Here is a 133,545-nt window from a genome sequence, read left to right as displayed (position 1 = left end):
ATATCTGTACAGTACAGTACACTCACTAGGTACTCTAGGTACCTACCTACCTGTACACAATGGACCTAAGTAGATAGGTAAGTAGTTCAAGAAGGCAACTGGAGTAGGTAGGGGGAATGTGCAAAGCAAGAGCTGGTGAGATGGGGGCCGAAACTGGTAGGGAAGACATGAACGTCTTGCGGCGATATCCCAGCGCACATTGGTCCAAACCAAACAATAACGCCATGGAGACGGTACGGGTATTCGTAGAGTTGCGACGAGTCGCGGAGGCCAAACAATGCTAACGACACGGGCGTGCTAGGGGCCACAACAAAGTAGCGTGGTGTGGACGTCATGTCCGATGAGGTCGTGGGTCGTCCAAGCCGGGAATGATCATCGCGCTGGCGGGGACTGTGACCTCAGACCTGTGCTCATCTCAGACGCGTCATGTGCTATTCTACGGATATATGGGCCGTGATTAGGTGGAAAGGTGCTCGCTGTATCCGTATGTGAAGTGACAAAGTCTCTTCCCTTGGGCTGTGCTACCTAGGTACCCGCCTATTTCGCACATATGCAGATCTGTCTCCCCACTGTTCATGTTTGGATTATAATTATCACAGGGCTCACCTGCCGTCCATCTCGTCATTAGGCAGGATGGGGGCGCTCCTTTGACGGGGGGTTGCATTGCGCACTCTGACTGGCCCACCCCCCCCCCCCCTTTTGGCGCGGTGTGTTCCCCAGAGATGAGATATGGCGCAAAGCTGAATGCTAATCTTGTATTGCACTTGTACCCTCTCATTCTCATGTCTTGCCTGGCCTCTAAACCGTGTCGCCAGAGCCTTTTCAAACAACTCTCGACAGCTCCCGGGCCTTCGCCTCCAACAATGAGGGGCTGGCAAGACTGATTCTCCGACCGGATCTTCAGGTCGCCTTCAGAAATCATACGAGCAAAGACTAGCAGCAGACCGACGCAAGCGCGCAAGCGTTAGTCGGTGGTAATTAGGTAGCCAAGTGCTACTACGATGTACAATCGGGACTTGCAGAAACCTGGTTCGCACGACTGGATTTCCCCCAAAGTCTGCAAAGACACACGCGCACCGCTACTGTACTGTACTGTACTGTATCCGTACTGTACGCTCACAATGAGACAGGGACAGGGCAAGACCCCGAGACCCGCGAAAAAGCAGGGCACACGTACCAAGCGTGCAAGCCCAAAGCTCATGATTTTCTGGTTAAGACACGCGACAGCACAACGGCGGTCTGTATTCATCAGCAAGCATCATCCTCTTTGATTTATCTCTCATTGCCCTCCCCCCCCCTCTCCCTTCAACGACCCGAATTCTCACGAAGCGGGTGGGGGTGACTGGCCTTTCTTGTATTCACCATGCGCTAAAGCGAGGGTTTGGAATGATTCGACATCGTAAACCCTCAGCAGAAAGACTACCTATACTAGGAGGGTAGGAAGGTCAGAAGAAAGGAAGAAAAAAAGAGAAAAAAAGAGAAAAAAAAGGTACCTCCCCTGTACCTTACCTTAGCTCTCTCACATCTCACCTCTCTTCATTCGACCAGTGTGGTCTGCATTGGTGCAGACGTCATAGGGCCCATGTCGATTAGCAATCTAGCATCATCATCCCAACTGTCGGCGAGTCTGGATTTTCGATGCTATCTGTCAACCAATCGCGCGCCCGCCTCCCCCATTTAGTGTTCCCAACAACGTGTCCTAGTGTATGTGCCCTGTACCTTTTGCTGGGATACGATGCTCCTGCTCCCTCCCTCTCTCTTTCTCTTTCACCACGTACGGAGTACTGCTTGCTCACTTGTCTCTGGGTACTCACATGGGCACCCATCGCTATTCAAGATACCCAGTACTCCGTACTCCGTACACTAGTGCATTTATCATGGTTTCGCAAACCGTGTCCCATCAGTGTGTCTTTGGCTTGCTTCTACTCCGTACACTAGTCGAGTTCGAAAGCAAGCAGTTTGAGGTGTCGGCTCGAGCGTCGGGCAATTAAACTGGCACTGACAGCAAGCAGGATGCAAGGTTGAAGCTGACAATATCTCTCCCCAAGCCTCTCTCTCGGCCTTCGATACGCCTCCTCTAGCCAGTCCTCTTGTTGGTGGGCTTACTTTCGGGAATGACGTAGGACCAGCCAACGAACGGTCAGGTACCCGTCGTCCTTTCAACTGACATTGTCAACCGTGGCTCCTCGCAAGAGAAGAACTGGGCAGCTCACAAAGTATGCCGATTGGAGTCCCTCCTTTTTCCCGAGTTGCACGGTGCTGTTGCCCCCCACCTCCCCAATGTAAACTCTGCTATCGCGTTCGAGGGGCCTAGAACTGTTCCATCAACTCTGTTCGACTCATGCGCCCGACGAAGAAGTCAATGCTTGTAATTGACCTGATTTCAAACGATTCAATCGAGAGCCTGACCCTCGTCACAGGACGCGCAGCCAGCCTCCCGGTGGGAGACACCAGGCCGGAACGTAAACAACGGCAACCATGCTGAATAGTATATCCTTGTCAGTATGGCCTTCTGAGGAACGCCAGTCGTACAACGTTCCAAGTTTTCCAGGTTGATTTTCAAGCCGTTGTTGGCATGCCAGATCTTAGTCGGTATGCTAAGAAGCCGAGGGAGATCATACCTACGATACGATACTTTGCATTGGCATTATCGTGTATCCGGATGCACCTTCCCCTGTTATCGGCCTTGCCATGCCAGTCCCTTTAGTTCGGTCCTCGCCGCACAGCCCGTGTGTGCCTTCCCCGTCCATGCAATCCTGGGTGTGGAAATTTGAATCCATACCGCGCCTTCCATGTTGGCAGGAGACGGAATTCCCGTGGAAGGCACACATCACATGGGCTGCGCGGCGAGAAGTTGATCAGCACGTGAGGTCCAAGTCTCGTGGGGGGGGTCTTGGTCGGCTCCATGCAAGTCTCACCAGAATCAAGAATGGAAGAAGAAGAAGAAGAAAAAGAAAAGAAAAAAGAGGCACCAACGACCTTGCTCCCCCGTTCCTTCTTCAACTTCAGCTCTGATCCGGTCTTGGCCTTTGCATTCCCAGGCTCCACGTCGCATTCCGGGCAAATTGCACTGGACCCTGTCTGTCTTCACGTCCTGATCTGGGTATTCGATATCCGTACACTACCTCTTTCCTTGAGGCGGGAATGAGTACGGAGCCTCCTCCAAATTTCCATTTTTGGCTCTGCTCCTCGTTCCCCGTCTTTTCGCTGCAAAGACAGGCCGAAATATGAAGCCGATGCGAATTTGCTCATGGGAAATTACCCACACGCCGCCGCTTATTGTCGCATTCTGTACCTTTTGCATTCTAGATTTTCCCCCATCCCCCCTTGTCCCCCGTCTGCGCCCCCATCCCATCTATCCATCCATCCATCCGGCATTAACGGCCGCCTTGATTTTTCCCCCCTCACCGATACGACGACACGAACAAGACCGGTTTATTCTTTTTCAGGGAAATAACCATCCCATCAATCACTAGCGTTCGCCCAGCAATGCATTCGTCCCACAAACCATAAGCAGGGTCCTGGTCTCCGCCACCGCCGCCATAACTACCTACGGAAGAAGGCAACAATAATAAAACAATATACGGATACCGGGCGGTCGCCTCGCCCCTCTTCCGCTCGACTGCCTAGTTAGGTAATCGTCAAAAGCTCAGATGGTGAAGAAAGACAGGTACACGGATAGCTTCCAACGGCCGGTTTTCCGCGTCTACCTTGGGCATTCTTCTGGCTGCCCTACCGGAACCTCCTCGGCCAACGTCGTACTGAAATGCAGTACGTATCCAAGGCCTCTTGAGGTTGCACCGGTACACACCGCTAATGCCGTACACCGTCGTCGCCAATGACTTGACATTCCGCGTCCGCTAGTGCCTTCGTCAGGTGGGAAACTCGCAGCGTTGCTCGCCTTTACTCGTGAAGCCGCCCGCCATCTTCCTACCTGAAGTCGTAAGTTGCTGCCATGGTGTCAAAGTTTTCGACTGCCCTCGATCCTTTGTTGCGTGATCAAAAGACATCCTGGCCAAGGTTACTACAGTCCCAACCTGCAGGGTTTGCGGTTCTCCGAGTGGGGCTGTTTGGTTGCTCGACAGCTTTAGGGTAGGAAAGTTGATGATGCTGGCCACTCCGACACGATTGCTTCCTGGGCTACTTACTAACTAGCTTGAACTCTGGCCTACCGGTGTCACTCGTCAAGCGCCATGTATCCATCCGCTTGGGACGACGTCGAAACATTCTGCAAGCCCCAGATCAAATCGACTCCTTCACGAACGAGCTCAAACACCAAATGGACTCTCCCCTCCCTTTCCTCAATATTTAGCAGGCGATACCACGGGATACGGGATACACATTGGTGATTCGTCTAGAGAATGACCTGGTTGTTTCGTAATCCTACCAATACGGAGTACTGTCTGTCAACCTAGGTAGTTCATCTTGAGCCCTGTGACCCCCTTCATTTTCAGTGCATTCTTTGTATAACCAGCAAGGCTTCCATCCTCCCGCTGTTGGTCCCTTAATGCCAGCGTCATCACTCTGAGAGCTGTCATTGGAGAACAAAGGTCAACGTATCTTCGTTTCTTGGCAGCAGCCGTGCTTTCTGGGGATGCGTTGACTCTCCAGTCTCTCAATGGGGAATCAATCACCACCAAAACCCACCACCTCATCTTTGTCTCAAGTGAGACAGGACGCGCGCCGTCGTCCATCGGCTGCTTTAACCGCCACGCCACCTTTCTCAATCCATGCAGTATTGCGCGGCGGTGACCTGCTCTCGTCCGCCCAGTCAAGACGCGTGCACCTCCACGATCCCGCTACTCGGCAAAAAGAAGCGAGTTTTTGCAAACTCTGCGTTTTGCACCCAACCTTCATCCACGAGGGATAATGGCAAACTCAAGAGCCCAACTCGGCCGCCCGCCCGCCTTGGCTTGATTCGACTTACGGCGCAAAAATCAACCCCCCCCCTCTCTCTCTCCCCGCACCATAACGCCTATCGCAACCCCCCTTGGGGCTGGTCGAATAATGGTGCGCGCGCTGCCAGTCCTTTATCCACATGTCTCCCGGGAAGACCGTTCCAGGTCACACACCGATACTTGCAACGCAGGCGTCTATTGCGATCTAGAACACCTCTCATATCCACCGAACCCCACTACCTAACCCATCGCAGCACCTTTGGAACAGGGTCTCGGATCTGTGCTCTTCTGCCCCCCCTCGCCTTAAGCTCTTTTGGCTTGGCGAGCAGTCTGTCAGTCCGAGAAGTTGTCTCCGGTTTCTTCGCGCGTCCGTTGTCCTCACCTCTCCGTACGCGCATATGTACACTACTGGCGCTATCAGTTTCTCCGGGCCGGGCCTGGAGATGAATCGGACGGGAGCAAACTGCACCGAGTTGAATCTTGGATGTCTGAATTGACGGTTGAACCGAGTCAATCCAGTGTCTCGCCGCATGTTTTGGCCGTACAACTGCTTCTAGATCTGTCTTTGATCCATCAACGTTAAAATTGGACGAGGCAATCGTCACAGTCTCGCCTACTATCACTAACCGGAGGTTGCTCCGCCAGGAGAGCTCCGCTAATACCCTGCACCCGATTTTCAAGCCGGATCGTCTCCAACAATGAAACATCGCCCGGCCGACATCAAATGTGTTGCTGCACAACTGCAACCTCGCCTTGGTACCTGCAATTCCACGTCGCTTTCATTCGATCCAGGCAGGGCGTTGAAGATTCGCCTATGCAAGTCATAGTTTAGGTATGACCAGTGGAAGGAACCCACCGGCAGTGGATGAAGGCCACATCAGATGAGACATGGGGGGGGCCCTCCAATGGTCACCAATTAATGCTCATGACACGCCGAGTGTTCGGCGAACCCGTTGGCATTGCAGATACCACCCCCGAACTTCCTGGAAATAGCCATGCATGGGTAAGCCCCTTGGTTGGGCAGCCCTATCTATGATGTCAACGACTCTTCACGTCGGTTTTATCATGTTCCCTACATGTTCTACGTTGTACAACATATACGTGCTACCTTGACATGGAACGCCTTGACCGCTGTTGACCGGGGGTGGCGCGTGAGCGATCATGTGACAATCTCATGCGAGTCTCCTGGAGATGGCACCCATACCTTTGCCAATCAAATGAAGTGGAAGAGACGCCGGGTGCCGTCACAGCGGGACCGTCTCGCGGGGTCGTTGCTCCATGGTTTATCCGCCGACGAACTGTCCAAGTTACCTAGTTCGCCGTGTCTCGCCGAGGTCGCCGTCCGGCCCACGGCAAGGTTTCTGGCTTAGAATTGGGGGGGGTCGTTCTGTTATGGGACGGACCTGATCTTGTTTTTCTTTTTCTTTTTCCTTGCTTGTGCCTGAGAGCGTGGCCTGGTTTGTGCTTTTCGAGAAGTTTCGGGCTCGGGGCGAAGCGGGGAGGTGTGTGTCGGTGTGGCCTTGTGTAAGTCGCTCCCCGAGATCGATGACCACGACCAACCCGGTGCAGGGCAGAGTACCGATCGATGCCAGGCGCGCCGCAGTTCTCGGCTGGTGGCGTTGTCGAGCGTGAGAATCAACGGAGCGAGTTGGCCGCGATGCCCCCCCCCCCCCCCCCCCCCCCTTTCTCCAAAAGGAAACTGTGCGAGTTGCCGTGACGCAATACTTAAGGTGAGGACTTGGATCCCGACTTAGCAGCAAATCCGGTTTGCGCCCGGCTTTGCGTAATCAACCCACCTGTTCATCTTTTCGGCTTGATTGTGCCGCTTCCAAAGTCACTATCGCCGTGGGCACGGTACGATGAGCTTCGGGGCTTGATAGATCCCTTCTTCACGATGCTATGCTGACGTCTGCTGCTCGGGTCTGTTCCTCTTAACAAAGTCGGGCCACTTATCCAGGTGTGCAGTGAGGTTATGTAGTTATACTGAATGGAACGATGCTCTAGCAGAACAAGCCAGGTCGTCCGTGTAGTGACATGTACAATAATACCCAGAAGAGCTCAGGAAAGGGGATCTCTCCCAGCGTCAGTCAATAGATTGCATCGGCTTTGTAATATGGGGGTGATCCATCTGCCAGGTCGCGAGAGGGTGAGCAGCCACAGGCTTAGCAATAACTGTTTATCGTGACGAAGCTCGGTACATGGGTCTTGGTGCCAATAGCATCCAACATCGGGTTCAAGGTACTGCCAGAAAGTCGTTTTGCAGCGTCACTCATGCCCCTTGCGTCGGGGTTGGTGCTTTCAGTCGATTCGACGGCATGAGGAGGTTCACGGGACTCCATCATGGTAGTTAGGATTCTAATAGTCAAGTGAAGCCTACGCACTACTGCGAGTTCACAACTCTCGCCAGCGGTATTGTTCCCAACATTTGCTGATATCGCAGTCCGGATGGATGCGGACAGGTAACCGACGCTAAACGTGACTCGACATACCGGGAACCAGACGAGGGAATCACAGGAAACGCTTAGTTCGTCGATTTTCGGGTTTCCGCTAAAAGGAACGAATCTGCTGCTGCCATGTCTTCAGGTCACAGATCCATGCCACTCAGGCCAACTCCTCCAGATGGGGGACAAGAAAGGCTTGTGATGCCGCTTGGCTCCTCTGGACTTCGAAAGCAATGCGGCAAAGTAGAAGTGTGAAAATGGTTAGATGCCGATGGTCCATCGCGGTCTTCTGCTTTCCACCGTTCCCATAGTTGTTCTTCGACTATGGTAGAAATGCCAATGGGTGAGCATGGTGCTTCTGGGTGCCATCGCAGGGGATGGGATCATTTGTAAAGTAAAATTTCCCACGAGCACCTGGTGCATGATACAGTTCTTCACGCGAAGGTCGATCTCATGAGAACTAGCTAGCATCGGCTGCTGGATTCTGGTCAAAGATAACAGGCAGCGCATCTTCTTTACTGCCTCGCGGAGAGGCTGTTCCGAGGCCAGTGACATGATACTCACTCATATGGCATGTGGAAATAGTCCAAAAGCTCCCTCGATTTGCCACAATCAGCCAAAGAGGGCTTCAGGGCTTCAGGGCTTCAGAGGGGCTGCAACAGTAACAGGCTGATGATACCCTTCATGATACAGTCGTGGAGGAAGATAGACGTAGAGACCTGGAGTGATCTATTAATCAGCTCTTGACCTTCCCTAACCCCGTTTTGAATGTACCAGTCGGAGACGAGGAAGAATCCCTTCGCGCATCCAGCGTTGTAGACACTTAGGACCCTCGTCCCCCTCTCGCCTTCACAGGAGCCAAAATCCACTTCTTTCGCGACGCTGTAAGACTCAGAAGGGGCTCGTGGGGTGGTAGCAAGCCCACAAGAGCGTCTCGGTCCTGTGTTGAACCCTCCGACAGACTGTTCGATTTCCAAGGAGCTTCTGGCAACCGTCCAGAAGGCAATCACAAGATTCGAGATCCAATTGTTGCCTGGTACTGGCAGTATCAGTCTCGTGGTATACTAGGCCAACAGCACAGCAATCATCTTACTTCACCTCCAGGAAAGCGTTCCAAACCTTCCAAGCTATGCGACGAAATTTGGCCAAAGAGCCGAATACATCAAGACACGCAAGGTACTCGGCACCGATGAGGGTCATATTATGACAAGAAGGCGGGCTCGGGCAAGAAAAACATGATCAGCGATGCATCCTGGGAGTCGGAGTTACAGGTATTTATTACTTGGACGACCTCGCATGCCTGTATGGCTGTCACAGGTCTCGGTCATAGCCATTCGAAGCAAACGAGGCGGTAGACTATGCATATGCGTACTGAAACATGGGTTGGTTGACGTAAAGCAAAGGTGGCCTATCGGTAAGCGTAATGTTTACCGACTATAAATCAGTTTGGCCACGTTGCCCTGCCTTGTACGCTGAACAAATATCATATGAGGCCTCGTTCGCATAAGACATGGCTGGACCGCGTGCGTCTTGTTAGGGGGGCGCTTCGACGGTCTAATAAGACACGAATTCAGATTGTGCCGAAGCCATCGGGGCCAAATAGCATCATCCTACGTGGCATTATGAGTGTGAAGAACGAGCTCGCTCCCCAATGGCAATCGTGAGGCTAGCATATTAATGCGCTGGTCCAGCGGCAAGCAAGCACGTTGCATACGCCAACCACGAGCATAGCTGTTGCTTTGCTGCTTCGATGCTAAGCAGAGTGCTCGACTAAGAGACGCACAGCCGTTGAGACTACCACGAGCCGGAGGGCTGTGGGCTGGTTGTGGTCGAGGGGAAGGTTGGTCCGAACGGCGCCACAGCCGCTGGGAAGCGTCCGTGGCGGCCGGTGGTGGTTGTCCACGGGGGCCGGTTCCTCCCACGTGATGGAAGTCGCATCATTGCTGGACAATGACGCCGGCGCCTTGCCTGATTCGGCATAATCCGACATCTTGCACAATACTACCTAGGTACATAAATAGGCACCTAAGGTATGTGTGTGGGTATGTAAACCTTCGATCCTGGACCTCGACGGTCTCATTTGGAGATGCCGGACTCGCACAAGTATTGGGTTCGGGATGACGTGGTAAAGAAGCAGTTGGGTTCGAGTAGTGTAAGCAGACAGAAAAGCTGTGTCGACCCCGTTCTTCCGCCGGCTGTCTGACAAAGTCCCTTATCAATGTGTCGCTGAAAAGGGACCGCAAGTATCCGTACAGGTTGGCGGTGCACTGTTTGTCATACCTGCGGATCCCGAGCTATTGAATGGCGCAAATGCTCGGTCAGCAGGGCAGATCGGGATGGAACAGTGAGGACGAATGGGAAAGGGAAGCTTCCGTCATTCCAGCCCGTTGGGGGGTTTTCCCCCCCTTCTTTTTCTTTCCTTGGGTGTTTGGGTTTGCTAGGAGCTCAGTCGAGGCCTAGTGCACAGCCCACCCAGCCATCGCACTTACACTTGCGCCCCGTGCCTGCACTAATCAGGCTCTCTCCTACCCAGGGAGGTACCTACCTGGTGACCTGCCTACCTACCTACCTGGGTTATCTAGGTACGTACATAGTAGGTGCTTTGTACCACCTACGTACTGAGACTGTGACGCTGCAATGCGCACCTGGCCCAAACCAACCCTTGCTTACGAGTCCCTCCCTCTCTCTCTCTCTCTCACTCTCACTCCAGATGTTGCAAAACCCTCCCGGTTTCCCATCACTACCTACCTCACTGATCGTGCTTCTTTTTACCTGGCAGACATTCGTCCAGCTCCAACCTCGTCCGTTCTGTCTTATACCCTCTTGTTTCTATTTCTTGGGCTCCGAGTCGAATAGCGTCGGGGTTTTTTTTTTCTTTTTTTTCGCAACATCCCTTTTGTTGTTGTCATTGTCAGCCGCTGCCAGAAGCACATTCGCTTGTCGATGCTTTTCCCCATCCAGGCTTTAGTCCTTTTGCCGATCCACCTACGCAGCGAGTCTGCTTCGTAACAATAACCACCACCACTACCGCCGCTACTACCACCACCACCACCACCTGCGGCCCTCATTCCCGATTCACTCCTCGAACTATATTGAACTTTCACATCCTATAAGGCCCTCACAACCCCCACGAGTACGTACGACTATCGGTTCGCACCTCCGAGACCCACATTGTCTGCATTCACGCCTGCGAAACAACAACCGCTCGAACCCCCGAAACAAGCACGCCAGGCACGCCGTCGATATGCGTCGCCCTTCGGCAGACCTCACCGACCCTTCGCGCAACCTGGAGGAGTCGGTCGGCTCGCCATCATCAAACATGGATGCAGCAGATGTCGACTTGTCCATGCCCCCGACCTCCGACGATGACATAGAAGATGCAGATGATGGCCGCATCTTCACCCCGCCTCCGCACATCGCCGCCCGCTTCTACCGTCCGTCTCAGGCTCGTCGCAAGGACTCTGCCGCCTCGTCACGCCGCAACTCCATCTCCTCTGCACATTCCCGCTGCTCCTCGACCCAGGCCTTCAATCGTCATGGTGCCCCTCAGAGCAAGCAAATCGCACAGCACCTCCGGCGCACGTCCTTCCTCGAAGATCGAAAAGCACGGCTCGCCGATCGAGCTGCCCATGCTGAAAAGGTTCGCCTGAGAGCCGCCATGGCCAAGGCCACCCACCGCGATACCTCCCTCTCCGAAGAACGAGCCTTGGCTGCTCAGCAAGCCCGCGAGAAGAACCTGGCCGAAATAGTTGCATCTTGTGCCGAGGAGGTCAAGAGGGCCAAGGCTGTGGCCGAGACCATGAAGGATAAGAGGGAACGCGAGCTCGTCAAGCTCCGCATACAGATGGAGGAGCGCCTGGCCGAGGCCGAACGCCGGCGGGTGGAGCTCAAGAACCGTAATGCTACCAAGAGGGCGCGAGGCCAGAGTTTGATGTCGCGGAAGCCAACCGAGACGTCATCGAACGCGGCCGAAAGTGATGACACCCCGCTGCTGAGTGAGCACGACGCGGCCGCAAGGCTGCAATGGTGGTGGAAGGGCCTCATGAGGAAGAAGGCCGTCGCCGAGTTCTCCGAACTAGGGCTTACCATTGAAGGTGTGCGGGATACGTCCTTTGATGAGGTCCTGGAGCTCTTGGGTCAGGAGAAGGTTCTCGTACGCACCGCCCGCGTCCTGCGCATCTGCGGTTTGCAGGAGGGCGAGACAGGGTCTGTCGATGAGATGGCCGCCGTCCGTACATTCCTCAGCGCTTTCCTCATCTTGGGTCATCCCACCCAGGTCCTGAGCAACAAGGACGGCACGGGGGACAGGGAACAGGTTGGATCATCGCAGCCTCAACCGTTGCCCCGTAACGACCTTGCTAATCCTCAGCTGCAGGACCTCGTGACGAAAGCCCGAGATCTCCTAATATCTTTCGAGAATATCATGTCACGGCTGACCGCTGCCAATAACTGCACCCCCCCGCCAACTCTGCGCATTGCACTGCCCGAGATTTACGCCACTTTTTACAACGCGTTCCTCGCCTGGAAGTCTCGCGATTCAGAGTCCCTCGTGCAGCTGATGCTCTTACAGTTTGTTGAGCTGGACATGATCTTGCAGACGGTCCAGGAAAGCACCGACGACGCTGCCGCAGAGCAGTATCGGGAGAGCATCAAGAGCAACCAAGTCCAGCTCATTGTGCGGATCAAGAAACTCGCCGGTCAGGAGAGGGGCAAGAAGATGATTGCAGACGCCGTCCGCAAAGCACGCAAGGCGCGGGCGGCCAAGAAACCCACTGGCGACATGAAGCCCCGCGTTGCAGAGAACGCTGCGGGGGAGGCCTCTGCCACTGCCGAGAGTCTCGTGTCTCCCGAGTTGCAGACGCTAACGCCGCCGCCGACGCCGGCCAAGGGACACACGAATCCGCAACCCATTGAGATGAAACCCGGCTTCAGTGGCCTGCTGCCCGACAACAGGATTGTGGTTCATGAGCTTGCCATCAACCGAGAGTACCGTATTCCAGCCAGCGAGTATCGGGAGCACCGTACTGCTCTTCAAATACCCCTGTTCGCAGGCATGCGAGCTAGTATGGAGGAAGACAACCTTGGCGCCAGCTTTGGCTACTTCATCGTTATGATGAGGTACTTCAAAGACAACCTGCAGCGGCTAGTGAAGGCAGGCGCATACATGCACAACACAATCGGCGAGATATTGGACACGGAGGTGGCGGAGCGCCAGTTCCAGATCGGCAGTTTCTCTTACGAAAAGTTCTTCGTCTCCATGGCGTCTCTCCTGCCCAAGTTGTGTGCGCCTTTCCGCGATGACGAGGTCAAGGACTTGGTCGATAACAAGCTCCAGAACGGAAGCTTGGTTGACCGGGTCGAGGCGCTGACGGAGTTTGTTGATCTGATGCTCTGCGACTACGTCAACTACATGTTCTCGACGGCAGCACCGCAGCTCATCGAGTCTGCTCCCGAGTACGAGAAGAGGAGGTTCGCCGCCGCCTTGGAGACGGGGCAGCACGGATTGGACGCTGCAGAGGTGGCGTGGCGAGCAGCACGCTCCAAGGTCCTGGCCGAAGCCCGCAAACGGGATCCCGAGGGTATCAACCACCCAAGGTCCCGGCCAACAGACGACAAGATTTACGCACAGCTGCTTGTTGACTGTTTTACCCAGCCCGCACCCATCGCCGTCGGTACGGTACCCGAGATGCTGGGCCTGGACTACAAGCGGATGACGCGGTTATCCCTGGCCTCGCAGCGAATTGTCACGACGGGAGCCATCCTGCTACAGTGCAAGAATCTTCTCAAGCGGGACGTACGCACACCATGGAAGACGGAGGCAACGCGCATCACAGCGGTTCTCGAGGCGGACCACGAGAACATGGGTTCAATCGTGCAGGGCGTCATGGCGGCGCTCGAGGGCGGTCGGTCTATGCCAGCTGCAACCAAGACGCACCTAAAGGCGTTGGTGACCAAGGTGCTCAACGCGAGCCAAGACTCGATGAGGAAGAGCGTCGAACCGACGGAGCCGGTGTTGCGACTTCTCCTGGCCCGTCTCCGAGGCCACATGAATACCAGACTGACGGCAGGATCGGCCAAGGAGAAGCTCAACGCGGCGACGACGGCGCACGAGAAGCTGGCCGGGCTGGGCCTAGCCGAATTTGCGGTGCAGGTTCGAGAGATGCTAGACGAGATCTCCAAGGTCGGGGCCGTGGACAGAGCGGCTCACGGGTCGTGGTGGAACCAAGTGGCGGCCAAGGTGGCAGCGGAAGACGGGGCGGGCAACGGAAGCCCGTCTTGAGGTTACGATGAAGAGCACATATGGGTGGGCGCATGCATGCATGATACGATATACGGGTAGAGGATGAGTGAGGATGGGGAGGAAGCATACTCCAGGACTTTCTTGACGACGTGACGATGTACTTGTTCGGGGCTCGGATGGGACAGGAGTTACGGGTGAACGGGTTGGTCTCGATACATTTCGATAGCATTGTTTCAAGCGTTGAACTTTGGGCGGGCTCATCAATGGGATGGACTCTGCTGCCTGATGGACGACGACAGGAGGCGCACACATACATGAAGACATCAACTTGATGAAGAGGTGCCGGGGAAGCGTTAGCGGGTATTTGGAAACGAGCATGGGACGCTTCACACAATGAATATGACGTACAAACGGAAAGTAAGCATTGGTTATTCAATTTCAGATTAGCTTTTACTGTTCAAGTGAGTTTCCCAGGGCAGTGTTGTGTACGGAGTAGTCCAAGAATGATAACGATGATAATGGTGATGTGTGTACGAATACTGGGCGAGTGTAGGTCCGTATATATTGAGCATAAGCCACCACAGCCATGCCTGCATGCATGCATGGTTAGCTGCTATGTAGCCCCGTTTTCTGCCCCCTCCCTCCCAAACAACTAACACCCGCGCGGAACCAGCCGAGTTGACGCGCTGGGCTCCTGGGACGACGCAGCTGGCAGAGATTTTCCCATGTCCCCCCAATCATTCAGGACAATGGCCAGCCAGAGAGGTCGATTGACTGCATACAGCCTGCCTCCAACCCACACAGCTAGCTCTAGACCATATAGAGCTGTAGCGTTTCCGCCTTTCACGGCTTTCACGGCTTGCGGGCCTTCCGCACGCGCGAGAGAAAGAGAGAGAGCAAGGAAGGATGAACCCAATCGGGCAGCTGCTGGCCGGGCGGTCGTGGGCGGCGCGTGGGATTCCCGCCATTCGTCGTCTCACCCACCACAGCTCTGCATCACCACTGTTTACCCCCTTTTCTGTACAACCACTTGGCGACCCGGCTTCGCCCTTCACTTCATCTTCGTATAACATCTGTTTCACGAGTCGTTTCTCAGGAACATCCGTCATCGGGACCGCTGCCACTGCCACCGCCACTGCCAAAGCTACCAACTTTCTCTCGTATGCCCCGATCGTAGGGAGGATCGGTCGCCATGGCTTCGTTGCTGCGAGGTATGTCATGTGGCTCTCATTGTCTTTTCCATCCTTCCACACATCCACACACACACGTAACCCCCCGAATCCTTCCTCTCCCACGCATTTTTGGGCTCCATAACGGATAGCAAAGGCTTAGCGATTCTCGGAAGAAGGCACTGGTCTCTCTTTCTGTGCAAGAGTTTACAAAGCCGAACCTACCTACATACCCATAGCGGAAGGTATCAGTGGCCAATATCTGGGTAATGAGTTCATATTGGTGGGCACCCGCCAACCAAGCTTACTCATGAGTGGCCGGGCCTAGAGACATACCACTTTAACCAACCGACCTGACCCATGCAGGGACCATTGTCTGCCCCTCGTTGCCCCTCACCTCGGAGCATCACCATTGATTGATCCACCATCTCTCACACCTCTCTCTCTCTCTCTCTTCTATCGCCAAAGAAAAGAAAAAAAGACACCATCTCCCCCCACCATTGCCGCTGCCTTGTGAATAATCCCAAGTAGGAAGGCCACACTTGTGGAGCTCTACCTCGGCTTTTTCTTCTGCCTTCCCCATTCCTCTTGTCCATCAACAGCGTGTCTCGGTCTTTCTTTGTCCTTGAACTGACACAAAACTTCCTCGCCATCTCAGCAGCCGCAGGCGACCCTCTTCTCCCTTCCCCGCACCTTCCCACCACTGGAGCTGCCGCAACTACTGTTCGACCATCACCACATCCGACAAGGCCCTGTACGCCAGCAGAGTAGGCAACATGGCTGATCGCGAAGTCCTCCCCGAGTCCATTCGGCCCTCCCACTACGTCCTGTCGCTGCGTGACCTCAACTTCAAGGACTGGACGTACAAGGGATCCGTGACGTAAGAATCCACATCCCTCTGCCCCTCATCTGCAACCCTCGCCCCAGCTCAAGCTCAAGCTCCAGCTCCAGCTCCAGCTCCAATTCAGGCAATCTCCGATGCGCGAACTCCTTCCTTGCTGACTCCCGTGGCCTTCCTACAGCATCGACGCCGAAGTTATTAAGTCCACCAAGGAAATCGTCCTCAATGCCCTCGAGATCAAGCTTCTCAGCGCAAAGATCACCGTCGGTCACACAAAGTCGACGCAATCATGGGAGACCTCCAACTTCAGCTACGCCGATAAGCAGCAGCGCGCCACCATCACCTTTGACGAGGAGATCCCCCAGGCCCAGAAGGCCCTCCTCACCATCGAGTTCGAGGGAATCATCAACAACGAGATGGCCGGCTTCTACCGCAGCAAGTACAAGCCCACCGTCGAGCCCGCCAAGTCGGTGCCCCGCGACGACGAGTGGCATTACATGTTCAGCACCCAGTTCGAGTCTTGTGACGCCCGCCGCGCCTTCCCTTGCTTCGACGAGCCCAATCTCAAGGCTACTTTCGACTTCGAGATTGAGATCCCCGATGACCAGGTCGCCCTTAGCAACATGCCCGTCAAGGACACCAAGAAGACCAAGGACGGCTGGCAACTCGTCTCCTTCGAGACCAGCCCCAAGATGAGCACTTACCTCCTCGCTTGGGCCGTCGGTGACTTCGAGTACGTCGAAGACTTCACTGAGCGCCGCTACAACGGCAAGCAGCTGCCCGTCCGCGTTTACACTACCCGTGGTCTCAAGGAGCAGGGCCGCTGGGCCCTGTGGCACGCGCCCCGCATCATCGACTTCTTCTCCGACATCTTCGGCATCGAGTACCCCCTCCCCAAGGCCGACCTGCTCGCCGTCCACGAGTTCACCCACGGCGCCATGGAGAACTGGGGCCTCGTCACCTACCGCACCACCGCCGTCCTCTTCGACGAGAAGACGTCCGAGGCGAGGTACCGCAACCGCGTCGCCTACGTCGTCGCCCACGAGCTGGCCCACCAGTGGTTCGGCAACCTCGTCACCATGGACTGGTGGGACGAGCTTTGGCTCAACGAGGGATTCGCCACCTGGGTCGGATGGCACGCGACCGATTACCTCCACCCGGAGTGGCAGGTTTGGTCTCAGTTCGTCAACGAGGGTATGGAGATGGCCTTTAAGCTTGACGGCATCCGCGCCAGCCACGCCATCCACGTGCCCGTCAAGGACGCCCTCGACGTCAACCAGATCTTCGATCACATCAGCTACCTCAAGGGCTGCTCGGCGATCCGCATGCTCGCCAACCACCTCGGCGTCGACACCTTCCTCAAGGGCGTGTCCAACTACCTCAAGGCCCACCAGTACGGCAATGCCAAGACCAAGGAGCTGTGGGATGCCCTTACTGAGGCCTCCGGCAAGGAAGTCAACAAGCTCATGGGCCCCTGGATCTCCAAGATCGGCCACCCCGTGCTAACTGTTGCCGAGGAGCCCGGCCAGATCTCTGTCAAGCAGTCCCGCTTCCTGTCCACGGGCGATGTCAAACCCGAGGACGACGAGACCACTTGGTGGATTCCGCTCGAGCTCGAGGGCAAGGTCGGCGCCAAGGGCATCACGTCGCTGTCCCTGGAGAAGAAGGAGGACACGATCCGCGACATCGACAACGAGTTCTACAAGCTCAACTCGGGCGCCTCCGGCTTCTACCGTGTCAACTACCCGCCTGAACGCCTTCTGAAGCTCGGCCAGCAGCTCGACCGCCTCAGCACCGAGGACAAAATCGCCATCATCGGCTCGGCAGCCGACCTCGCCTTCTCCGGCTACGGCACCACCGCTGCCCTGCTGTCCTTCGTCCAGGGCTTCGCCAAGGAGGATAACTACCTCGTGTGGAGCCAGGTCCTTGACTCCATCGCCCTCGTCAAGTCTATCTTCAGCGACGACGAGACCATCAAGAAGGGCCTCGAGGCCTTCACCCTGAAGCTTATCAACGACGTTGTCGCCAAGATGGGCTGGGACTTCCCCGAGGACGAGAGCTACCTTGACGGTCTTCTGCGCAAGAGAGTCCTCGTGACTGCCGGTGTTAACGGCCACGCTGGGTAAGTCCATGCTAATCCTACGTGCCTCACTGCTCGAGACTGACAAAAGAACAACACAGCGTAACCGAGGAGGCCACCAAGCGCTTCAACGCCTGGGTCGAGTCCCCCGAGTCCAACCCCTTGCATCCGGCTCTCCGGACCCCCGTCTTCCGCGTCGCCATCAAGAACGACACTGCCCGTGCCGTCGAGGCCCTCAAGAAGGAGTGGTTCACCACTCCGGCCATCGACGGCAAGGACATTTGCCTCTCCAATCTCGGCTTCGTTCGCGACCCTGAAATCATCGAGAAGACCCTCCTCCCCTTCCTCTTCAACAAATCCCCGCCCGCTCCCGCTTCGGACTCGGTCCCCGCCGCCGATATGCACACCCTCGGCTCCGCCCTCGCCGGCAACTCAGCCTCCCGCCAGCTGCAGTGGGATTACGTCAAGGCCAACTGGGATGCCTGCGTCGCCAAGCTCGGTAACCCCATCGTCGTCGACCGTTTCATCCAGGTCTCGCTTAGCAAGTTCACCGACTTCGCTACCGTCAACGACATTGAGGCCTTCTTCGCCGACAAGGACACGAGCGCCTTCAGTCGTACCCTCGAGACCGTCAAGGACAAGATTCGCGGTCGCGCTGCCTACCGCGAGCGTGACGCCGAGAAGCTGAAAGAGTGGCTCGTCGCCAACAAGTACGCGTGAATCCATGATGGAGGGATAGTGGAGCCCGACAGAGTAGAGAGGCCGTACAGGGCAGCCAGGCTGTAGCCAGCTCGGATGAAAGCTAGTTTTGTGAGAACAAAAATCAAAATTGCGTTTTACCGTTGTCATGTCGGAGGCTAAACTGCGCGGGCCAGCTTGTGATGATGAAGTAAACGTCATGGGACGTCACCGCAGACCCTGTCGTTGGGCGAATGCGAGCGAGTGGGACGGGCGCCTCCCAGACGGGTGCAGACACAGTACTTGACAAGAAGGAACCGGGACGTGCCAGCATGGGAAAGTGAGACTGACAGATTCATTTATGTATACACTCGGGACGCCAGGCAGCATACACCCCAGCTGATCTGTCCAGTTCATCCTCTCGTTTCCGAACTAATTCACGCTTTGCAAAGAAATCACACTCATCCGTTCGCCCTTCCATGCCTGCCCCCAAGGAACCTCGGGCGGGCAACAGGATGCGAGAAATAAACCCCTCCAAACGCCGTAAACCCAGGTAACCCGATGCATGTCCTCGTACCGTACATGTCTCATTTCTCCTTTTTATTCCTCCATCGTCTTGACTTTTCGTTTCCCTTGCCTTACAACAATTTGCTCCTGTGTCATGAAACGGTAGGTGCTACTTCGTGTGGGTAATATAGAAAAGTATGATCATGGGCATGTGCCGTGTGGTAGCACCTCCGCTGGATCAGCCTTGAAATGCGGCACGGCGGAGGTTCTGCATCATCCTCTCCACGAGCGCTGCCGAGTCCGCCGGGACTTCTGGAAGAGGCACTTCTCCCTCAGGAGCTCGCGACGATGAGTAATGCGGAGTCGTGTTCTGCATAGGTCCCGGCTGGTTCGGCTGGTGCTGCTGGTGCTGCTGGTACTGTGTTTGGTTTTGGTGCTGTACAGGCGCCGCGTGTTGGCCTGGCGGATGCGCATAGCCCTGTGGCTGATATGCTGGCTGTTGCCTCGCCTGCTGCGCTGCCCCCCAACACGATCCATGGTTCTGGTAAGGTGGCACACCAGTGGCCTGTGACCCCGGCGACGGCATCGACTGGTTCGAAGGTGTCGTAGGCGTTGGTGGGTTCATACGTGGCTGCGTGGCAATTTGTGCCAAAATCTCTGCTGGGTTCAAAGTATGATGCTCAGAAGGGGGCTGCCTCGCGGGCCCTGAGAAGTGCTGCTGGACTGATGGTGTCGTGAAGGCCTGGGTATAATTATGAGGGGGCTGGTTGAGCTGAACTGGCTGTCGAGGGAATGCCGTAGTCAAGGACCGATTTGTGAATGGCATCCGAGAAGTGCTGGTTGGCGCGGGCGTGTGCGGTACCGGTACAGGGGTCTGAGGGTCCCGAGGCGCCTGCTGCGTCATGGAACCATCTGAGGTCGTCGCTGACTGCGAGGGAGTGTTGATCAGGCTCGAATGATTCTGGGGTGCTGGCGTGCCGCGGGCAAAGTCTTTAGCCGGGCCAGAAGTATGAGATGGATCGACGTCCTGCGACTTCGCCCCAGCTTTTTGCGAACTGGCCTTGGACGGGGTAGTAGTCGAGGGCCGCTTGCCCATGGCTGCAAGGTACTTGGCCGGCAGAGGGACTGGGGTTTGTTTCTCGGGAATCTATGGTGCGGTTAGTTTGGGATCAAATAAGAGGCTACGATGAGACTCATGAAGTGATTTTACCTTGTATTGAACCTTTGGCGCAGCAGGCTTTGCTGCGACTTGCGGTTTTGCCTGGCTCGGTGGAGGTTGAGTAGCAGGACCAGCAGGGTGTGATTGTTGCGAAGGTGGCTGCGGGAACTGCTGCTGCGCTGGTTGAGACGGAGATTGTGCAGAGTATTGAGGCTGATTTGTCCAAGTTCCGTACTGTGGCCGGATTGCTGGATGTAGCGGCGTCGAATGTGACTGCTGCGCATGCCAAGCATTTCCATGACCGTTGGATGCGGACTGAGCGCCGTTCGCTACGGGAGACGGAGACATTGATGCGGAATATTGCGGTCTTGCGCTATCCTGAGACGTCTGTTGGGCGGGCGACGAGTACGACGGAGCTGTTGTTTTCACGCCGTATATGTCGATAGAGCCTTGGGGCATTGTATTTGTCAGTGTATTAAAGTAGGGCCCACTGAAACCTGGCGCCTGTGGACGAGCGGGTGGGTTTGGTGTCGAGGCACCTCCCTGTCGGTTCTTGAAAAATGCGTCTGGAGACGTTCGCATGAGATGAGCTCGCAAATTGCCTTCATACCCGTTGGTAAAACCGCCCCAAGGCGCGTATGGGGTTCGGTACGTCTTCGAGTCTCTGGGAAAGGTGTAAGTACCATTGGAAAAAAAAAAAAAAAAAGGAAAGAAAAAAAACGGGGTGGAGCTGTGGAGTTCTGACCTGTTGTGGTGTACTTGGAAGAAGGCGTACTTCATGGCGACGGAAGGCGTGGGTGCAGCCGAATACCTGCGGTGAGTCTGCTGACCCGAACCATGCGAGCCGCCATGCGGAAGTTGCGGCTTGGAGCTCTGCGTCGGCGTCGGCGTCGCCCACGTTTGCTGCGTTGGTCGCACGCCACCTACCGGCTGCGAACCCGGTGTAAGGTACGGGCTTACCCTCGGCAGCGCATTCGGACTTTGATGGTAGCCTTGTCCGGCAGGATTGGCGCGAGGGACATACTGCTGGTGGACATCAGGCATAAACTTTTGCTGAACGAATGGAGGACCCGCTGCTGGGTATCGGGGATCCGATCCAAAATGCAACTGCTGTCCCATAGGGCTTGGAGAGGGAGAGGCGGTCGGTGTGAGCTTCTGGGTGGTAAAGGATCCCGTGCCGGCGTAGTGTGTCTCAACAGGCTTTCTCGGTTTGTAGACGTATGGCTTCTCTGACTTGGGCTCATTCTGGATTACCGGTCCTGGTGTAGCTACGGGTGACGGCTGAGAGGGGATAGTGGTCACCCTACGATGCGTCGTGTTTGCAGTGACAGGCTTGGGGGGCTTCGGAATGGTGTCGAGGAAGTTACTCTTGGGGTTATGCAGCTCTTTAACAGGGTCTTCGGAATACTGCGCCTTCGCCTCCGTCGAAGTCTTGCCCAAGTAGTGCCAGACTTGGTTCTCTTTCTCCAGGTCAACCTTGGCCTGGTTCGGGTTGGCACATTCGACGCATGGGTGAAACTCTGCCCACGTGTAACCTTCGACGAAAGGAGCGTCCTTCCGGGGAATTTCGTCAGCAGGACGCTTCGCGTTCAGTTGGTCCTTGGCTTTCTGCGAAGACGGCATCGGGATTGCCTTGGGCGATGCTTTAGGGAGGTGGAAGTCGGACGGGTCGGGCAGCAGCAGCCATTTCCATTCAACCTCGAAACGATCACTGGTTTGTGTTAGTCTTAGCTCATTCGAACTACTCGAAGAACCATACCCGTTGGGAATAATATCGAGCAGCAGCATCTGCTCGTCCGAGCGGTTTTCCACCACAACGCCAGCAAATATGTCGCCTTTGAAGTACTGCAGCTGACATATCTCTCCCTTCTTCAATGCTGCCGCACCGTTGCGGATGCGAAGGTCATCTTCCAGGGCATCGCCATCGTACTTCCTGTCACGCTTGGTGCGGTGGAAACGACAACTAAACTCGAACGCTTGCTCCTTGTATTCGGTTCCATCCTCACCAAAGACTGGAACTTCTGCCTCTTCGACGAAAACTCCTGCCGCTGCCGCGCAAGTTGCGTGGTAGGCTCGAGCACATTTCTTCTGGGAACACTGGAAGCAGGCGCCCTTCTTGGATCGGCAGTAGAGACACTTGAGGTCCAGGCGTTCCTTGCTGATGTGGGCAACGTTGGCGATCACCTCCTTGTCGTCTACCGTGTCGATATACGTCTCGGGGAGGTAAAGTGCACACATACGATGGGCTTTCCGGCCATCGTCTGTTGGCAAAATTTCTGAGCCGGGAATGTCGTTGGGACAAAGGCAGCAGATTGGCTCCGCGCGCGTTTTGACCTTGAGGCGGATTTTCTTGACCTTCCTCTCGCCATCCTTGTCTCCAGTCGCACGTTTCCGCTTCCGAGCAGGCTTTATAACCCCATTGCTATCAGGTGGCGACGGAAGACCAGTGGCATCGTCCTCGTCCTCATCTTCGTCTTCCTCTTCGTCTTCGGTCTCCTCGTACTCAGGAGTCGGCTCGCCGCGCAGCTTTCGTTCAATGTCATACACATCGACCCAAACACTGTCCTGTGCCTGGGCGCATTCGCAACGCTTGGCGATCTTGCCCATGGGGAGCCACGAATCAAGCGCAAAGTTGACAGCCTCGGCGCAGTTGTAACCAAGGTTGTAGCCAGAGTGGTAACCATAAGGATACGTGACAACAAATTCACCTGGATACGAGACGCACTTGTTGACTGTGATGTTGTAGTGCTGCTTCAGATGTGATGGAGATATCAGGAATCCCTTGTGGCGGAGGAATTGATCACAAGCCTTGGCGTCAGTAGGCCAGATGTTCTTCATGGCAGCTTCAAAACGACGAGCATCAGCCTGCGAGATGCTGTACCATTGTTTCGGAGCGCCGAAGTGAAGATAGTTGATGCTGTAGAGGTCGACGTCCTCCAAGTGCCACGCAAATGTGGCCTTCCACATGCCCAAATAGAGGTAGGCCGTATTGACACCTGGAACCTTTGTGCCAAGAACATCCAGTAGGTTTGGAAGCTTGTTCAGATTCCAGATTTCCGTTGACTCGTGGAAGAGTGTGCCCATGAGATCTGCGCCATACAGCGGCGGGGCGTACGTGAGGGTTTTCCAATATATCCTCTCCAGCTCTTCGCAGCGCTCCGGCGTATAGTCAGACACGTCCATCTGATAGTCGAAATCCTCGAATGCTTTTTCGTCGATCATTGCGGAGCCTTCTCTCTTACTGTACTTCCGACGAGCCGAGACGCTCTGGGTCTTCGGCTTTACGGGCTTGACGCCACCCATACGACCCATTCTGCCCAAGGCGCGTGGCTCTTCTTCTTCCTCTTCATCCATTCCCGGATCCTCCACCGAGTTGACCAGCTCCTCTTTCTTCACCTCAACGTCGGCGTCTGGCTTAGGTGATATCGGGGTCATCGGGCGCTTCTCGTCTTCTTGATCGTCGTTTTCCTCATCTTGGCTCTTGCCCTTGGCTTTCCCACGCCGCGGTCGACCTCGCCCCTTCTTCTTAGAACCGGACGAGGTCGATTTCGCCTCAGCGCGAGGTCTGGCAGCGGATCGGGGCTTCGGCTTTTCGACATTGGCTCGGCGCTCGCCTCGCCTCGCAGGGGGCTGATGTTCGCTTTGGTCGCAGAGCTGCCGCCACTGCGGCAGGTTATAGGATCGCTGATGGAGAATATTGACTTGTCGATATGTTCCATTCGACCCCATTATATCTTGCTTAATGGGTTCCCTGACCCTGATCTGCTTCACTAGGTCATCGAGTCTCGGAAGGGATTCTTTCCACTCGGAGGGAGGGATGATTTTGACGATGCCAGACTTCATTCCATAATGATCTACCTTGGTCATCTACAAGCGCATTCGGAGTCAGTCACGGATGGCACAGGAAGGGGATGCACTGGGAGACAGGGAATGCGTACGAATAACTTGAAGTCCTTGAACTGGTGCATCGTCGGCTTGAAGACAGGGACGGTCCCGGACCAGTGATCCGGGAGGACGTCGCCAATGTCGTCCTCGACAGGGGTCTCATCTTCTTTCGCCGTCGCAGAAGGGTCAACAGCCTCCTCGTCGAGGTCGCTGAGCTCCGAGTCGCTGGCTTCCGACTTGTGCGCATTATTACTGTCGGGTGGGGAGTGGAGGAAGGCGGGCTTCGCACATTCTATCTGACCAAGCGCGGGTTCCTCCTGGTCGTGGTCGGCAGTCTTGGCTGGTTGCGCCGGCACAGTCACAGGCTCCGGGACTGGAGCGCTGGCAGCGTCGGTCGACATCTTAGAGGAGACTACATGCGACCGTGCATGCGGCTTCGGTTTTTTTGGTTTGCACCTCTTGAAGATGGTAGAACTGTAAGTGAGTGGTGCGCGGGCTGGTTTGGTTCAAGTGGCCGAAAATATGAGGTGCAGACGTCTGTCTCGTCGAGTGCGGAGAATAGGTTCGTTCGTTTGGTTATCAGATTCTGCGGGGGGAAGGTGGTTGGCCACTGTAGGGAACAGCAGGAAAGTGCTCTCTGGCTGGGGCAGCTCGCTAAAATGGGCCGATATTTGGCGAATCTGGGCTGATTGAAAAGGGCCAAGGTTGCGAGGGAGTGTACCGTACCTCTCAAGGTTGTCCTCCTCTACACCTTTGCACAAATACAAAATTAATACCTTGACCAGCTTCTTAGTACAGGTATAGTCAGGGTGAAGGGCTGCAGAAAAAAAAAAGGGAAAAAAAAAAAAAAAAGACTTTGTGAATTGCTCGTCTCTGTTGGTTACAAAGACCAAAGACCAAAACCGAGGTGTAGGAAGGAGCTGCAGGCGCGGTGCTGGTGCTCGGCTATGTGGGGCGGAAGGCCAAGGTCGTACCTTCTGGGTTCCCGAAAGCGAAAGAATGGGAGAACCTGGCAGGCATGCAGATAGGAAACAGCACCCGGCCGAGCTCCCCCTTCCTTCTTCCCTCGTCCCTTTCCCTCGCTTCTTCGTTCTTGCCCCCCTCGATCGAATTCGCGCTAGTCCCGACTAGGTGTCCTCAGATGCCTAAGGCGATAAGGCCAATCGCTGACCGCTGGAGGACTGCAGGAAAATGACGTCGCTCGTTGCTCGCAGTTTGGCAACCGCGCTTTTCGCCAAAGAAAAACTGTTTGATTGCGATTTATGCGCAACTTTGTCAGGCCTGCAGCGACCGATGTTCACAACGTTGGATGATGGTTTCGCTACTAGCGACTTGTCTCTGGAATTCCCGCTGACATCAGGATCCTTGCTGATTGATGCGGGAGAGTAGACGATGAAATCCATTGCTCTGTGCTCGGTTGGTGCAAATGTCGATACCAACGATGCCAAGTTGTTGTGGCTGCATCGCAAAATCGTTGCTCCTTGACTGCTGCCACCGGACATGGCCTTGCGCGGGATGCGGATCGGCTGCTGGATGATTTGTTGGCCTCTAGGTCTCAGTGACGCCCGCGAGCCCCCGTGCAGACATCACGTCGGGCACGCGAATCGGTCAGCCACCTCGTCGAAAGGCCCTTTAAGCTTCGCCCAATGGAGTCGGGCCTCGAGATCTGATAATCTGGCATGCGGCATGGGCTCCGTGTCCCGAAGTCCCGGGACCCATACCAGCCCTACCGGCCAAGATCATCCGCCGCGTGGCAAGCCGATCGTCCGATGATCCAATCCTCTTCTCCCCTGGCAAGCGGTAGCTTCTTGGGCGGCCGCTCGGCATGCACGTGGCCCACGATCGTCTGGTTGGCGCGCTTGTGCCTGACCCGCCATCCAAGCAATACCGTCCACTGCCCTATCCGTCCATCTTTGCGCTCGAAAGGCAGAAAGCGGCGAGTTCTCTCGAAGGGATAGCATCACCAAGGGCCCCTCCCGTGGCAGCACCACATGTAATCCGGTAACAGCAACTCCGCACTAAGCGGTGAGGGGGTGGGATGGGGAGAAGAAACGATGAAGATCTGGATCGCAAGACCCACACGCCAGTTCCCTCGACCCTGTATCGGTAGATGGCGTGAACTATAAACGTGGATCTTGAGCTCCACGCAGCGGAGAGGAGTCCCAGTCCGACCTGCAGGGCCACGGGGGCGAGGCGACGATGCTTGTCGGATTTCCGGCATGAAGAGTTAGCGGACATGCCGCTTTGCGATGGATGGCCTACGACTTATCTCTTGAAACGGTTGCTCAGCTCGTCTGTGACGAGCCATACGGATTCCTGCCTTGTACGAAGTCGAAGTGAACTCCGGCGGCAGTGGTTGCCACGGTAGGCAAAAAACTTATGACATCAATAGCCCAAAGTGGGTGGTAGAGTTGGCCATGGTAGAATGGGTATAAGGTGAGGGGGCTTCTATAAAGCACGCAATAACTATCTGTCGCCCATCTCACCTGCATTTTTCGGCAGCAGACCATCCGTCCTTAAGACCTGGCAACTTGCATGTCACGGATAAAAGGCTCTCGCTGTAGCACACTCAAAACAAGCCGCCTATTGTCATTCCAAAGCAGCAAGGCTCCGATGGTTCCCTCACTCTAGGCTCGCCAGACAAATTTCACAGTATTGCCACCCTGCATCGTAGTACACAAAACAACAGCTTTCTCTCCACTTTCCATAAACGCCTAGGCGAACCCATGTCATTACGGGAGAAGACGGGCCTGACAAACCGACAAGCAAAAGGGTTGAAACCCCATCCCTAGCTGGATGCAAGCGCCAGAAGAATATACAGTACGTCGTGCTCTCGTCAAAAAAATTACTATGCGTCACTCTCATGTATCCCATCGTTCCTCCTACTGGCGCACTCTCGATAGATCCGTGCCTATGCATCATGCAGAGAGGACAAGAAGAATAAGAAGGGGTGGGACGATGTCTTTAGATGGCACCGTCGAAAACAAGAGCCTTGAATTAGGCAGTGCGAAGGTGGTTGGATCCAAGGCCAACCAGCTCGAACATCATGGGGATCAGGCCGACGCCCAGCCATGCGATACCTGTCATCTGTCAGCAACTGTGGTGAAGGTCCAGGAACACAAGACTCGCCTGTATAGACAACCAGCTTGGTAACCACCTCGACGTCGTAACGCACGCGAGGTCGAATTAGTCGCAGGAACATCTCCTTCTCACTGATTTCGTCTTGCTGGCCTACAGTCAAGTCCAGTTCACCCTTCTCCTCACTCGGGCTCGACAGGACGCTGCCAGTGCCCATCATGCGCTCAAAATCGTGCAGCGAGTTAACGTGATGACCCTGTAAACCGGATGTCGCCCCCTTCCCTTCCCAATCGCCGCTCTTTTCCCGAAGCTCGTGCATGCTACCCTTGCTCTTGATACTGCCGTTGCTGCCAATGCTCTCCCGCCGCCGGCGCTCGCGGTATGCCAGCGTCTCATACGCATCGGCGGCACTCTGAGGCCCGATCGATACTGAACGGCCACGCGTCGTCGGATGACGGATGGACTGAACCACGCGGGGGAAGTCTCTGACCGAGGGGATGAGGTTATCCATCCTCGAGCCAGGGTCAATAACCTTGTATTTGGACGCCGGGGTGAAGAAACGTCGGGGGAGATTCCACTCGACCTTCTCCAAGAGACGGAAAAGATGCGGCAAAATCTTGAGCATGGTCGGCTTCATGACCTCTCGCCACACGAAGATGACGAAGATGCCGAATACGACACGGGCCAGGACAACGTGCCACCCAAGAGCGCCGAGATCAATGGACTTGACGCTGTGGGCGGATCCTCCAAAGGAATCGATCGAGGTCCGCCCGTACATCCATGTTCCGATTTCCAGACCAATCACAACGCCGGCAAAAGCAACGCTGTCATCGAAGCAAGGGCAGTCATCCGCAGGCTCTGGATGGATCCTGACGAGTACAATGACCACGAGAGCGGCGATAACGGGTGCCCACCACGAGCTGCTGTGCATGTACGCATCCAAAGGAGGGCCGTAGTGAAACTCGGCGAGCGAGATAACGGCGCCTAGAATCGACCCGACGACGACGTCAATGAAGCCGTGCATGCCGCAGTACAAACGGCCAAAGATGATAGAGATGGCATAAAAGTATGACAGCCCCTCAAGGAGAGTCTTGGTCGATTCTGCCATGGTGTTGTCGGGGCTGCGCAGGAGTAAGACGCCATAGACGGCTACTGACACGGCATTGGCGCTATGGGTTGACGGAAAGCCATATTCCAACGCGGCAGAACCGGACATGGTGATTCGCTGTAACGGCGGGGAAAGCGGCCGTGGGAGGGAGAAGAAGTCCTTGATGAAGCCAGTGAAGAAGACGCCCTCGGCAAGAATGTGGATAACACTGGAGAGCGCAGCTAATTAGACGGGCACTCGACAAACACGCAGGTTGACTGTTGCTCACCCTTTGCCGAAGGAGGCGTAGCCGCACCAAAAGAGCATGGGCAAGCCGATCATGAAGAAGGTATGGGTGCCGAGGTTCGCCGTAATCGCAAAATAACTATCGAGCCACGGGGTGCGCATCGTCTCCTGCAGGTAAGCCAGATACGGAGTCTCCCATCGGATGAGTGGCAGCATCCACTGTCGCAGTCGGTATCGCCATGTTGGCAGCGCTCTCTTATCTGTTTCGATGGTGAGGTCAGTCCAATCTTTTGCGGTTTGCGACGGCGGCCCCGCGTACATGCGCAAGGCGCGTTGGGGGGAGGGCAGGATAGGCCGAATGAAGAAAGACAAAACTGAGATGGCTATAGCAGCGTACAATGATCGAGACTCCTCAGACCCGCGTCGGGCGCGTCGCTAGGGCCCTTGACTGTAATGAGGGGCGGAGCGAGGGCATCGGGGACGGCCGCTGCGTCGGCAACTGTAGAGTTCGATACGGTTGCATCGCGACGCTCCGGGACAGACTTTGGCGCCGTCGCGGCGCCATTGGTATGGCTAGTCATCGGGCGTTGTCGGAGGTCGCGTTCGCAAAGCATACGGCCATCCGTTTCCTCGTGGGGGGAGTTGAGGCGGCAGTTTGGGTCGCGTGTTGGTTTGCAGTTGTGCGGTTGTGTGGATCGTGGCTATGGGTAGGTAGGAGGAGGGTCGGGGGCGGCTAGTGTAAGGGTTTGTGGTGGAGGGGAAGCTTGTTCGGCGACTCTGTAGGAGGCTGCGCATTCGCTGCCCGAAACGCCGCAGTTGGTTTGATGGTGAAAACGAGTGGTCGCGCGGCAGGGGATCACCAGCGACAAAACGATTCCAGAGGTTTGCGGGGAGGAAATAGAACAGAAGGAAGAGAGAGGGACGCAGCAGCAGCAGAAGCAGCAGCAAAGCAGCACTGAGGGTGGTGGGATTGCGATGTTGCGTCCGGACCACCAACGGGCGCGGGAAACTGTAACTGGCACTCGAACTACTGCAACTGGAACCGCCGGCGTGGCGTAGTGTGGGAGGGAGGGGACTGCTTCTTCTGGGACAGAGGGCGGGGCTGATGTGTACTTCCGGTCCAAGTACCTCAGCCGTGGGACGAGCAAGAAGTTGGAAGAGGAAAGAGAGTGGCTGACGTGAGGGCGAGCCTGTGACGGCAGCCGAGGCAGAAGGCGACTGTTAATTCGGAACTGCAAATCAGCGTTCAACCCCGTCAGGAAGATGGGATGAGATACCTAGTCACTGAAAGGGTCTTTCTTGCACTAGCGCTGGTGTCTAGCACCACGAGGCATATTGGATTGATCGGTAGTAGGTACCTAGGTAGGTAGAGGTAGTTCACCGCCACAGCTATCATCGCCAGTTGCCTTTCTTTCACAGGTCTACAAGTACTTTGGTTGATGTACCTCAAATTCTCGCCCCGCGCGCTTAGGTTCGTTCCTACCCGTACCTACCTACCTGCCTAGATAGGTAGATCTCTGTGGTGTAAGTATCATACTGCATACTGTGCTCCGGCGTTTGGGGGTAAATTCGCAAGGGTAGGTAGTTAAAGCAAGTAACACCTTCTTTATCTAACCGTCACACAGGGTAGGCGCGGCCAGCTGGGCCTCGACCTTCCTTCCATATGGCGCCGCAACACGGCATCAGGATGCTACCTACCTAGGCAGATATACGATGCGAGTACAACAATCTTGGGCCATCGAGACAGCACGATACCTACACATTCACCCGTGGGGCTTCGGGAAATGTCTTGCTTCCATGCACCAGAAGGAGTGGAGAAGACGACAGCATGGCGGGCTTTCTCAATGGGCGGGCGCCTGTCTCACCATCCGGGAGCTTGAACATGAGACGCAATGGGACAAGCCCTCGGAATAGGGTTACCTTCCCCTCTGATACCGGCCCAAGACATAAACATCACTGCAGATAATGCCATTATCAACTGTCTTGCTGCCCTGCTGCCCAAGCTACCCATTCTTGGAGGGAGGGGGCTCGATCTTTTGGCACACCAGCAAACAGCTCGCCCGAGCACATTCAAGCATATTCCTGACAAAACTCCATTCCCCTCCCTCGTGGTCTTCAGTCTCGGGACCTCTTACTCTCGTCTCATCCCATCCTGTCTTTGACTTGTCTTATCACACGCTTCTCCGCACCGAGCTCTTCAGATTACGAGGTGCATTCCCGCATTTGCATTACCCATTAGGACCGTTTTCCGTGTCCGCGAGGCTTCTTTCAACGCAACGACTGGACGGGGTTTCCCACGGAAAGCTACCAGAGTACATCGTATTTCGCAGAACGCCACAAATTCCCATGTTAAAGTTGTACGAAGCGTAACGGCGGGGCAACCTTACGAGGGGAATAGGTACAATATCAGCATGAGAGAGCAGTCCAACTCTACATGGGATTATTTGATACCTGACTTGCTGTTTCCTTTACAACGGCTGCTTTGCTTTTGATGATCCGTGTCGAGGGAGGTTGTCAAAGCCGGCAGATCAATTTACTCCCCCCCACACACTCAAAATTAAACTCAGGCATCCCAGGCGACACGTTCAAAGCTCCCTTTCCGCGTTCCCACCAAGCTACACACACCTCAACGTATCGTAGTCCACCAGAACCGCCACCGCCGCCGCCGCAGCAGCAGCAGACCAACACTCCTATCCAGGCTTTCCCACCCGTCTCATTCTGACCGAACCTAGGCAAACCGCAAGATGTCTGCCGCCCTCCTCCCTCTCCGCGCCCGCCATTGCCTCATCACCGGCGCATACGGCGGCATCGGCGCCGCCATTGCCGCCCGCTTCGCCGCCGAGGGCGCCCTCGTCACTCTCCTCGGTCGCAAGGAGGACAAGCTGCGCGATCTCTGCGACCGCCTGCCGCCCTTCCAGGACTCCCGCCTCGCCCCCCTGACCGCGGCCGCAGCGTCTTCAACACCTGCCAACGGGGAAATGCCCACACACTCCTACGCCGTCATGGACGTCTCCGCCGACGGACGTGACGATGCCGTCTTGGATGACATCTGGGTTTGTCTCCGCCTTTCTCCTCTTTTTCTCTGGCCCATCCCTTCCTCTCTCTTCTCTTTCGGCTCCTTGCTCCATCATGACAACCAAGAGCTGACTGAGGCTGCTTCCGTGGTGTCCTAATTGCTGTGAAAACACACCAAACTGACAGGGGCATCTTCCCCCCCCACTCGTAGAAACGTACTGGCCAGATAGACGTCCTGATCAATGCGGCGGGTATTGCACAGTTCCAGTTGTTGCAGAACACTTCTCCCCAGGCTGCGAGGGAGCTTGTAGACACCAACCTCATGGGCACAATCTTCATGTCGAGGTACATGGCCCAGCGCATGAAGCGCAGGCGCGCAGACAGGGATGGTAAGTCATGGCAACCGTGTCCTCCACCTCTTCCTCCTTCTCCTTCTCCTTCTCGGCATGATACACTCCCACGATTGTCACTCCCACCACACTGTGTGATCGATCTGATCGCTACCGCCGCACAGATAGACCAGCTCCATGCATGCATGCAGTGAGTGCACGCACGTCCTGCGGTAACAGTCCTGCTGACCAAGTCGTCCCACTTACAAGCTTGCATAATCAACGTTGCGAGCCTGCTGGCCGAAAAGGGCAGCCCTGGCACCAGTGTCTACGCCGCGTCAAAGGCCGGTATAATCGGTATGTTATTGTCTTGGTATTAGTTTCTCTTCATTTTCGGCTTTTTTTTCCCTCTTCTTGTACATCGCGCACACCATGCGCTGCTGTATCTTTTGCTACCTCACCATCTCCCCATTGTAATAGGCCAAGTCTAACATTTGGCGACGCCGACTCCCATAGGCCTAACCCACGCTCTCTCTGTTGAGCTGGGACCGCTGCGCATTAGGACCAATGCCATCGTCCCTGGCTACATAGAAACCAATATGCTGGCTTGTAAGAGACCCCATCTCCCACCCTAGCAGCCAGACCGATTTCCGAGGGTCCGGTGGGCCAATGCCCTTGGCCAGAGCATGACTAATGTACATATTTATTATCACAGCAATGTCGAAAGAGCCCCTCGAGAAGCGAATTCCACTGGGGCGCTTGGGCCGGCCTGACGAGGTGGCCGATGCTGCTGCTTTCCTCGCCCAAAACACTTATGCCAATAACTGCATCCTGAATCTGGATGGCGGGCTAAGTGCTGTCTGAGCTGGCGTGGAGCTCCACGTTCTAGTCGGAGGGGCACCCCCCCTGATGTTGAAAATGGGGCCCATTATCAGTCGTCAATGACGATAGCTCCACCTGTCGAATCATCCACAACGACCACGTCGTCGTTGTTTGTTGGGGCAACCTTGACCTTCTTCGCTTCAATCGGCTCGTCGCCGTCGTCCGACCGAGGTCGCTTGAGGTTACTCGATTCCCCTTCAACGTCAACGGTAGGCTTACCGCTCTGCTCGCCTGTACCGTTCGACTCCGCGGGGGCCTGCTTCTTGGGTTTACGAGGAATCTCGGGTTTCTGATCCACAACCAAGCCTTTGACAGGTTTGTCGTCCGAGGGCTCCTTGCTGTAAGGGTGTCAGTGAGGTCTTTTTTGGTCATAAATAGAGAGATAGACGTACGATTCCTGGATACTGATGACGACATTGACGAAGGGCTCTTCATCATCTTCATCGATGACGGTGAGGAAAGTATCTTCATTGATGCCAAGATCGCTGAGCTTCTTGGATAGGTTTTCCGTCTCATCCGGGTCGTAGAGCGGGCCTGCGTCGTTGTTCACGGCAAACTCCTTGTCGCCGTAGCCAAGTTCCAGACGCACAAAGTCCTCGACAAGATCCTTAAGCGTGGCTCTAGACAAGTCGACGGACACACTCGTCTGATATACGCTGCACACCGGGCAATCCGGGTTGGGGGCCCGATACTTGCTCGAATTGAGCAGACGGGCAGGGTTATGAGGGGAGATGAAAACCTTAGCAGAACATTAGACCAAAACTCTGGCAACAACATAAAGAGTTCGACCATACCTCCTTAGTCTGAGTGAAGTCGCCTCTCAACACCTTGAATGACTGAAGAACACAAAGGCCTGCGACGATGGCATTGGTTGTCGCGATGGCTGGGATGATGTTGCCAGCCATCTGCTTTATATCGAAGCGAGACTTGCGCTCAATACCGAAGACGGATGATCGGATGTTGGCACTGGCTGTGACGAAATCCAATGTGTCCTCGTCGTCCTTGTCGAACGTGATCAGAGGCTCCGGCCCAGATGCGTCTTTGTGAGCCTTCTTCAGCTCCAGCATCCGCTTGCTCAGCCGGTCCAGGCTATCGATGAACACTGCAAAATTCTGCTCCAATGACCACACGCTTTGTCCGTCCTTGAGGATTTCGTCCTTCGATGCAAGAGCGTCTGTCGACTGCTCAGATAGAGACTTGAAGTCAAGGGCCTCTGGCTTCCGCCTAGACTTCCACATGTCTTCCATAGACGCCAATCGCACAATATCGGCGCTGAAGACCTTGTCGAAGAGAAGCTGAGCAAAGGCTTCGGTGCCCAGGGATTCGCGAATCGTTCTAAGAGCGGCGGCCTCTTTCTTCAGTTCCTCAATCTCCTTGGCGTTGTCGGCGTCGGCTGTGTTGTCGAAAGCGGACTCGTCTTCGCTTGTCCCGAAAATCTCGTTGAGCAGGTAGCTCTTACCCCAAACGATACAGTGTATAGGCTGACTCGGCGTGCTTCGGATAGTGCAGACCGGGAAGGACTTGGGTGTCTCCTTGGGGGTGCAGTCATAGCATGCGGTTACTCCCTTTTTGATAACCTGGACATTGCCGTTGAACCCAGTCGTGCCGCTCTCTATCAGGGGAACGTCGGCGGCGAGGCACATTCTGTTGACATGTCGTCTTGCCTCAAGATTATCCAGAGCATTAAAAACGATGTTGAAGCCCCGGAACCAGTTGACGTTGAACTGGGGGTCCTTGATGTTCCCATGGTGCGCAACAATCTTAACCTTGGGGTTAAACAGCTGTGCCGCGTCCTTGGCAACCTTGGACAAGTCAGTATTGCAGTACCTCCAAGCGTACATCGCAGGGTCGGAGACCATACCAGAGCCTTGGACTTCTTGATGTGCTCGTAGCGGAAGAGGAATTGTCGGTTCAGGTTACTCAGGTCAATTGTATCAAGATCGACGACATGGACTTCGCCAAAGCCTGTAAGGACGAGGTTTTTGAGGAGTTCGCATCCGATACCGCCAGCTCCGACCATCAACACGCGCGCCTGCGCGATTAGCGTTAGCTCCATTGAATCTTTAAATAGACAGTATTCCGAAATCGCGTCGTTGTAAGAAGTGCATAGTGAGTCGGCGCCGTTGCAAGATGAATACATGATTGAAGGGAAGGTCGCGTGGTCTGATGCGCCGGGTTCGACAGGTTACAACGTACCTTTTTGACATTGGTATTCAAAGCTCCGCCGAGCGATTGCTGGTAGAATCGATCGCGCGGCTGAACGGCAGGTCTTTGCTGTTGTTGCTGCTGCTGCTGCTGCTGCTTCTCCGGCTTCTGCGGCTGCCCTTGCTGCTGCCCTTGTTGCGGCTTCTGCTGCTCTTGTTGTTGTTGTTGTTGTTGTTGTTGCTGTTGCATCGAATGCGCGGGCGGCTGCGCAGCGGGAGCCGCGGTGGTTGTAGGTTGCATTGGCTGCTGCTCTTGTTCTGGTGGTGGTGCAGTGGCAGTCGCCGTCGCCGTCACGGTGGGCACGATCGGCTCTGCGGCGGTCGCCGCGGGGGCAGCAGCTCCCGCTTCCGCAGTGGGATCCATCGGGCTCAGTTCGCGGTGTTGTAGAAGTTGTTCTGTGCGTCGATGATGGTCGATAGGGGGTTGCCACGGGGCGGCGTTGTGACGGGGAGCAGCAATCGAGAGAGGGTAAAAGAAGTGAAGGGGAGAAGAAATAAGCCCGCGCCAGGATGGATGAGACGAGGGCGGGTGGTTTCAGCACGGAGGGCGAGGCGAGGCTGCAGGCTGCGGTAGAAAAGGTTGAGGTTTTTCTGAGGTCGGTGGAAGGAACGATCGCTTAGAGCAAGGTTGTTCCAGCCAATACTTGCAGCCGGTGACGGGATTCAGCAGGGATTGTAGCTGTTGGTTCCTGGGGAATTACCGCGCTCGAGATCTGATTGGTCAAGAAAGCCGGGTCTTAGTCTCTTGCAGTAGGAGTCCACTGTACGGATAGTGCGCTGTAACATCGGCAGCCTATGCATCCCGCAGCCACTGTGGCACGCTGGACTAGTCAACCTGCCCAGGGACGGGATTTCGCATGCTCCCCTTCCGAGGGTTCACTGCGCCTCTCTGCCGGGCCGTTTCCTAACAAACTTGTAGGCGAAACGAACGTCTTGCCACATGGCAAGCAGCGGATTTAACCGTCGAACAGGGGATCAAATATATTCAAGTATAGAAACGAGATTGTCCATCAGGGGACTTCTGGGTTGATCGCCACTTGTTATCAAGCGGTGATTCAGCAACGAAAACAAAGGGGTCAGTGCAGCAGTATGGGTCTATGAGCCGCCTGGTTCAACGTCCAAACCTGCGCTGCCATCATCACCCCCTCTTAGAAAAAGGATTGCAACGCCGCTGGCCAGAACCATCGAGGTGGTGCAGCCAGCCAAAGGAAAGGCCGCATTCGTGCAGATCCCTCCAGAGACATTCCGAGTGCAACCCTTCCTGGTACGCCCATCATGTCCGACGACGAGGCCGACCCCGAACTCCTGGCTCTCCTGCGCCAGCACTTCCAGGGCAAGCTCAAAATCGATGATGAGCCGGAGACGGGTGTCCTCGATGGCGCTGAGTTCGTCTACGATAACTCCATCGATGTCGCCATTGACATGAGGGCTACTAAGCGCGCCGCCGCCACCATCTACGCTCAGATGGAGCAAAAGCAGTACTCGACCTCGACCTGGGCCGAGCATGAGCTGCACCCCAAAACCAAGGACGAGGCCACCGCAGCTTTCATCTTCACCATGGACTTGCTCAACTTCTGCTTCTGGTCCGAAAAGCCCGACGACGAGAGATACGCCGTCGAGTATCGCGGCAAGACCTGGACCGGATACTGGAGCATGGTTGCCTCGCTGCAGCGCGCTCTCGACGAGGGCATCCCCATCACCAGCTCCGACTTCTGGCAGAGCGAGGATGATTGTAACATGGAACTCATGAGGCATGTCTTTCGCTCCAAGACGGAGGAGGAGATGCCCTTGCTCGAGGAGCGTCTGGCTTGCCTGCGTGAAGCTGGTACCGTGCTGTACAACAGGTACAATTGCAGCGTTACAAAGCTCATCGAGGCCGCCGACGGCTCTGCCGCCAGGATGGTCAACCTGCTCGCCGGGGACTTTGACTGTTTCCGCGACGAGCACAAGTTTGAGGGTCGACGGAAGCCCGTGAGAGTTCTCAAGAGGGCACAGATCCTCGTGGCGGACATCTGGGCGTGCTTTGGCGGTGAGGGCCTCGGTGCTTTCAGGGACATTGACAAGATCACAATGTTCGCCGACTACCGCGTTCCGCAGATCCTCAGCACTATGGGCTGCTTGTACTATAGCCCTTCGCTGGCGACGGCCATCATCGACAAGCGAGTCATTGAAAGTGGATCGAGGTTGGAGTTGCAAATGAGAGGTGAGGCCGACGAAACGAGACATTGTGCTTGGCGTGCTAACTATGGGCCAGCGTGCAGTATCTGGTGCGTCGAGCTCATCAAGCGGGAGATCCAAAAGGAGCACCCCGGAACGAGCGTCAACGCCATCTTGATTGATTTCTTTTTGTATGATACCATGAAGGAGCTGGAGGCCGCTGGTGCAGAGACGGTGGGACATCACCGGACGAGAAGCATCTGGTATTAGAGCAGCTGCGCGGCATGCCATCGCAAAGATGGAGTGGCAATCAACGCCTCTGATATGGGGTTTAATTCCGGGCTAATGTTTTCCAGCGCGGCAAATCTAATGTGGCTGACCATTTGTAAAGCAAATCCTCGTACATTCATACCGCTATGTGTGGACTCGCGAGTGTTTGCTCATAATGCACTTGTATAAAACTCCAAACTCCCCTGCCTTGAGTCTTAATCACACACTTCCCGCTGATTACCTTGTCCCTAAGCGGGCCCAACCACCGTCGTGTTCATGAGTTCGTCCATGTGTGCCCGCTCGAGTGAGTTTCCTTTCTGCTCCTCCTTGAGCAAGACCGCAAGGACTTCGATGGGCGGGTTGAGACCAAGTCTCTCGGCCCGCTGCCAACGCTTCATGCGCTGCAGGCCGATACAAGGCTGTGCAGCTTGTTAGTATTATAACAACATCAGATGGGCAGGGAAGCCTACACCGTATTGCGAGCTGACATCAAAATACCGCAGTACTTTCTCTGCCAAACTCACGTCCTTCTGATGAACCCTAGGCGCAATGCGCTGAGCCTCAATTAATTTCCAATACTTGTTGATTTGGGCGTCGGTAATCTTCTTCGCCCTGATCGTGGAGTCCGACTCCTCAAGGGGCTCCTCTTTGACTTCCGCCTGCTCGATCTCAAGACTTGTGGGCTCGTCAAGCTGGATATCATTGGCTTCTTTCTCCTCCTTCTTGGCTGGCTTGTCGATCTCCACTCTCTCGACAGCGGAGGTGAGGGCGGTCTTTTGCTCCTTGGGCACGGGCTTGGAGACCCGGTGAGAGAAACTGATGGTCGACTGGCCCCGAGTCGGGCCAGCTCTAGCCCGGGCTCCTCCTGCTGATCTTCGGGTGGTGGGCATTGTGTGAATAGTATGTGACTGGAGTGTGATAAGGTGTCTGTATGATCTAAGGTTGAACGATGCGGTCAATGATAAGGATATCAATAAACCCTTAGCGGTACTGTAACTGAGATATCTCGAGTGGGGTGTAGGTGGTTCGGATAACGTCGCCAATCGGTGTCGTCCCGAAATCACTCTCTGTTAAACCACGAAGTCCAATGTGTAGTGGATGACGAAATGGGCAGAAAGGCGGCAGGGGCCTTAATTTGGCGGGGCAACGCGAGGTTGGTACGAAAGCACGTGCCCTGCCTCAACCTCTACGGTGTAATATCGAATATTCTCACTGTCTTGGTACTGTCATCATCGTTATTGTTCATTTCGGCATGTCTATATCATCTGTCTTGGGATCCGCCATAGCGAAATGCCTCGCATCAGGGTATTTTAGACACACGACCCTCCTTGTGACTTTTATTCTTCCATCTATGCTCCAGTAGCTTCTCTGTAGAAGGAGATGCTTCGGTTAGCGCCCGCTGTACAGAAAGACTCGTTCTTTCCGGTCTTCGGAAGCCACTTGACAGCCCATAGTGCCTTGTCCGTCTCACTGTGCGTTGCGACACAGGCGCTGCGCTCGACAGACCATACCTTGACCTTGCCATCCATGGCGCCACTGAGCACGTATTCGCCGGTGTCGTTCCAGTCGATAGAGGTGATCCAAGAAGCATGGCCTGTCAGGTTGCTGACCTGCTCGCCGTTCTTGATGTCATAGAGTGCAATGATGGATGCGTCTCCTGCAGCAGCAAGTCTCGTGTTCCCAGGAGAGAATGCTACAGCACGAACGGACTTGACCAAACCTGAGGACATGGTTAACTAGCTGGCGTTTCGGACGCCTTCTTGGGGGGGGGGGGGTCTTACTGGGCAATGAGAACAACAGCCGTCCGGTGTCATTGTTGAATACGTAGACAGCACCGTTCTCGTGGCCACTCGCGGTGTACTTCCCATCCCGGCTTAAGTCGACTGACATCCCAAAACTTCCCGTGCCCGGGCTACCCGTCTCATACTCTCTGATCTTGGGCGTTCCCTCTTCACTGGTGTCCCAGACGTTTACGCGGCCGTCGTAGGTTGTTCCCGCGAGGAACTTGCCATCCTCGCTGAGGGCAATGGCCCACACCTCGCCAGCCTTGGCCGCTTGGTTCGTGATCTCTGAATGCAGCTTCCACTCGCTCGTGTCCTTGTCGACGACCCAAATCTTCACTTCGCCGGCGAAGCCCGCGCTGGCAGCGACCAGGCCATTGCGCGAGGTGCAAATATGATGGCAGCCTAGCTTGTGCGCGCCGCTGATGGACTGTGTGATGGGAACTGCGGGGTCTGATGTGTTGTGAACATGAATAGTGGACGATCCGCTCGCAGACAAGAGAGATACAAAGCATGAAATGCTCGTTTGCTATCTGTTGCTCTTTGCCGGAGTCGCCCGCCAGATCGGCAACAAAGTCCCGCTCGAAAACCATGAGCTCCAAATATCGAGCCAGCTCACCATTGTCCACAGTGTGTGTGGTCAAATATTGTTTCGACTGCTAAGATTAGCTTCCGCTGCGAGCAGGAGAAACTGCTGGAGTTCTTACCATGATTGCCAGTTCATGTGACGCTGTGGGTGATGCGCGGTTGCTAATGGGAAAGTTGCAAGCGCGATGTGGTCGGCTAGGTGGGGGCTGACATCACATATTGGCGAGTAAAGACCCCCTACAAATACCAGCAAGCAGCTGAAGAGGGAGGGGCAATGGAGGGGCACCCTCCACACCCTTGCTAGAATCAGTCACCAAAACTCAACCTCACCATTTAATCCTTCCGATATTGATTTACACGAATCCCAAGGAAGTTATCAGTGCCTCTGTTGGCAGTTTCCTAATCCCTTCCCAAAATACTTGTTTTTTCCCATCCATTGCAACAAGTTTTGCGAGTGACACATAGAACGATCATTGTCTCAGCGTGGGTTTTGAATGAGACAAATACTCATCTTATTACCCAATATGCAACTTGGTTTTGAACTATGAGGCTAGTATCTGGTTTCCTTCTTCGTTATATTTCCTTCAAATATCTTCGGGTACAATCCCAGTCTACCTTTCGCGCTTGCAATGATAAGTACGATTATCCAATATGATTATTCGATTTCGTCATCTTGTAATGTGATCGAGTGGTACGGCGTCCTGCCACAAATGAAGGCGAACCTGATCATACACTTTTCCCCGATAGAATTTCGTTAAATCACATATTTCAAAGTGCCAATTTGTTTCAAGAGATGGTGTAGGTGCTCGAGAACTTGCACTCTTACTTACGGAGCAACTCGATCATGGTATCGTTCTGGCAGTGGAGAGCCAGTTGCGGCAGTGCCTAGTAGGCTTGGCAGATCCGCACGACCCTGTCGAAGACGTTTGTGCCTTCTAATCAGCCCCCGAATCAATTAGCATCCTCGCTGTAGGCATGCAAACAAGGCTGACGATTGCAGGATTGGAAATGATAGTGCTGAGAACGGCTTTGACTTGAAAGATTGAGAGGTAACTGAGTCCTATATCAAGCACGTACGGACTGGATTGGTTTGGTACACTTGAACAAGGAGAATGAGGTCAACATTTATAGGCGTAACTGGAACTCCCGGCCTCGAACAACAAAAGGGGATTGTGAACAATGCGTCAGTGTTGAAGTATAGCAAGTGATTTCATACATAAGCCGATGGTTATTTCCGGGTTGAGATTGGCTAGGGCTCCATTGTTTGCTCTTCATGCTTGCGCAACTTTTCAACTTAATTTGGAAACTGTTAATCTTGCACATGGAAAATTTGGTAGCTAAGCAGGTGGTTATTCGGTAATATCTGTACCTTAGGCAAAGGAACTCACTCAAAGTCTATCCCGCAACGCCTCGAAGGTAACTGTCTGGGCGTCTGTCGATGTTCAACCTTCCATACTGCTAAGCGTATCGCTACTGCTTCTTTATAGAAGGAAGGACGGCAGTGTTGATCAATACCTAAGGCCATCACACATATCTCTCTTGCAAGTTCATATGCTGCTAGCAAATCCTCTCCTCGGGGTCACGGCTGGAATCGTTCCCTCGAAGGCGCCTGGTCCCGGTGGTGTTGTAGTATTCAAGGACTACCTGAAATGGACGCAAGATAACTTCACCAGGGCCAATCCTGCCGCCACAGTCCTTGCTCCGGCATCAGCTCCGGCATCAGGATACTCACGACGAGTCGAATGTACTTAATGAATCACCATCACGATGAGGCTTTTAGATGAGTCGTGCTTACCATGATGAGGCTGACCTATGCGTCTCTTTTAATTAATGCTGTGTTTCAACTTTCCCTTCGTGATATGCGAGTATAAGCTCGCGAGGGAGGCTGTTTAACTTCATCAGCTTCCTAGCGGGGCTTGACTCAGAAGCCGACGTTGCGCCCTGCCATAACTGATTGAAGAATTGGTTTTAGGGGGTCAAGTGATTTGTAGCCGAAAATGCCTTCGGCTTAGCATTGGGCGTGGTGCTCGGGATGCTGGTTTGATGGATGATATCTACTTTCGGGATACAGGAGTGCTCCCATAGTCTCACTGATCCCTCTGACGAATACAGGATCGAGCCACGTCTGGGAAAGCTGATTCAATGATTCGCAAGTTTCGGCCATTAGATAGACCAGCCGGAGACATGGGTATGAAAATACTGGAATGACTTTCCCCTCCATCTGCTGACGTCGGCCGCCGAGGACGGTGTTATGCCAAAAAGCAACCAGCAACGATAATGGACTCAGCAGACACTACTAAGAGTCTCGACACCCTTATAACGTGGGAAGGAGCGTCGGCGAAAGCACGTCCGAAGAAGTCATGGATTGTCCCAAACGCCACAATATGCTAACCAGCTGTACACTTGAATCTACACGTCTCGAATTGTTACACGGCCATTGGGCGGTTTAGATGAACTTTCCCGAGGGGTTCTCATCTCTCCACAAGTCCTTGATTTCTGTCAGGCAATTGTCAGTAAAGGGATATCAGATGACGGCAAAGCAATACGTACTGCTAAGGCAGTGTGGGCATACGATGTGCTGCCTCTTGATCTGGCCGCAGCCCGGGCACTTGCACAGAGATTTGACGTCCTTGAGCGCCTTTCCGGCCATTTGTCTGTGTCTCTTCTTGGCGTGCGAGGTCTTCTTCTTGGGCACCGCCCTCAGGATGGATTCCCAGATGCCGCCTAGCCAGGCAGGGATATTGAGGTTAAATGCAGGAAGGGCGAAGGAGAGCGGAAGGATGGAGTTGGTGACTTGACGCGTGTAAAGTGAAAGTATCCTTGGCGTCTGAGTGAAAGCCGGCGCGGAAATTCGGGGAAGAAGAGAGGTGATGCGCAAAGGCTGCGCACCCATGGCGATGGCGGCCATTTTGGATGATTGATGATGGATCGGCTCGAGATCAGGTAGGGGGCACTGGCATTCGTAAAATTGCAGGAACCGTCGAATATAAAATCGACTCGGAATAGTGGTGATGTCGAATGGGGCCGAGAGATTTGGGCTGCCGATGGTCGAGCTTGCGATCCTTGTTCGAGATGGTGGATGTTAAGGCAGACAGTTGCACCCACTGTCTGTCGCTCACGTCAACGAGGCTTAAGCTTCTTCCATTCCGAACGGGAAGGGCAAAAAAAAAAAAAAAAAGCGTGCGACCAGGAGCTATCGATTGAGATCTGCCAGCCAATCAGATTCCCAAGGATGCACGGACGCGGCATAGCCAATCAGCGCAATGGGGACCCCTTTTCCCCTTTCCCTCCGCCCCTGCACCTCCCTGTACTGTAGGGAAATTATTGTTTGCTGGAGCGGAAGGAACAACCTATTAGCTGCAGCCAACGGCCACAGCCAATGCCTGACAGACAAGACACCGGGACGGGTAGCAAGCAGGTGCCAGCAGAGAGAGGAAATTACCCTCCTGGTCCCGGCCAGATCAGGTTCACTCTTCCCATTCACCGGCTTGTGTCCTTCGAAACATCCCTCAACCTCGTGATCCTCTTTTTCTCTCTCTCCCTCTCCCTGCCCATCGCTTCTCCGACGCCCGACCCTCCTTTAACCTCTCACCTCAACTCGGCCACAATCGAGAGACCAAGTAACGGATACCTTTCTTGGAATAAAGAAGTGTATCTCACTTTCACTCTTTAATAACAAAGCCCACACCACACCACACCACCCGCTCTCGTTCCCTCGCGGAAAAGCTATCGCCATGGCGCAGCCCCAGACCATCTTCCCCCAGACCCATGTTGGTTTCGATAGCATCACGTCCCAGATTGAGAAGAAGCTCCTGAAGAGAGGCTTCCAGTTCAATGTTATCTGTGTCGGTTAGTTCCTCTCCAACCCTGTGCCATCGCAATCACCTGCCGGCCTAGCAAGCCCGCTTGTCCGCGACCTCGTCTCCGTAGCAGTCGCCTGACTGATCGTGTTTCTACAACCAGGCCAGACGGGGTTGGGCAAGTCCACCCTGATCAACACCATCTTTGCCTCCCACCTTATCGACTCCAAGGGCCGCTTGCTCCCTGACGAGGCCGTTCGCTCGACTACTGAGATTCAGGCCGTCTCCCACATGATTGAGGAGAATGGTGTCCGTCTGCGTCTCAACATTGTCGACACCCCTGGATACGGCGACCTGGTGAACAACGACCGCTGCTGGGATCCCATCGTCAAGTACATCAAGGACCAACACTCCGCTTACTTGCGAAAGGAGCTCACTGCTCAGCGTGAGCGCTACATTCAAGACACCCGCATCCACTGCTGCCTCTTCTTCATCCAGCCCTCAGGCCACTCCCTCAAGCCTATTGATATTGTCGTCCTGAAGAAGCTGTCTGATGTTGTCAACGTCGTTCCCGTCATTGCAAAGTCCGACACCTTGACCCTCGAGGAGCGTCTGCAGTTCAAGGAGCGTATCAAGGAGGAGTTCGCCTTCCACAACCTCAAGATGTACCCGTACGACAACGATGAGTTTGACGACGAGGAGCGTAACTTGAACACTCAGATCAAGGTGAGCCATATTGGTGCGGATCATACTCATGTCGGTTGCTAATCGTGGAACAGGATTTGGTCCCTTTCGCTGTGGTCGGCTCTGAGAAGTCCATCATTGTCAACGGCAAGCAGGTCCGTGGTCGCCAGAACCGTTGGGGTGTCATCAACGTCGAGGATGAGAACCACTGCGAATTCATGTACCTGAGGAACTTCCTTCTCCGCACCCACCTCCAGGACCTCATCGAGACCACGTCGCAGATCCACTACGAGACTTTCCGTGCTAAGCAGCTCTTGGCTCTCAAGGAGAGCAGCGCACACGGTGGTGGTAGCAGACCCATCAGTCCTGCTGCTGACCGTGAGCTCAGCCGGAGCTCGCAACGAATGACCATGAATGGGTACTAGCTGACGAATGGTCTTACCTACGCACTCGAGGAGCCAGCCGGCAATGATGTTCTCGGGCAATCGGATTTCTGATGACTTTTAATCTCATGGTGTTATGCGCAGACCAAAAAGAAGGAGGCATGGCTTTGCCAGCAGGCGGAGGTTGCATCGACTGATAATTTGAGGGAGAAAGCAGCTGCTATACCCATGGGAAGGTTTGGCGGAAATTCGCTCGCATGGGAGAATCGAAGATGCCGGCATGGCGCATGGATATTGGTCACACCCCCTTTCAGGCCTTCATGGTACTCGTACAGGCGAAATAGTCCATCATTCCCCCCTCCCGTCTTACAGCTGGACGCACTTCTACTGTTTTTATTTTATTTTCGCTTTTCTAAAGCAGCGGTTTCGAGCTCGGCTTTTTCATTTGTTGCCCCCCCATTTTCTTCTTACTCTTTAATCCATTCGTACTCTGATAGAGAGTTCGTTTCGATACCTCGTGGAATACATCCGGCATGGCTTATGACTTTTGGCGCTTGGTGTTTTATGTGAGGTGATGAAGTTTCCTTGAGACCAAACTTTGGCCAGAGGTTCAGCCATATATGTATGGCACTATATTGCTTTTATATCTTTCTAATAGGATATATGCATGCACAATGACCGCCCGCGCTATGTAGAAGGAACCCGCAAAGTTTTTGTATTCTAAAATGTATCCAGATCCCAACGCCCGCTGTCGCCATCATCGTCCTGCTGCCCCGTCCACGCCGGCCAGCAGCCTCTCTCTCTCCCTCGCCCATACAAGGTGCGCTGCCCGTATGCCTCACGGCTTAGGAGGACTTGTAGACAAAGTCCTCGAGGGCCTTGTAGGCCTTCTCGAGGTCGTCGTTGACAATGATGATGTCGTGGACGCCGGGGGTCTTTGAGAACTCAAGCTCGAGCTTGGCTTGGGCGAGGCGCTTCTGGATGCTCTCCTCCTTCTCGGTCCCGCGGCCGCGAAGGCGCTTCTCGAGCTCCTCTTCCGAGGGCGGCGCGATGAAGATGTAGCGAGCGGGGAAGTTGGACTGCTTGATCTGCTTGACTCCCTATTGTTTTTGTGTGTCAGTACACGACGGTCAAGAAGCCCCCCCCCAAGGCAGAGCCTGAAAGACGTGGGGGTGCTGGGGGCGGTTGCGAGTCGTACCTCCATCTCGATGTCGAGGACGACGAGCTTGCCCTTGGCGGACTGCTCCTCAATGGTGGCCTTGGAGGTGCCGTAGGCGTTGCTGCCGAAGACGGCGTGCTCGACGAAGCCGTCGCGGGCGACGAGGTCGTCAAAAGCCTCGCGCGTGACGAAGTGGTAGTCGACGCCATCCTGCTCGCCCGGACGGGCGCCGCGAGTGGTGTGGGAGACGGAGAGGGCAAATGTGTCCGGGTGGCGCTCGAAGAGAAGCTTGTAGAGGGTGCCCTTGCCAACGCCCGAGGGGCCGGAGATGACGATCGGGCGGCGGTCGGAGGGGAGGACTGCAGGTGCGGGGTGTTGTTAGTCTTTAAAATGTATCTCTTTCCCCCTCCCTCCCCTTTATGACATTTTCCTTTTCTTTTTCTTGTGGAGGGAGTTTTCTTTTTCGGCGGTGGAGGAGGGTGGAGGGGCAGTACGGAGATTGGGTACAGCTTAGGCGTCTTGGGGAGGGCGGTAGTATGTGCGACGTCACGATCTTTTGCTTACCTGGCGCCATTGTGTGCACGACACGGAACGACTGACTTGGGGAAACGGAGCAGGTCAGCGGGCGTTGTCGTGAGAATGCCTGGGCGAGCGGTCGGAGGCGAGGCAGCATTCCAATGAGACGAAGGTCAAAAAAGAGCGGCGGCAGAAGGCAGTCGTTAGAGTTTCAAAGAAAAAAGATCCACGGGGGGTGGTCGGGCGGCGGTCGGTGGTCTCGGAGGGGCAGAGCTACCTACCTACTAGGTAAGGTAGGTAGAGTGTGGTGGTGGTGGTGGTGGGCGGTCAAGATTGTCAGACAGTCACAGTCACAATCCAGGTATGGGGGACGGACGCGGGTTCTAGGGAGGGAGACAGGTACCTAAAGGCAGGCCAGGTATGGTGGGGTGGTTGCTCTACCTTACGGGGCTGAGCCTAGCCCATATGCCGGCAGAATTTGTGCAGGTTGCCGCTGAAGATCAAAACCATCACTCAATGTTGGGCTTCCCATGGCTCGGCTATGGAGGGGCGGTGAAGGGGACCCTGTCCCTGAGAGCCTTCTGTCGCTTCGCTGCCTTTTACTTGGTCGACCGCGTTCAATGATGTCTGTAAGCACTCATTGCTGCTGCGAATTTCAAACCACTCACTCCGCCAAGAGGCTCGAAGTGCCCGTTCAGTTGCACCCATTAGCTTTGAAGGTTCGAGGCTGGATATAATCTATCAAGTCTGAGGAAGAGCCCCGAGCACAGTGTCGATTTGCGAGACACAGCTATACAGAAAGCTGGCCAGAGTCAAGCGAAATGCGTTCAAAAGTCTTGCTGGACAGATAGCGGAGCGTTCATGCAATTGATCACACCCATTGAATCACAATTCAAGAGCATACTTTCGTTAGAAAGTATATATTGAGGCTACTAAAACAAACCGCGGGGAATCTATGGTGCCAGAAAGAAGCCAAGTAATTACCACCAAGCCTTACGAAAGAGCTACATACAATGTCGAGCGTACACTTGCAGAGTTTCCTACAAGAAAAGGAGGGCAAGTAGCGGCGCGGCCATCGCAGCGACCTCCGGGCGCAACGGGACAGCGGGGCTGCCGCTCTTTGAAGGAGATGAGGCACTGCCGCTGCCCGTGGGGGAGGAAGTGGCAGGAACAGTGGAGCCGCCAGTGTTGGTACCGGGCGTGTTGATGTCGGAGTCAGCAAGAGGCGAGACGGCGAGGCCAGTGATCTCCGTCTTGCCGTCAACGCCGTAGACCTTGTACTTAACAGTCCAGTCGGAAATGGAAATGATCTTGCCGGAGGGCTTGTTCTTGATACCGTTGTCGATCATGTCCTGACCTCCGGGCGGGACGGCCGGCAAGGTGAAGTTGTTGTTAAAGCCCGTCTCCTTAATCAGGGACGAAGCGCACTTGGGAGGCGCGGGGGGGTTGCTAGGCGCCTTCTCGGCCTGGAGGGTCTTGAAGTCGATCTTGTTGTACTGGGTCGCGAGGTTCTGGTAGTCGATCAGAAGGGTGAGAGACTTGTCATCGTTGACCTTGACAAGGCCGAAGTTGTTGTCCTCTTGGCTGTACTCGTAAACGAGACCGCCCGAAAAGAGGTCCTTCATGTCGGGGCCGTAGATGGCGCCAACCTCGGTGAAGATACGAGGGGTGACCTGGTTGCAGCCATACTCGGAGAAGAAGACGGGAACGGATGTACCCTGCAGATCAGAGACGAGCTGGTCGTAGGTGGACTTCTTGAAGTCAGAGTCGCCGCACCACGAATAAGAGTTGAGGCCGAGGAGGTCAATACGGCTGGGGTCCTTAGCATCGCCGTTCTCGGCACACTGCAGGTAGTTCCAGGAGTCGACGAGGATTTCGCGGACGTCGGCGGCCGAGTAACCGACGGGAATGGGGCGGTCGGCGTGCTTGGAGACGTAGTTCTTCAAGTCGCGGGTAACAGCGCGCAGGTACTGGGGAACGAACTGAGCCGTCTCGACATTGTTCATGACCTCATTGCCGGAGAAAAATGCCAGGGTGTTGGGGTAGTTTTTGAAGGCCTCGACGATGGCGAAAGTGCGGTTCAGGTAGGCAGCGTAGTAGCTGGTCCAGGGCTCGAAGCTGGTGATACTCTCGCCGACCAGGGGAGAGTTGACATCGAGGATCATGTACATGCCAGCGGCATTGAAGACGGAAGCGCACGCATCGTGGTTCAAGTTAGGATCGAGGTTGTAGACGCGGATGGCGTTGGCGCCGAGGCGCTGCAGCACTGCTGCATCGCGCAAGCAGACATCGCCATCGCTGAGGGGGTCGCGGTTGTGGGTAGGATCGTAACCAGCGCTTCCGCCGATCTGGTAGTCGACACCCACAATCTGGAATTTTTCACCAGCAGCGTTGACGAAGGAATTGCCCTGGACAGTGAGGGGCTTGACGGCTGCAGCCAGAGTCGCACTCAACGCGACAAGAGCAGTTTGGGCCTGTGGGAGAGGGACAAGTTGAATCAGCGCTGCACCGGCAGATTGACATTGACGCAGAAGAACAAGGTGTATAAATGAGGAGGAGGATCGGCACAACGAGGCGCCGCCATCGCAGTATTCAGATGATGGGGCTGGCTCCCCACATGGGACAGTAGGAACTTGGCGTGTCTCTCACGGCCTGATCGTCGCCGCGACGGATTCCTGCAACCGTCGAAGCGGTGGGTTGAACCAGTAGAACCAATGGAAACCATCGATGGAGAAGATGAATAGCTCTGGGTACTCACAAGCATGGTTGCTAGATGCACAGGTCTTTGTCTGGACCTATGATCTTGATTTGTGGGGGGTCAAGAGGGAGTATTTGACGTGAAGCGGGAGGGGAGTTGGCGAACGTGGTGTTGTTCGCTAGCCGTGATATAAATGGGGGAACGTGAGAGATCCAAGAGAGCGACGAGAAGAGGTGGGTGGGTATTGAGGGGGGGGGGAGGCCAAACAGGCAAGAGAAGAATCCGAAACTGAAGTGGTCCAGGAGAGAAACAATTCTCCTCGAGGGTTGGTTGGAGTGAGTGACGAGAAACAAAGAGGGAGCCAAGACGTAGAGAGGATTGACAGATAGGGCGGGCGGACCGGGATATCGATGTTGACGTGTGCCGGGCTAGTGTTACAGAGAGAAGGAAGAAAGCAGCAGCAATAAGTTCTGGGGGGGAGAGAAACCTGATATCCCAGGAACAGCGTAGACCTTGAGTGTAGGGGAAGAGAGGAGGCAAGAGTGATAACACGGTTGGGATATAAGAGAGGAAGAGGAAGGGGAAGGCGGCAACCAGAATACACCGGCCGAACGGTGGCATGTTAATTAAAAATGGGAAAGGCACCACGACTCCCGCCTTCTGGATACGATGCTCAGCGGTTTTGTCTCATCTCGGCCTAGCGTCACACAGGCATCTTCACCAGCCCATCTTAGCTATTCATACGAATGAACACTAACCGTACCGAATACCCACCAAACGCGAATTTCATTCGCCCCTCGATCATCTCAACTTTCCCCCCCTCCTTCTGTAAGTTGAATTGGAAGCACACGCGCATACACAACACACTTACACAACACAGACACACACACACACACACACACACACACACACACACACACACACACACACACACACACACACACACACACACACACACACACACACACACACACACACACACACGCTAGATGCCGCACACAGCCTCTCGGCATCTTAATTCCTGAAGCAAGACATCTCACACAGTTGCAGGGCTGGGGAGCGTCACAGACGGGAGGGGCCCTCTTCATTGTCCCCCCCCCCTGGCCAAGTGTCCTAGTGTAAACGCGAGCGAAGCGAAGATGAGAAGACGAGACGGGATGGTTCGGGCAACATAACGGCCTGGGCGCAGCACATGTGGAACAGACCCCGAGGATGAGCGGTGCAACGGCGCCGACTACGACTGCAGTGGCACATCTCCAAAGCTTGGCTTCTTTGATTAAATTCCCGCTCTGGGCCAATCTCACTGGCTACGCTGGAGGTGATCTCGTTTATCTGCAGGGTCGTCCGGGGTCCATTAACCCATTACAGGGTCCCTTTGAAATCATCCTCTCAAGGCCTTCCTCTTCCAAACAGACGACATACGGCCAAGAGGCACTGTTCTATAAACAAACTCTCTAATGAAGGATGCAACATCTGAAAACTCCAAGGCAAACGGCTTTCGACTTTGGAATAAAACCCAGCCCTCTTCCGAAACGTTGTGAGACAACATGGTCAGGCTTTTGACGACAATGCGCTCTGTTATTAAACTGGATAGGCTGGGACCGGGGGGGTGGTGGATTCATTGAACGTCGGACGGCGAACCCGGAACCTAGTTTAGCTTCTACCCACCCGCCGCAAAGGGACGAGGAAGAAGGGAGGGGGGAGGGATCATCCGCCGTTCTCACTTCACAATAGTATCATCTCAAAGGCTCGCCACTAGGATCCTCCCGGCATAACCTTCCTTGCCAACAGTCAAAACGGTTGCCGGTAAATTGACGGCCCCCCTTTGGTATTTTGACGGCCCTCTAGCCACTACCACCACAGCACACCCAAATAACACGTGCATCACCCTAGCATAACCAACTAACCCAGACCCTAATCACTAACCCTACGCATCGTTTATATGCTTTTAAAGATGCGTAGGGTTAGTGGCTTAGGATGGTTAGGGTCTGGGTTAGTTGGTTATGTTCGCGTGATGGAATGGGTTATAGTATTTCTGCTGACACTAACTCGAATAGGCAACAGACTTACTGAGATAGGCTTAGAGGGCCGTCAAGATACCAAAAGGTGGCCGTCATTTTACCCGCAACCGTCAAAACGGTCTCGACGCTGGGACAGACCATCGACTTTGGAATTCTACCCTCTCCATGTCTCGTGACGAGTTTATGTCGAGACTCCTCGGAATCGTGATACGGACCCTTTTGGCTGACTCTACGGATACCTCGGTCAGGCTTCTAATAGCTTGCTCCTTTGTCCGTCGCACTATTAAACACGCGAGCCGGACCAGCAGCCCAAACTGGCCTTGACATAATGGGGCCAAGCGTGTAGAGCCGTACCCAGTCAGGATGAAGAGGACGACGATTCGTAAATGGGTTTCCCATGGTCCGTCTTTTTATTTGTTCATTTTCTTATCTTATTTATTTTATTACAATTTTTTCTTGCGCTAAACCACAGACCCGTGCTGCCATACGAGGTTTACGTCGCTGCGTGTCGTTCCTGCGTGCCGATCAAGCCGTTTTGGTTGAACAAAGGGAAACGTCGCTTTTTCTCTTCCACTTTGTTTTTGCATTTGGAACTACCCAAGTATCGACTCGCCTCCCATCCTTCGGTCCCCGTCCCCTGCCAAGTCCCAATTTTAACAATGAATCCGTATTCCCCTGCATTCTCTTCCATCTCGTGACTGGCTTCTCCCCGATGGGGCCTAGAAGATTGCACTGGCCATCAATCACACCGTATTTCGGCTGGATGACAGGGTATCCACTCTTGAATTTTATTGTCCGCAATTGCTTGATTGCGATAGACTAGTGTCCCCTTGCTTGCCCCCTACCAGTGTGGCTTTCCTTAATAGATCGACCAACGACCTTCTAAGTTCTCCCCATCTCGTCTTGGCGGTTACACGGGAGGGAGAGATTTCCCTCCTCTACGGGCCAGTTGACACGGCCCCGCCCGGCATCTTGCTTCCGTGCCATCATCGGCTCCGAAGGCGCACCTGTTGTGTCCACGTCAAACGCATTGTCGCGATCCAAGTATTCCGTCCTGTCCGTCTAGCTTCGTTCCAAGAGCCAGTTTAATGACCGCAGCTCGGTGGCCGACCAGCAAATCTTGGTTTATACTGGTTTCCAAATTTTGGCAAGACGAACAACATCGTTACATTGCCGGGCCGGTCAAACGGTTGCTGCACCGAGTGTCTCGCTCGTTGCCGAATCTGAGCACAGCCCCTTTCGTAACCGTGACCGGTTAAGGTTCTACATCGCCAAAGCTGATCTACAAGTTACAATGAGTCGAAAAGCACGCCTAAACGGATATCGTTGCGTAGATTGCTGGAACAGTGTGTTCTCGGATCAACGGCCTCAGAAAACCGACTCGTCACAATCATGTAGCCGTTCTTAGGTCTTGGGTCGCTGGCTTGGCCACATTTCCATGGTTGCGTACCTCCGGCCTCTCGGAACCATGAGGTGACTATTCAATTGCCGCATTCCGAACACTAGCTCACACTACCAGCCCTGTCTGCATTCCACGTCGCACTCCAGCCACTAACGGACTTTAATAAGCAGGAACCGTGGTTCCCCCCGCCAAGTCTCCGCCCAGTCTGGTCCAAGCATGGTTTGGTTTATTGTTCTGCATGCGTGCTCTTCCTGTGGATGTGCCATCACTGCTGCCGTCACTCTCTGCCAAAGTCGCATGGGATATCACCTGGGTGCCGTGTTCCGTAGTCAGCGCCCCACCCCCCAGCACCCCCGAATAACTTCGCTTGCGCCTCACACCACGCTTATGATTATTGATTGTGCTGCCAAGGGCTACAAGGCTTCCATATGGCAGCCGTCTGTAGACTCGATTGTTCTGTGTCTTGGCCACTGCTTCAGTATCTTATCACTCGGCGTTTTGGAGCCGGCGCTCGCTTCGCGCTGGTGAACATGACGCCGTCGGCGACGGCCAGTTTACCACAAGAAACACCCGTACGATGAACCTTTGTCTGTACATCGCGTCAGGCCTCCAGATACCGCGTACTCTTCATGAAGTATGCGATAATATGTGATGATGTCTCTACGAAACGGGTGCATCCGAGTTCGTTGTGCGCAGTCAAGTCGTTCTAAGAACGATGGAACTTGAACCACGTATAAGGCCGTGCCTGTTAACCTTCTCTGTCAGGGGAGTTTCTTCTTTTTTTCCTTTTTTATCTTACATTTTGCAGCTTGGCTGAAGCGCTAGCAGCAAACGCGCCATATACGGGTGCGGCCAGTACGCAACCATCATATAGGCATAGTATCAACATATCTTGATGGTATATATAGATCGTTCGTGTCCTTAAGATGGAAGACTGCCAGCTCAGGGGCCGATCTAGGATAGCCAGAAAACAAGAGGTCGACTCACGCGCAACCCGGCCTTCGATTTCTCGGGTCCACCTTTGATCGCCATCCTAGTTAACTTCGAAGCAGAGGCCCAGTCAGATGATGCTATCGGCTGGGTTGAGCGGCTAGGTTGATTTCAGCGCAGCATCTCCCGAGACTAAGGGCCATCCGCTTATAGCCGTAATTATCCTGGTGAACTTGAGTCTTGTATATTGCATTGTATGGGTGTTGACTTTGTCGTCGGTATTCATTCAGATATTCACTGCTGCTGTGCCATAGCTGTCCATGCCAGAGAACTGACGAAAGCGTGTGGGAGGAACAACACGACGAATAGGAGTAGATGGATGGATCCAAACCAACCCGTTTTCCTAGCTATGGTTCCTTTCCGCTAGTCGAGAAGGCTCTCATGGGCACAGGAAGTCAGCGGGCAATGCCAGAGTAGAGAAGACCTGAAATTGTTGCTTTGCTCTCGAGCCATTACAGAAAATATCACCTGGATACAGAGGGGGGGTTACTTATCGCTAGATAGATCAATAGGCTTTGGGAAACTTAAAGGCGCATAGATCATCCCAACTGAAAGCAGACTGCGTAAGCCCCCTTTAATCATATACATCAGATCAAGTTCGATGACAAAATAAACGTTAAAAAGTTTAGACACCGTTCGATTCTCTCTACAAATCTCGTAGCTGCTGCCATCTGAGCTATCACAAACCATCAGGAATCCGTGCTTAAGCACTTGACAGCACAGCAAAGCCTTCGATCCGAGTATAGCTTGACAGTGTCGATGGCCCTGTACTTCCAGAACAGCTGACAGGCACACACCATGGATTCAATCACCCGTCGACTGGGCGGGCGTCAGTGTTCGCCAGTGTCTTGTCATCGGTGTTCGTTGGCAGGGAAGCCTCCAGGGGCCGAGGGCGGCGATCATCTAGCGGCTGTTTGATCATTTGTATGTCAAATGTGCCGCAGTGGTAGATACCGATAGTTACGAGGTTCGCCAGGTACACAGCACAAATATCGCAGTATCAAACACAGATATTGAAACTCCAGCCAAGATCACATTACAGAGCGTCTAATTGTTTGCTCGTCTGATCGTCGACCATGCCCTCCATACATACGATACAAGGACCCGGCCCTCGACCCACCCGTCAAGAGCATTGTGCACCAGCCGTCATAAACACCGTTAACTTGCAAGCGTACAAGAAAGTGGGCAAGATGCCGTCTCAAGCACTAGGCAAAACTTCCTTTCGTCTAACCCATGATACCCGACCAGCTTCCCCGCGTCCACTGCAGATTTCATTTCATTTCTTCAACAGTCTAACCCCTGAACTCCTCAGCACCGCTGGCCTCCCACCTGCCGGGGACGAGAGCCAAAGGCACAATGCCAGAGACGTGCATCTCAGGGCCGAAGATCTTGGCGTTCAGACCAAGTTCTTGAGTGGCGGCCTTCATGTTCTTGAGACCCTCCTGGTAGTTGGGGCCGGCACGACGGACCCAGATCTGGACTTTGTGCTCGTTGAGCTGCGAGGCGTAGTCGCGGAGGGCGCGAATGACACCCTTGAATGTGCTGGCGACGTTGGTGAAGTTGGCAATACCACCACCGATGAACAGAACCTTGCCCGCGTCGTTCATGGGAGCGCGGAGCATGAGGTCGAGGACGGTGCGGGCGTAGTGGTAGGTCTGGGACTCAGTGGGAGCACCAGAGTACTCTCCGTAGTTGGCGAGCTCGTCGGCGAAGCCAGCGGAGGCAATAGCATCAGCGTAGACGACGGAAGCACCGCCACCGGCGACCAGAGTCCAGATACGGCCGTTGGGGTTGAGGACAGTGAGCTTGAGAGAGGCACCGGTCTTGGCGTCAAGGTCGGCAATGTAGGCCTCCTCCTTGGTGAGCTCACGACCGAAGGGAGCCGGGAACTCCATCGGCGGGCCGGCGTCAATGTTGACCTTCTCGCCGTTGGAAGACGCAACGTTGGTCAGACCAAGAGCGGCGGGAGAGCGAGCAATGGCCCACTTGACACCACACTCGAAGTCGGCAGTCTGGTCGAGCTTGGCAGCAAGATCCAGGAAGTGCACGGAGGCGGAGGTGGCATCCTCATTGGGGATGACAACGAGGGGGTTGATCTCGAGGTAGGTGAACTGACACTCGACGTAGACGGCGTACAGCCGGCTGATGAAGTCAACCAGAACATTGTGGACACCCTTGGGGACCTTCTTCAACAGAGTCGCGGCGATCTCGTCGTTGGAAGGGTATTGTGAGAGGTCGACGGGGATCAAGAGCTTCTCAGCCTTGGCATCGACATCACCGACATCAACACCACCTTCGTGAGTGAAGAGAATCCAGTCGCCCTGTCGTTTTACACGATTAGCATCGATGTTTCTCGGACCAGCTTGGGATGCGATGCAAACGATTGCCGCGGGCATATGGGGCTTTTGAAAGGGGCATGGGTGGACGGGCCACTGGCCGCGTCTCGTGGCATCCGTTCGTCCGGCTCGGGAGAACATTACCGGAAGAGGCAGTCCAGTGACCGGAATCCACTTATTTGACCCATTGATAGGGAATGCCATAAAGCATGAGCATTCCTTCCAAGGTTGCCAAATGAAGCTTCCTGCTTTTCTCACTTTCAACCGCCGAAGAGTCTCACTTTGCAGTGTGCAGTGTGTTTTGGATATTCACACGACTCATCAATGGACTGCCTCCCCGCCCTCTACTCAGATAACGAAGGAAGGAACGAGAATCCGCCATGCGCTGAGGACGATCACGACGAATGTTCGGGGAAACTAGCAGCAACTTACATCTCTGACGGACATGATGTTGATGTAGTACTCCGTGTCTTGGGGGTGAGGAACGAAGGGCTCGACGAGGAACTGGCGCAGAACACCGTTCACGGTCTCGACCTTCACCTCCTTACCAGCACGCTCGGCGATCCAGGCGCGAGCCTCAGCCCAGGTCTTGTTGAGGGCCAGAAGGCCGCTCTTGCCACGGCGCTTGATCAATTGATCGGGCTTGGCAACAAATTTGACGCCGGGCTGGAGAACCCAGGGGTAGGTGACCTCGGCCTGGTTGAGGACATCCTCGACGTTGGCATCCTCAGGGAAGTGCAGCGAGCACAGCCTGGGGGGAGGGTTGTGCTTGGTGGGAACGGGGAGGGGAGTGGGCTTGATGACGGGAGCGCGGGTGAGGTGGTAGTTGAGGATGGCCTTGCCGTCTGCCTCGAGGATGGACTTGGCGGACATTCTGGCGGTATTCAGGTAAGAAAGTAGTGGGTTTTCTTTGGTGATCTTTTTGCTTTACTTGGTTGGGCCTGGGTTGGGGGAATGAAGATGTCAGCAGATGGCTTTGGAAAACGTTGCGAATTTGTTTGACTGCCGGAAACAAGAGGGCGTTGCTGCCGTCAGCAAGAGCTATCGAAGCTGAGCTGAGGCATGAGCTTTGAGGGGGGCAAGTGTCACCCGCAAGCGGAACACACACGATGTGATCGAGTCGAGCTTGGGGCTGAGAGAGGGGCCCCAGCTGGCTAGGACGGGGGGCACGACAGTGACACTCGAGTTTGAGCAGCGAGCAAGCAAGCAGCAGACTGGGAAGAAGGACGACGACATACCGAGAGAAGGCGATGGAGCAAACAAAGCAGCCAGGCAACGAAGTCGAAGTCTGGGGACGAGGTTGATGAGGATCCTGAAATCAAGTGAATGTCAGGAATCGAGTCGAGTCGAGGTCGGAGTCGGGAGTCAAAGTCGAGCGGTGAGAGAGGGAAGAAAGAAGCGGCGACGTTGGAAGAGAAGTATGGATTGAGGGGAGGAACTAGAGTGGGAAGAGTGAGCTTGCGGGAGGGAGAAGATCGTCAGCCTTTCACAAAATTTTGGACCGTCGAAGCTCCCAGGGATTATTTGTTGCTGGGAGAGTAAGGAGGGGGATTGGGAGTGCTTGGTGAGTTGGGAGGGGGGGGGGGTGCGGTCCGAAGGGGAAATGGAGGGGGGGGAAGGACGTGAGGTACACCGTGGGGCAGCAAAGCGCGCCAGGTACCGACCGGGGGTGTGGGTGCTAAGAAACCGGTGGATTCACCTTGAGGGAGCTAAGGGACCACGCCAAAAAGTTTTGGGGCGTTTGTATGTGTGAGAGTGGAAGAGAGACAGACGGTACATGCAGGAAGGAGGCCTGTGGAAATCCCAAAGCTCTTGCCCCTGCTTTCCGTTTTTCTGGGGGGGGGGGGAGGGGTTTGTATTTTTGGGGAGGGGTAAGTTGGGCGGAATGAAACGACCAAAAGAGAAACGAGAAGCAAAAGAAAAACACAGGGCAATTGGGAAGAGTTGGGAAAGGAAAGGGACAGGCAAGTGCCTATACCTGTACCACTTACCTTTTCTCTTTTGTCTTGTTTTCTGAGCTGCACCTCGGCGAAGTTATCGCGTGAGATTGGAATGGGAAGGAATGGCGGGGCAAGCCAGCAACGGATGGCAAGAGGGGAAAAAATTGTCTGGGGGGAAAGAGACAGGCACTGGTTGTTGAGAGGTTTAAGTGGACCTAGTTCCTTTTTCAAAGTCGCTCACTCGACTCACTCTTTCTGGGGGAGGGCGAGACTTGAAGAAATGGGCAGATACACCCACAGTCTCCTTTTTTTCTTTTCTTCTTCTTTGGTGATATGGATTTCCCCTCGGCGGCGCTATTTTGACGGCCAGCAAAGTGTTGGACCAGGGTGTCGTATTTTGTTCCCCATCCTCTTCGGATCTCTTTTCCGCCGAAAACCGCAAGACCCCCAGACCAACCGACCTCGACCTGCCTGGGACACATTGGCATCCATGGCTAGGCATGGGGATACTCTTGAGCAGAGCAACCGAACAGGAGGCGCTGCGAGGTAGACAAGATGGGGCTTACGGGCATTGCGGGTTTGGTCCGGTGCGATGCTGTGCGGTAGCGGTAAATGCGACTGTCGCTGCCGCCGTGCATCGCAATCGCTCCAATTTCATCTGCTTCCAGATGATTCCCTACCTTAATCTCCGTGGGTTGGGTCTGTTCCTCTTCCTTGTCCGAGTGGAATCACGCAGGCGACGGGTCAGTCACACAGGTGTTCCTGGAACCTTTGCTTTTGCGCCGGCGGCGCGTCTAACGCGGAGGGACAGGTTCCCGGTGATCCAAGTCCATCCAAGGGGGTTCAAGAGTCGCGGGATGACTCGGACTTCGGACGTTGCTCAATCTTGTCATGGAACAACGGACGGTGTGCCGGATATCAGATCACAACTGGTACCAGTCAAGGAACCGGGCATTGGCTGGCGCTTAGCCATGGCGCTGGAAATGGGAATTGGGACGGTCAAAAGCACAGTCATCATCAATCTCAAGTGAGACATTGGACTGCAGTCAGACAGGATTGCGACCATTCATTGCACATGGCGATTGGATGGGGGCGGGGATTTCTTCAGCCCGAAAACGAAGAGGCATGGGTAAATGAAGCGCATCCCGGACGAACAGGGTCTTGAAGCCTCACTCTCGTATGCCATGCCACTCTCAAGTAGACGCGGCAAGCCGCGGAGGAGCTGTCCACGATGCGCGCGCCGTGTGAAGGTGCGAGTGAGGGTGTGGTGGCCCATCGGAGTCCCTCGAGCGAGGAGCGCAATGCCCGGTGGTCGGCGGAGTGATGATTGGGGAGGCCCGAAAACCGGCGGAGGTGGGATGCGGCAGGCCGGGTTTCGAGGTATGCGAGAGCATGGGTAACAATATGCTCGTCGACTCTACCATGTCCGCGAGCCCTCGGGACTCAGGCCTCATCTCGGCCGTCGTTTGTTTCGGCCGTCGTTGCTTCACTGCACACTTCGCAGTTGAACCTATCGCCGCATTGCTGCGCTGCCTCTTCTCTCTTTCTCGCTGTGCTGTATTTTCGATCTTGGGAGCGCGTATCGATCTGGCTTTTCCTGACGCATCATCCCAAGTGGCCGCCAGCCTAAGCTCCTCACTCAAACACACACGCACACATGCCACACACACACATACAAATTACACGCATGCGCATGCAACCCACACGCCCAAAAAATACCTCGCTAACTGATTGACGTATATCACCTCAGTTGGATGCGGTGCTGTACGGGGAAGGAGGCTATTCTAGTGACCGCCTCGCCCCCCACCCAAGACAGCTAGCTGGTACGATGGATTGGCGTCGGGCGAGTGTCGAGAATGGTTACCCTGTCGGTGACCTGGCTGAGCGGCAAAGCTGGCGCGGCGATCCTCCCTTAACAATCCAGTCCGAAGCCATTGGGCTGGACCAGAGACCAGAGATGCGGTCAAACAGAAAGGTTGCGGTCGCCGGCTGGCGTGCCGTGTGTACTGCAGGCAGTACCATGCTGCAAGCGCAGGTCGGGCTACGTTGTGATGAAGCTAAAGGGCGGTCTAAGGTTGGCCATGGCTGGCCTGGCACGCGCCTCCCGACTATTGTTGCGGTCAAGCGCCAGCCAGCGCGGGTTGATCTCAACTTGGACTGGTCGGGGCGGGGAGCAACACCCGAACACTGCGGCGCTCGTCGTCTCTCTGCGATTCAACGGTAATCCTCGACAGAGTGCGTGTAAAGTCGCCGGTGCCACTCAAGGACTGGCTTATGGATTTGTAGGAGATGGAGCTTGCTTTCGCTTGACTCTATCTCGCCGTACCCGTGCACTATCTATCTAATATGTAGGTAGGTAGGTGCATTACCTGATTGAGAGGGGGAGGTGAGGCGGGAGGTATTAGTGTAGGGCTCGGCCAGGTACGCAGCCCACACGGGTGCAGGCACCATTGCGGACAGACCGGGTACCGGTACATGTCTATTGCAGATAGGGTATAAGGAGCTCTATACCTACCTACCCTGGTCCTCCCATGGCTCATGCCCATGCTACTCCTCTGTCCAGTGCTCAGTTGCTACTGTACACTCGAGCCGGTCCAGGGCCTGAGCTTAAGTCCAACATTGAATCAGGCACTTGGGCGCTGTTCAAGGTACTACTGGGCTCCCTGTGCAGTCTGTCTCGGTGCCCGGTCAGAGTTCAAAATGCGGGTGGGTGCGGTCGCCGGTATGTATCCGTTCAGAGTACGAACACAGGCACCGGACTGGGTACGTGACGGTCCGCCAGAAAACAAGCGGGGCAAGTCCAAGGGTCCAGCACCCTCCTGGTACCTTGTCATATTGTGGCCGCTTGTTTTGCTCGCTTTTGCTGCTCTGCCCTGGCAGCCCCGGTCGCCCATCGCCCATCGCACCTCCCTTTCCATTGACTTTCCTCTCCCCTGCCCTCTGAACATTCAACACTTCAACGAAAACACGGCCAATCACAGCGCCCCATTGGGCCTGAACTTCCCCAACTCTTTCGGCCGCCGCATGACGGAAGTCTCCATTCCCCATCCCCCTCCATTCCCACACCACCCAAAAGTCTCACTTAACAAAAACAAAAAAAACTCCCGCCCGCCATTTCTTCGTGCGGGTAGGTAGGGTAGGCGGCGAGTGCCACTGCGCCGCCGGAAACCCACCGGTCGTGTACCTGACCTGTCGCAGCGCCGACCCGACCCTACTAAGGTACCTACACCTACCGATCGCCCGTACCGTCGGATCCCCAGCCCTCGCCTAACACCAAACCGCACCACCCGCCACTAATACCACAAGCAGTACAGTACCAGGCGTGTCTTGTCTGTCGGTGCCAGCCATCGGTCCGCCAATTCTGCCCGCCCTATTCCTCCCGCTGCAAGGCATTGTCTGGCATTGTTGGCGACCAGACATTCTTGGCGATTGAGATTGGGATTGGGCCTCTTTTTTTTTTTTTTTTTTTTTTTTCGGCGTGGAATGGGACGACGCAGCAGTGGTGCTTGGGCCAAGTCTCGACTCTCGCTCGACCTACTACGTAGACTCCGGCTCTAATTTGACTTTTGCTGTCACTTCCATCCTCCCTCGGACACTTGGGACACCAACAATATCATCCCTGCTCACCATCACCTCATAGAAACCGGGCACTCTCTGACTCTCTCACATACGCCGACGCACCAAGTACCGCACACCGTTCGTTCCCACTGTCTATTCTCCTCCCCCTTCCTCGCTCCCTTGTTCATTGCGACTGAAGAGGAAAGAAAAAAAATAAGAAAGCACAGGGAAAGAGAGAGAAAGATACACCCCCCCCTCCTGGCGGCACTTCTCAACTACTTACTACGCTGAACTCCATTCTTCTTCTCCGATCCTCGCACCCTCGACTCTCTTTTTCTTCCCTTCCTCCTTCTTTTCCTTCTCTTGCCAGCTTGCCTTCCTCCATCCTCACGAACGAAACCTTCCGTCAGGTCGACAATAGTCAGACGAAAGCTGGACTTTGCCGTTGTCCGTCGCTGCTCCCAATCCTTCCCGCCCAGAAACAGCAACAACGCTACCAGGTCAGTAGTAGTCAGATGTCGTTCCCCCAATCCCACCCACCACCACACCACACACCCCGGTCATGTCAATCCTGCCCCTCCAACGCCTCCATCCCACCTCCGAACACATTCCGCACATACCACGTCTCACTTCCACACCCGCCTGCATAGTCAAGAAAAAAAGGTATCCCCAAGGAGCTGGGGCTACGCCAACTACACGGTCCACTTAATGTCTGGTGGTGTCCCCAGCTGCCGATGAGCAGTAGCCTCGCAGATCCAACGATTTCAGCTTCCTGCGAACGTCGTCCTCTGAGTCCCTCCTGAAATCTCACCTCCTCCCCACCACAATTCCGACTCAGTCTGTTTTCCACCAAACTTCCTCCTACTCCCCCTCTACCTTTAACCTCTCCATCCTCACTTTGACACTTTCCTCCTCTTCGCGGGCAGACATCTATTCTGTTGCTTCTGGCGTCTTCATTGTCTGCTTCGACAAGCTTGCTGACCTTGCTTCCCCTCGCCAGACTTTTTCTTCTTCCCTTGTTGAGATCCTCCTCACAGACGAAGCTCGACTTACTTCACAATGCCTTCGGCCACCACCCCCGCTAACGGCGCCAAGGCAGCCAGCGGCCTGTCTGCCAACGACAACATCACACGCTTCTCTGCTCCCAGCCGTCCTTTGAGCCCTCTCCCCGAACACGCCCTGTTCAACGACAAGACCAGATGCTTCGTCTACGGTCTGCAGCCCCGTGCCGTCCAGGGCATGCTGGACTTTGACTTCATCTGCAAGCGCAAGACCCCCTCTGTCGCCGGCATCATCTACACCTTCGGTGGTCAGTTCGTCAGCAAGATGTACTGGGGAACTAGCGAGACTCTTCTTCCCGTCTACCAGGAGGTCTCCAAGGCCATGGCCAAGCACCCCGATGTCGACGTCGTCGTCAACTTCGCCTCTTCCCGAAGTGTCTACTCCTCCACCATGGAGTTGATGGAGTGCCCTCAGATCAAGACCATCGCCATCATTGCTGAGGGTGTCCCTGAGCGCGTGAGTCCTGCCCGCTGCCCCTCGATCGCCCGAGCGATTCATTGACAGACTATTCAGCGTGCTCGTGAGATCGCCCACAAGGCCCAGCAGAAGGGCATCACCATCATTGGCCCTGCCACTGTCGGTGGTATCAAGCCCGGCTGCTTCAAGATCGGTAACACCGGTGGTATGATGGACAACATTGTTGCCTCCAAGCTATACCGCAAGGGTTCGGTCGGCTACGTCTCCAAGTCTGGAGGTATGTCCAACGAGCTCAACAACATCATCGCCAACAACACCGACGGTGTCTACGAGGGTGTTGCCATTGGCGGTGACAGATACCCCGGAACCACCTTCATCGACCACTTGCTCAGGTACCAGGCCGACCCCGACTGCAAGATCCTTGTCCTGCTCGGTGAAGTTGGTGGTGTTGAGGAGTACAAGGTCATCAAGGCCGTCGAGGACGGCGTCATCACTAAGCCCATCGTTGCCTGGGCCATTGGTACCTGTGCCAGCATGTTCAAGACTGAGGTTCAGTTCGGTCACGCCGGTGCTTTCGCCAACTCCACCCTGGAGACGGCCAAGACCAAGAATGAGAAGATGAAGGAGGCTGGCTTCTACGTCCCCGAGACTTTCGAGGACATGCCCCAGGTCCTTAAGGCTCTCTACGACAGCCTGGTCAAGAACGGCACCATCAAGCCCCAGCCTGAGCCTGTTGTTCCCAAGATCCCTATTGACTACTCTTGGGCCCAGGAGCTTGGTCTTATTCGTAAGCCCGCTGCCTTCATCTCTACCATCTCCGACGACCGTGGCCAGGAACTCCTGTACGCCGGCATGCCCATCTCGGACGTGTTCAAGGAAGAGATCGGAATTGGCGGTGTCATGTCCCTCCTGTGGTTCCGTCGCCGCCTGCCCCCCTACGCCTCCAAGTTTCTTGAGATGGTTCTCATGCTCACTGCCGACCACGGCCCCGCCGTGTCCGGTGCCATGAACACCATCATCACGACCCGTGCTGGCAAGGACCTCATTTCCTCGCTCGTTGCTGGTCTGTTGACCATTGGTTCCCGCTTCGGTGGTGCCCTTGACGGCGCCGCTGAGGAGTTCACCAAGGCCTTCGACAAGGGCCTGAGCCCCCGTGAGTTCGTCGATAACATGCGCAAGGCGAACAAGCTCATTCCCGGTATTGGCCACCGCGTCAAGTCTCGCAACAACCCCGATCTCCGTGTCGAGCTTGTCAAGGAGTACGTCAAGGCCAAGTTCCCCTCCCACAAGCTGCTCGACTACGCCCTGGCCGTCGAGACTGTCACCACGTCGAAGAAGGACAACCTCATTCTCAACGTCGACGGCTGCATCGCTGTCTGCTTCGTCGACCTCATGCGCAACTGCGGCGCTTTCTCCTCCGAAGAGGCCGAGGACTACCTCAAGATGGGTGTCCTCAACGGCCTGTTCGTCCTTGGTCGTTCCATCGGTCTCATTGCCCACTACCTCGACCAGAAGAGACTGCGCACTGGTCTGTACCGTCACCCGTGGGATGACATTACCTACATCCTTCCCCAGCTCGGCTCCGGCCCGCCAGGCGCCGAGGGCAGAGTGGAGGTTCAGATGTAAAGGGTTAAGGGTTAGCGGCGGAAGGTTATGGGTTGCCACGGGATGTGGCTATAGAAATGGAGTAAATGATTTTAACGTCATGCGAGGGATGATGGTGTGCTAAATGGCGTCTTGTACGACAAGCTATATACGTGTAGTGCTGCGTAGTCCCTCCGGGATATACTAATGGTTTTGCCCGTTTATTGTTCCAAAACTGCCAGGGATGTCACGCATGATGCCTTGTCTTGGCTTTGCGGCGGTATTCTTATGGACAACTGCACAGACGCCTGCCGTTTGCACACCAGAGACACCAATGGCGTCTGCGCTTCTTAGTCGCCACTGTTTCCCTGGATGATTTGGATCAGACCTGAAGTGAAAAAGCAAACTTGAAATATCCGATATCATTGGTTTCTGCGGCCAGTGCGCAAGATTAACCACGTCTCGTACCAAGCGTCAATTAGAGGGTTTCAATATCAGAAAAGTGCAATCAGCAGTGTGAGGAGGACTTGGAAGCACACCCTCCTGTCGTGGCCATGGCCAAGTCTTTCAAACATAGTTGCGGTGTGTGGAGTTCACCGTTCCGCGAGGGGGAGGGGGGGCTCTAACCCCCGTTTCCACCATTGTTTGTGAGGCATGACAAACGGGGTTAACGCACTTCCGCTAACAGAGGAAGGCAAAGCGGCAAGCAGAGTGGTGTTCTTGCCGAGTTTCCTTTTTTGATCGGCTGCATGTTCGAGACGTGATGGCTTCGCGCACCAAGGTTTCTGCGTCTGCCAGCAAGAATATGTGAGGGGCGGGAGTTGCCGCATAATGCAGATTAGCCGTAGCGAAAGGTCTTTCTGTGTCGTTGGGTTTGCTGGCATCCCTCATATAGAAGCCGGGCCGACTCTGGGTCGGATTCGCCATACGATGACTCCGCAGTTTTGGATTCAAGCTGCTTGTTATGACAGCAAAGAGGCCCAGACCAGCTACGAGATGCCTGTTTAATGGTGGATGGAGTATTGCAGTCCCCAAGGCGTCTACTAGTTGGAAACTGGACGACATAGCAATACAGTGCTCTTGAAACTGACCAACCCAGCAGTCTTGTACTCAGCGCTTGACCTACGATGCTCTCTTGATGCGAAACTGTTAAACGCTCATTGGCAGGACTGGGGGCTAGCGAGCTCCTGAAATATACGAGTCTCTTTCATCTATGAATGATTGCGGCGTAGAATGGCTTAGAATTTGATACCTGCGCTCCGAGGACTGCGATACACGCCTTGGGCGTGTTTAAGGAACCATTCTCCAGGAGGTCGTGAGCCACAGGCCTCAACGAGCTCCTGGGTCACGGGCCCCTTCGTTCTAAACCGGCAAATCCCTCAGAGCTTGTCAGTTAATTCGTCTTCCAAAGGTCATAGAGAATGTAGATGACACAGACGTGAAAACCCTAGAGACTTCGTCGGTATGTTGTGGTGACTGCCCCCAAAAGTCAGCGTAAAAAAGAAATCCATACACATATGATAGCATCGGCCTCGTCTCTTTCCGCTACTGCCTTTATCTTTGGGCGACCCATCCAATTAGTGGCGTATCAATATACTACTAATGATTCTCTCCGGAATTTCACAGCAACATACGCACTGAGACTATGGTACAATACAAACATTATTATCAGTCAGTCTCTGATCAATGCCGAAGCTTTTACAGAGACGGGTCTATACAATGCAAGACTCGGTCTACACTTGGTTCTTGTCTGGTTCAACATTACCGTCATGTTCACTGATAGTCAGCAATACTGGTGTTATGTGCAAGTAGAGCTGTTGAACAGGGGTTCGATGTTCCACTTCACAGTATCCGTAAACTAATGAAGATGACCATACATGACTGTTATTGGAGAGCTTGCTGGAGAATCCGAATGGGGGCATGGGACCAAGCTCATCGGATTCGCCAATCACGCGTCCCTGTGATGGATAACAGGCCACCTCAATCTTCTCGTTCCTGTTCGCGGCGTATTCTAATGCCAATGCTTATTATGCCTGGAGCATTACTCGACTTTTCAGACCATGCGGGTCTTGAGAGTCTCCTTGCAAGCTCGAGTGAAATACTCTTTCAAGATTGATTTATGGACTCAAGCAAAGGTTTGAATCCAAATAAAGCTCCGGTTCCAAATGGCCTGTTCAGTCCTACGATTGAATTTGTGTGTATGGTTGGTGAGCATCAGCTACTCGGATGAGGTCGAAGCGAGTAGGTAATTCAGAGTGGAACCCATCAGTCCCTACCTACATGACATCCGGAACCCACCCGGCAACTTCCGCCGCGAACAGCGCACGGGCCATCGAAATCCCAACAGCAGCTGGAAGATCATTGAATTTTGGATCCTTTCGATCGCAAGACCACTTTAGAAGCTATTTGAGAGCAGGTCGTTTCCTTGAAGCCCAGTCATCACGGCATTGCGACACCGACGAACGGAAACCTTCGGAAGAGACTCAGCTGTATGTTGATTGAATTCTAAAGCTTATTGATCTAGCTGAGCTAACAGCATCCCTTTTTTAGAAGCGATCACCAAAACCCTCGAGACGAAAACCCAACGAACGCGACCGCGGCGCAAACCGATCGCCACGAGCACCTCTCACCTCCGGACAACCCCTCTACTGTCAGACCGCCCCCTAAAGACGCCCCAAAGACGCCTCATTATGTCCTTCTTCCGCATTACCCTCCACCGCTCCGCCATCGGCCTGCCTAAGAGCACCCGCGGCGTCCTCGAGGCCCTCGGCCTGCGCCGCCGCTCCCAGACCGTCTTCCACCCCGTCAACCCCCAGTTCGCCGGTATGATCCTCAAGGTCAAGGAGCTCGTACGCGTAGAGGAGGTCGACCGCGCCATGACCCAGCCCGAGCTGCGCGAGCTGCGGAGGCCGGACCCCGGGTTCTACGTCGAGAAGGCCGTTGCACGGTGAAGTTTGCCATTAGAGGGCTTTGCGAGGCAAAAGGGGGAGAATAATTCGAGATCGAGGAGGTGGAGACGGACAGAAATGGTGTATGGACACGCATCGGCATTCATATAGGAGAGAGGGGGTTGTCTTTTGGCATTAGAAAGCCCCGTGACGGACTCGGGAGGAAAATGTCGACCACCTGTAACATCACCACGAAAACAAAACCTGTACAAGATCATGGCAGAATATACAACGGCATACGCAAGCAAGGCTGTTTGCGCGGAATAAAATAAAAGCTCACTCAACGTCGAGGAATTCAAGCCCGTGATAAGCCGTTTTGTCGACCTCGAGGCCGCTAGTTGTGTTGATAACACGGGCGCGGAGCCGCGAAGAATGGCCGTGTAAGACGTTTAAGAATCGTGACCAATGCCCTCGCCGTTCTCAGGCGGAAATATCCTGTAGGGCTGCTCTGTAGAAAAAGAGTTCTGATTATGTACTTGTCCCAACCCTTCATACTGGTTAATAGAGCCCGATGCTAACAGGCCGTACAAAAATAAAATGTTGTCCTTCCACGCCCTCCAAGTGTGTATCCCGAGAGATGCAAAAGACGTAAGAAAATTGAGCTGAAACAGCCTACAGTCTTGTATAGGAAAAGGACCGTCGGATTCAGGATAATTCAGGATTAGACCTGGCCGCCTAGAAACTCCGTGCCTTGTTGATGTACTCCTGAGAAGGGGTTTCGTACTCGCTGACGAAGTAACTCTTCGCATTCTTGCCAAGCCAGACGGTAAGCTTTGAGAGCTCTTCACGCAAACGCGAAACAGACTGTTGATCCATGTTTGTCTGGGCAACGAGCTCGGGCAAGGATACTGTTCGGGTTAGCAACGCTGCAGACTACTTGGTGGACTAGACTTACCCATCAGACGGCACAAGTGCTCAGGACCGTACGTGTCGCAGACAGACTTGTGCTTATCATTCTCCGCTGCCTTTTCCCACATCTTACGGACCTCATGGTACTGAGGACGCTCAAACCTACAACCGTATTAGCGGGACCAAGTCATTTAAGAAGCGTGCAAGTCACATACCGGTACAGAAGGATCCGGCTCAATGACTTCTCAAAGTATTCGCGAAGACCAGCGACGACTTCTTCAAGAATGTCCATATTTGCCGAGCCATCTTCTCGGTTGGGACGCTCATAGTTGAGATAGTCGTTCAGAATCTCATCCACGGGGTGGGGATGAGGGAGCGGAACCAGTTGGTTATTCTTCGTGATGTTTTCCCAGTCGTCGACAAGCATTGCCTTGATATGGTCAGGAATGGGCAGCTTGATGGATGGGCGTGCATGAAATCCATCCTCCTATTCATGTTTGATTAGCGCTTGCCCTAAGGACGACAAACTCTTTGCGGTAAGGAAATATAGAAAAATGCAAGATGATCAAGGCCGCTGGGCTTATTGATCAAGTTTGTTTCCTCCGGTTGTCATTCGGTTTGCCAGCCTACGATCGTTTCAGACCGTATCTGTCTATGTCGTATTTTTGCAAACTCACTACCATGTTTTCTTCCTCCTTGAGCTGTGGAAAACGAGCAGGAGACTTGACGCGCGTGGGCTGTTGCCTTGTGTTACGGTTTGTGGCCGACCTTCCGCAGCGACCATTGTAGTATAGCCTGCCACCCTTGGATACACCGAGCCTGGATGGCGGGGGTGCCGTGACCAGGTAGTCTGATGCAAGGCGTGGTTCCGCCCATGTGAGTTCTTTCCCATTACGGGGTCGTCGACGCACCGAACTAGCCGGCTCGGGTCTGTGAGACATACAAGTCATGGCGGCCTGTTCTGCGTCTCGCGAGGGCGGAAGGAACCAAAAGTGTCCTGAGCGAGAGTGAAGATCGAGGCGCGGAAAAAGGCGAGTGTTGGCTGTGGAAAAAGCGTCGGAATATGATGCAGGTGAAGAAGTATCAAGTTGCGAAAAGGAAATGCGCTGCCGACAAAGCCTAGGAAGCTAGGACGAGCCGGTTGTCCAAGGCAGGGGCGGCAGATAGTGGCTCTTGCCAAAGCGGCCGCCCACATAGGGGAACCAGCCGCAAACGCTGGTATTGGCCTGGTGAACCAACGCATACTTTTTAATGTCGCCCAGGTCGAACATTGCGTTGGAACTCAAAGAGAAATTCAACACTGTTCTCCCGCTTCCGCTTGTTGCATCTCGGACATACGTTCTCTCGTGTAGGCTCCTCGACTGAGTCCACAACAGACATATGCTTGATTTTTTTAAGATTGACATCCTTCTGATCTTGAAGATCTTGCATAGGGATAGCATGGTGCTCGAAGTTGTCTCGCTCTTGTCCCCCATACTCGGAGGCATCTTTTGGTGTGGCATCGCGGTACTGGCTGATGTCATTGATGGGCATGATAGGTGATACGCCGAGGAGCTCAACGCTTGAGCTGCATTCGCTGCTTTCACTACCAAGGTCGTCGAGAACTCCTAGACCGCTGGACTCGCTCTCGTCACTGGAGATGCTGATGACGCTTAAAGCTCTGCCCTGACTTGATTGAATGTTGGTTCTGGGCGAAAGAGAAGGTGAGAGAGGGCCCCTCATGAGTACCTGCCAGTTCATCTCATTCCACTGAGGTAAGAACGCGTCGTATCGTCTCTCAACCTCCTCGGCAGATGGAGAGTCGTCCAGACCTGTCAGAACGAAGCGATAACATTGCGGATTGACCTGAGCTACCCAGTCGATGTCTTCGTTGTCTTCGTTGTCTTCGTTGTCGTCGTCCTCGACAAACGGTTCACCGGATCCATTGATCTCTTGGCTACCCGTCCCATGAACTGCTTCCTCTTCATCACCGCCCAAGTAGTTTTCTCCCAAGAGTTGATTTCCGTAAAGGCCCCCAGTGAGGCCGTCGTAATCTTGGTACGAAGTACTCATCTTTGTGGGCGGTATGGATTTTGACGAGAGCGATGTCTAGAGTTTTTCGAGATCGAAAAAAAGAACCCAAGAAGTGCTGATGAATATAAAGTTGCCGGTGGGTTTCCAATCGAAGCCAGCGAGTTGCTGGTTAAGCGAACCTTGCGGCGGCCAGAGAAATGTGATTGAACGCGAGAAAAAGTGAGTTGTCGCGGATGCGGCCCGGCCAGTCAAACTTTTTGAGTGAGGAAGGTGGTAGACCAGCAGGTACCTCGAAGGACGTCCAACTGATGGAATGTTTTCATCTTTCGATCGGACAGCCCTCAACCACCCAGCGGTGAATAAGACGGCAAGATTCGAAGGCTAGTGATACTGCAGCTCTGCACTGGAGCCTCGACGGCCCCACCCTAGATGATGCTATTCACCCCTTTTTGTCCTTTATCCACCTTCCTCTCTGTGTGTCCGTTTGTTTGATGAACACATACAATGTGCTTCTACTGTAGTTCTCCGAATAATGACAACCAGAGGATAGAAAGAAAACAGCAGAAACACAGAACAGAAAGTAAAACAGAAGAAAATCGTATGTTTCACTACTCACCTGCTCAAGGTCAAAGTCTCGTGCCCGTCGAGGGCCCCGGCCACTGGCGGCGACTCCCGAGGTTCGCTCTTCACTACCACGAGCCGAATCGGTGCCGTTGACGCGAAGACCCTTCTTGGGGGCTTTGGCGCTGTTCTTCTGGCGCAAGTCCTTCATCTGGGCGTGCAGGGTGCTAGCCAGCTCCTTGTTTTCCTCAGTAAACTTGCGGATGCGGTCGATGGAAACCCAGTCGTCCCAGGTATTCTTCCAGCCCTTGTAGTGGATACGGTACTGAAAGCCTTCGCCGCTATCGGCGGGCTGGACGTCGAGAATCTTGGCCTCATACAGCATCTCACCATGGAAGCAGAGAACCTTCTCGTCCTTGGTGAACGGCTGGGCTGGTTGGCGTGCGGGTGCCATGACCAATGTGTGCGAACGTGAAGGCAATGGGTCGATACGATTAATCTGTTGAGAATACAGACAGCCGGGTCTCGCTGACAGCTTAGATGCAGTCGAGAAGTTGATGAGCCAAAGGGGCAATGAAGTCAAATTCTCGGACAGTGCGCGGCAACGCAAGACACAGCCAACGCCGGGTGTATTTGGCACAAATATTAGAGGATTGAGGTCCCTGAATACAGTGCGAATGGTGAGCAATCGAGGCACCTTGACCGATCCGGATCACAGTGCTGGATGGGTCGCTAGCACAGTATGCACCTGAGGATCAAATTAGTTTCTGGTCCGAACCACGAGATGTATGGAGGGAAAGACAGTCTCACAGTGATATGACAAAGTTGCTGAAAGTTCTAGGCAAACAGTACGGTCGTTGGGGAACCTTCGCCCGAGGTTGTAGTCGTTGGTGAATGAGATGAAGATGGCAAGCTGTGGGAATTATTCCTACGGAGTGAAACGCGACTCTGCTGCGGCTCATTAACGCGTTCCCGCCAGGAAACCGCACCGCGTCGCTCATGCCTGCCCCCCAGCAAGCGCCACACTTTCACACTTGCCCGGTACGGAGTCCACTACACATAGACCTCATTCAAACACACCCCTGCCTTTTACTCTCGCTCGAGAGGATATCAAGAAGTCAGTCGCGCTCACCTCGAAGGCTCTTATCGCTTGCTACCCTCCCTCATCGGCATTGAATTATACCTGGGCCAGTGTCGCATAATCTCGCCATGGCACCCACCGAGTCCGCCATTTTGCACAATTACCTGACTTCCCCGGCCCAGCTACCCTCCGCCATCACACTCGAGGAGTTCACCGAACTCTTCCCCAAGGCGCACCGCGCCAACCCGCAAATCCGCTCTCTGTACCGCGATTTGCAGCACCAGAGGAGAGTGCTTGTCGACACAGTTACAGAAAACATCACAGCCGAGGAGAAACGCGGGAGGGCCATCAAGCGCGAGATTGCCCGTGCCCGAATCCGCGCGGCAGACGAGGATGCCGACCTCGAGCTTGAGATTGAAAGAGCTGTAAGTTGACAGTCCTGGCCGCAGGTCATTCGGGAGACAAGATTGCGGGCCTAACAGCAATACGCAGCTTTTTGGCTCGATGGGGGCGCAAGACGCCAAACACACTCTGAACTCTATCGTCCCAGAGATGGATGTGGCCATAGCCGATCTCGAAGCAGAGATCCAGAAGCTCGAGGCACAGGAAGCGACCTTGCTGGACTCAATCAAACAGACAGTCGGCACCATGAGTGATCTGCGCTACGGGCGTCTTTCCAACCCCAAACTCAAGGAAGACGTTATTCAAGGTCTCAAAAGCGTACAAGAGGCGTGCGACGGAAAAAGTTGATCAACTAAAGATTACTAATTTGGCACTGCATGATCCAAATGACCTGGGACCTCAGCCGCTTCCCTGACTTGCCTGGATTTCCCGGTACGCCAAAAACCGTAGCCTCGTGTCCTGTAGCTTCTCCTCCACCGGTCAGTGCGCTCAATTTACCGCGCGGCACTGCCAGCAGGGGCAGCGCCAGCAGCTGCGTTTTGGCGGCGGTCGATGGTGTTGTTCATGCGGCGGTTCATGATAGTACGGCTGCCAAAGGAGACGAGGAGCATGAAAAGCCAGTTGGGGATAAGGTTAAAGGCCCAGAACAAGTAGCCAACGGGGAGGGTCAGGTTGTTCTTGCCGACGAAGCTGTTAAAGGGGTGGAAGATGTTCTCCGTCAGAATCCAGTCCTCCTTGGACTTGTTCTTCCACAGGTCAATAATGTCGTCCGAGGTGGTGGTTGTTACGTTGAGGCGCTTCCTGTAGATGTCGATCTCGGATCCAGCAGGCAACATGCCGATGGACCAGATGGACGCGGTGCCTGCAGATATGCCGTTGCAGAGGACGGGCTGATCGTCACAGTTCAGAAGACCCAGGTGGGGAGATTCGGGAAGCTTAGCGAATTTTGTCGCACTCTCGTTGAAGGCGGTCTCGATCTTATCGCAGTGACCTGTAGGACACGATCAGTACTGAGATGAAGGAAGCATGTCATGTTGCGAAGGCGACCAAACATACCGAAGCAAGTCTTGTTGCCGCCAGTGATCAGGACCCACCACTCCTCAGGAGTTGTGGCCTCAGCCTTGACAGGCTCGTGGAGAACATCCTTCCAGTTCTCGATGGTCAGGACGGAGATCTTCTTGGCGGGCGTCGCAGCGGGCGCGGCGCCGTTGGGGGCAGCAGCGGCAGGTGTATCCGCGCTAGGGGCGGACGCGCCAAAGGAGCTCAAGAAGTTCTGGAACTGCGCCTTGTACTGCTCAAAGGGCGACTCTGCTGCTGTCGCAAGCAGCGGAAGTGCGAGAATAGTAGTGGCGGACACGCGCATTTTGATGAGAGTGTTTGGTGGAGTGGGTTGCAAGGTAAAGGTAGATGTTGAGAGAGAGAGAGAGAGAGAGAGGTAGCTTGTGACAGGTGTCGCAATCAGGCGGCCAAGCTATGGTGGGTGGTGAGGGGAAAGGGCAATTACAAGAGTGAGAGCAAAGCGAGAAGGTGCCGCCAGCTACAACACAGGTCAAGGAGGGACGATAAGTACAGGATGAAGGGTGGAAGTTCAGAAAGCAGCCTGGATTTGGCGCGGAGTTGAAATTGGGGGAAAAGGCCACAAGGTCAATACTGCGGAAAAAAAAAAGTGGAAGGGTGAGGAACAAGGTAGATAGAGCAATAAGGACCCTTTGGAGCGCCCAGGTGTGTGGTGCGGCCTGCTTTCTCCTGAACCTTGCTCGGTTGGTGATCCAAATGGGAAATCACGGCCCAGGAGCTTTGGTCGCTGGGGGGGCAGGAAGCCGCAGGACTGTGAAACCCACTGGGAAAGGAGCTTATATACTTAACCCTCTTTAGGGCAGGCTTAAGGGTCCTAGCCTAACTACCTCCTCTGCTGTCAGTCAGCGTCATTTGGGGAAGAAGCCTTGGTGGAACGCTGGTCCGGGGTAACAGCCACACTTGGTCGCGCCACGGGTCCGCCAGAGAGAAAAAAGCCTTTGGTAACGGCCAGTCTTAGCCTGAACCAGCCACAGTCACAAAGGTGACGAAGCGCGAGGTGAGGTACGTACCCAGCTTAGAGAGGAGACGCGTTTGGATGTCGACTTGGAAGATCTCACGAGGCATACACCTCCATTTACAATCGTGCAGAAGTACCGACGGCGCACTACTTCACAATGGTAGGCACGGTCTACTTGGTACGCTTGACATGACCTGACACAGTCTTAGCCCCCAAAACCTGCGGACCAGAAGCGAAAACGCGGTCGTCCCTCTAACGCGCCCAAAGTCGCCGACGCGTCGCTAGAGTCTCTCGAGGTCGGAGAAACAGAGCTCTACAACCTGGCCGAAGTTGCTGTGAATACTACAACTCCAGCCAAGCGCGGCCGGCCGAAGAAGAATACGAATCCAGAACCGTCGTCTTCCACCGGGGAACCGAATACGAAAAAACGAGGGAGACCAAGGCGAGAGGCGGCGGCTGAGAAGAAGGCGATAGGGGAGGATCCTGAACCGGCGCAACCGAATCATAAGTCAAGAAGGGCTGCGGATAGTATCACGAACAACGTTGAGGGAGCTGCTGATGAAGGCGAGTCATCGCAGCTAGCGGGCAAATCTACCAGGAGCAAACGGAACCGCAAGGCAGCGCAGGAGGCAAACGGTGAAGCCAGGGTCGAAGAAGGATCCAGCCCAAATGACGAAGCCAAGAAGAAACGCGGCAAACCGCCGAAGGTAGCAGAGGCGCCTACTGGAGATGCGACAGAGTCTGAACTGGCCCCGAAGAAGAAACGAGGGCGCCCATCTCTGAACAAAGAGTCTGTCGCAAAGGAGCCTGCCGAAGCCGCCGAGGACGAGCCCGCGCCTAAAAAACGAGGGCGAAAACCTAAGGAAAGGTCTGGCGACGCTGAAGAGCCGGTCCCCGAGGAAGTGGCCGAGGTTGAAGCAGCGTCTAAAAAGAAACGCGGACGGCCATCTTTGAGCGAGAAACATGTCACAAAGGATCTTGCTGAAACGGCTGATAAAGAACTCGCGCCTAAGAAACGTGGGCGCAAACCGAAGGCCGTAATGGAGCCCGAGGACCATCCAGTGGAAGAGGAACCGGCCGCCGCAAAGCAGAAGCGCGGTCGCCCTGCGATTCATCCCGAGCTGGAAGTCCAGGAGACATCGCAGTCGGAGCTAAAGGGGGTCCGCAGGCGGAAAGGGAGGCCGCCATCCCCAACAGAAGAGCCATGGGTGGAGAAGCCGACAAAGAAACGGCGGAAGCGGCTCTCTCAAGGTGAAGAAGAGACTTCAGAACCATCTCCGGAAACACAACGCCGCCGTCCGGGTCGTCCCCGAACCTCAGACGCAGCATCATCCGCACACGCCCCTGAAGACCAGGCCTCCAAGCCCCGCAAGTCCAAGAAGCGCCCGTCAGGAGACGACGACGCAACGGACCAAGTGCCGGCAAAGAAACGCCGCCGCCGAACATCTGAGGAGATCCGACAGCAACAGCAGCAGCAGCAGCAACAACAGCCCAGGACTGAACCAGTCACGGCCCGTCCAACCTTGAAGTACCGTCACATCGCTCCCCGCGCCCGCCAAATCCCCCGCTCGATGATCGAGGAGAACTGGTCACCCCTCGCGCCGCAATCCCTCGCCCACGTCTCCAGCCTCCTCCGCCTCTCCGAGCGCCCCGTCCTGCAACGCCTCGCTGCCAACGAGAAACGCCGCGACCAGGCCGCCTCGGCCATCCGCCTCGTCACGAGACGCCTCACAAAGAAGCTGTCCCGCGGCCTCCCCTTCCCCCCGGCCACCGCCCCTCCCACGGGATCCAGAAGCTCAAAGAAGCATGACACTGACGGTGGCCGCACGGAGGAGCTCAACTTCGAGCGTGTCATCGAGGATGTCGCGGCGCTGGAGAAGCAGCTCGACCCGCTGCTGCACGCCATCAAGCTCCTCAAGGCCGAGAAGGAGCGCGATGAGAGGGCGCTGGAGGCGGACTACGAAAGCCTGACAATGCTTGAGGCCAACGCAAGGTCTGAGGCCAGGAACTTCAAGGACAACCTCCGCAAGACGCACGTCCTCGTCCCCGAGAAAAAAGGGAGTGCAGGGGCCGCCGGCCGCGACGTCGGCGGGAACGAGCACGACTTCAAGTTTGTCCCCGACGAGAACGTCAGTGGGACTCTATTCAAGGTACGTCACCCACCACCGCCTCGTGCCGTCTGGCCGACATTAGCAGCGGCGTTGTCAGCCTCCGCACATGTATCCGCACCGCTAACACCGCCCGTAGGACCTCGAAGACGACGAGCTGCGCGGGCTGGCGGGTCAGGTCGGCAGCCACATGGAGAGCATGCGCAATAACCTGCAGCAGATCGACGGTGTCTTGCCGCAGATCGTCCGGACCAGGGCCGCGCTGCAGGACGTCCTGTTCAAACACCTCGGTCAGCAGAACTACGAAAACGTCCTGTTTGGTTAGGTCTTGCGCGCCTTGCGCACGCTGCGACGTTGTTTGAGAGAGTTGCGGGAGGGGAGCAGACCTTGGCATTCACGGCGAGACCGTGTGGATTCAAGGTGTCTCGAGACGATAGGAACCTTGACCGGGCTGCGGAGACTTCGCCTGATGCAAGGCTCCCGTTAACGTTACGAATTATGACCAAAGATATCCTACGTCGCGGCAGCCAAGTGTGGCGGTCAGTCATCAGTCATGCGACGATAGGTATACGGATTACAGCCTCAATAGACATATCTGGTAGAAATTCCCATCTTCACGGCGACGGCTTGAACCAAAATTGAAAAATTTGGCCTGGTTACCCGTTGTCTGTGAGAAACTCTACACTAGAGGAAATTCAAGCCTCGTCCCGACCTATACAATACAAAAAGAGTGAGCCATGCTATTGTGGGATGCTCTTTCCGAGACCTTCTCCAAGCCACAAAACCACCCCGTCTACTCATAACATACTACGCCCTCCGCGGACGTCCTCAATGTGTGCAAAATCTTGTCGGAGTACTGCCCTCCGTTCTTTGCTGCCACAGAGATACAATACCATGCCATATGATCCATCCGAGTTGCCGTACCCGCTACTCGTTAGGCGTCGGCGGAGCTCTCGGGAGCTCTCTTGCGTGAACAGCGCCTTATCGATTGGTCCTCTCCTCCTAAGCATCAGAGTTAGCATCACGAGGTACAAAGTATCCCTGACCCAACATCGGGCCTTCGTCCAAGAGCAGGTACTAACAGTTTCGGTATCACCCATGGAAGCTGGGCTGTCACCATCGGATGCAGGGCCGTAAGACAGACGGCTAGCCGGCGTTGCCCAATTCTCTGTTGTGGTAGCAGCGGTCGAATCTCCCTCTGAAAGATTGATCATGTTGGCCGGCGTGACTGGACGAATCGAGGGCCCTCTAGTATCGTGTGCGTGGGCTTTGTTACCCTCAAGAGTGCCATCCGCAGTCTCTGTGGCTGCTTTACCAGCGGAATCGTCTCTGGCATGCTCGGCTTCCTGAAGTTGAGCAGGAATCTTCTTGATGAGCGATTGCTTGGAGTGGGTTGCTAATTCAGCCATAACAAGGGCAGGGTTGGTTGCCATCTTCGCACGTTGGCTGGTCTTCAACGTTTCAATGCTCTTTTGGATTGCCTCGAGATCTTTATAGCCTCCCTTGGTTGGTAAAATCTCAAGCTCGGGAAACTCTAGCTGAGCTCCGTTCTTGGCACCCAACGTGGACGGCATGACCCTGCCCAGACTGCTCTTCATAACTTTGCCGAGTCTCTTGGAGAGGGACTGGCGTGGGTGCTTAGTTTCGGCTTCAGCACAATCCGAGCCCTTGTCGGTGATCCAGATATGCTGATCAGAATTCTCCAAGGCAGGGAGGACTGCAAAGTCCTTCGTGGTAACATCGTCGGCCATACCAGCAGCACCTGTTCGCTGGCTTCGGTCATGAGAGGCCCACCTTGCCCAGGATGGGGGGGGCGTAGCAAGCTTGCAGGAACCCGACTCCTAATGGGTGCCAACCGTAGCTTTGTGGTTATCTGCTTTCTGTGCCATGACAACAGTCGAGGTCTTTTTGTGAACCGCATGTAAGTCATGCGCGTGCTGAGACGTAACCGGATGGTCAAGTTGCAGAGAGACGTCCGAGCTGTGGGCACTCATCTCGTTGTTTGGGATGAAATCATCATTGTTCAAAGCATGGTGGGCGTTGTCGTCAGTAATGCGCGCTGGTATCGTAATCTTTTTCAGATCGGCATTATACTTGGCCTCGCGCTGGTCATGCTCGACTTTGAAGGCTCGTTTCCAGACTGCCGTCGCGCTCTCAGTCAGCTTGGGGGCGGTGAAGCTAGGAGATCGTGAGGTTGGGTGTATGTGAGATCTGGTACCAAGATTTGACAGTGACTTGGCGTGTCCCGTAGGCTTGGAGTTCTCATGAGACGCCGATGAAGACCCCAAGCGGCAAAGATCGGCAGAAGGTTGACTGTGCGACTTTCCGTGGCCTTTTGAAATACTTCCTTTACCATTACGCAGGACTTTGAGAAAGGAGGACTTGCGGGTGGGCGCGTCGTTCTGAATGCCGTTTTGAGTGACGCACGACATCCCATGGGCATCGCCGTGCGAGCCCTGAGACTGAATTCCAATGACGTTCGCTGGCATCTCAATTTCGTGGCGATACTTGCTTGAAGTGACAGACACGTCGCCGCAGGAGGCATCATCAATAGGCAATACGATGGAGGGGACAACTGCATCATGGTTTTGATCAGGAGCGGTGCGGTAGCTCTCGTCAGATCGCTGCTCCTTGAGATTATTGAACGCTTTCTAGTGGTCAGTTGGGTAAATTGGAACGCAAAACGGGGGAGTTCCTACTCTCAAGTTGGGCAAGATCGAGGTCGATGAGACTATCGGCATCCTCATCATAGCTCGCATTCTTTGAGCCAATGGGCGAGGCGTGACGTGTATTTTGCGTCGAAGAGTATACCGAAGATGAAGGATAGTGCAGCTCGGGTGCGGGAACAGACCCTGCGACAGCTGCAGCAACATTGTTGTCCATCTCAAGCGTCGGTGACAACGTATTCTTAGCAATGGAGGGGTAATCGTGCCGGTCGACAAGGAGCTTCGCCTTCGAGGCGTCATGGCTCTCTGGGTTACAAAAGCTCGTAGGGATCATTGGCGCGGAACCCATGTCATCCTTGTCAGAAGACTCTGCAGGACAGCCATCAGTGACGGCAGTTGTAGCCTTGTCATTCTTCTCTAACGCTTGCTGAGCCACGACGGAATCATCCTGGGCTGTGAGCTTTTCGGCAAGCAGCCAGGTCTCCCAGCCGCTGCCATCTGGAGACTGAGCAGAGTCTGCGGTGTGAGGACGAACAGAAGCGCCATTGGCTTCGGAAGCGGCCTTGGCCTCAGACTTCTTGTCGTTGCGAGCAATGTCGGTGTCGGTGCTACCACACTCCTGCTGAGGCTCAGTTTCGTGCTTACGGTCGACCTTTACGACGCTTTGAACGTTGGCATCCAGAGCGTCCTGAGTCTGATTTGAAAGAGCTGCTTGGCTATCAGCCTGGGGGATGCATTGAGAGAGACGCCAAGTCTTGAACGATTCGTCATCCTGGTCGCTAGAGACCTGCTGGACAGCAAGTACGGGGGCTGAAGGAATAAGGGGCAAAGACCCTCGCCCGCGAATGACGAGTTGTGTTGCTGCGACTTTGGACTCGGTCTCTGCCTTGGGGCAGCTGCTGCGGCGACGATCTCCCGAAGCGAAGTCGGTGGGATCAACCTTGAGACCATGGATCGAGAGCTTAGCTGCGGGGGGTCGAGTCGGTTGACGGGGAACCTTGAGCGCAGAAATTCCAGTGGACATGGCAGTCTCTATCCGGTCCCGCGGTCCGCCTGGAAGCTCGTCTTGGTGATCAGTGGGGTCCTCCTCAACCGTCTCCAGCTCGCGGAATCTATAACTCGCGCGCGTGGAGACTGATCGAGAACTGTGTTCGCTATCGACTTCCGCCTGGATACGCTTCTTGTTGTTTGATTTCACGGCCTGGAAGTAAGCGGCCTGGTCGAAGGGGGGCTTCTCGTGCTCCTTTCTGTCGTCAGGGCGCCGGGCGGAAGAGGGGCGGTTGACGCTGGGGATGGAGAAGCGCTTCCCGTCGTCGGGGCTCAAAGATGTCTTGCTGCCGTCCTGCGAGATGCTTCGGCTGATCCGTCTCCAATTGCTTGTCTTGGCCACTTCCTGGGACCCGTCTTCGGGGTCCGATGCGTACTCGACCGAGGTCGGGTCCGGAATGAAGTCCAACTCTGGAGATCGCAGGTTCGAGCGCGAGGATGAGGCGATGGAACCGGAGCTGTTTCTAGCGAGCCATGATTCGAAGTTGTAATTGCTGCCAGATAATTTGGCGGGAGGGGGCAATTGAACCAGCTCTGTAGGTGCTTGCTTGGTATCTTCGAGCGCCTCCTTCGCCTTCACGCCCGACTTGGCCTCCTTTTCCTTGGGGGGGACGTTGGCGCAGCAGAGAATTTTCCGCATCATCTTGACAGGTTTTTGCCGTCCTTGGCTCGGGTTTAGTCTCCAAACGAGCGAAGGTCTGCGATAGTCGGATGGCTAGCGATGATTGCCGAGTAGCGATCCAAGAAACTTCTCAGCTTGCCCAAAAGAAGAATGATGCAAAAGAAGGGCTTTTGAGCAGATGCTGAGGAAGCAAGGTTCTACTGGAAGCAGGCGATGGCCAAAAGAGAGTAGAAGAGGGAGTTGAAGGAGAGACAGATCTTGGCAAAGTCTTCTTCTGGGGGAGAGGGAAGCAGGAAGGCCAGGTGATGAGGGGGGTTGACCTGACGATGTCACGGCTCTGTGAAATCAGCGGGCACCCTTCATTGCTCCTTCTCGATGCCCTCTGGCTTTAGGCGAAGCAGTCACAAGAGACAACATCGTCTCACCAGCTGGGCACCCAGGGCGGGTACCAGCCATCAAAGGTAAGCACTTTCCTCGCCTCAACAATGCTCTGCGGCTGGTGACAACACGCATCAAAGGCTGTCGGCCTTAGTGAACAGCATTGCGCTCTCGTGCTAGCACTTGATCGAGGACTGCCGTCTCCCTTTGCCCCGTATCCCTCTATTCCCTCCCCCTTGCTCACTCATCCTTTGGGTACAACTGGTGTTGAAACCGCTATGCGAACTGCATTGCTCAAAGGAAGACCTATTTGAACAGAACGAATGTTGTTGGAACCAAGCTTTGTTTAAAGGGACTGGCGTTGAAATTGCACCCTCTTCCTATGTTGTGCTGAAGCGTCCTCGGCCATGTGTATCGTGTAGGCATTGTAGCTTACAGGATGGGCACAAATTCCATGCTCCTGTCCCCCCATGGCCCCTTTCAAAGTCGACTCAGCCACACTTAAGAACCCGATGGTCCTTGCAGAAAAGGATTTGAAAGGTGTCGCTGGTGTGATGCCACTTGGCATACTAAACAAGATTTTGAACACGGCGCAATGTGTATATCAGTAGGCTGTAACCAATGAGGAGGTGACTGTTTGAGTTGAGCTAAGTTGACGTTTTCAACGCAGCAATCCAGTCATGGTCTGCGGTCAACTATGTCAAGTATACTGCCGATTCAATCCAGTGTTCTCTTCATTCCCGGAGAGAGGCATTATCATTTCTGGGGGGTCCCATTTGGTTGGTGTTGTTGATGGAATCGGGTCCCAAGACAGAGGCTCCTGTTGGGTGGGCCGAGACAAGACGGTTCTGCGGTCTGCCTTATAGGGCCGCAAGCGCGAACATGTGGAGCACGTCCCGAACGACTGCCGGCGATGCCCCGGTTTGTCTCGGGAACCATGTTGAGCGTGAAGCGAGGCCGGTATCTGAATGCTACCGTTTCCATCTGCCAGCTTGTGAGTGAGATGGCGGGTTGCAGGCTCGCGGAACGAAACAGCCCAGACTCCTGAATTTGCTCGGTTCAGTTTAAGGTGGCCGATCACCTACAGCGGGTGGCGCGGAAGGAGAACGGAACCGCATTGCACTTGGTGGCAGGGAAAATACTCCGGCAAAGCGGTGGGTTGGAGTTTAGCAACAACAAGTGGAAAAGGAGAAAAAGGAAGAAAAAAAAAGTGGACAGGGTGGCGAATTGAAAAAAAAAAAGTAGAACAGGATGTGGGTGCTTCCCAAGGAGGAGGCAGTGTTAGGGGCTACCCGTGTTTGAGGATTCGCGGCGACTACTCCGACCTGGCTCACCCAGCCGGGCGATTTCTCTGATTTGAGCGACTGTGCCAAGATACTCACTTGAATATCTACTAACTACTACCTACACTAGTATCGTAGTAGCGGAGAGGCAGCCGGGAAGTGGAAGAAGCAACGGGGGGAAGCGGGGGTCGTCGGTTTTGCCATAGTTTCGCGCGCTGCGAGTTGTTCTCGTCCGTAGTATTCGTACACCGTGGTGTAGTTTGGGGACATGGAGGAAATTGAACTCGGCGGCCTCGTGCTTTGAAAGCGGACTTCGCTTCTCATCTTTTGGCCCGGCATCAATTTCTACATAGTGCGTAGTAGCACCTACCTAGACACCCAGGTCCCTAGGCATAGAGTCAGGACCTGCTCTACTTTGCTCATGCCTTGGCCAAACATGGCAAGAGCGGGCGGTATGTTGTATCTGCGAACCAATGGAAATAAAAGTCGGTCGCGTCAGTCGAATCGGCCAATGTCGATGCAACGGAACGCGATGCTTACAAAGACTACGAATCCCCTCGATTGCTTTTTCGACCAACCTCCATCAGGTAAAACTAATATAACCCCCAGGTGTGTAATTTCCGGCGCGAATTATTTTCTGTAGAATGAATAAAGTGAAAATCAATATATCCATCAACCCAGAGAGATGGCACAGCTGGACAGCATTCAGCCTTCAGGAAACAGTTTGTGCCATGGCCGGGTCCAGAACCAGAAGACTGGGAACTTTGGGATGCAGGGGAGGTAAACCGTGCCATCCCATTCATCCAGTCGGTCGATTAATCAATTCCCCCCAACTCGGAGCCGATAGCCTGGACTACATGGTACTGAACTACAAGCAAATGAGAAAAGAAAAAGAAGAAAGAAAAATCAATCAAACGGTTGGCCAGGATATAGCCACGCCGTACAAGGCGCATGTATGAGCTGGAAATGGGCCATGAGGACATAATCTTGACACAATCAGTCTGTGACGGTGACTTCTGGGGAGAACCCTGGGCTGGCCAGGGGAGGAGGAAAGGGGAGGGGAGATTTGGCTGCTTCCCCGAGAGCGCCGCCTGCGCCCCGTGATGATCCTACGCAGTTTATCCCGCACGCAAGGTTTCCTCCCTCAGGCCAGACAAGAGGGGGAGAAACTGGCGGGGATTGACAGTCGGCTGCGCGAATGAAGGCAACAGCGAACGGCATAGGGGGATCCTGAAACAGTGTCTCTGGGTGTTTACTACGCAATGCAATGCAATTGAGATAGACATTCGCAGCCACTTGCAGGGCAGGCAACGACCACCAGAGCAACAGGAACAGGAACAGGACCAGGAACAGGAACAAATACATGGCCATTTCATTTCATTTCATTTCAGGCCACGGTTCGCTGGCTTGACGCTTCAACTTCGGGCCAAGAGCCCAACAATACCGTGTCGCTGCCGCTATAGGCTATCAGCTCGTGCTCCGTCACAACGTGTTCCATTCCAGCAGATCGTCCCGCCGTTTCCTTCCCGTGTTTCCGACTCGCCTGCTCGGCAACCTAGGTACTTGGGTACCTACCAGTAGGCTGGCTGTGATCCTTCCGTCGTCAGTCCGGGTGCAGGGCCACCCATATCTTCACCGACGCAGTTGCACAGAAGCATTGCGGCAGAAGGAACGGAACCTCGTCTGCGACGAAAACATGTTGGAGGCATTCCGCAGGCACCATGAAGGATATTGACGATGCTGGCTCCGTGATACATAGGTAATCAGTACCTTGCCTTGGCGGTTAGTGACTCACAGACAGAGTTGCATCCGGGCCATGTGGTTTGCAACTACAGGAATGCAGTTAATCACGACGATGGAGCCAGATGGAGCCAGATGGAACCAGAGACAGCGTCGCGCCCCGATGGACCATTTCAGGGCCACCGCGTCGATCCCATTCCTCCCAAAGCGATGCCGCATCGATCGTTGGGGGAAAAGGGGCGCCGAGGGACGGGACAGAGCGTTAGGTGCCTTACCTAGGCAGCCACCTACCTACTACCTATGTACTTCTTCTACCTGTACGGAGTATGAATACCTAGGTGCACGTGTCTAGTGCCGTGCGACCTGGTTCCTGGACTAGAGCAAGGTACCCGAGTTGACCGACCTTCAGGGGAAGGCGCCTCATACCCACCGGACAAGGAACACAGCCGACATAATCCCGCTCCTACTCTTTCCTTGTCTTCATCCTGGGCGATACATACTATGTAGTAACTACCTGTAGCCGTGGAGCCTGACGCGACAGACGACGGACGAGCACAGCATGGGAGAGAATGATTATTGACAGGCCTGACCGGAATATTACCGACGTATAACTACATAACAAGGCATAATTGTTTCAGGCACAATTAATACCGGATAGTATGCACAACGACGTGCATGTGCCGCCGCCCAGTCGACGTCACTGACCACTGTCGTCCCTGTGGGGAAGGCCGACGGCGACGACGACGACGACGACAACGACGACCACCACTACCACCACACGGGACTATCATCACGAAAATCATACCGCGCGGCCAGCGGTAAGATATGTCTGTCGGCTTTGGCATACCAGAGAACGGGCAGTACGGGGGTGTGTGAGGGAGTCGGAGGGATTGGCTGGCTGCCACTCCGTCTTATCCTATGTATATTTTCTGGTCGGCGGCAAACCCCTTGTCCCGTCGACAGGCTGTCAGTATGCGCGCTCAACCGCCGCGGTAGTCATGTGCTGGGATCACAATCCAGCGAGTCTTAGTCTTGCTTCTTTCACGTCACAACATGATGCGCAGGGCCAAACGGGCGGGCGGGCTAAGGCTAAGGGGCGTTGCTGAGAAGCAAGGTGAATTTTAAGGTCCGTCGCTAGGCCACTTCGATCGAAGACGAGAGGTACGGTTTCAGAGCGGGATACGGCGCCACGACAAGGAAGGAGAGACACGTCATACACGCAAACGGTTCGCCGGCTACGCGGCAACCCGGTCACCGCTGGTGGCCTTTGTCAATTCTAGCTCTTCAGTGGCTGAGTTTTATGGGCGCGGGTCGAATCTCGAACGCTGGATTTGCCAAAGGTGCCGCTGGCGGATAGAATATGGCGAGAGGCGAGTAGAATTCAGGTGGGAGTGAAGATGAAAGTGAAAGTGAAAGTGAGAGTGAGAGGTGGCTGCAAATCAAAGGTGAGGAACGGTTGATCAATTGAGACGGGGTGTGTCTCTCCGGAGGTTGATCTAGCGGTCGACGGTCGAACGTTGGCCGAGTGAGACCTGCATCATCGTGCCTGCGATTTCTGCACGAATACGATGTACGACGGTGGTTGGTTCGGCGGGCCCCTCACACTGAACACGGGCTCGGTCTATGAGCTTGTCAGTTCATCCTCTAGGCGGGTGCCCGCGCACAGATTCGGTCCGGCATGGACCGAGCGCAATTCATCAGCGCATGGCACATGGCTCAGGGTGAGGGAGGGACGACAACGGGTCATTTCCATCAACCATCGTCCATTGCCTTACCTACTCGTTGTTTTCCATGGAAAAGAAGATGAGCAGAAAATGAGCGGGTGGGACCCTGCGAGGCGAGAGGAAAACAAGGACAGGCATGCAAGAAAAAAGTCTTAGCACGGGCAATTATAAACTAGTTTCCAGTGCGGAGGAGTATCCGACCACATGATACATCCATCAATCTCTGAGCTGCCTTCTCCACCGGCCGGATCTGCAAGGATCTGGGAGCTCTCAGAGAGAGAGAGAGAGAGAGAGAGAGAGAGAGGGGGGGGGAGAGAGAGGGGGAGAGAGAGGGGGGGAGGCCCGGTAGCTTGTCCGTAGTATACGCCGTACGCTGCATCTGCAAAGAAGCATGAGAGAAACCCCTCCCCCTCCCTCGAGATGGGTAGACCAGATTACGAATGGAATTGTACGAAAGCTTGCGGCAACAAAATTAAGGTAGCCCAGGTCAATTTAATACCTACCCACCTTGTGGTGCGGTGTGTATTCGTACGGGAAAGTGGGAGGAGGGTGGGAAACACAGAGAGGCGCCAGGATATGGGGTGGGCGCCGTGGCTACGATGTGGACCGTGATTAATGGCCGAGGTCGGGGTGATGTGGGCCTAGATAATTGGCCACGCTTGCGTCTCATGTTGGGCGGTACCTGCATTGGAAGAACGGGAATAAGACGTAGAGGAGGTACAAGCAGCACACCCGAGAGGGGTACGCCGGTCTGACAGCTGACAGAAGACCGTTGACGGATCCTGTCCGGCGACGATGACTGGAAAAAGCCCAGGTGACAGCTGGCAGGGGATGAACGGGCCAGGCGCCACGCAACACCTTGTTCAGTTCAGGGGGGAACGGAACGACTTCGAAAGGCAAGAAAGAAGGACGAAAAACGAGGGGAAAGGGAGGCAGGAGAAGGAGCCAAATGAGGCAAGCGCATTTGTATTATACGACGGTGCACTTGACCTACCCAACTCACCAATAGTCGTACGGATAGTTTACACTGACATCAATCCAGCTTACCGCTCCAAGGTTTGCACCAACAAGACCGCCGATCGGCCATCCATCTCTCGCTGTCACCATAACCAATTACATTACCCAGCTGCCATCCGAACTGCCATCATCACCGGCGCGGGTGGGCCTCGCTCACTCCTGAGGTTTAATGAAGAGGGCTTCGTCTGTGGGTTGAGGGTTGATATGAGCAGGGGGGGCAGGGAAGTGGAGCGTAGTGGCTTCACCAGTACCAACGCCGAGGGCTGTGCGGGTGTGTTGGCTGCTGTTCGTCTCCTCCTTGGCCCATCTCACCAAGGTGGGAAGTGGACCTTTTAGACCCCTGGATCGAACGAGCAGGGTTTTTGGGACTTCTTGGACCCACCCCTGGTGCTTGACGACGACGACGACGACGACGACGACGACTACGACGACAACGACGACACTACCTACCTACCCTTATCTCCCCCATCCACGGTACCGTATCTCATCAACCCGCATTTCCTGTCCTGCCCTGCCACCACGCTTACATGTTCGGGCGGCTGCCCTAAACCATGTCATCTCATGCCGACCAAGCAAGTGCTTGGCCCATGTCTGGTCCACCCCTGATGCGCCTATGCCGCCGAACGACGGCCAAGACTCACTACCTTGCCTAGGACGGGCCGGGGCTGTCAGGCACACGATGCTTCCTCCTCTCCTCTCCCCTCTGCTGACTTGAGTTGGCCTTGCGAGCGCAAACTAGTCTCGGCCGGGCCCCGAACCTGGTCGTCCAAGATGAAGGCCCCGCGGTCTAGGGTGCCGTCCTCCCCTCCCCCCCCCTTCCTTGAGGATTTCGATCCCATCCACAAATCCGCGCCCCCAAGCTCACACCCATGCATGCACGCCCACTCGTGGGCTCCACGGCCTAAAAGGACTCTGACCTCCCTCTCATCTTCTAAATATCTTCCTCCCCATCCTCTCTTTTGCTTCCTCTTTCCGCCTGTTCTCTCTTTCTCTCCGCATCAACAGTCTTTCGTTGCTAGTCCTCGGACGCTTTACATTCCTTCAGCTCTAACTACGCTCACTCCAAGAGTCAACTATTCCTTCTTTCGCGCAAACTGTGTCTTGCCGCCCACTTTATATCTAGCGAAATTGATCTTTCGCCCTTTTCACGCACGATCCTCGATCCGAACAATCCCGTCTACCCTTGTGGAGATATCCAAGAAGCTGTTGAAAACAACCCAATAACACACAACTATCAAAATGAAGTCCACCATCGCTGCCGTCGGCCTCCTGGCCTCGCTCGCCAGCGCCTCCGCCCAGCAGCCCCATCACTTCCACTGGCGCCGCGACAACTCTACCGCCTCCGCCGGCTTCACCACCCTCACCGTTCAGGTCACCGAGGTTGCCACCGTGACCTCGTGCGCCCCTACCATCACCAACTGCCCTGCTCGCAGCGCTACCCTCTCCGCCTCTGACCTCCACACCTACGTCGTCACCAACATCGTTGTCCTGACCGAGACCATCTGCCCCGTCGCCGAGGCCGCCAGCATCTCCAAGTCGCTCATCGACCAGCACGCCACCGGCGGTCTGCCAGGCTCCACCCTCACAGCTCCCGCCGTTACCCCCACCGCCGCTCCCTCGGTTCCCCTGAACACCGCCGGTGTCACCACGTCTGCCCAGGACGCTGCCGCTACCAGCCCTCCCCCTGCTGGCGGCAATGGCCAGAGCGACGACGAGGACGATTGCCCCGCTGATGATGGCGATGTCGTGACCACCGTCACCCAGATTATCTCCACCAAGACTCTCACCATAACCGTCGGTAAGGGCGCTACCGCTTCCGTCGTCACCACCGCTATCCCCACCACCATTGAGTCTACCATCCTCGTCGCCTTGCCTGCCGCTGGTGCCACCACCCCCGCCGGCGCTGCCGACGCTGCCGACGCTGCCAGCACCGGGGAGCCCACCACTACCGTCACCGCTACCTCCACCAACACCCGCACCGTCACGGTCAAGCGCCCCAACCCCACTGGTGCCGGCTCCTCCGGCTCCGGCTCCGGCACTGGCCTCGGCGCCGAAGGCGAGTGCTCTTGCCCCGCTGCTGTGACCGTCACTGTCCCCGCTTCCACCGTCTACGTTACCATTGGCGGCTCTGCCCCTACCGCCGTCGCCCCTACCGCCGTCGCCGCTGCCGCCGTCGACGCCTCGAGCGCGACCACCAGCACCCCAGCTGCTGCCGCCATCACCGGCGAAGCCAGCGCTGGAGGCGAGAGCAACGATGACAGCGACGACGAGGATGACTGCCCCGCGGACGACGATGTTGTTACTATCTCAACCACCGTCATGGTCGCCCCTTACCCCACCAACGGCACCGCCTCCGCCGGCGCCGCTAAGCCTACTGCCCACAAGCGCTCCGACAAGCTCTTCTAAAGTGTTCGATGTAGATTCCCCCCCCATGTCAAGTCTATCTTTGGTTATGAGAAGAATCTATGATTCATGAACAAACACATTTATATCCTTCTTTGCCAACATTGTCTTGTATACATTGCACACTTCTTGGAGTGAAGAATAAAACGAGTTTTTGTACAACCGAAACACAAGAAACGAAAGGGGGGGATACAATCAAGCTCGTCTTTATGCCTTCGATTCTGCCTGCTTTTTGGTGAGGTGTTTTTTCTTTTTTGTCACGCTTAGACGAGGGAAAGGTGTCAACTCCTACATGGTGATTCTATGCCGGGGAGGTGTCCATCTGGGTCACAGCATATTTTTGTGATTAGTGTTTGTGGGAAACAATCAACGGCATCATTGCATTCAAGTAGCGGGTCGTTGGGGATCAACAGATATCGTTTTATCCTGCCGAGTAGCGTCCATCCATCCTGGACTCACTATCCGTGTTTGGCAAGAGAGAAACAGCCAGAAAACCTTCCTATTCTTTTTTGTACAGTACTATTTTTTGAGACGTATTACCCATGGGATGAGAGTTGGTGACATGCAGTCCCTCCCTTGTTAAGGATGCCACGATTAGGTGAAACATTCAAAACCTTATTTCAACCGCCTCATGTTGACTGTACTTTTGAGACATGGGATGCCTAGGCCTGAGGACGATCTTACTCTCTACGCGAGGGTGGGGTTCCACGGCGTTGAGTCTTAGATAAAGTGTTTCCGTGCACCGAGATGGCGATGGGCAGCACGTGGCTGCCTCTATCTGTTGGACGAGCAACAACTCCCGCGGGTTCCCTCCGGCGACAATTCTTGGCCAGTGTGTTTGGGTTTGTCTACGCATGTGTGCTACTCTATGCCACAGGTAGTAGGTACCTGCCTATGTCCTGCAGGCGCAGGAAAACTGTTGATGGTGATGACGGTGGCGGTGGCGGTGGTGTTTTGTATCAGGTTGCCCGGCGAGTTGAAGTGTGTCCCAACCATTCAGCGCCCTGCCGCTGCTGGCTCGGGGCTACTCCGTAACAAACACACAAGATGGAGAGGAAGGGCATCGATGAAGCCCAGGGCGCAGTTGCGGCTGACGGATGGGAGAGCTTGCCGATATGGAGACCGAAGAATGACGCCCAGATGAGATGGGCAACTGAAATTGAGAAACCCCCCTCTTTATCAGGAGGAGCGGGTGAGTGCGCCTTCACCTCAATATACGTCTACATGGCATTCAAAGGGCAGACAACAGGCTACAAGACCCATCAAGGTGTACCCCTATCAGGCAACATCCACATGTCAACGAAAACTGCTGACGGCTTCAGGTTTCCCATGCAGGCTTACGCTTATGGTTGTTTGGAGGCCGGAGTCGCCCTTCTCCCCTTTTTCTTTCTTCTGCTCATACCGCATGCAAGCTCCCTACTCCCGTCTCATATGTGCTCTGCTAGCTTTTCTCAGGCCATGGACGGTAGTACCCCTCTTTGACAACGGACAGGTCCAAGCAGTGGTAGCTACATGATTGTTGCTTTCAACGCCACCGATGCCGCCCTTTTCAAATGCCAATAGTTTCCTGCTGTTCAGGTTGCCTCGTGCTTCCGTCGTCATCATGACCAGTTTGTTTCCTGATGTGGTTGGTGATTCGCGTTTCCTCGTCGTTGACGAGGCAGCTTTAAACCAGATGTGCAATGCATGTTCTTCTGGGGCCGTTCTTCCGAGACCTTCCGGCTTCCCCTTATACCTCCTCCGCTTTCTGACCTGCCAAAATGCCTTGCCGCGATGCCCTCCTTGCCTCCCTCTGCTTCTGCTCTTCGACCTTTCTCTCCATCTCGGCCTTCCTCTCGCGCAACGCAATGCAGAATCTCGATCCGGCCCGGATCTGCTCGCCCTTCCAGATGAAGATGAAGGGAATGACGCACATCACGGCGCTCATCCCGCCTAGCAGACTACACGCCCCCGCGATCCCCAGCTCGTTGAACATGCGCGTCGTGGCCAGCGGCAACACGACAGCCAGCAGGGACCGACTACCCGAGGCCGCGGCGTTAGCGCTAGCCGCGAAGATCTCGTACGCATCGGTCAGGTAGTTAAGCAGGGCGATGAAGATGAGCATGAACCCTGCGCCGAAGGGGATCCCTGCCAGCATCGGCACGACGAAGCTGATACCCTCCCTTGAAGACCAGCCTAGCCAGAACAGAGATATGAAGAACAGCGGGCCGCCGACACAGGCCAGAGGAAGACGCCGCAACTCTTCCTGCTTCGCCCACCTAGAGCCATCGCGCTGCGCGCGAAGATGGCGTTGCTCCCAGCCGATGAAAACGGGAACCGCGATAATCGAACCGCCACCTATGGGTAGGTACGCCAACCCAGACACGCCGGGTGATAAGCCGTATAGCTTCTGGAAGATGATGGGGAATGCCTGGAAAGACATGTAGAAGATTGTATAGACCAGGGCAAGATACGCACAGGTACAGGTGACAAGGGGTTCCGAAACCAACATTCGCATGGGACGGGTTAGCACCACGGTGGCCAGCTGCTTGAGATCGGTGCGTTCCATTTCGCGGGGTGCAATAACGTTGGCAGAAGGGTCGAGTTTGCGTATCCTTCGGGCACGGCGGCAGAGTAGGATCGGGCCGTAGGTCTCGGGAAGTAAGATGATTGGCACCAACGTTACGCCGGCGTAGATAAGGGCTATCCAGAAGGACCAGCGCCAGCCTATCGTGGGGGAACAGAAACCGGAGACGATAGGGGCGAAGAGAGGGCCGAAGGCGGTGGTCTGCGAGAGTTAGCTGTGCCTCCTGGGCTGGGTTCGTGGTTTGGGTGATTGGGTGAACTTACAACCATGAAGGCGGTCATGGCACGGCCGCGGGATTGTGTGTCGCCGTAGATATCCGCAAGGATGCCGGCCACAATGGCGATTGGCGAGCTTGCGAACACCCCTGCAAAGAAGCGAAAAAAGAGAAACGCAGGCCAGTTGGGCGCCAGAGCACACGCCATGGTCCAGATGGTGAACATAATAAAGGTGATGATCGTCAGCGTGCGCCGGCCAAGGTGTTCGCTGAGGGGCGCCCAGACAACAGGGCCGAAGACGTAGCCGATGAGAAAGACAGAGATGGGTAGGACCTTTTGCTGCTCGTTCGTGACGTCCCATTCAGCTGTGATGAAGGGGATCGCATTAGAAGGCAGAGCCGAGCCCATGGTGCTGTTGATGACTTGCATCATAGTCAAGCATAGAATGAGGAGCTTCCTGATCTTGGGTTTGTCAATTGCTGAGCCTGCAGTTGAGAGTTGGCATAGCATACATGTGACCAGTTGTACGGGTTCTCTGGGTCACCCTCATCCCAGGAAATTATTGTCTTCTCATCTTCGTCACCAGACGAGTTTGGGCTCGCGGCCGGTTTCTTGTCTAAGCCTTGCTCTTCGGCTCGAGCCTCATATATGCTGCGCGCCTCATCCTCGCCTATCCGCCTCGCAGTCCCTGGCAAAGATGAGATGCTATCTGTAGAGAATTAGACATGGTGACGCTATTCTGTCTCAGTCACAGCCGTACTTACGTTGCAGATTCGGCAGACTTTGCCCATCGACCAAAACAGATTCGCGGGGGGTGGGCATGGCAAACCGTTACCAATCTTGTTGGAAAGATGCTACGACTACGTGTATGGGTTCCATCTCAAAGGCAAGAGGGGGGAAGGGCGCGAGGTCCCTATCAAATACGTGTGAACATGGATGGATCATTAATAACCCAAAGGGCCCAGAGGCCCGAAAATCGGTGACTGCATGCATGCTACATGACCCTTGTGGATCAAGACAGTCTAGTCCTCGCTCCCACCATCTCTTCCACATTTTAGCAACCCAAACATGCATTTGTGACTGGGCCGGGCGTAAGTAGCACAGCACGAAGTCTTATCCCCGTCACAACTGACGAGGGGAAGGGACACTAGGTGGGTGGAAGGGCGCGTTCTGCCATTGGCTCGCCATTGGGCTCGGAGCCGATTCGTAGACCCACTTAGCTCTTGAGGCCGCTCTATGCGGCCTCGGCGATGCTCCTTCCCGTAGCCTCCTCGGGGCCGCCCCTTCACAGTGGTCAGTTGGCTTTAGCATGACGCTATTTGACGCTATAGTCCGTACAAGGTGACTGGCAACACCGCCAGTTTGCATCGTCGAAAACGGCATGTATCAACGGTATCGTTGGGATAGACCAAGCCGGACTTCAGGCCGCTGCGGACGTCTCGTGCTTGCTGCATCACTGCATGCGATAACGGAGTATCTTATCCAAAAGTCGGCCGACTTGCTGGCCTGTTTGTCCTCGCTTTCATCGTGCCTGGAAGCCGGAGGTGCAAATGCGATATAATTGTTGGTTTGTCCCGATCGTCATTGATTCATGTCTCGAGGTTGATGCTCTTCCCGAATCTGGCGTACAGCTCAACTTTCAGTTGGGTCATCTCTTCCTTGATCGTTTCCAACTTTGTCTCCAGTCCCTCGACATCCTCCTCAATCTTGGCCGACGCTTGCTCAAGCATCTCTATCGCTTGCGGTTGCGGAACGTGGAAGTAGGCGTCGCCGATCTTGTATCTATCGCTGGGCATTAGTATTGCATACTAGCTAGTCTTGTGATGGGTGGCAGCATGCGTACGGTACTGCCTCGTCTTCGTCGGCAAGCTCCAGCTCGGTGCTGAGGTCGTCAAGTTCTTCCTTTTCCTTCTGTATAGCGCCACGGCGGTTAGATTTTGTCTCCCGTCAGAGTTGTGGGTCATGCCTCACATTCTTGTTCTTGAGCTCTTGCTCGATAACGAGCTCGCGCTGGTGTAGTCGGCTGAACTTGTTGATCTTGTCCTGGTCCTCTCTCCTGACTTCCACCTCGTCGCCGACGGACTCCTCGTCGGCCTTGGTAAGCTGCAGACAACAGCGTCAGTATGATCAGGTAACAAATGCTCGCATCTCGCTTACCATGCGCCGTGACAACATATTGGCGGTTTCTAGTGTGACGCTGTGATGCTGGACGTGGATGTGGCCGAAGCTGCTGGGATCGATTGACTTGCGCTCTGGTTGGAGCTTCCAAAAAGCTCAGAAGGAGGGTCACAGTATCCAGGCACAGTGCAGATGGGCTATGCACGGCCCCCAGAAAGAGGGACATTGACGTTCAATCAAGGTGTGTCTTCACCTCGGGAACTGCCGTCTGTGCTGCGGTTGCGCAACTTACCCAAACAAAACAAACCAGCCTCCCCCCACAACGGAACGTCACACCGGAATTCGCGCTACTTCGAATCACAGCGCTTCCGACTCTGAACCTGACCCTTCAACAACATCGACAAATAACACCGCATCGTACGGATCGTGCTTCCTCATCATGGCGCCCGGTCAAAAGGCATACCCGCGCGGTACCGTAAAAAAGATCATCAAAGCCCATTCCAACTGTAACTTGAGCAAAAATGTCGACGTTATGGTCAGTGGTTTGCCGACGCGTCATGGACGCGCCGCTAACAAGGGAACAGATCTACCTTGACTATGTTCTATTCATGCAGACGTAAGTTGCCGATGTGATTGATCACATGGCTCCAAGCCCTAACTTTCCTAGACTTGTGAAGGAAGCAGCTATTGAGTCCAAGAAGTCTGGGGAGAGAGGCATCACTGCACGCAGTGTGAAGAAGGTGACCTCGGTATGTATCTTTGATCGCGCCCAAGCTTCCAAATTCAATGCCAGAAGACTAATGTAAAATTTGGCAGGATACTCTGACCAAGTTCAGGGGCTGAATGCCGAACCCTCCGATGAACGAAGGAATACTGTACGCAACATGGTATCGCGATATCTCGCCCCTGTCTCCAGTGTTCATAGGCCACCCAATTCTGTATATGCAGCTTCGACCACTGGAAAGGTAGGGGTTGCCGCAACGCGTATACCAGGGGTGACGACTCTTGAAGTGCGACAGGGCCGTCCGCGCAGAGGAACACGACGCAATCAGCCGTTAGTATGTTATTGATGAGGTGATGATGGCGTCTAGCAGCGGAGGGAGCCTAAGCCGACAGCGTAAGACCTTGAAGGCGTTGGTGTCTTGCTCGCATCGAGAAATATGGCGCCAATGGATGTATACGGGTGGAGAAGGGCGGTTCGTCTGAAGAGTGCCGGACGAGCATCGTTGGACGTTGGGGTACTTACAACGCGGTGAACGGAATCAAATCCGCCGTCTGTCGGCCGATTTGTTGCCGCCAGTCACGCGTATGCTGTTGTCAGCCACTGAATGGCTGTCGGACGCAGATTAAGTGCGGGGGAATGGCGCTCATGTATCTTGGGTGTCGACCCATGCAAGGCTGCTGGTATGCCCTGTCGGATACGTCATTTAAAATTGAGGCCAGAAAAAACATTCAGTGAGTAGAGATGGCATGTTGCGGGCTATAGGATGAACCGATGCATGCGACAACATGCCGTGTATCGAGAAAGCCAGTTCTACACCTGAAAACACCACCTATTAGCTAGGTGTCCGTTTTGAAACTTGTACCCCATTGCAGTACTCCGTACAAGTCAATGTATCTTTTCTTCTTGCCAATTCTAGAATCATGCTGGGGGAGTGGATACAAGGGGGTCTATGGGAAGGCAAAGGGAAGGAGCCCGGTAGCAGGGGTGCTTTCGGCTCCTGGAACCCACTTTGGATCTGACCTAAACCACCCCGAAAATGGGACCTTTGGGCCCAAGTCCAGGCAGCTTGCGCAGTCAATGCAGGCAGACAGGGCGCCCACACTCGCTGAAGGTGGCCCTTTTTCTTGTTCTTTTTTTGTTTTTTTACTTCCTTGTAGCTTCTCCCGGCCGACAGACTGGCTGACTCTCCACAGCATCAGTGATCTCTACGAACCTCCCCGAATTTGATTCCGCCCTAAACCTACACATCCACGTTACCTGTCTTGCTTCACCCACCTTTCTCATCATCATTCCTCTGTGTCTACTCAGAATATCCTTCTTCGATCCTAGGCCTTCCTCCTTCGATCATCAAATCTACAGGGAACCCAGTGTGTTAACTCTTGTGTCTCCTGCGCGCTCTCTGCCATAGCTGGCTACCACGTCACCCCCAAAAATTACCACCTAAGCTCACGACGACCCCAATCTTGTTGGCTGCGCACCACCAAAGCTATCAAACATGGCCGCCTCCCCCGTTCAGAACCCCGCGGTGCAAGCCGAATCCAAGTCGGCCAAGAAGAAGAAGGCGAAGATTGCTGAGCGCACCGAGTCCCCTGCTCCTACTGCCTCTCCCGCTCCCGAGAGGGCTGACGGCTCCGATGAGTCTGGCGAGACGCCCTACATTCGCGAGATCCAGAAGTAAGCCGCCAGCCATTAATTGGCTCTTCTCCGGCGCGTCTTTTACTAATTGCGCCATCCAGGAACATTCGTAACACCAACAAGAAACTTGTCCGTGTCCTTTGATCCTCTCCGTGGCAAACACACCCACTGACAGTACATCCTCCAGACCAACGCCTCCAAGATCGACAACTTGATCGCCGAGAACCCCGGCAAGTCGCTCGACGACCTTGTCGCTTCCCGCATCATCAATGCCGACCAGAAGGCTCAATACCTGAAGAAGCCTGCTCTGCAAGCTCAGATCACCCAGTATGAGGAGCAGCTTGCCCAGTACAAGAAGATCGACCAGGAATACCGCGCTCGTGCTGCAAGCGAGAAGGCTGAGCTGGAGAAGTCCTTCGCCGAGAAGCTCGAGAAGCTGGAGAAGGAGAAGGCTGCTGCCGTCGCCGAGGCCAAGGCCCAGCTGGAGGGCGACTCCAGCAAGACCATCAGCAGCAAGCTTCTCACCCTGTCACAGTTCCTCCGTCTTGCTGCTGCCCGCCGCTCCGAGGATGCTGACCCCAACGTCGAGGAGAACCGCGCGCTCGAGGGTGTTCTGCTTGCCATATACACCGGTGACGAGAGTGCTGTCGCCACCATGCTGAAGCTGATCGACGGCAGCGACGAGCTGACCTACAGCGTCAATGGCGAACAGCTCCAGACGACTTGTAAGCACAGTCACTGGACCTCATAATACCTCCCAAGTACTGACCTCCTGTAGTCGGCCAGGTCAAGGCTGCTTCTCAGGCCTACAAGTCTCCCTTCGAAGAGGCGACTGCCGAAACCGAGACCGCCGCTGCCGAGGCCGTTACCGACCCCACCATTGCCAACGCTACTGTGAACGAGATCGAGGCTGAGAACGCGGCCGTCACCAACGGTCAGATTGAGCACGCCACCGAGACCCCCAGCAACGCCGACATCGTCAGCGGCTCCGGTAACGCTGCGGGCGAGAAGTGGGACCAGGCGGCCGATAACAGCATGTCGCTATCCCAGGAATGGGTCTCTGTCCCTCGCGATCTTGCCGAGACTGAGACCGGCGTCGATGCTACCCCTGCTGCTGCCTCCAACACCCAATCTTGGGCCGACGACCAGCCCGAGCAGCATGAGGTCCAGGCTGAGGTACGTTGTCTCCCGATTTGCAAGCAGACCGAAATACTGACTGCGGTGCAGGCTCCCGCCCCTGCTGCTGACCCCAACGACGGCTTCCACCAGGTCCAGGGCCGTAACCGCGGTCGTGGCGACCGTGAGGGAGGCTACCGTGGCCGTGGCCGTGGCGAGTGGCGCGGACGTGGACGCGGCGAGGGCCGTGGTGGACGCGGGCGCGGCGGCCAGCGCGGCGGCTCCGTCTCTCAGCGAGGACCCCGCCGGACTGAAGAGTCATAGAGACGCTCTGTCCGATGGCGTTCATTGGCCTGTCGAGGGCCATTGGGTAGGCTCAATTCCTACGGACCGCCGCGTCTCTCGCGACGGCGCATGACGACGGGGGCACAGCGACGCCCTACGCAACGTGATTTACTGCAGTGGCTTTGATGGGTGTCAAGGCTGGTAAAGGAATGGGTGAGGGATGTTGTTTAGTTAACGACATAGGCATTCGGGTTTCCTTTTCAGGTTTGGCTTCTGGGTCTGGTTGGCATGGCTGGCGGTGTTGGGTTGCGTGGCTTTACGCTTGTACAATACACAGCATGACTTTCGGGGCCGGCATACAAAAAAACATACGGAATGAGACATTAATACCCAATATTTGCGAACCTTTCGATGCACATGATACCTTACTTGGGAAGCGATAATTACGCAAAAATTCCTCCAAATCACCGCATGGGTTTCTCCAGAGCTGGATCCACTACGGGAGTAGATATCAACCATTTCCTACGAAGCGTCCAAGAACATACATTGTAACGTGACACCATCCGCTGCCCAGCTGCCTTTAGACCGTGCACTCTTCCGCCCCCCTCCAGTAGTATTGACATTGCTTGTTTCTGTGTCGATGATGACATACCGTCATTCGTTGAACACTGGTATGGAAATGAACGACTTACGTGTCCGCGCGTCGTTGCGTGGTATGTATAAAAGAGCACCAGCATGTTGAGTACTGCTGCCCAATCCACCTTTGCTGGTTTCCGCAAGTCGTCCACACGAAAGTTGAGCTCAATCTATAATCACACGAACTTCAGTCGTATTGACGTTTCCACCAGAGGCTTTCTCTCTCTATCTCTCTGTGTTGCTATTGACGCAAAGCCTGGCTTCGTATACATGTCAGACCAACAAACATGGCAAGGTGCCTTGCGTCTCCTGCACTGATACTCACCTCGCGGTCAAAACTGGCGGCGTGTCAGTCTGCTGCGGCAGAGGGGCCTCTGGGCGTGGTGGCAGACATGCTGTGACTCGTACGGCTCGAGGCAGCGGGCGCAGAGGCGCCGGGCGAACGACGAGACGATTCTGGAGGCCTGTGACAAGGTGTTGTTCATGTTGATAATCATGTGGTCGGATTCTGGCTATGAGGCTCTCTGATTAGTCTCAAGATTGGCTGTACACCGCAGCAGGATTCGCCCTCCTTTATCCTCGCAACATTCCTTTTTCTTTTTCCCAGACGGCCAGCCGCCTGTAAGCAGCGCCGGTTCACGACGAGGCTGTGGAAGGGGTTACAGACAGCTAACGGCTGTTAAGCATACCGACTTTCTCATTGATGACCCACACAGAGGAGACGGGCGGAGACCATGGTCACCGTACTACGTATGTTTCGCTGACTGTTCCCGCACTTGGCGGCCTGCTTACGGGCTGGCGAGGCCGTGTGATACGTCCGGATTGCCTGGGGGAGGGGGGGGGGGGCTTATGCATCGCGCGTCTGACAAGGAAAACCGAGGTGGGGAGGGGCACGTAATCATCATCGAGAGGGGAGCAGCCTGCCTTAATGACGGCGATAGTGGTGAACATTCGCCAATATGGGTTCAGTGGACTGTCACTTGTTTCCCGGATCTTACTGATAGGTGAGAGCCATAGGAGTCAAGGTCAGATTGCGACTCGCTCGTGTCGTATCTGAGGGCTCTCACTGACTCAATATCAGCTCATAGCCTGGTTACGGACATGACATGATTGTATCACGCGTGACTGAGATAGGCGGGCACGTGAAGCAGAAACAGGGGACACCGTGTCCCGTGGCCATGTATTGGCAATGTATTCAAGATTTTCATCCAGCCGCTCGTCGCTAAACATCATCAAAGGCATCATCAACATTATGCCCGGCACATTCTGCCGTCGGCAGCGACATTCCACACGTCGCTACCGACCGTCTTGAGCGCGTAAAAGACACCTTGGGGGTCCCACTGCTTCTTGACGGTCAGCAGCTTGTCGTAGTTGCTGCCAAAGAACTTCTCCTTCCAGTCGGGGATGTTGAAGTCGACCTCGTTGACGTAATTGCCCGAGCCCGGGGTCGCTGCCTCGATGGGCGGGATGATGGCGTCTGTCATGGTCTTCTGGTCCGCCAACATCTTGTCCCAGTCCCCAGGCGCGTTGCTCCAGGCCGTCGAGTACTGCACGTGGATGGAAGCGCTGCGCCAGTGCGGGTTCACGGCGTTGTCGACGCCCGTGGGCGCCGTGGCGTTGAGAGCGACACCGGCGGCCAGGACGCTGTGATTGTCGGCGCCGTAGCGGATCGCAGCGATGTAGCTGGCGCGGGCGGCGTCGTCGGTCAGGACGGAGCGTGGGACGAGGCGGGAGCCAAAGTTGTAGGACTCGACCTCGACGTGGCCGTAAGGCAGGGGACCCATCCACTGGTTGTAGTGGTCGCTGTAGGTGGTGTAGTTGGTCGCGGCGGAGGAGTAGGGGATGGAAAGGTCGGCGAGGACGTCAAGGAAGGGCTGGAGGATGGCCTTCGCCTCCTCGGCCGTCTTGTTGTAGGCCGTCAGCGGGTTGATGGCGAAGATGCTGCTGTTGTAAAGGAAGACGACCATGGCGCCCTGGTCGGTCATGCCGGGGAGGAGGGAGTGGAAGGCGTCGAGCATCTGCCACCACTTGTCCTGGGTGGTGTAAATGGCCGCGGTCTTCAGGCCGACACCGCCGACGACGACGTCGGGGTGCGCGCGGACAGTGACGGAGGTGACGACGCCAAAGGTACCGGGGCCGCCTCCGCTGAGGGCCCAGAAGAGGTCGGGGTTCTCGGCGCGGGAGGCGGTGACGATCTTGCCGTCTGCGGTGACGACCTCGTACTCAAGCGCCTGGTCGGCGGCCATGCCGAAGTTGGTGGTGAGGGCCGAGTGACCGCCTCCCTGGATGTATCCACCGGCAAGGCCGACTGTGGGGCATTCGCCGCCAACGACGACAAGGCCGGCGGCCTCGGCGGCCTCGGTGACCTCATAGCCGAGGACACCGGCGCCCAGTTTGATGGCGGGGCCGGTCCAGAGGTCGTCGGACCATTGGGTGACGGTGATCTCCTTGAGCTTGTGTGTCCAGGCGGCGAGGGCTCCGGCGCCGGTTGATCGGCCGAGATGGCTGGGCGGAACGGGTCAGTTGACGTGCTTCACGGAGGCGAGTGACCATTTAGGAAAGAAAGAAAGAAAGCAAGAAACGGGGGAAGACGGGCTTACTCGTGACCCGTGTTGCGGACAAGGAAGCGGATGTTGTTGTCCCGCGCAAAGTTGACGGCCTCGACGACATCCTGGGCGGACATCACCTCGACGGCGTAGTTGACGTAGTTGCCAATCAGGCACGGTGTGGTGCGGTCCGTGAAAGGGTCGCAGGACTGGTTGGCGAAGTAGGGCTGCATCACGGACGACGACGAGGGCAAGCTGGCGTCTTGTTAGCATGATTGTTTGGATTCGTCACCAGATAGATGGCTGGCTCCCGCTTGGCTTACTGAGTCTGCGGGAGAGTCCATGACTCCCGCAGGGCGGCGCAGGCGGCCTCGTCATAGTTGGGGTCGTGGCAGACGGAGCCGATGGGCACGGTGGCAACGAGCTTGCCTCCAACGGTGCTGTTGAGGGCGTCCCAGGACGAGGTGGAGGGCCAGCAGTCGTCGCCGGGAAGGCAGCGGCACGAGGCGTCATCGGCGCGCTTGGGGAGGAGCCCGGCGGCGGCGAAGGGCGCGACAGCCAGGGTGGCGGTCGCGATGACGGCGGAGGTCTTCATCTTGACAGGGCTGAAACAGGAAAACGGGGTGCACCGACGAAAGAGCGACGAGAGAGCCTCTGCAGGAGGGAGTGAGTTGGGATATTAAAGAATGACTGGGCTGCAGGGAAGACTCCTGATGAGCCACGTTGAAGCGGGAGGGCCATTGGGTCGTCTTTATATCCGTATGGATGAAGAGGAAAACGGACTGTGAGACCTGGGATCGATCCTTGGCGGCGGCGCATGGGGGCCGCTGTACATACGATGTGCTATACTAGGTACTCCGTAGTATACCAGGTAGTATACTAGGTAGTATAGGAGGCTTGAGGTGGTGTGGTGTAGTAGGGGACGGGGATGGAGGTTTTCGACATCAAGTTGGACTGAAGAATGGAGTCGGACAACCTCCACGCCGTCGCCCATTTCTCGCTGCTCCAGGAGGGACCGTTCCCAGGATCGACCCCCCTTTTGGGCAGGATGCTCCGGGATAGCATGGTGAGCATGAGGGACGGGATGCGGAGCCACCCCCTCCACCTTTGCGTGATTCCCTTGAAGCAGGCCAAGGACCAGGGTCTGCGGATATGGGCCTACCTAGGTGCCTAGGTACCTACAGGTAGGTACCCTAAGGACATCCACCGTTAACATTTGGGGGTTTGTTTGGCTGCAGCAGCTTTGACCTCGAGGATCGACACGAGGTTCTGTTGGTGCGAGCGAAGTGAAGTCAGGGGGTCTCGGAGGCTTAGATATCGAAGGAGGGCGAGAGGAAATGAGACGTGCATAATGTAAGTGGAGACCCATGCATGGGGGGGTACGGTGGTGGTAAGGAAAAGAGGCCGTCTTCTTTTCTTGTTCTCTGTTTCTCTCACCCGAGTGGCCATGGTCGTTCCGAGTGACAGGCTTCTAGAAGGTGTGTGAGTGTGTGTGTCTGTGCGTGTATATGTGTGTGTGTGTGTGTGTGTGTGTGGAAATAACCGAACGGGAAAAGAGCGTGGAATGGTTGCGTTGCGGCTTCGCACTGACGTTGCATTAAATCGAATCTCGCCAATTGCCCGTTGCATCGGACGAACAGCCGGTTGGAATGCTTGACCACGATTGTCGTGCCTCGGTGATTTGTCTCAAGGCATCAAAGACAGATACGGCGAGAAGATTCAGCCTGCAGGCAGTGAGAGAGTTGGTGTTGTGGACAATCAAATAATGCGAAACTCTCGCTTGGAGATCCTTTTGCCGGGAGCGGGCGGGTGGCCCCCAATCTTCTACTATGTAGGGTTTACATGTAGTTGGAGAAACCTTGATCGCTGTGCATTTCTGGAGTGCCCATTCTTTACACTTTCATCTCTTGTCACCGCTCGTCCAAGCTTCTTACCACCCGCCCGCATCGCTTACCGTGACGTTAGCCAGTCTATAGTTTAATTTATTTATCATCAGTTGGATCTTTGAAATCATCCACCTTCGAATCGGCGCCAAAAAAGAGACTGCCAGTAGGCACCGACCTATCCAATGCGTCAACCCAGTTAATGTTTGATTATTCATTCGTTAGACATACAATACTTATCAATGTTTGTGGGTATGCTTCGGATTTACGCTGGTGAAAATCCCCCTTCACTTCTTTTTTTTTTTCCGTCCTTCCCGACGGCAAGTGGAACTTGTTCCCCTTTTTGGGTAAGAGGCGAAGGCATCTATCCATCCGGACCTAAACCCATCACCTCTGTTTGCAAATACACCCCTGATCGCACTCTTGCAATCGTCTTTTCCGAGTCTTCGATCCCGAGTGGCGTGGTGTCGGTTCCAATAGTCTCGGCCACTAGCGTCAGCCGCCACGTTTTCCACCTTGTCGCTATTCCAAGTCCCAACGGTCCCCCGAACTTAGCCAGTCGTTCCAGGCCCGCCATGCCACCAACCCCTTGGGACAGCGTATACGGATAGAGGGCAAGGAAAAAAAGAAACCGCAGAGATCAGGGGCGCCGGGGACATGTATCAGGTGACGACATCGATCCATTTCGCCTCTCCCTTGCGGCTTAATGACCAAATTCTTCCAACAGATGGGTACCTGCAGAAACTGCGGGTCGATATGGTTATGTGCGGACAGCCGTTAACCAACCGCAACCTCGAGTCTCCCACAAGTATTCTGTAGTTGCCAGAGAGCAAACTTCTTAGCCTCGGCAGAACGCACCACCCCTGCACTTGCTTAACCCAGCTGTCAACGTGGGCTTCCATCAGGAAGAGGGGCCGGGAGGCAATAGTTGGGCTGAAAGGGGAATCTCTGCGCCGGCATGATTTGGGGCGAGCTTCTCCTTTTCAGAAATCGGAGCTTGCGCACGATCCCGCATCTACTGACTGCATGTTACACGTGTAATCCGCCGGTGCAACACTCGTTCCATTCTGATGGGTGGGGAGACCATCTCTATCTACGAAGTACGGAGTACAGAGTAGCGTATTATTGATTGTTTTCCATCTCTTTCGGGAAAGAAAGCTCCTTCTCTATCTTTACCCCTGGTTCGCCTCCGTCTTCTTTGCCATGATCCGAGCCTTCCCATACCGCCAAAGTCGTCTTAGGCTCGGTTACACTGCACGTAGCCCACTTCTGCCGGGGGGCTGAGGACAACGGTCGTCGCGCGGGCAATCGTCCAGACCCCGAGCCCCTGTCTGCTGGGCTCGGGTTCTAGAAACGCGCAGCGGGCGGACTGGCCTGGCGGGGGGTAGATGAAGACGTTCGTCACGATGCCGTTGCTGGCTGCCGAACAGGGTCGGAAGAGGTCAGCAGGACGATGTATATCCGGCCATGACGCCCGATTCAGGATGGCCTTACCTAGGGGGTACCCTGATAGCGTCTCAGGCACGTCGTAGACATCGGTGAAGGTGCCGTTCTCGTATGTGAACGAGATGCCGAACACTGCACCGGGCTCTTCGTCTTGTGCTTTCGGGGCTGCCGCGGCGAGGGCGGCAGAAAGGAACGCCGACGCAGCAGTGAGCCTCATCGTGGATATCGCCAGATGTGCTTGTTGACCCGTCGGCGAGACACTCAGATGCATCAGCAGTTTGCTTTATAGCGCAGGAATTTCCAGCTGCCCTCTCAATGATAGCCGGTTGTGCTGACAGAGCGCCATACCCAACACGAGGTATTTGCCTTGCTATTGGTCCACCGCATCGTCCTCTTCATCGTAATCATCAACAAGCTAGTAGTGGAAGTCCACCGTCAGCAGAAAGGCACGACCTTCTTGGCACACCCGCAGTGTCGGGCTCGTATTTGAGATGCGAGAATCAAGTGCCGGGCTACGGTTTCCAATGCTGACGCCTTGGGTCTGCCCGCTGACAAGTCGTGGCATTGGCCTTCCAAGGAGGACACAAATGAATTAAACACCACGTCTTTGGTGGGTACCGCAGCTTTCCCACTATAATGCTGCTGGAGGTTTCTGCTCTATCCCTCTGTCTGCTGCCGACGTTTTCCCCCTTCAACCTGCAACCTGGAGAATGTACTTCACGATTTAGCGTGAAACGGTTATTTAGACCAAGGCCATGATTCCACACCAAACTCATGCATAATCGCGACATGACAACGATACCCATTAACCACAACGCCTCGGTCATTGATGCCTGTGAGAGCTTGTTCTTCTAGTGCTTCGTGCCCTCTCGCCAAGCGCCTCTTCGATCAAGCAGTATTGCCGTCATCTTGGCACCCAATTCGAAGAGGTTGCTCGAAGAAGCTCACAGATCCGTATTTATCCCGGGACGTGCCATGCCGTCCTGCCAATACCCCTGTGCCGCAATCACGGGCTCGCAAGGTTGGAACGATGATAGATACCTGGGCATCGAAAGTTTTCTTTCTTCCAAATCGATCAGGCGCAAGACTCAAGCACTGGTGACTAACGTCCACGCATGCAGATTCCAGTCGCAAATCATAGAATACCAATGCCCCGTTGTTATCGTCATCAGGCATAGGCCACGAAGGGCGACCCCAAGACCCGACCGCTCGAATCAATCTTGACGCCCTCTTTCCTCAGAAGCATCCTCTTCTCATCAACAGTAATGCCCTCTCCGTCTTTGGGCCACTTGCCCTTGAAGCCCCCCAAAGCCCCGCCAGTGGCAACGACTCTGTGGCACGGTACTTGTGGCGCAAAAGGATTGCGACGCAAAGCGTTGCCGACGGCGCGCGGTGAGGACTTGAGATGAGCTGCTAGGATGCCGTATGTCGTGACTTGGCCTTTGGGTACTTGGCACAGGGCAGTCCAGACTCGCTTCTCGTATTCAGTGCGATTTGACCGGGCGATACGGTCGAGCTGTGTCTGCATATCGTCGCCTTCGGGTACGGAGATGGATGCGATGTCTCGTACGATAGTCACAGACGACGCCTTCGCAAGCGCTGTTGTAGACATGGCGATGATGTGTGTAAGATGACTGGGATAGTGTCACTGCGTGACGCGGCCGGTTCAGGATCGGGTAAAGCTATAAAGCACGGCGAATATCGACAGAGAGTATTGAGAGGAGATGAACAACAGGCAGGATATTGACGAAGTGCTGATTGAGTCAAAGATTAAAGAAGAAAGTTTGGCCGCTGCCAAGACAAGGGCGCGTCGCAGACCGCGACGAGCCCAAGCGGGGTCTTCGCGTGCACTCGCGGAATCACATGGTAAGCACGTGATCGTCGATACTTGGGCCGGTTCAGGCTTCTCGCAGCGCATACCTAGTACAGTCTTTTCTCAAGATGGGTACCTAGCGGCCAACTGGTGCTTCCCATGTTTGAGAAGAGGCTTCGATGGCCCGTCGAATAATGTGCAGTCTTATTTATGTATCTTTTCTGCATTTTCTTCGGAATAAAGGATGTCCAGCCCATGATTTCGTGACTATCCGAACGCCAAACTGATTCAGTCGTAAGAGGTTTTGTAACTTCGTGGCAATCCCGAAGTAGGCCGCTCACGAGCTTCGATAGCGAAAACAATAATAGGACCTCGTCTTGGTAAAAATGAAAACAAAACCAGGCCCCCTCTCCCAGCCTCTTAGTCGCCAGTGTCAACCTCAAGGTCCAGCTGCACACCGTTGCTGACACCGTAGTCCTCCAGCGTGAGGTTGTCCTTGAATGGCCGCTCGCCCTGGCGCTTCAAGAGAATCTCGTGAGGCTCCCGGCCGACTCTTGCAGCCACCAGAATCTTGAACATCTTGACAGGGTCCGACGCCAGGCAGGGGATCGCAGCCTTTGTACCCAGACGGTCGTTGACGTGCACGATTATCATCTCCTCACCGCCAGCAGCCGGGGCAGGGGCGGGCTTGTCCTTCTTGGCGGGCTTCGGCGCATCCTTCGAGCTCGAGGCACTGGGCCTGTTATCTCTGGGGCCCGAGTCGCGGGGGCGGTAGCTGTCGTTGTTGCGGTTGCGGTCCCGATCACGGTCGCCGTCGCGGTGGCGGCGAGGAGAGTTGGAACGATTGCGGTAGCCTCGCTCGAGGCCTCTTCTGTCGTCGCGGTCGTCGCGGCGGCTATTGTCCTTCCATTTGAAACCGCCTTGTTTTCTCGGTCTGTCGCGGTCTCTCTCGCGATCTCGCCGAGGCGAGCGCGACCTTGAACGCTGTCGATCAGCCATGGCGAGGGGGGGTGGTTCGGTGTGAGAGACGAGTAATTCTAGCGGCGGTCTCCAGAAGCTTTAGGTACCTAGTCTAGGCACTGCAAGCGCAGTGATCTCACAAACTGCCCCACCTTCGACATTGGGAGCTATAGTTGATTACATAACCATTTAACTACCGATGCCCCACCTCGAGTCAGTCTGCATTAGCCTAATAACTCTGGAACCACACTTGTTAATCAAGTATGTTTGTTCAGTCTAGCTAGCCTGGCATTAACATACCGAAATCAAAGTCAATGGACAGAGACTGGGGAGCTGTGTGTACATTTGTTAGAATTCAACAAAGAAAAGGCTTGAGAGGAGAACCCTGAAACGCTTAGGGGTCTTGCTAACCAGACAGTAACAAATCGGAATCAAGGTCGATTGTAGGAGACTCAGGAGCTGGAGGTTTGGGCATTGGGTCATATGTGGAGTTATCACTTGTCAGGGAAGGACGCATTGCTGCTCAAGATGCGGGCATGCGCTATGCAGAAGTTTTGTATCCAGACCGGGGAACTTTTAACGTCTCCTTTATTGAGCGTCTATATCTATGACTTGAAACCAAATGTATTCCTTCTCTTCTAGTCGTCAAACGAATTGGAGGCAATGGCCGTCACAATCCTATTCGCGACACTCTCCAATATGTCCGTTCCTTGCGTAGATGCCTCAACCTTAGACTCCTCAATGGATTCCAGAATAGTCTTAATTCCAAGACCGATCTTATCGGATCGGGTGTCGTTTCGCACAGATTGGACGACGGCTTGGATGTCGTTTCCGCCAAACATACCCGTTTGTTGCAATACCGAAGCAAGTTCGCGAACGTCTGAGACGGCAGGCACTGGGATCTGTCTGCGGAAGTGCTTGAGAACGCCCAGGTTGCTGAGGATGGAGCGTTCCGAAGTCGTGACCATGATGAGGATGCGTCGGCCCTACGTGAGGTTAGTTTCAGCTCATATGTGTGAATAGTGTATGTGGACTTACCTTGGGGGGTGGTGTCTGAATAAGAGAAATAAGTCTGTCAAGCACAGTATTGGAGAAGCGAGGCCCAATCGGGTTCCACTGAATCAGCTGCTCAAAGTTGTCCAAGACCACGATGCTTCGCTCTGACTTGTGGGCGTCGGTGAAAACCTTTGTGAGGTAGTCACTCTTTCCAAACTCGTCCCGGTAAGCAGTCAGGTGTTGGGGCGAGACGAGCTTAACGAAGGGGAATTCAGATTGCATGGCAGTGTGAGCGGCCAATGCTGTCTTTCCGGACTCTTGTGGCCCATGAAGCAGAACCGGGATTCTGGTGAGAACATCTGATTCCTTGACAGTATCAATGTAACCCATCATTGTACGGATAATGGCCGGGATGTTTTCGTTGAACTGAAGAATTCCCATTCCAAGAGCGTTTGCGATTTCATCCTCGGAAACCCCGTAGGCGGGCTTGACCTCGGTCAGCGCGTTCTCGAAGTCGTCCATGGTGATCTTCATTGCAGAGACATCGGACTTCATCTTGGCGCTGTTGCCGACTTCAGTGTGGCGGTTGAAAGCGAAAGAAGTTGCTGCCTTGACGACACCGGAGATCTCGGCACCGGAGTAGTTCTTGGTACGGGCTGCCAGTGACGCGATGTCAACCCTGGGATCCATAATGTTGTTGTCCCGCATCTTGGCAGTGTGAATCATCAGAATCTCCTTGCGTCCTTCTTCGTTGGGCAGACTGATTTCCAGCTGCACTTCCAAACGACCAGGACGCAGGAGAGCCTCATCGATCATGTCTTTTCGATTGGTCATACCAATAAGCAAGATATTGTTGAGCTGGTCAACACCATCGAGCTTGGTGAGCAGCTGGTTAACAACACTGTCACCAACGCCAGTGCCACCGCCAGCACCGGAGCCTCTCTGCTTGCAGACAGCATCCAACTCGTCAAAGATGATGATGTGAAGGCCACTCTGGTCACCCTTCTCCTTGTACTCCTTCTCTGCGTCGGCGAACATCTTTCGAATATTCTCTTCGGATTGACCGACGAACTTGTTAAGGACTTCAGGACCGTTGATAATCTTGGGCTCGCGGGCATTGAGCATCTTGCCGATTTGTCTGGCGATGAGCGTCTTTCCGGTTCCAGGAGGACCGAAAAGCAGGATACCCTTGACGTGCTGGATACCGAGCTTCGCTACCAGTTGCGGGGGAAAGACACGGGAAGCAAAGGCTCTGCGGAAAATGGTGGAGAACTCGTCGTGCAGACCACCAATGCCCATATCCTCAAACTTGAAGTCTGGCGAGATAATGGGGTTGGCGTTGCCCTGGTGTTCTCCGACTTGGAGCTTTAGTTCAGAGTCGGCAGCCTTGAAGAAGGACAGAAGCGTTGAAGTGTTGTAGAAACCACGGGCAGAAGGGTCTGAGGTTGTGACGACGGCTTCAGGTCCGCGGCCACCTTGAAAAGTGATGGTCTTTACAGTAGCAAACACCTTCAGCCCCTCGATGTCGAGCAGAGTTCGCTGGCCAGGAGCGAAGAAATGCATCTGGAAGAAGCGCTCAAAGACCTTGGCCAAGTACTCGTGCGTGAACTCGTAGTTGGGGTCTCTCTTCATCGAAGCCCAAGAAAGCTCTAGGTCCATCGCTTCCAGGGGTGTAGCGCCTTGCCTACTGGCATCGTAGACCTCGCCCTCGAAGGTGTCCGTCATTCCGATCTTGAGCCACTGTCGCTGCGGGTCGGAAAGACTGATGGTGCCTTCGGGAAGTTCGGGTGTCGGCCTAGCCCTAACGACATTCTCTCGTACGGTACCGCGGACAGGGTCTCTGGCTCTGATAAGGATGTTGATGTCGGCACCGTCGCGGCTTGGGGCAAAGTCTCGGTAGCTCACGCCAGCGCTATATCAGAGTTGGTTGTGAGTTGTGAGAGAGACTAGGAAGGAATGTTGGGATACTTACACATTGGCGTAAATGAGCTGAGTCTGTAAGGCCTTATCCCGTATCTTTTCAACCCTCAGGCGCACGCCCGGCTGCCTAGGTTGCTGTGGTTGCTGCCGAGGCAGCGGCTTCTCGGGGAAGCTCATGCTGAAGTTCGCTCGGTCGGAGTAGAGAGGGGTGATAGATTTGGTTATTCGGTCACCCACGGGTTCGTGTAGCGGGAGAGTTATGTTTTGGTTATTGAGGAAGACGGCGAGGGTGGGATGATGAGGGGAGGTTATGTAGTTTAGGTGGATGTTGGGAACTTGCTTGGAGGGGCTTCGCGGTGTCGTCTACGCCTCAAGTCCCTGGGCCCGGGGAGCGCTAAACCTTGTTCAGGCAACGTCGACTTAAGGCGAAGTAGGGTACGTACACGGCAGACCCCTTACCTTACCCTTGCTGCAGCGAATGGTGTGAAAGATGCATCGGTGCTTATGTGGACCCAGCAGGTGGGTTTGTCACCGTGTTCAGTCTGTTTCAACTCTGGCTGGCCAGTTTGAGGATGCCCGACTCGACTTCTTCGAGTATGAGACATACGGCTCATCAAAGCTGGGTTGTTTTGAACAGAATCATGGGTTTCTGTGAGTATGACGGTTAATCTTGTAAGCGCTGACATATGTCATGAGCCTGAAGCGTTGACGACAAATGGTAAGTGCCTACCTACCTGGGTACCTAAAGTACCTACCTACTCTGTATCTTTAGCAGAGCTGACTGAGCGTGACAGCCCAGGAGACGCAAAGTGGGGACACCGCAGCTGCCACAGCTGTCTGCCCACAGCCTGCATTACAAATGACGTCTATTGGCGGAAGAATCTGACTAGTCCGCTTTCGGACTCCACACCCCACTTGCTCGCAGCTTAATGAGCGGCGATCTCAACTGAGGTGGCCGTGAACCTCTCCATCTTATCAAGCCTCATCACCACGCCGTCTGAGATACCCAGTTGCGATAATGCCTCTGTGAGTGCATTTCAATATAGATACAACTCGAAAACGGTCTAACAATATTGCAGCCATCTGCTGGGCAAAAAGTCCTGGAATGTTTACAATGCAGACAACATCGCCCGTGTCCGCCGAGATGAGGCCGCCGCGAAGGCCAAAGAAGAGGCCGAGGAACAGCGCATGCAAGAAATTGATGCAGAGCGCCGCCTAGCCATCCTAAGAGGTGAAGAGCCACCGTCTCTGCCCCCAACAGAGACACTTGAAGATGAGACACGGCCTCGGGACCGCGATGCCGTGCCCATCGGTAGAGAGAGGAAGAAGCGTAAGCGGGTGGGCGAGGACGACACGGATTTTGAGTTACGTGTCGCGAAAGAACGCGCAGCTACGGTGCAGACTGCCACCCAAACGCTGCGCAAGTCGACGAGTTCTGCGCCCATCGTCGACAACGCCGGCCACATTGACCTCTTCGGTGAAGAACGCAAACAGGGCCGCCATTTGAAGAATGAAGAAGCCGAGAAGGAGGCCGCCAAGAAGAAGAAGGAACTAGAAGACCAATACACCATGCGGTTTTCGAACGCTGCAGGTAGGGACGGGCTAGTTGGTCCTTGGTATGCAACTTCTGGGGCTATATCAGAACTCGAACCCCCGAGTAAGGATGCATAGGGCAACGAAGACCCCGGGAGGAAGAAGAGGGATTCAGAGAGAATCGTTTCAAACGACCCTCTTGCCATGATGAAAATGGGTGCTTCGAGGGTGCGCGAAGTCAAGAAAGAACGCCAAAAGTTTGAGGCTGAGCGACAAAGAGAACTAGAGCAACTACGCAGGGAGGAAAGGCGCAAAGAGAGACACGAACGGCGAAGACGAGAACACAGAAAGGGCGAAGATAGATCCGGGAGAGACGGGTCTCGTGAAGAGGATCGGGATGAGGAACGACGTCGATCGAGGAAAGAAGATGACCGTCATCATAGATCAAACCAGCGGGACGATGAGCGCTCACGAAGTAAGAATCGCTCTCACGGAGAGAGAAACCACCGGCTTGAACAAAGGCACGGTGACGACAAGAGACGAAAAACAGAAACGGGGGGTCGGGATAAAGCAGGACATCGATCAGAGAGTGAAAGGCACAGGCGAGACTCTGACTCGCGACGACGTGATGAATAGGGGTGTCGACCAGGACTCGATGAGAGGAGCAGGCATTAACTACAAAAGGCATGAGCAATATCTGCAACTACACAAGTGTTGAGGGGTTATGCATACAGCTTGTACGGAAGATCATGTCCAACCCTTCGTGGTCTTGATGTTTCAGACGTCTTGCAGCCAGACGGTCATAGGGAGTTTCGAAAAGTCCTCCGTGAACATGGTGTTGAATGCTTTGCCCTCGTTATGTGGGTACCCTAGGTCGGCGCTCAATCACGCCAGACAAGGTCTCTCGTCCCCTCGAATCACTGATGGAACCTGCAATCTTGCGCGTCAATGAATTCCGTCGTCGGTATGAAGGCCGTCCGGGTTGGGCGGAAAGGCTCCTATGCATGATGAAGTCGGAGTTTTGGGAGTCAAACGGCGAGGCCTTCAACCTGCAACACCAATCATCGGGTCTCGGAATGTGATTTATGCATGCCTCTTGTCGTTCTAAGCGTTCTAACGATGACCTTGAATGGCCAAGCGCTCGACGAGCATGTTCAAATCCCAGGGTTTCGATTTTATCTTGTACGCTGCCACGACGTATGTCATGAGATACGATAGCCTCTAGGAGACCAGGAGGCTCTGGGGTAATTCTCCGAGCATCCGAGGCGAACACTTTCGGTGCTGAGCTTTGATTTATCGGCCTGGGATTGTTCCTCGCAGGACTGCTCCGCGACAGCTCCGGGCCGTAGCGCGTGAATACGACAAGGCCTGAAGATAGACATAGATCTGGTCGCTATGTCGAAGCTTGGCGATACCAACAGTTTTTGTATGGGATTTATTGGGTCCGTGGTAGCTCGGTTAGCAAACGCCATCATCACTGAGCTGCGTATCTTTGCACATACTTTCTATATTTGCAAATGGAGGGCAAGGTTACTGATGCTACTGAACCTAGATTCAAGGAACTCCGAAAGCAGATCGATTCACTTTACACATGCTTCAGAGCTGACTGCAGTCGACAAGATATCGCCGGCTGCTGCCGTTGCCACGGATTACATCTCAAGATGGAAGAAATGCCTGATCATTTCGTCCCAAGAAGGGGTGCTTTGTTATATCGAAATCTCCAGGAAAGACTTCGTCATCTTCAAATTATGGTAGGTGATCCACTAACGCTTCTCTACGCAGGGCTTCAGTCGCCTTTCCATCTTGTATCAGCCGGTCAATGCTGGATCTGATCTTTCCCCGTTGAAACAAGATGTCCAACAGGCCATTAACTTTGTCAAACTGGACCCATGTGGTTCCAGTTCTTCCCAGACAGCGGCGAAGTCGGTCGTTAGCTGTCGTGAACTCTTCGTATGCGGCCGCAGATCGGGGCTGGCCTCAGGAATGGAAGGCGTGGTTACATGTGAATCTCGATGTATTGTCCTTAATATACTTTGGGCGGGATGATGATGTATATTCCAGAATTGATTGACTCGCAGGTACAAAGTGTGCGTAGGTGCCTTATATATGTGGAAGGTATCAGAAATAAGCCGGCAACAGGTACAATACTCTGCTGACAAGATCCAATGGATAAATTGGAATTCGCTGATCCACAGACCGCTTCAGGTCTTCGAGAACTTATCACTATATTGATAAACGACGGGTTTATGTTGATAAGATACTCCTCATAGGACTCACTCTTTCCCTTTCTCGTTCACATTTTCTGGTGCGCCTTCTCCAAGCTGACACGTCTGCTTCGCTGCCTCACCTCCGACACACCCACTTACTGAGTCTGATCTAGTTTCCTTCCATCTCTTCCATCACCCAACCCTAGCGTACCCCCTCACTCATACATAAGAGCAACACTGCGCAATATTTTGCCTCGATTCGATCGTGGGAACGTGCACTGCTGTTGTGGTCTCCAGGTCTACATAGGCACATGTGTAACAGCTATGGCATATGCGCAAAGGGATACAAGACTTCCAGACTGGCAGGTCCAGAAGTCAGTCACGCTTAAGTGGGTAAGTCAGCAAAGCGTCACGTGCCTAGCCAGCGATGACGTTCCTTCTTGGGCATTTGGATCGTGGCTCAGCATATCAGCTAGCCAGTAGTCGCAGGCGTCCTGAGCATACTAGGTTAGGCGTCGTGATCCTGGTAAATCCACGTTATAGTCACAAAAAAGGCCCGGTGGCGAAACTGGAAGGCTTCTGGAAGGATTCGAAAGCGGATCAGGGAGAGGCTCAGCCCCCTTGGGACTTTTCAAAGGCCAAGATCTACTCCGTACTGCTTATCTAGCAGTTCATCCTGAAGATGTCTCGGAGCTTGGCCGACCAGTGCAGTGAGGCAGTGCACCCATGTTTTTTTTTGTATCTCCTTACACAAGCAGAGCGAACAGGGCTTCCCGAAGGCTGGCACCGCTTGTCTGGCCAACGTTAGTGTACTAGTCATTGGGGAACCGGCGATGGGCCGGGTCTAACGACCTCACGGATATGATATCAAGATCCGAATAATTGGTAGACGATATGCTGATGGGCAGACATACCGGTACTGCTGGTTGCAGAACTATTCCTCCGAAGACGCCGGGCGAAAGAATGGTCGGGCAGTGCTCGGTCACGAGTGCCGGAGAGACGCTATGGCCACATACGGAGAGTGTGGGGACAGGGCGGTCGGCGCAGATTGGCCGATCCGGAGGCTAGTGCATCAATGGCGTCCTGCCCAGAAGCTCGGCGGCAGTAGCTCGAGTGGGCAAGAGTGTTTGTGCGCATATGCAGGAAGCGGCGGCTATGAAGTCATTCCTAGATGCCGTGGGCTTTTTCGGAGAGGCTCTGCAGTTCCTTTGGGTGGCGGTGCGTTCCTCGGAGTCGGCCGTGTCGGCCGTAGGTGAGGAGCTGTGTTGGTTCGGCGAGGCCAGAACCAAAGGAATGCCGGCACACAAAATGGGATATCAAGGAGCACCTGACTGAAAGCAACTGAACCTACTATGTAGTTACTGAATACTTGACTGTGGTTAGGTAGGATTCTCGACGCTGGAGTTCCATGATACCATGCCGCTTTGCCGTACACCCCTTGACGGAACTCGGCACGCGCAAGTGCGCTGATTGGCGGTTGGCGTGCTTGGTAGGGACAGGGCTCCGAACATGATGAATGATGACACATGGATGAATGTTTTATGAAACGTTTCCCATTCACGAGGGGACTGTGTTTGGTTCGATGGTTGCAGCAATCGCCGCTGACAACCAGACATTGCGCGACACCCCGGATTCTGTCGAGATCAGATGGCGCAGGCTTGGATGGGATTGCGGCTTGCTTGGGGAAGGCCTGGATGAGGGAAAGAGCGCCAATTCATCCTGAGCGATCCCTGATCAGCCGCGCCCAGCCCGTTAGCAGGCAGAAACTCGAGCGCAAGTATGCAGTAACCGAATTACCAGGGATGATTAAAATACATGGGCGAAAATCAGGCCGGCCGCTGGCTCCTAAGGTTGGTTGCAGTTGTTCAGGCAGCGACGAATGAGGAGGGCTGAGCATCAAAAAGCCGCCTCGTGGAAAGGTTGAATGCCACCAGGCGGTCGTATGTCGTATATGGCCTGGATGTAGTGTACGAGGGCAAAGGTTTGGGAGTTCGTCCTGGTTGACCGGGCAAAGCGAAGTAAGTGTGTACCGCAGTAAGACTGCAGGGCTGGCAGGTTCATGATTGGAGGTGGCATGGAAAGTCAAGCCGTCACATCCAGACGGCAGCTATGTGTGGGTGTAGGTACTTCAGTACTTGGTTAGTTATGACACCGTCACCCTGCTCTCTTGATTCGAGGGGTGGGTGAGTGAGAGGGTGAGTGAGTTCAAGAGAGTTCAAGAGGTTGAAGCTAAAATGAGAGAGCACAGGCCACGGGGTTTTCTCTCTGTCTTGGAGAGTTTCTGCGCTGTAATACTCTCCATCATCGGGCGCGTTTGCCCCCGCATATGGTCATCGCTTCTTCTGCTTGTATCCCTGTCCATACCCCTGTCAGCAGGTGAACAGGCCACACAAAGATTCTAGGTGGGTACCTACCTCTAGGCTCTAGGTAGGTAACTACTGGTAGGTAGGTGAGGTACCTCCTTCGATTACGGAGTACACGCGACCGTCATTACCCTGATCCTTCGGCTTCCGTAGCTTCCTCTCGGGGCAGACAGGTGGATGGATCGAAGCCTGTTGGTGGTACCAACGCTGCTGTAATGCACTACCTAGGTAGCCTACCTACTAGGTAGGTAGGTTGGTAGGTAGTACTCGCCTCGCCCCTCTCTCCACTCCCAAGGTAAAACTAGCTAGTAGTAGGTAGATAGCTGGCCTCGATAAAGTCATGTAGACCCCGTACCTCATTCTGGGCGTAACACAGCCCACACACACGCCTTCTGTCATTCGACCACCCCGGCTTCTTTGACCCGCGTTGTCTATCATCTCCAGTTCTTTTTGTCCCTCTCTACTTCCCCTGCCGTTAGCCTGAGACTCGAGGTGCTACCTACCTACTTAAGAACCTCGTCTCCCCATTTCGCCCGAGCTGGTTGAACACATGGTTCACTATTCCGACTTCATTTACGAAGCTTCCGATCACCAAGATAACCATACCCACCAAGCTTCATCCTCCAACTCCGCTCGACATCTACTTCGCAACAGCTCTATACGGTCGTATTCGCCCGCAATGAGCGCCATTAATGCTCCGCACCGGGAGGGTTCCTCCACCGGCAAGGGCAGAGCCCCCGACTACGATGAGAACGACCACCGCACCGAGACCACGACTAACGGTGGTAGTCTCGGCCAGGGCGGCTTCAAGCCCCACGGAGAGATGACGGTCAAGCCCCCCACCAAGGAGGACCTCCAGCGTAGCTACGCCAAAGTCGTCGAAGAAGATGCTAACCCCAAGGGCTGGTACGGAACCATGAGTACGTCCCGTCCCCGCCGCCGTCCTTAATGTCCCGTCGCCGCATGCTGACCTTGTGCTTCCAGTCAATGCTTTCGGCGCCTGCATTGGTACCATGGGAGCCATTCCCTGCTGCGTCGTCTGCCCGAACCCCTACAAGAACGTGAACCAGGGTAACGTCGGCCTTGTCACCAAGTTCGGCAAGTTCTACAAGGCCGTCGATCCCGGCCTGGTCAAGGTCAACCCTCTCAGCGAGAAGCTCATCCAGGTCGACGTCAAGATCCAGATGGCCGAGGTTCCCCAGCAGACCTGCATGACCAAGGACAACGTCACCCTTCACCTCACCTCGGTCATCTACTACCACATCGTCGCTCCCCACCGCGCCGCCTTCGGAATCTCCAACGTGCGCCAGGCCCTCATGGAGCGCACTCAGACCACCCTTCGCCACGTCGTCGGTGCTCGCATCCTTCAGGATGTCATCGAGCGCAGGGAGGAGATCGCCCAGTCCATCGGCGAGATCATCGAGGACGTTGCCGCTGGATGGGGTGTCCAGGTCGAGAGCATGCTCATCAAGGACATCATCTTCAGCCAGGAGTTGCAGGAGTCGCTCTCCATGGCCGCCCAGAGCAAGCGTATTGGTGAGAGCAAGATCATTGCTGCAAAGGCTGAGGTATGCCTCTCTTCCCCATTTTCTTTCTCATTGAAACCGCGAATCTCACACGTCCCAGGTCGAATCCGCCAAGCTCATGCGCCAGGCTGCCGACATCTTGTCGTCTGCCCCGGCCATGCAAATCCGCTACCTTGAGGCGATGCAGGCCATGGCCAAGTCGTCCAACAGCAAGGTCATCTTCCTGCCGGGCCCCGGCCAGACCATGCCCAACATCCAGCAGTCGCTCAGCACCAACCAGTCGGGCGAGTCGTCGACCGGCGCCAACAATGGCGCTGCGGACTTCAATGACTTTGGAGGTCAGAATTCCGGTTTCCAACAAGCCATCAACTCTCGCATCATCGAGAACATTTGAGTTCTCACCGAGTGCTGACTTGAGGCTGTCGTTGGGGGGGATAGCTTCATCCTACTAAAGCCGGGCCCCTGCACGGCCGATCCCACTTGTCGATGATTCTTGTTTTTTTTTTTTTTTGCGATGACATACCCCCTTGTACTTGACGATGCTCGACATGATTAGTTTTTCAAATACCCCTTTGCGACGACCAAAACACCACCGAAAACATGTAAAAAAACAAAACAACAACAAAAACGGAACATGTACTTGTATCATTGGGCTGCCGGATGGAAAGGGAAGGTCTTGGGCCTGATCAAAAGACGATAGCCGCCATCGGCATGGTCAGGTCGGACAGGCTTTGCAGGATACCTAACCCGTTCGTTAACTATGTACTCGAAGGAGATAACAGTGGGTGAATAATGGTAATGGTAAACGAAGAAGCTTAAATTGAGGACTTGGCTACTGTACATTTTCGCATCCTCCGTCCATTTGCCCCTCTGTCTCTTGATGATATATCATGGCCGCGTGATTACTGAAATGGAAATTGCCCATGAGTCGGCGGACGGTTGATGCGCATTGAGGATGTATGGCTGATAAATGATGAAAGATGCTATTATACTATTATTCCCTATACTCGGTCTTGCGATACGATACGGCTGTTCTGAACCAACAACATGTACGCTTTTCCTATCTCCCCGATCCATCGGGAAACGCCGACACGTATACGGCTGCTTCAAGTCTCCTTCCAGGGTAGAGAGATCTCGACGGGCTGCATGTCCTTCTCAACCATCTGGGCCAAGTCCTTAGCCTCCAGCCCCTTCAACCCCTCGAGCACCTCTTTGTACCCCTCCTCACTCAGCCCCTCTTTTCGGTCGCAGTACACGTCGACGCCCTCCTTGGTAAATATCGTGGGCGCGAACCAAGTGACGGCCCAGCGCTCCCTCTCGCCGCCGGCGATCTCCCGCTCTCCCCAGCCGAGAACCTCCCAGTGGCTGCTGACGAAGAACAGCCAGCCCTTGCCCCGCCAGTCCCAGGCCGAGGTGTCCCCGGCCGCACAGGCGGTGTCGACGCCCTTGACGGACTTGACGCCGCCCGAGGCGGACTTGTTGGACTCGTACTCGACAAGGTCGTCGACGCGCGCGGTGCCGCCGGGCTTCGGATCGAGGGCGGCGTAGGAGATGCGCACGTTGCGGGCGTCGCGCCACATGGCGAGGGTCGAGTGCGTGACACACCAGGTGCGGAGGAGCCAGTCGACAGGAGGGGCGGAAAATGTCGACGGCGGCGTGGGCGCGTACTTGGAGGGAGAGCGCAGGGATACTCTCGTCGGAGGGGAGGCCATGATTTTGGGGGGGGGGGGGGGGGGAGGCTTTGCGCCGTGAGGGCGAAGTTTGCTCGATGAGGAGCTCTGCCGGGTCGGAATGGAAGGCGGCTGATAGGATGTTTGTAGCGCGATGGTTATTCAATCGGTTGGCTAGTCTGTTGGCAATGCGAATTGAGCGAAAGCTGGTCGTGGTAGGTATGTTGGGGAGAGGTGGACGTCGAGCGAGCGCAAACCATTCACCTGGGATGAGCGCCAGGGGCGGTCGTGTTTCAAATGATGTCAGTGGCCTCGGTTACTAAGACAGGAATGCAACATTCTCTCTCTCCCCTTCCGTTTGGGGTCTCAGTTCAAACAAACCAAACAAACATGCTCTCCAAATCCCCAATTCTCGACTCGCGATAAACAGTTGGATCCTTTAGGCCGTCCAACACCCGCAACTACCCGCGTCCTTCCTCCCCTTCGACTTGATGAGCAAACACATGGATCTTTGGACCCCGATTTCTTGGACCCTACGAGACTAAAAGCGACCAACCGCCCCCACCCCCACCACAGTGCCGAACAGGGGTCTTAATTCGACCTTTTTGCGCACCACGGGTCTTTCCGCGCCCAGAGCTCCCTTTTCCCTTTCTTTTTTTCTTCTTTCTCTTTTCTGCCTTCTTCCACTTTGCCATTCCCTCTCCACACCCGGAGCTCGTCTAGATAGTGTGTTCCCCCCCTTTCTCTTCACATACGACCTCGAGACCTCTTTTCTCAGCGTCATCGCGTCGCAACCTCTCGTGCCCAAGGTACCCTCTCACGCGCGCGTTAACAAAAACGATAAAACACCCGGCAGCCGACCGATCGCTCACCTCCGAAGATGGACGACCAAGACCTAGCCGCGGAAATCGACCCCGAGATGGCCGCCTTCATGGGCTTCGCCTCCTTCGGCACCCAGCCCGCCGCCAAGAAGCGCAAATACAACCACCGCACCGATGCCCTCTCCTCCGCCTCAGGCCCCGCGGGCCACCACCCCGTCGCCGCCGCCACGGGCGCCAACCAGACCGCCCTCGCGGCCCGCACGCCTCGCGCCCCGATGACCGATGCGCCACCAGCCAACACCGACGAGATAGCCCTTGACGATGACGACGGCGCCGACAACGCCGATGCCGACGCTGCAGCAGGAGGCGAGGACCAAGACCAAGACCAAGATCCCGACGAGGGCGGTACGAACATCTACTCCGACCCGACCATCGCGCCGGCCCTTGCCCACGCACAGAGCCTCATCGACGAGCTCTCAACCAGCGGTGGCGTTCCCTCCAGCGCGTCAGAAGACACCTCTGCCTCGCAGGCACAGGGCCCTGCCCTCCTCCCCGCCTCCGCAGCATTGCCCAGGCGTCCCGAAGTGTCGTGGGGCAAGGAGATGGGATCCGCGCCGACGACCATGCCGACGAGGGAGCGGAACGCCGAGGCTGCTGCCGGTCACCCGCCCCGTGGTGGCCGTCAGGGCTACCAGCAGCAGAGGAGCGATGGGAAGCCTTGGTGGGAGGGGTACTACGACCATGCGTCGAACGAGAACCCGTGGGAGAGGTTGGAGAAGAAGGCCGGTGTTCAGCCAAGGGGGGCTTGGTTGTCCAGGGGCCAGACGCAGACGGTATGAGGTGTGCTATTGGAGAATGGTCGATGACGGAAGGAGGAGGGGGGGGGTTAGGCCCCGGACTGGGATGTACATGGATGAGAGACACTGTGTGTGCCTCATCCATGGGTCCGATGATATGGACATTTACTGCCTACCCAGCAGCCCCTGTCAGCTTTGGCATATCGACAACATGGTATTCACCGGCTCCCTCATCGATATCACGTGATGACACATCTCGGCCCGGGGCTAGGTCATCCACACAAGACACCACGGCTCATCACATGATGTGTTTACTCGGCTTCGGATGTCCACGCCACGGGCCTGGCCAAGACGTGGAGGGTCATTACGGTGGCATGACGGACACCATACGGGTCACGACGGTGGAATTACGGTGGACATATCGTGGACAGCAGCCCCCGGGTAGGGGCCACCACGACCGGATAATAAGGGGCTTACGATATACGACTACGAAACTGGGGGGGGGGGGGGGGGGGGGCGTGAGAGAGCTCTACCGTCGCTGCAGAACCACCAGGGGGGTCTGAAGAACACCATTCCCGCCGGCCTAGGAAAACCATGACCTCGTCCCTGTCGTCTCCCTTCCCGAAAGAGCAATATCCTACCGCCCCGAAAAGGACAAGCGCCTCCAACAGAAATGCCACCCAGTTTTGTACCTCCTCGTCGCCTGGTTTCTCCCGTCTCCACCGCGGGGACCGGTCTGTCGGTCTTTCGACCCCTTGGGAGGGACCTTTCAAAAGGCGACAACAGCCCCCCTACCCTCCCCGGGCGCTTGCCCTGGCCCGGCATGGTCTCGACACCCCCCCTCCCGGTAGGGAGAGGGCGTGTGTGTACTTTTTTTAAAAAAAAGAAAACTACAAGAAACCGCCCTAAATCATACCCCGTTCGTCCAATCATATCTCATAATGGCCTCGTGCAACAAAGCTCCCACTCCCGCAGGGCAAGGTTCAGAGAAGGACGGCGGAAACCCCACAGCCCTGCATCAGCCGGGGTGGGCGGCGCCAAAGCTGTGGGAGAGATGATGCGTGCGTTTGTGGAGGTGTTCCCGGTCGCGTTGGGAATCTCCCACCCCCGTCAACCCACACACTTGACCCTACTCTCAGCATGCCGCCGCCGCCGCCGCCGCCGAATGTTCCTATTGCCAAAAGCAGCGTGAGATGGGCGGCCTAGGCGGTGGCCCACCCATGTTCTCAACCCGCGCCGTGCCGCTGCGCGTCAACCCGTCCCGGCCGTCGGGTTCGCCCAGGACCCCTGTCTCGCCCCCCCCCCCCCCCCCTCCTCGCCTGCTTGCCCAATATGTACCCAAGAAAATAATTAAACAAAAGTGTAAACAAGCGGAAGTGGAGGGAGGTGTGCGCTCATCAGGCACGCAGCGAAATGCAAAGTAAATCTCCGAACGTTCGGTATCACGCTTCTCCCCCCCTCCCCCCCCCCCCCCCCGCCCCCCTGCGATTCCTGCAGTGCCGTTGCCGCCGGCAGGGGTATGTGCCGCAGGTACGGAGATGTAGTGCGTCTGTGGTGGTGGTGGTGTGTGGTGGTTTGTTGACGACGGCGGGCTTGGAACTTTTTTTTGTGGTGGTGGTCGGAAAAAAAGAAAAAGAAAAATGACAGGCTAGAAGGAAGTAGTATCGTAAGGCTGGATGAAGAAGGGCGCTCGCTGGTCGCCAGTCTTTTCGACGTCGGCGGTGTCGCGCGGCTGAGAGTTTCTGGACGGGACAACGACGACAACAACAACAAGACTCGAATCGCCGAGCTCGCCGTCCGTTCCCCCCGAGCAGAAGACTAGAGAAAACCAACCAGGTTTTTCTTCTTCTTTTCTCTTCTTCTTCTTCTCTAGTACTCGGGCGAGGGATAGCGAGCACGCGCCTTGTTGTACTCGTTGGCGTGCTTGCGAGAAGTCTTGCTCTTGAGTGATCTGCAAAAAAAAGGTCCGCGTGTTAGCCGCATTGTCTCAGATCTTGCACGATTCTCTTTTGCAACCGCACCGACAACCCGGTAATGCTTCCCCCTGGATTGCGGGGAAGTTTTGTGTCTTCTCCCCCCCCCCCCCCCCGGATTGCCGGGTCGATCACTCATTGTCTCGTTTTTCTTTTCTTTTTTCTCTGTTTCTTTTTCGCGGGCCGTGGGGGGGGATATTGTGCTGCTCTCGGAGTCCCGGGAGGCGCAAAAAAAAAAAAAAAAAAGGTAGGGGGCTCAAACAACACTTACGAGACTTTCTTCTGCGTCCACTCAAGGTCCGCGCGCACGTCCTGAGCGTCGCGGTAGCCCTCGTTGAAGCGCTCGCGCGTCTTTGAAAGCCGGGCCTGTGCCTTCTTCTGCAGCTCCAGCAGCTCACGGTGCTTTGCGTTGAGCTTTCCGGACCTGTTCCTCTCTCCCCGGTTAGCCGTCTGTTTCGTTTGCACCGCTCGAGGTCCCCGGTGGTCGTTCTTTGGGTGGAGTCAAAACACTTACGTCTGCGCCTGGACCGCAATGTTGCGGTCGAGGGGGATGGGGTCGAACGTCTGGGCGAAGCGGTCCTGCATGTAGTCGTTGAAGTCGACGCCGCTCGCCGAGTGGTGTGTGCTCTCAAAGTCTCCGCTGTTGCTGCCGGCGTAGCTGGAGTTGGCGACCGAGTAGCCGCTGTTGCTGTAAGAAGGACCGGTGCCAGAGCTGACCGACTCATCCGTCTCTGGGGGCGAAACCGAGTAGGCGTTGCTGTAGCTTGGGTAGTGTTGGCCCTTGTGGGAGGGGACGGGCAAGGGGAGGGAGTAGTGGGAGTTGTAGTGAGAAGACATGATGGGCGGACTCTCAAGTCAACGAAAAGAGGTATATTTATGCGTGTGCGATGTGAGCGTGCGTGGGCAACTTGTTTGAAGCAAACAAGGGATGACTAAGTTCAGGTGTGAACTGGGTAGATGGCGGCAGGACACAAGAGTGTGCAAGGAAGAAGCTTGTATTTGCAAAGGAGGACAGCTGCGAGAAACTGTTTTGATAGAAGAAGCCTTGGGAACTGTGATGGGAGAGGAAGAAGAAGTCAACAGAATCAAACCGCTCAACATGTGCCCTTTTATACTTTTTCCCTCTTCCTCCAGAGCCATTCTCGGACTCCATCTCTTCTTCCTTTGGGCGGGGGGGGGGGGGGGGATAAGACAACCGAGCCCTCGATTCGTCCGATGACAGGCCATGGCTTCATCAACAGCCGGTGTCCCCCGGCCCACCAAAAAGGGCGAACGGACAGAATGGTCCAAGGGGCATGATGTGATGGGATGATGCGAGCAGAAGGGGGTCGCAGACGACAACGACGACGGCAACCGTGATAGAGCGGCAACCGGTCGACCTGCCCGGGTCTGGCTAGCCCGTGCGTTAGTGACAGGGAAGTGACATGAACTAGACCCTGTCTTCACCCGCGTTGCTTGCCTCGCGGATACAAGGGGGGCCGCGGGGGAAGAATTGGGAGGAAAAATAAAGAGAGATATCCAACGACGAAGCAGTCGGATGTCGAGGGTGTGGGCATCGGGGTGTGGCAACGGACGATGGTGGGAGGATGACGGAGAGAGCCATTGGCCAAGGAGGATGAGGTAGGAAAGCGGGCTGGCTCCATCTGCAGGCCGAGGTTTTTTCTTCTTCTTTTTTTTTTTATCAAGAGGGAAAGTCAAACCGGCAAGTCTCAAAGACAAAAAAGCGAGAGGAAGAAAGTGAACAAGGCGTCTGCATATGCCGAGGGGGGCAACTATCATGGGTTGGATTGGTGGAGCATCATCCCACGATGGAGGATGGGTGGTCCGGAAGAGGCAATGGATCAGTCTGGAAATATCCTAGGCAAGGGGAGGGGAACCCCTCAGAAGCAGGCTAGGACCCCTCCCCCCCTCAAGAAGAAGTGAAAAAAGAAGAAGAGAGACAGACGAGAGAGAGGGAGAAAGAGGGAGAGAGAGAGAGAGAGTGTGTGTGTGTGTGTGTGTGTGTATGTATGTCCGGTAAGCCACCACGGCACGGACTTAGCCGGCGCGGGTTGGCCAGGAGCAGCAGATGAGACAAGAATGCGCGGGTTGATAAAAAAAAAGCCATGTATGCCGTGTAAAACGGCGACGAAGAGATATGCAGAGAGTGATGTATGCGTTGGGTCCATGGCAAGGGAGGGTACAACTTTAAGATACTTTAGTTTACTTCACTTCAGCCTATGCCTTTTCTCCCACACGACTCTGGCGACTAAGGCAAGGATAGGAATAGGATGCGCCTGCAAGCCAGGGGCATGGGGCTCTGTGGACAGGAACGGCCATGGCGTGAAGGGCTTCCTAGGGCCGACGAGTTCCGCCCACGCCCTTGCGGTGTGGTGTCAAATAGGTAATTAGTATGTAGAGTGTGCCTTAGCTCCCAAGGGGCCGAGGTGTGGGTGTAAGACGTATGTGTATGTATGTATGTGTATGTATGTGTGTGTGTGGGTGCGGGCGTGTGTGTTTGTCGAGGAACCCCGGGTCGGAAGACGACGATTTGGCTGCTTTCCTACGGACACACACACACACCAGGGCCGTACATGGGAGGTGGGATAAAAACCTAGGTGGGTAGCCTGCGTATGACGGAGGTACCATGCGGGTCGTATGGGATCTCGGTCCATTCAGACGCAAGCCGAAGAGACATCCGCCATCCAGGGAAGCGAGGGGCGGTAACGTCCTGATTCGTGACGAATGGGTTTGGAGGAGGAGGAGGAGGAGGAGGGTGAGGAGGGTGGAGAGACGAGGGGTCTTGAGGGTTCAGAGGATGGACAGACGTCAAGACACTTGGGGAAGAAAACCCGGAACTACGGAGAAGAAGCAGGACCTGACGTGGATCGAAGCCATGGGCCAACGAGAGTGTCAGGCTAAGGGAGGACGGGGTGGGATAGGTTGAAAGAGGACAGGTTGGGGTAGGAATCATGAGAGACATTGGGATCGGACAGGAGAGGGCAGGGCAGGGCAAGGCAAGGCAAGGAAAGGCAGGCTGGGTCAGGAAAGAGAGTTGGCAATGGTGAGATGGAATGGGGGAAATGGCAACGTAACCATCGCTGGCAACTCAGGCCGGGGAGGGGTTATTTCTCCTCCCCGTTACCTTTCGTTCGCAATTGCGAACGAACCTGACGTTTTCTCGGAGCAAACAACCCAAGGTACCCTACCTGGTGCAGATATTCCACAACCCCAGATATCGTCTACATCTCTCATCTTCAACAATGACTACACTACGATATGACCGAGGTACGGCGATACAACGCAATGCAGGACGGGGACAGAAAGGAAATAGGTAATATGTACGTTCATCACCCACCTATCCACCCTCCAGAGAAGAGAGCCGAGCCAAGAGGTCGGCTTGATATCCTCTCTCTCTCTCTCTCTCTCTCTCTCTCTCTCTCTCGTCTAAAGCGGCGTGGGCATGCCCACTCCCACGCAGCTCGTGTCGTCGTCTCGTTGGACTGCAGGAGCCACATCTCGAATGAACCACGACGTGGGAATGGCAGGATAAAGAAGCGCCCCCCCCCCATGTTGATCATCCTCGGTAAAACAAGATATAGAAAAAAGGGTCAAGGGGGCGATGCTTTTGCTTTCTGCCGCTGAATGTATCTTTCTTTCTTTCGTCGTCGTTGACTGTTGGCGTCAATCAAGTCAGGCAGAAGTGCATCAGATTCGGGCATTTTATGTGGTGATGCGTTGTCAAGATGGGAACCAGGGACTTTTGTTTCAGTACGGATATATTTGTTTTATTTTATCCCCGATTAGTACCTATTCTTTTTGAATAATATTAGTTTATTTTTATTTTATTTTAATTTATTTCATCTTACTCTAGGCATCCCTCCTCTTCCCCCCCCTGCAAGTACCTACTCTTGAATGTCACTCTCCCTCCTTGCGACTGATTTTCCACTGGACGGTCCTTCTCGCCGCCCCCATTGGTTCGGTCACTCAGTCGCCTTCTCTTTATCTCAGTTACACACCGTCTTCTTCTCTTGCCTGTGATTGACTCGATCAATTCAATACTATGTACTTTCCAACCCTCGATTGGTGCAAAAGACGTCCGGACCACTTCTGGAATCTACAGATACAATACCTGAAGAAGGACGCCCTCCGGGGCTTAGACAGGGCTTTCTAACGCGCTCCCCCCCCCCCCCCCCCCCCCCTGCCATCCCACCCGGGCCCTCTTAGGAGACGCACCAGGTGTATATGATTTTTCCAAGTCTTCATTGGTAATATTTTCATTGGTGATAATTCCTGGAAAGCGTTCGCCCCCTGCCGCCGACTTGCTTCGGTCACTGATGTGAGGAGGGTCAGAGAGGGAGGGGGAGGAGGCATGGAAATGTGTATACCTACAGTGCCCTGTACCTACCTCGTTTGCAATGCCACCCCGTTCAGAGTCTTCACAGCTGTTTGGAGGGGGGTGGGTGCATCTCCGAAGCATAACCGTATCCGTATGTACGTGTATGTACTACACCATGGTATGGACCATGTATCCGTATGTACGTGTATGCGCAAAGGCGGAGCTTCTTGAGGCGCATCGCATGTGAGCGTTGAGGAAACGAAATTGCGTCCAAGGAATAGCCGTATCTGAGAGCCGTTTTCTGACGATAGCCCCTGGGGAAGTGTAAGAAGAGCACAATGAGCTCGTCACATTCTACATTACACCCGCAGCACCATCGACGGCGGCGGCCCAAGTCCCCGCTCAACTCCGTCATCGTCAGCCGTCGACGGTTGACACAAGTTGACCGTTCCCGCCCAATGCTGAGCATGAGAGTGAGATTGGGAGCAAGGCGAGGTGAGGGGCCAGCCCGAATTCGGCCCAACAGGCAGAGGTACCCAAAGGCCCCCCAACCCAATCTCAACCCGAATGGAACAAAGACGAAGAAAAAGTACCTTCATCATCGCCATCATCGGACCCTCCCCTTCTTACCTCTGCCTAATGTCATGAGTTACAAATGCAAAATCGATGGACAACGGGTCTTTTTCCGATCCGATCTAGCGGCGCATCGTCTTCGCGTCACCCCCATTCCTCAAGCGTCCATGTCCACAGCAGCCCGTGAGCCCTGCTGAGGTGCGTCTCGTGCGCCGCCGCTGCGATACGGTGTCGACCAGGATGTGCGAGTTGCCCCCACCGGGATACAAGACTCCTGACGATAGAGGACGTTCTGGCGATTGCAGCCTGGGCACTGGGGTGGATCCTTAGATGCAACGATGATGGGCATGAGCATGAGCATGAGCATGAGCATAGCATAGCATCAGCATCAGCATCAGCATCAGCATCAGCATCAGCATCAGCATCAGCATCAGCATCAGCATGGCATGGCATGGCATGGCAGGGCAGGGCACCCCAATAAGGCAGTCCTGTCCTGCCATCTGCCACCCGAGAGGCCCGTTTGTTGTATCCGTACACACAGGTACAATACCTAGTGGTAAGCACCTCCAATCCGGCCAAGCGAGATTGGTAAACTGTTGTCGCCGCGTGTGAGTAGGATCGTCGGTTGAAGACATGTACGAATATGTACCGAGTATACATGTATCCGTATGTGTATGCCGCAGCGGTGACGCCGACATGACAGACAACGGCACTCGGTCAAGTTCATTCAGACAAGAGAAGGGGAATGGGGCGAGGTCGACAGCCAAATGTCAAACTCGACTAGGTCGGCTAGTCTTGCAGTAGGTAGAAAGGCTACGAATGACAGGCATAACGCCAACAGTCGGCTTACCCAGTGAGAGTCATTGTCAAGCAAGCAGGTAGCGAAGCTATGGTGCCCAGACGTCCGCCCATAGGTCGAGGTCCCTCTCTCCTCTCTTTTTTCTCTCCGTCTCTTCTCTCACCCGTGTGTGTGTGTGTGTGTGTGTGTGTCTGGGGATGGCATGTCATGGCACGACATGGCACGGGCGTATGAATGAGCAGCCAATGCTTCAGGTGCGAGGCTTGAAAAGCCGTCCAATGATGGGGGAATACATGGTAACTCTGCGAGTGAATCGGAAGGTGACTCGGGAGGCGCACTGGTTGAGAATGAGCCCGTCCGGCCGCCCGTCAACCAGGCTCCGAGCTTCCGCCCGGACCTGACTGGAGCCCGCGCTGTCATCCATGCATGCCAATGTCAGATACCCTTTCTTTCCGCCGTCGGTCGAGGGACGGGGAGAAGTAGACAGCCGAGGGGGAGAAGAGGGGGAGAGAAACAGAGCGGTGACGGGGTGAAACCGGAAATGGCCTGTGCGAAGGGATTAAACATTGTTTTCTTCTTCTTTTCTTTTCCTTCTGGGCCCATTTCAGAACTCTCGTCCATCGTACAATGTTCCTCCATCGTTCGTCACGGCCAACGTGAACGTACGTACCTATGTAGTCAGTCATGAGTTACAGAGGAGCAGGACACGGGATTCGGAGCCAAGCAGTGCACAGGTAACGGGGGACCCTGCTTCGTCCCTGTTTCTCTCCATCGTACGGCTGCTTGCTGCTCTGCTGCAGCGATAGGTGTTTTGACGATGAAGGGGTGGGAGAGGCCATGCCGGGTCAACTCACTCACACACACTCTCTCCCACACACTTGTTTTTTTGCCCTGCCGCATCCAAAAGAAAAAAAGAAAAAAAAAAGAGTATTGGCTCGCTTGCATCTCCTGCACCGTACCACACGCTATGGCATGAACCGGGACGTGGGCGCAGATGCAGCTGCAGTCAAACAGGGCTGCTTGATGATGGGGCACCACATTACTGGACGACAGCTTCTCTCTGTGTTTCTCTTCCTCTCTCGATCGACTACCGAGGAGAGGGCGAGTGAGCATCAGATCCATAACCACTCGTCGAAACAACACCACCAACCCAACCTACGGTAATCAACGAGACGTCGACGTTACATCGGACCCTTGACGGGACTTGCCATCTCGCCCACGAACCCCACCCCCGGCATGTCACTACTCACTCGCCTCCCGTCGACGCCATCGCCATTCCTGCAGATCTAACTCGCATGCCCCCCTCTCTGCATCTATCTCCCATCTCTACCGCTTTCCCGGTTGCTCGCCAGCCCGAACTGTCCGTCCGTCCTCGTAGGCGTCCTTGGTCCCCCTCCCCTTCCAACAGCACACAGTTACCTCGACGAGGTCAAGCCCCTGATTCGCACCAAGCAGAATGCAGCCGATGCCACGCCATCAGGAGCATGAGGGCAACACAGCAAATGTCATACCGCATTCCCGTATCCTGCACGGATCGACCGCAGTGTCAGGTTCAACCAGCTATCAGCTGACGGCTACGCCTGGGTTTCCCCCCCTTCCAGCTGGTGTGCAGTGCTCCAAGTGCCTCCCGTGTTTCCATATACGTCCCGCCTCCCTCTGCCCTCTGGCCCGGTCTCGCGTGTCCGCCCGCCAATCTCCTCTTTGTATGAGCTTCGCTGTAGAACGTGAGGCTCCTGCCGCCCTACCTCGGAGCATTTGCTAAATTAAGAGGGCGGTTCCCGTGATGGAACCCTCAACCCCCGGTGCGAGAAGGCACGGAAGAAGAAGAAGAAGAAGAAGAAGAAGAAGAAGAAGAAGCAAGCATGCATGAACGAAATGTCCGTTAGATGCACGACATCACGACGGACGCAGCTGCCCGCGTCAAAAGCATGCTGGAGATGCTTGTCAGCCGCAGTCCATCTCAACCCCCAACTCCCGGCCTGGCCTGGATGGAACGGACGTATGGGTGGTGGATGGTACATTCGTTCGCCCGAGTCGCCTTTGCTGCAGTGCGACGAGGACCCGGTGAACAAGACTTGAATAGTCCAGTATCCCTCGCTTCCCCTTGGAGAAGGCAAAGGTCCATTTGTTGGACCTCTCCCCCCCCCACGTCGCACGCCGCGACGTCGATCCTTCTCGTGCGCCCCCCTAGGCGACGCTAAAACAGCGATGATGCTTGACCGCTCAGATGGTCCCGGATCTTGGGGGCCTTGTCCTTGCATCCATATTATCACGCGGGAACCGCATGTCAGATGGAACACCCAACTAAGGGGGGCGGGGGCGAAAGCCGTGAAGAAGACCAGGAAGAGATTGAAGAAAGGGGGGAGGTTCTGATGATTCTCGTTATCTTGTGATAGCAGCTACCATTATATATGTACCCATGGTGCTCGATGCGACCATGGTTTCCTGAGATCCGTTGCTCCTGTATCGGCGTCAAAGCCCCAAAAAAAATTCAAAAAAGAATTGGAAGAAAAAATGGTACAGACTCAATACCTGTCCTGTCCTTACGCGATGATGGCATGTTTCCTCGTCCCAACCGTCGTCCTCGCATGCCATTTCATGCTGCCTGCCATAAGGGACCCCCCACCCCGACTCCTTTCTCATCTCCTATCTCTTGGACATGATGTGAACGCCAATTAATCATGCAAAGTTAAAAAACATCATGCCAGCCGCTGGCACGAGGCAGATGGCGCGCGCCTTTTCTAGCCTCTTTCCCCTCATGATCCCCTCATTTGCCGTCGGTTTGTGCGCCTGTGTGTTTGTGTGTGTGTGTGTGCGCGTGCGTGCGCTAGCATCGGTAGGCTAGTTAGTAGCTTTCATCCCACCCCGCCCCCCGTCTAACTCTCAACGGCCGCCGCCCTTCTAGCCAAAGATTTTGAGGAATCCCCAAATACCAGCCCCGCTGAGCATTGGGATCGTCAGGTTGTCGTCCCAGCCGAAAATGTCCACCACCTCGCTGGCGGCCGCCATAAAGCCGGACCATAGACCCATGACTCCGAGCGCTAACGGTCCAGTAATGGTGGCTTGAGCATCAGAGAGTCCAACGGCGCTTGCTATGGCGCGGGGTAGATGCAGCGCCCCGGTGAACATGAAGGGATAGTCCTCGTCACCGGGGAAAGGCCCCGTCCGCGGCGCGAGCCACCCCCAGAAGAAGTACGAGGAGATGACGCCGACGAGGAAGGCCGCCGACGACCCGGCAAGCGACTTGCCGCGGCGGATACGCGGGGTGTAGGCGCCGTACAGTCGCCCAAAAGTGCTGGCGGCGGTATCGCACCAGCTGAGCAGGAGGATGCTCATGACGCCGACGTCCTTGGGGAAGAAGCGGAGCGAGATCCAGGCGCCAAGCAAATAGAAGATGACACCGTTCCACCCGGCATATTCGCTCTCGCGCATCAGGGCGCCGAGGACAGAGACGTAGAAGCGGTTGAAGGAGGCGTAGTTGTGACGGAGGTAGTCGGCGGTCGTGATGGGCATCAGGGCGGCGAAGAGCCACGGCGCGACGGAGCTCGTCTGGATGCCCGAAATGTAGAGCCACAGCGTGAAAAAGCCGATGGAGACGTGCAGGACCTTCCTCGGCACCTCGTGCTTGTGTACAAACGTCCGCCATTTCCTGTGGATCGGTATGAGGCCCAGCGGGCTGGGGCTCCGACTGAAGTCCCGCCAGCTCCAGCCGACAGGCGCAGCCGACGGCGGGGCCAGGTGGCCGTTGGCGGTGGGGACTTTGCCGTTGCCGCTGCCGTTTGGTTCGCCGTCGTCGACGACGGCGGTGACGTGGTTGGTGATGGGCTCGCTCGGGATGACGGGGGATTTGCCTCTCTTGGCGGGCTGCGGCGGCTTGACCGAAGTCATGGGGGTGATTCGGCGCGACTCGATGGGCGAGCGGCTTCTCGTGCGCGACCTGCGGGTCGTCGACGGCTCGTGTCCATGCTCGTCGGCACGCTCCGTCAGCGGTTGAGGTGTGGCACGGCGCTTCTTCGCGGCGGACCTCGTCACAGGGCCAAAGTAGTTGTCGTGGGAGGCGGCGGCATCGATTTCGGAGGGTGTCGGGCTGGGGGAGATGACGCGCGGGGTGGAGGGGACGGCGCGGACGGACGACATGATGGTGCAGGAGAAGGGCGGGAGAGCAGGACAGGCGACTGCTCCCGTGAAGATGGGTCGAAGGGGTAAGATGAGTCGGAAGGGCCAAAGAGTGGAGGAGAAGGAGTGGAAGTGTCTATCTCTTCTAGAGAGGCGAGAGTCGTGGGGGGCCACGGCGGCGGCGGCGGCGTCAGCAGAGCGGGCGTGAGTGTCGACGAAACGTGAAGGGCGAGTATAATTCCGGCTATGCTGGGCCTGGGATTCGAGTTCGGAGGCTACTGTGGCTATTGGATCCAGGGTGATGTTTAAGGATGCAGCAGAGAGCAACTCCGCCGCATGGTGTGCCGGGCTGAGACGGAGGAGAAAAGGACCACGAAGACATACGGTCGGTCAGCAGACAGCGTGACATGTGGTTTAGACGACGAGTTTGGGCCGGTTCGTCGGAGTCTTGTTGTGCTGCGAGTCCCGTCCAATGCTAGCGAATATGGCTGTGTGTGTCTGTCTGCGATGAGGATTTTTCGCGGGAGAAAAGTACCGAGTACGTACTTTGGGCGACGTAGCCAGACAGTGCGCATGTTAGTTTGCACCGTGTACAAGGTAGTCGAGCCGGCGCCAGCACCCACACTCTTCTGCATGTTTCTAGATCCTGGGTCGTATACGTACGTACGTACACGTACTACCTACCTGGTGGATAAGACGTACAATGTAGCAAGTAGTTAGTAGGTCCACAGCTGTCTTGCTTAGGCATAATGGAAGAAATGGGGATTTTATTTTCCAACATATATTCTTCTTCCATCTTGCGAGAGGTGTCATCAGCCAGTCTGCATTAGGTTTCTCTCTCTCTCTCTCTCTCTCTCTCTCTCTCTCTCTCTTTTTTTTTTGTTTTGTTTTTTGCAGTCCCGAAATCTGATAAATATCAAGCAAGCACTAAATAAACGCACCCATGAGAGCCCCCGCACCACAGTGTGTTGAGCCTGACTGACCAGCGCCCCCCCCTCTCGAATCCCACCTCCCTGTATACCTACTC

General features: G+C 55.0%; 38 protein-coding genes across 38 annotated transcripts; 15 read left to right on the top strand and 23 right to left on the bottom strand.

Annotated features, from left to right (window-relative positions):
- Positions 1-10,583: 10,583 nt before the first annotated feature.
- On the top strand, positions 10,584-13,619 carry GLRG_06339 (IQ calmodulin-binding domain-containing family protein; the record flags this gene model as incomplete). The annotated part of the gene is made up of 1 exon (XM_008097024.1): positions 10,584-13,619. One exon carries the CDS (start codon positions 10,584-10,586, stop codon positions 13,617-13,619), a length of 3,036 nt encoding a protein of 1,011 aa, XP_008095215.1.
- A 1,906-nt stretch (positions 13,620-15,525) lies between these two features.
- On the top strand, positions 15,526-18,390 carry GLRG_06338 (peptidase family M1; the record flags this gene model as incomplete). The annotated part of the gene is made up of 3 exons (XM_008097023.1): positions 15,526-15,629; positions 15,772-17,712; positions 17,772-18,390. 3 exons carry the CDS (start codon positions 15,526-15,528, stop codon positions 18,388-18,390), a joined length of 2,664 nt encoding a protein of 887 aa, XP_008095214.1.
- Positions 18,391-19,093: 703 nt separating this feature from the next.
- On the bottom strand, positions 19,094-24,300 carry GLRG_06337 (JmjC domain-containing protein; the record flags this gene model as incomplete). The annotated part of the gene is made up of 5 exons (XM_008097022.1): positions 19,094-20,002; positions 20,066-20,678; positions 20,760-21,725; positions 21,774-23,881; positions 23,953-24,300. 5 exons carry the CDS (start codon positions 24,298-24,300, stop codon positions 19,094-19,096), a joined length of 4,944 nt encoding a protein of 1,647 aa, XP_008095213.1.
- Positions 24,301-26,896: 2,596 nt separating this feature from the next.
- On the bottom strand, positions 26,897-28,891 carry GLRG_06336 (PAP2 superfamily protein; the record flags this gene model as incomplete). The annotated part of the gene is made up of 4 exons (XM_008097021.1): positions 26,897-26,979; positions 27,020-28,293; positions 28,354-28,570; positions 28,708-28,891. 4 exons carry the CDS (start codon positions 28,889-28,891, stop codon positions 26,897-26,899), a joined length of 1,758 nt encoding a protein of 585 aa, XP_008095212.1.
- A 2,163-nt stretch (positions 28,892-31,054) lies between these two features.
- On the top strand, positions 31,055-32,518 carry GLRG_06335 (short chain dehydrogenase; the record flags this gene model as incomplete). The annotated part of the gene is made up of 5 exons (XM_008097020.1): positions 31,055-31,363; positions 31,537-31,714; positions 31,871-32,011; positions 32,171-32,263; positions 32,370-32,518. 5 exons carry the CDS (start codon positions 31,055-31,057, stop codon positions 32,516-32,518), a joined length of 870 nt encoding a protein of 289 aa, XP_008095211.1.
- A 67-nt stretch (positions 32,519-32,585) lies between these two features.
- On the bottom strand, positions 32,586-35,104 carry GLRG_06334 (ThiF family protein; the record flags this gene model as incomplete). The annotated part of the gene is made up of 5 exons (XM_008097019.1): positions 32,586-32,874; positions 32,929-33,275; positions 33,331-34,338; positions 34,398-34,568; positions 34,733-35,104. The coding sequence occupies 5 exons, from the start codon at positions 35,102-35,104 to the stop codon at positions 32,586-32,588; spliced, it is 2,187 nt and encodes a 728-aa protein (XP_008095210.1).
- A 911-nt stretch (positions 35,105-36,015) lies between these two features.
- Positions 36,016-37,167, top strand: GLRG_06333 (uncharacterized protein; the record flags this gene model as incomplete). The annotated part of the gene is made up of 2 exons (XM_008097018.1): positions 36,016-36,943; positions 36,995-37,167. The coding sequence occupies 2 exons, from the start codon at positions 36,016-36,018 to the stop codon at positions 37,165-37,167; spliced, it is 1,101 nt and encodes a 366-aa protein (XP_008095209.1).
- A 248-nt stretch (positions 37,168-37,415) lies between these two features.
- GLRG_06332 (DNA polymerase delta) lies at positions 37,416-38,057 on the bottom strand (the record flags this gene model as incomplete). Its single annotated transcript, XM_008097017.1, has 2 exons — positions 37,416-37,586; positions 37,638-38,057. 2 exons carry the CDS (start codon positions 38,055-38,057, stop codon positions 37,416-37,418), a joined length of 591 nt encoding a protein of 196 aa, XP_008095208.1.
- A 459-nt stretch (positions 38,058-38,516) lies between these two features.
- Positions 38,517-39,658, bottom strand: GLRG_06331 (WD domain-containing protein; the record flags this gene model as incomplete). Its single annotated transcript, XM_008097016.1, has 4 exons — positions 38,517-38,887; positions 38,949-39,401; positions 39,457-39,604; positions 39,656-39,658. The coding sequence occupies 4 exons, from the start codon at positions 39,656-39,658 to the stop codon at positions 38,517-38,519; spliced, it is 975 nt and encodes a 324-aa protein (XP_008095207.1).
- Positions 39,659-41,982: 2,324 nt separating this feature from the next.
- GLRG_06330 (ribosomal L32p family protein) lies at positions 41,983-42,444 on the bottom strand (the record flags this gene model as incomplete). The annotated part of the gene is made up of 2 exons (XM_008097015.1): positions 41,983-42,032; positions 42,087-42,444. The coding sequence occupies 2 exons, from the start codon at positions 42,442-42,444 to the stop codon at positions 41,983-41,985; spliced, it is 408 nt and encodes a 135-aa protein (XP_008095206.1).
- An 826-nt stretch (positions 42,445-43,270) lies between these two features.
- On the top strand, positions 43,271-44,445 carry GLRG_06329 (septin; the record flags this gene model as incomplete). The annotated part of the gene is made up of 3 exons (XM_008097014.1): positions 43,271-43,385; positions 43,500-44,062; positions 44,116-44,445. 3 exons carry the CDS (start codon positions 43,271-43,273, stop codon positions 44,443-44,445), a joined length of 1,008 nt encoding a protein of 335 aa, XP_008095205.1.
- Positions 44,446-45,248: 803 nt separating this feature from the next.
- Positions 45,249-46,136, bottom strand: GLRG_06328 (guanylate kinase; the record flags this gene model as incomplete). The annotated part of the gene is made up of 3 exons (XM_008097013.1): positions 45,249-45,503; positions 45,602-45,921; positions 46,127-46,136. The coding sequence occupies 3 exons, from the start codon at positions 46,134-46,136 to the stop codon at positions 45,249-45,251; spliced, it is 585 nt and encodes a 194-aa protein (XP_008095204.1).
- A 982-nt stretch (positions 46,137-47,118) lies between these two features.
- Positions 47,119-48,842, bottom strand: GLRG_06327 (glycolipid anchored surface protein; the record flags this gene model as incomplete). The annotated part of the gene is made up of 2 exons (XM_008097012.1): positions 47,119-48,552; positions 48,837-48,842. 2 exons carry the CDS (start codon positions 48,840-48,842, stop codon positions 47,119-47,121), a joined length of 1,440 nt encoding a protein of 479 aa, XP_008095203.1.
- Positions 48,843-54,481: 5,639 nt separating this feature from the next.
- Positions 54,482-56,398, bottom strand: GLRG_06326 (uncharacterized protein; the record flags this gene model as incomplete). Its single annotated transcript, XM_008097011.1, has 2 exons — positions 54,482-55,510; positions 55,958-56,398. 2 exons carry the CDS (start codon positions 56,396-56,398, stop codon positions 54,482-54,484), a joined length of 1,470 nt encoding a protein of 489 aa, XP_008095202.1.
- Positions 56,399-62,082: 5,684 nt separating this feature from the next.
- On the top strand, positions 62,083-64,128 carry GLRG_06325 (CoA-ligase; the record flags this gene model as incomplete). The annotated part of the gene is made up of 2 exons (XM_008097010.1): positions 62,083-62,541; positions 62,599-64,128. 2 exons carry the CDS (start codon positions 62,083-62,085, stop codon positions 64,126-64,128), a joined length of 1,989 nt encoding a protein of 662 aa, XP_008095201.1.
- Positions 64,129-66,776: 2,648 nt separating this feature from the next.
- GLRG_06324 (ribosomal protein L30) lies at positions 66,777-67,037 on the top strand (the record flags this gene model as incomplete). The annotated part of the gene is made up of 1 exon (XM_008097009.1): positions 66,777-67,037. One exon carries the CDS (start codon positions 66,777-66,779, stop codon positions 67,035-67,037), a length of 261 nt encoding a protein of 86 aa, XP_008095200.1.
- A 672-nt stretch (positions 67,038-67,709) lies between these two features.
- On the bottom strand, positions 67,710-70,911 carry GLRG_06323 (uncharacterized protein; the record flags this gene model as incomplete). The annotated part of the gene is made up of 5 exons (XM_008097008.1): positions 67,710-67,882; positions 67,930-68,045; positions 68,099-68,370; positions 69,222-69,971; positions 70,513-70,911. 5 exons carry the CDS (start codon positions 70,909-70,911, stop codon positions 67,710-67,712), a joined length of 1,710 nt encoding a protein of 569 aa, XP_008095199.1.
- A 755-nt stretch (positions 70,912-71,666) lies between these two features.
- On the top strand, positions 71,667-72,288 carry GLRG_06322 (Cnl2/NKP2 family protein; the record flags this gene model as incomplete). Its single annotated transcript, XM_008097007.1, has 2 exons — positions 71,667-71,963; positions 72,031-72,288. 2 exons carry the CDS (start codon positions 71,667-71,669, stop codon positions 72,286-72,288), a joined length of 555 nt encoding a protein of 184 aa, XP_008095198.1.
- A 146-nt stretch (positions 72,289-72,434) lies between these two features.
- On the bottom strand, positions 72,435-73,303 carry GLRG_06321 (uncharacterized protein; the record flags this gene model as incomplete). The annotated part of the gene is made up of 2 exons (XM_008097006.1): positions 72,435-72,931; positions 72,997-73,303. The coding sequence occupies 2 exons, from the start codon at positions 73,301-73,303 to the stop codon at positions 72,435-72,437; spliced, it is 804 nt and encodes a 267-aa protein (XP_008095197.1).
- Positions 73,304-74,132: 829 nt separating this feature from the next.
- On the top strand, positions 74,133-76,408 carry GLRG_06320 (uncharacterized protein; the record flags this gene model as incomplete). The annotated part of the gene is made up of 3 exons (XM_008097005.1): positions 74,133-74,153; positions 74,185-76,125; positions 76,223-76,408. 3 exons carry the CDS (start codon positions 74,133-74,135, stop codon positions 76,406-76,408), a joined length of 2,148 nt encoding a protein of 715 aa, XP_008095196.1.
- Positions 76,409-77,064: 656 nt separating this feature from the next.
- On the bottom strand, positions 77,065-77,834 carry GLRG_06319 (uncharacterized protein; the record flags this gene model as incomplete). Its single annotated transcript, XM_008097004.1, has 2 exons — positions 77,065-77,085; positions 77,166-77,834. 2 exons carry the CDS (start codon positions 77,832-77,834, stop codon positions 77,065-77,067), a joined length of 690 nt encoding a protein of 229 aa, XP_008095195.1.
- Positions 77,835-77,924: 90 nt separating this feature from the next.
- Positions 77,925-80,439, bottom strand: GLRG_06318 (uncharacterized protein; the record flags this gene model as incomplete). The annotated part of the gene is made up of 2 exons (XM_008097003.1): positions 77,925-78,730; positions 78,783-80,439. The coding sequence occupies 2 exons, from the start codon at positions 80,437-80,439 to the stop codon at positions 77,925-77,927; spliced, it is 2,463 nt and encodes an 820-aa protein (XP_008095194.1).
- A 7,360-nt stretch (positions 80,440-87,799) lies between these two features.
- Positions 87,800-88,966, top strand: GLRG_06317 (uncharacterized protein; the record flags this gene model as incomplete). Its single annotated transcript, XM_008097002.1, has 1 exon — positions 87,800-88,966. One exon carries the CDS (start codon positions 87,800-87,802, stop codon positions 88,964-88,966), a length of 1,167 nt encoding a protein of 388 aa, XP_008095193.1.
- Positions 88,967-90,692: 1,726 nt separating this feature from the next.
- Positions 90,693-92,566, bottom strand: GLRG_06316 (major facilitator superfamily transporter; the record flags this gene model as incomplete). Its single annotated transcript, XM_008097001.1, has 4 exons — positions 90,693-91,730; positions 91,793-92,206; positions 92,257-92,453; positions 92,509-92,566. The coding sequence occupies 4 exons, from the start codon at positions 92,564-92,566 to the stop codon at positions 90,693-90,695; spliced, it is 1,707 nt and encodes a 568-aa protein (XP_008095192.1).
- Positions 92,567-93,333: 767 nt separating this feature from the next.
- GLRG_06315 (prefoldin subunit) lies at positions 93,334-93,919 on the bottom strand (the record flags this gene model as incomplete). The annotated part of the gene is made up of 4 exons (XM_008097000.1): positions 93,334-93,526; positions 93,588-93,655; positions 93,716-93,847; positions 93,902-93,919. The coding sequence occupies 4 exons, from the start codon at positions 93,917-93,919 to the stop codon at positions 93,334-93,336; spliced, it is 411 nt and encodes a 136-aa protein (XP_008095191.1).
- A 382-nt stretch (positions 93,920-94,301) lies between these two features.
- On the top strand, positions 94,302-94,705 carry GLRG_06314 (uncharacterized protein; the record flags this gene model as incomplete). Its single annotated transcript, XM_008096999.1, has 4 exons — positions 94,302-94,397; positions 94,447-94,478; positions 94,530-94,611; positions 94,679-94,705. The coding sequence occupies 4 exons, from the start codon at positions 94,302-94,304 to the stop codon at positions 94,703-94,705; spliced, it is 237 nt and encodes a 78-aa protein (XP_008095190.1).
- Positions 94,706-96,081: 1,376 nt separating this feature from the next.
- Positions 96,082-97,661, top strand: GLRG_06313 (uncharacterized protein; the record flags this gene model as incomplete). Its single annotated transcript, XM_008096998.1, has 5 exons — positions 96,082-96,260; positions 96,323-96,350; positions 96,409-96,946; positions 97,000-97,397; positions 97,449-97,661. The coding sequence occupies 5 exons, from the start codon at positions 96,082-96,084 to the stop codon at positions 97,659-97,661; spliced, it is 1,356 nt and encodes a 451-aa protein (XP_008095189.1).
- Positions 97,662-99,508: 1,847 nt separating this feature from the next.
- GLRG_06312 (FAD binding domain-containing protein) lies at positions 99,509-101,399 on the bottom strand (the record flags this gene model as incomplete). Its single annotated transcript, XM_008096997.1, has 3 exons — positions 99,509-100,763; positions 100,859-101,059; positions 101,128-101,399. The coding sequence occupies 3 exons, from the start codon at positions 101,397-101,399 to the stop codon at positions 99,509-99,511; spliced, it is 1,728 nt and encodes a 575-aa protein (XP_008095188.1).
- A 2,525-nt stretch (positions 101,400-103,924) lies between these two features.
- Positions 103,925-104,350, bottom strand: GLRG_06311 (uncharacterized protein; the record flags this gene model as incomplete). The annotated part of the gene is made up of 2 exons (XM_008096996.1): positions 103,925-104,106; positions 104,182-104,350. The coding sequence occupies 2 exons, from the start codon at positions 104,348-104,350 to the stop codon at positions 103,925-103,927; spliced, it is 351 nt and encodes a 116-aa protein (XP_008095187.1).
- A 951-nt stretch (positions 104,351-105,301) lies between these two features.
- On the bottom strand, positions 105,302-105,745 carry GLRG_06310 (uncharacterized protein; the record flags this gene model as incomplete). Its single annotated transcript, XM_008096995.1, has 1 exon — positions 105,302-105,745. The coding sequence occupies one exon, from the start codon at positions 105,743-105,745 to the stop codon at positions 105,302-105,304; it is 444 nt and encodes a 147-aa protein (XP_008095186.1).
- Positions 105,746-106,366: 621 nt separating this feature from the next.
- On the bottom strand, positions 106,367-106,945 carry GLRG_06309 (uncharacterized protein; the record flags this gene model as incomplete). The annotated part of the gene is made up of 1 exon (XM_008096994.1): positions 106,367-106,945. The coding sequence occupies one exon, from the start codon at positions 106,943-106,945 to the stop codon at positions 106,367-106,369; it is 579 nt and encodes a 192-aa protein (XP_008095185.1).
- Positions 106,946-107,544: 599 nt separating this feature from the next.
- Positions 107,545-109,999, bottom strand: GLRG_06308 (ATPase; the record flags this gene model as incomplete). Its single annotated transcript, XM_008096993.1, has 3 exons — positions 107,545-107,892; positions 107,945-109,814; positions 109,875-109,999. 3 exons carry the CDS (start codon positions 109,997-109,999, stop codon positions 107,545-107,547), a joined length of 2,343 nt encoding a protein of 780 aa, XP_008095184.1.
- Positions 110,000-110,840: 841 nt separating this feature from the next.
- On the top strand, positions 110,841-111,493 carry GLRG_06307 (blastn match against entry EMBL; the record flags this gene model as incomplete). The annotated part of the gene is made up of 2 exons (XM_008096992.1): positions 110,841-110,848; positions 110,902-111,493. The coding sequence occupies 2 exons, from the start codon at positions 110,841-110,843 to the stop codon at positions 111,491-111,493; spliced, it is 600 nt and encodes a 199-aa protein (XP_008095183.1).
- A 5,111-nt stretch (positions 111,494-116,604) lies between these two features.
- On the top strand, positions 116,605-117,845 carry GLRG_06306 (SPFH domain/Band 7 family protein; the record flags this gene model as incomplete). Its single annotated transcript, XM_008096991.1, has 3 exons — positions 116,605-116,845; positions 116,910-117,493; positions 117,552-117,845. The coding sequence occupies 3 exons, from the start codon at positions 116,605-116,607 to the stop codon at positions 117,843-117,845; spliced, it is 1,119 nt and encodes a 372-aa protein (XP_008095182.1).
- A 712-nt stretch (positions 117,846-118,557) lies between these two features.
- GLRG_06305 (uncharacterized protein) lies at positions 118,558-119,163 on the bottom strand (the record flags this gene model as incomplete). Its single annotated transcript, XM_008096990.1, has 1 exon — positions 118,558-119,163. The coding sequence occupies one exon, from the start codon at positions 119,161-119,163 to the stop codon at positions 118,558-118,560; it is 606 nt and encodes a 201-aa protein (XP_008095181.1).
- Positions 119,164-120,001: 838 nt separating this feature from the next.
- On the top strand, positions 120,002-120,781 carry GLRG_06304 (uncharacterized protein; the record flags this gene model as incomplete). The annotated part of the gene is made up of 1 exon (XM_008096989.1): positions 120,002-120,781. One exon carries the CDS (start codon positions 120,002-120,004, stop codon positions 120,779-120,781), a length of 780 nt encoding a protein of 259 aa, XP_008095180.1.
- Positions 120,782-122,608: 1,827 nt separating this feature from the next.
- Positions 122,609-123,549, bottom strand: GLRG_06303 (uncharacterized protein; the record flags this gene model as incomplete). Its single annotated transcript, XM_008096988.1, has 3 exons — positions 122,609-122,690; positions 122,984-123,136; positions 123,227-123,549. The coding sequence occupies 3 exons, from the start codon at positions 123,547-123,549 to the stop codon at positions 122,609-122,611; spliced, it is 558 nt and encodes a 185-aa protein (XP_008095179.1).
- A 7,754-nt stretch (positions 123,550-131,303) lies between these two features.
- On the bottom strand, positions 131,304-132,539 carry GLRG_06302 (cytidylyltransferase; the record flags this gene model as incomplete). The annotated part of the gene is made up of 1 exon (XM_008096987.1): positions 131,304-132,539. The coding sequence occupies one exon, from the start codon at positions 132,537-132,539 to the stop codon at positions 131,304-131,306; it is 1,236 nt and encodes a 411-aa protein (XP_008095178.1).
- Positions 132,540-133,545: the final 1,006 nt, after the last annotated feature.

Source organism: Colletotrichum graminicola (genome assembly GCF_000149035.1).
Source record: "Colletotrichum graminicola M1.001 genomic scaffold supercont1.23, whole genome shotgun sequence".
Taxonomy (NCBI): domain Eukaryota; kingdom Fungi; phylum Ascomycota; class Sordariomycetes; order Glomerellales; family Glomerellaceae; genus Colletotrichum; species Colletotrichum graminicola.
Note: the sequence above shows the minus strand (reverse complement) of the source record. Positions and strands in the feature narration are given on the sequence as shown.